The sequence below is a fragment of the Rhododendron vialii genome, chromosome 1a, assembly GCF_030253575.1.
Source record: "Rhododendron vialii isolate Sample 1 chromosome 1a, ASM3025357v1".
In the NCBI taxonomy this organism is placed as follows: Eukaryota; Viridiplantae; Streptophyta; class Magnoliopsida; order Ericales; family Ericaceae; genus Rhododendron; species Rhododendron vialii.
In genome coordinates this window covers 9,377,204-9,499,099 of record NC_080557.1, presented here as the reverse complement: position 1 = coordinate 9,499,099, position 121,896 = coordinate 9,377,204, and the positions used below count along the sequence as shown (strand labels likewise).

Sequence of the window (121,896 nt, the reverse complement as noted above, 5' to 3'; positions counted from 1 at the left end):
AATAGAGCAGCCATCTTACACATGTTGTCACAACCTATCACATAAAATAGTATTAGAAAATTCTATAGTGCAAGGCATCCTGTAAGGCACACACGGGTCATCGATCTTGACAATGAATGGTTGGATATAATTTGAGCTTCTGCAAATCCTACCCGTCCGTTGTTCGAATGAAAAATCCGTACCGTCCATTACCGAGATGACCGCACTACACGAGGTGCACTACATCATCCCGGGTCCCATAAAATATAGCATAGATCGTATAGGAGAAAATGATAACATACCTCCAAGGAAAGATGTGGAGTCTGCGATTTGTGGAGGACCCAAGATCACGTGTAGATGTGATCATTGAGAATTAACATCAACAAATTAATGCAAGTCAAGAAAAATTATTCAGCTCGCAATTGGTAGGTCCCACGCGTATAGCTCCTCCCACATTCACTATTTCGGGTGTACATCACAAATTGCGTGGAATACTACTAGTACCTTCAACTTAAGTTTTTTTAGTCAAGTTGTTAAGCAATTCAACAAACTATTGGTCCCTGTAATCCTTTATAGCTAAGGTTGAATAATTTATGGTTCGTTGTACCAATTCACTTAGGACTGACTGCGGAGAATCAACACCCACTGAAAGCAGATAGAAGCAGTTAAGAGGGAGACCATTGGACACAGCCATTAGGCTACCCACGTGAATTTTCACCTCCCAACTGATTGTCCTAACCTCCTCCACGAAGTGAACTAAAACCTGTAGAGTGAGAGCAAATCCCCCACCAGTGAAGACAACCCTTGGTAATTGGTATCAATCATGTGACTCAAACATACGCAAGGACCCAAGATCACGTGTAGATGCGATCACTGAGAATTAACATCAACAATTGCAAGTCAAGAAAAATTATTCAAGCTGGCAATTGGTAGGTCCCACGCATATAGCTCATCCCACGTTCGCTATTTCGGGTATACATTACAGATCGCGTGGGATACTACTAGTACCTTCGACTCAAGTTGTTAAGCAATTCAACAAACTATTGGTCCCGTAATCCTTTATAGCTAAGGTCGAATAATTTATGGTCCGTTGTACCAATTCAGTTAGGTCTGGCAGCAGAGAACCAACACGCACTAAAAGCAGTTAGAAGCAGCTAAGAGGGAGACCATTGGACAAGGTCATGAGGCTACCCAAAGGGATGGAACCGGGATTTTCTAAGCGCAGGTGCCAAACCATAAAAAATAAGATTTTGAAATTTCAAGGTTCAAGAATCTAATAGTTGTTTTGGTTTGGGTTTTGAGGGAAGTTTTCTGGATAATGAGTGAAAGGAATAAAAAGAGAAATGAGACTAATATTTGAAAGGAAAGCTTATGAGAAACTGCTCGTAGAGAGAGAGTTTAAGTTTTGGAACCCTAAATGGACACATTCTAAAAGCATTTAAATATCTAAATAACACCTAATACAAAACACAATATCTATGTGTTCGAGCAAAATACAACTAATACTAATATTGAAAATTGAAGGAAAAAAACCCCAAAACTATGTGGGGGCCTTGGCCTCCATAAGCCGAAGCCTAAATCCGTCTCTGACTACCCACATGGATTTTCACCTCTCAACTGATTGTCCTAACCTCCTCCACAAATTAAACTCCTCCACAAATTAAACTCATTCCTGTAGGATAAGAGCAAACCCCTAACCAGTGGAGACAATTTTTGATAGTTCGTATCAATCAAGTTACTCAAACATTCGTATTTTGTGGTCACCAAATCCCGTGAAAATAAGCTCCTGAGTCCTGACCGAGAGGCCATAAATAAACCCCTCATGGTCACTCGGGAAAGATTAATGATTGTTCTTCACAATTGTACTAATTCACCGCTACTATTTAGTACTCCCCCCTACATTTTTAAGTGTTCATTGTTCTATTTTGGTTTGACCCTAAAAAAATGTCCATTTCAAAAAGTCAATGCGTAAAATTTGATAAATTTTCTATTTAGCTTTTTATTTTATATTGGCCTTTCGAAATCCAAAGAATCAAATCAAATGCATCAATTAAGTAAAAAACGGTATTTCAGGAAAGTTAACAATTTCTAACTGTAACTAATGCGTCTTCTTAAAAAATTTGACTTTCAAAGGTGGACACTTAAAAATAGACGGAGGAGGAAGTACTAATTAGTAGCGGTAAATTACTAAATTTCAAACTAAAATCACGCTTAATAAAAGAGTACTGCCTCAACTCAATCACCATGCTAACACCTTTCACAAAAGAGTTGCAAAACGAGACATTTTTATCCAAACTTCATGTGTTAGGTCCAGTTTCATTTCCTTCCCCCCCACCCCCCCGCTAAAGTTAGTTGTGTAAATGAAGCTAGGCTAGCTAGCTCATACCTCTCTACGATCTTATTTTTTTTTTAACAACAAAAAAGTTCCATTAATTTTGAAATTGTTATAAGATTAATAGGAGCAAGGAGAAGGCAGCAATGTCTAGGATTCGTTACTTCAGAGTAAAGCTTTTCATTCGAAACGAATACTCCTAAAAAAAGTAGAAAAGTAAAAGAAGATACATTTTCTTTCCGTTTCAATTTCTTTAGCAAATGGAATTGGATCCTCTCCGTTTCTTTTAACAGTCCGTTTGATCCATTTTCAGACCCTTTCTCTGTTAACTTGATAATTAGGATCGCTTATAGTTAATTTAATGTGTTTTCGGGATACTTTTCTTTTGAAAACAAATAACATTGCAGCACAAATATTAAAACTCATTTTTTTTCTTTAAAATTAATAAATATATCAAATAATATCCGATAAATCTGAATCGTGAAATATATGGCTGAAATTCTTGTTGATTATTAAATTGATCCCAAAAATAACCACTTGGAGCGAGAGGATTCTTTCCTTCCAACTATACTCCCAAGTAAAACATGATTCATTGATTCGCGACATGAAATTCTTGTTATTACTTTATAAAGTGACCCCGAAAATTAGCAAGGGATACGGGCGTGACTCATATTTTTTTTTAATGAATAAACATATCAAATGAGATCCGATAAATATGATTCGTTGCATGCCTGAAATTCTTCTTAATGATAAAATTTTCGGTGCCTGCGTGTACTATGTCACTCGGTTGACGTGGTGCCCGAGCAACACATCTGAGCCGTCTAATAGCGTATTGGATGACTTGAATTAAACCACTCTCTCTCCTCTCCTCTCACCTCAACACTATCTCTTCTCTTTCTCTTTCTAAATCTGAGTCGTCTGAGACCAAAATAGACGGCCAGAATTTGCCGAGCGAACACCACGTGGTACTCACTTCGAACTAAAAATCTTCTAATTAATTATTTGAGTGACCCCGAAAATAAGCTTGGACAGAACCACTTGGACAGGAGAGGATTCATTTTCTTTCCAAATATACCCCCAAGTAAAATCTGGATTGGGGGAGCTGCTGTCCCTTTACGTGCTGTCCCGACCGAGCTGGCGTGTTCCGATCTTGCTCTGATGATCGAAAATGTTTACTTAGTAGAGCTCGTCAAGTTGAACAAATATACAAAAAATCAATTTGATCGGATATCATTAAATGTCTAATCTAAATACATATAACTTGTCAATAATGGGTTCTAGTAGATTCTACTGTTTCAGATCCATTCTTTTCAAGACAAAAAGGTTTCGATTAGGCATTTAATGATATCCGATCGAATTGATTTTTTACGCTGTAGTTCAACTTGACGAACTTTACGAAATGAACATTTCTGATCATTGAAACGAGATCGGAGCACGGCCCCCTTGACCCAGAAAGCAGGCTGCTGTCCCCCTTAAAGGTACAGCAGCTCCCCCAACTCCGTAAAACCTGGGCAGCATTCTGGACGAGTTCTTTATACCCTAAACCGTTCATTTCACTGCTCTCTCTCTCTCTCTCTCTCTCTCTCCCCACTGGAAAATGGCACATTTCTTCAAGAGACTAGCCAAACCTGCCCCGATCGCATTCAATCGCGGTTTTACAAGCCAACCCAAATCGAGTTTCACCAGTTTCAGAATCCCCTTTGGAGCAATTGCTGCGTTTTCTGGTGGAATCTCGTACTACTACCATTTCTCCTCACCGAATTTGGTAATTTCTGATATTAATCTCATTTGGGTTTCATCTAGTCTCATTTGGGTTCCATTTAACTTATTTGAAATGTAATGTAAGATTGTGATGTTGAATTCTTGGCTATTAAGTGTTTTGTAATGAGGGTTTTCAATTGTTGGAATGATTGGGCACTTGTTGCGTATAGTTAATAATGTACACTATTGCTGCAATAAAAATTGGTAGGTTGGATATTAGTATTAAATTATTAATGATTCTGTACATTGTATTAGTGGACGGTAGGATTAGTCTCCTAGGACTAGTCGAGATGTGCGCAAGCTGGCCCCGACATTTGTAATATAAAAAAAAGAAGGGTGTGGGTTGGAATGTCTTTGCGATGGCACATTTGGGTGTGCACCTATATATCATCACTTAGAGACTAAGTTCTATTGGCTGGACTAGTTATGAGGGAAGTTGTAGTCTCGTATAATAAGTAATCCTGACCGCACTAATATGCGTGGTTTATTATTAGAAAGTGGTAGGGCACGATACATTGGGGGACACATTTTAATGAATATTTGCGCATAATGTTATGTGAATAAAATAAATAAATAAAGTTATCCATTCTTCCACTACCTTTGTCTCCATACCAGCAAGTGCACAAGATAAGAAAAAGCATAAGCAGAAACTATAAAGAAAAGAGATCTAAAGTCATACAGTTTCGACGTATTGCTACTCCTTGCAAGGGCCTGAAGTTGATATCATGTAAAAGGTCCCTTTTGACCTGTATTGCCAACCTTCTATGGTTGTGCCATGACTCATACAGTATGATGCATCGTGAACTTTTTTCCATAAAGGTTACGGTCATGTGAGTCATTAGATGATCTAATCTCTGGTTAGTTTGAATTTCTTAACATTGCAGTGTTCTGTAGCTCAACTCCAATGACCACAACTGATGGTTGCACCGATATCAAGTACAGTTTATATTGGGGGAAGCTGGGATTTGACTTGTAAAGTTGGTTTACTTCATTTATGGAACGGAAACAGTAGTTCCATCACATCATCCACTATTTTTGAAGGCTAATGAGCTAGGTGAGGCATTTTTCCATAAGACGAGGGGTAGGTCTGGAGCGTTGGGCGTGCAAACATTTAGAATTTAAGTTTTGTATGTACGTTAGATGATCTAAAGATTGTAATGTAGAGAGAGAGAGAGGATAAGAATTAAGATTAATAACAAATATAAAAGCTCCTCTAGACCTAAAAATGTATACTTATGTGTTTGTGTTGGAGTCGGCGGCTCTCCTATGGTTCCCTCATCCTTTATTTAGTTCATCAATTTTTATTAACTAAAAAAGTAGATGTGTATGTATGTCTGTGCTCTATAAGCCACCGAATAGATACTCTCACTGAGACCAAACATCGACATATTGAGAGAGGAGAACGTGAAGATTTCTAGAGTGTCACATATGGACCTGGCGGTTACGTCCACGTGTATGAACCATCTTTCCGTAAATCTCGCGACTCATAAGTCATAACTATTGGACCCAGGTTGGGCATGGATCTCTGTTCTTACATGAATAATTATCCGCCAGGGCGACGTACATGGGACATAATCATCCTCTCGGCCAGTCTTAGGTGCTGAGCACTTCTGCGTCCTGCATCTCGTCGAGCCCTATAAGGGCATGTGGCTTGGACCATGAAGTACTCGGCCATTTGACCCACTACACTTCAGAAACATAGTCTTCATCTATTATCAAATTACTTCAATTCCAGTACCTCTTCAAGACATGAATTTGAGAAATTTAGTAACATGGGAGTCTTAGCACTTGAACAAAGTATGTACAAAGGATATAATTGTTGTAATAGGGTATTTTACCACAACTTGGAGCTGAGAACTTCTGCTTATTTGCTTTTCTGATTTACAGGTCCATTTGGATGAAATCAGTGAAGAAACTGGTGCAAATAGTGGTCTCTCTCTCTCTCTCTCTCTCTCTCTCTCTCTCTCTCTCTCTCTCTCTATACATATATAAAAGATGTATGTATATTCACACACACATTTGTGTGTGTATATAAATATGTATGTATATTACGTATATATATGCATAATGACATGACACTGGAATACTGGATATCTGGACATTGAGTCCACTTAATTTGGTAGGCAAGAAACTAAGCTCGAGTTTTTGGTCATACTTTGTGATAAGCCCACAATTGTGGTTATATTTGGGCTTATCTCGCTCATTTTGATTCGCGCGCGCGCATAACTCTATGTTTTTGATTGATATTGCGCAAAGGTTGCTTTTTATGGTGTTTGCAGGCTCTTTTCTTTTATAAGGCGGATTTTACGCCATGAGCTGATCTCTCGGTCTTCGGGGACCCATGGGGTATAAACGGAGCGATAGCGGAGTCCAATGGAGCTCTGTCGAAGCCCCGGAAAGTTTGGAGAAGTCCTGAAGAAGCTGATCTAATTTCGTAGAAAAGCCATTCCTACCGGTAGGGAGGTCGAGCCTACCGGTACAAACCTTGATCAGAAAGGTCACAAATTGCACCACCCAAGTTCTACCGGTAGGAGATCAATGCCTACCGGTAGGAAGTCAGTCTGATTCAGTGTGCCCCTTCTTGCTCGAAGCCGTTCTACCGGTAGGAGATCAATGCCTACCGGTAGGGATCCCCAGATTTTGCAGTTTTCTATTTTCTTTTTCTTTTTCTTTTGTAACTTTAAAGGGGTGCTATAAATATCCCTTTTGCACGTTTTTAGGTCAATTATTATAGAGGAGAACTGAGCTCCTTCTCTCTCTACCGCCTCTTCTCACCAACTCTTTTCTCCCTCATAAATGGAGCATTGATTTGGGGATTTGGAGGGTGATTTCTTCCATTAATGTTGTAAGTTCCATTGGGATCCTTATTAATTTAGTCGTTATTTCTGTTTTCAGCATGACTTCGAGTTCTCTCATCCAAATCCTAATGCATACCATTTCTCCTGTCGTCATGCGTGAGTAGTGTAGCAAGGCTGGGTTATGGGATGATTAACATCCCGTAACCAGAGGTGAGCTCGTTCTTTTCTTGAAAATTCTTGTTTTCCAGCTTAAACATGATCATGACTTATTTTACGAATCAAAACTTCGAGGTGTTACTCTCTTGGATCGAATGTAGGCAAGGGTTGATCCTCGTGCCACATTTGATACCTAGAGCTATGTCCCTCTTTGTGTTTGTCAAAATGAATCAAAAGAGCCCGGGTCATGTTTAACACCGTTTTTAAGAAGAGAAGAATCGAGTTCATCCTTACGTTACGGGTGTTGATTATCCCTAAACTTAGCTTTTAGTTTAATCTCCAGTTAAAAGCCGTAGTTAGGTTAAGTAGCCACCTTCTAAATCGATCAGTTGGCCGTCTCAACGCCAAATTCTGGTTGGCGGTCCTAACGCCAAACATTCTCTACGTTAGCCAATCTCCGAAGCAAGTATATGGATGCGCTCCCTGTGGATTTGACCCCGGACTTCCGGGTATTATTATGCTTTCAACCGACCTAGCCCTACGCTTGGGGTATTCCTATTGCAATACACATTATGGTCGCAAGCACTTTGTTTCCACTTGAATTTTCCATATTGGATTACTCAACTACAATTTCCATATTGAGTAGAACTCTTAATTAGGTCTAAATCATTTACTAGGTAGTCTATTTTTGGAGGAGGATAATGCAGTTTGAATCCAACAACCGTCGTAGAATTTCAAGCATTTTATCGCAGCAACTAGAGGCCATAAATTATACTACAAATTGTACTCTAGGTTGTGGTTGAAGTTTGACTAAAAATAGAAACTAGCTGATTAAATACTCAAGTTTTCTATGCATTATTTGCTGAAGCGATTCTTTTTGTGTGTTTTCAGCACTCAATCCAGATAAGTGGATTGAATTTAAGCTGCTAGACAGAGCAAAGGTCAGCCACAATGCTCACTTATTCAGGTTATCTTCTTGTCTTGCTTATTAATGCTACTTTCGATCTATACCCTTTATCCCTTTTTTGTTGGTCCACTTTCGTGAAATCCGACTTTTCAAGGAAACATAATTGTTGCACTTGAAAAACTTCTGCTCCACTCGATTCATCTCCTGAATTGTATAAATAAAATGCAAATCAGTGCTTGTTCAGGTGGTCTACAGTTATACGTTGGGAAAACTTTTTTAGGCATAAAGGTTCTTTCCCCAAAAATTAGAACTAAACGCAATGTGCAAAAGTAGTTTAAAACCCAAAAATTAGAACTAAACGCAATGTGCAAAAGTAGTTTAAAAATTAGTATTCAAGAATTGAAACGAGCATACTTCAAAAAATAATTTAAATACTTTTTGAAAAGAAAATCTGAAAAATATAGTCGATAGACTAGACGAGCAAAGCCTTCAACTTTCCTAAACTGCCCTTCAGCGATTGACTTGATTCCTTGAGTTGTTTACTGCTTGACCGATTCCGAGTCCTAAATTAATGGGTTGCCCCAAGCGTAGGGCGGAGACCGACGTAGCACAATATCCGGTAAGACCGGAGTCGAATCCACAGAGATGGTGATGTGTGCTGACTAAAAATTCGGGTTATTATAATTTAAATGGGCTCTTAGGTAGCTACCCCTTGTCGTTTGATTGAGATTAACTAAAACTAAGATATAACTATTCTTTTTAAAATAATTAAAAAGCAAGGTACGGTCGTAGGGTTCATAGCATTCGCAACCAGTCCGGATTAACCTGCTTCATTCAGTGTCCTTAAAAACGTTTGATTTTAGAGAGAAAAAGATACCCCGAGAGATGCGAACCTTTATGGTCGCCGTTTACCCATGCGCAGCGGAGAATAAGTTTTGGTCCCCCATTCTCCCGTTCACATGGGCTCCGACAATGCCTGGGTTCGTCTAACGAATGTTCTTTACTAACCTAAAATTGCCTTTTCTTTACTGTTTGAAAATAGGAGCAGTGCCCGAACTGGTCACAGCGTGCTAATCATCCCGCAACCCTACCTATACGACTACTCACTAATCATTGCACATAAAATTAAAGAAACCCTAGTTCGAAACATGCTTTTATTATGCGAGATAAAAAATAAACAAAAGATTTAAGTTAAACAACAACTTTTATAAAAAACATAAATTAAAACGAAATACCGAAGTGCGAATAATTAAGCAAAACATAAAATAACTTAAAGAAGAGAAAATACTCTGAATGAACGAACTTAATCTGAAACTGTAAAGTAATTATTCCCACAAACTGTCGTCGCCCGTTCCACTTGATCTCGGCAACAGCAGCCTTCGGTCCTGTATTCTTCTGTCCGTAACTTTTTTTCCAAAAGCTGCCGAAGACTCTTCTAAAGGTAGTAGGCTGACTTTATATATTGGAGGAGTAGGGTTTTAAACCCTAATAACATAAAAGCCCCTTGAGCTTTACATTATAAGACATTAGTCATTCAACTTTGAAGGACTTTGCATTTTGATCCAGAACTTCTTTAAATTCTTCTTTTTCCTCAAATTATTGGAAACCGAGCTCGAACAACCTATAAACATAAAAACACATAATAAAAATCAGTTAACAAAAATAAAGGACTAATAAATGTAGATTGGAGGACCAAAATATGTATATTTTGGCACTTATCATTTACTCAAATTCAAAAGAGGGGCCAAAGAATCTTGTCAAATTTTGTTCTTTGACATATCAATATTGGACCTCCTTGAAACGAGTTTACTTATTAGCCATATTTTATTCAGAGTAGTCCTTTCATTTTTTGATCTTCATCATTAAAAACCTGTTTTGTTTATTTAGCAGTGTTATATTTTTTCGTTCACAAGGATAGAAAAAGCTTAGATGGTTTGCACCATTATGCTTCATGTAGTGCAAGGATAGAGCAGAGTAGTTTTATTCTTGAGAAATTTGGAAACTTATTGACTCAAATCTTTTTTCTTGCATTGTTTCATTTTTTGGTTAGAAGGAAACTTGTTTTCTCCACTCATAATGACTCATAAGGATATAAAGGCTCAGAGGGCTGCACCATATGCTTGATGTGGTGCCTACTGCAAAGATAGAGCAGAGTAGTTGTGTTGTTGAGGAAATTTGGGAACTCATTGGCTCAAATCTTTTTTTCTTGGGTTGTTTCATTTTTTAGCTAGAAGGAAACTTGTGTAGCTCCTGTCTTCTTGTTGTTTACTTTACAGGAGGCTGGCTTTTCTAAACCCTATATGGATAGACATCTGTTACTTATTTATTAGTGAACACATGTTGCCTTCTGCCTGCCCCTTTTTAACAAAGATACTTTTCTAAATTTCTTCTATAAGTAAAGGTGTGAAGGCAACATTAAACCCTGAAGTCCAAACAGAAAGTTGAAATTGTTGAAACTACAGAAAATGTGCTCAGTTAAACAACAAAAATCACGTATATGTGCTAGTAACAGGACAATGGGTTTTATTCTATTTGAATCAAGACGGAATGAATCAATGATGTCTAACATTTTTGAATGATATCAAAGGTTCATTGCATCTTGGAAAAAAGCCGGTTCACTCTATGTGACTAACCGTTTTGTTTCCTTACACAATCACAGGTTTTCATTTGATCCCACTGTCAAGTTGGGTCTTGATGTAGCATCATGCCTTATTACAAGGTATGTTTGGGTATGCTCAATAAGAGGGGCTTCATGACACTTTCCCTGCCCTAAGATTCAATGTAGTATTGATAACTATATTTTTTTTCCCCCTAACTATAGGGCTCCATTAGGACAAGATGCTGAAGGGAAAACAAAATATGTCATACGGCCGTAAGTCCTCTTCCAAATTCTAGCATGCTTGTTCCGATATGTTGCTTACCTTTTGTTAACACCCGTTTGATTAGATTAGTACTTGAGAGTTGTCATACCTAGCTTTGTTGTAGGCTGATTCGATGTTGGCATGTTCCTTGATACCCCAACAACACCTCCCCTTCCAATTTTTTCAGTGATGTCTTGCATGCGAGCATGGTTTTTCATTGTCACGACCACCGTCGCAACCGGTTTGTGCAAACATTGTTTTCCCACAATTTATGGGTATTAATGTTTACGAAAGCCTTTTGAAAGATTCTATCCGCTTGAACCGGAGAGAGGGAGAGATGCAGAAAGAGGGAGAGGGAGCATCAGTGAGTGGCTGGTGTACATGAAGTAGAAGTTCACTACTTACTTTGGGCAATGCCTTCCATTGATTGAAAAGTCACATACTGGCCATATCCTTGCAGCTTAAGTATTTTGACCTTTTGAACAAAAAAATAAACCAAAAATTTGACGTAGAGAGAGAGAGATGGCAAATAGAAACTTCCCAATACAAAAAGCATTAGAGAGTTTCCGATGTACATGAAGTATATGTGTACAACTTACTTTAGGTTATGCCTTCCACTGATTCAAAAGCCAAATACTGGCAGTCCATGCCACTGAACAATTGTTTTATTTTCAAGACTAAAATAACCGTCTAGTGGTGGTTTTATAGCACAACATTTTCTGTTCAAGTTCCTCTAAACTGTGGATATGTTATTTGGTGTTGCATTGTTAAGCTTTAAATCTAGGCTTAAATCTACTACTCGGTTTGTCTGAAGTGTCTTTCGTTTACAGATATACTCCTATATCAGATCCTGATTCTAGGGGATACTTTGACTTATTGATTAAGGTACATGTTTATTTTTTGGTTCTGTTATTGTGATTGTATTTCTTCTTAAGCTGAAATTTGTATAAAGTTGCTCTTTGCTGTATAGATATACTGCTCTTTTTAATTTTCATCTCCTTGACCTTGCAAATTATTGAAGGTGTATCCAGAAGGGAAAATGAGTCAGCATTTTGCCAGTTTAAAACCGGGCGATGTAGTAGAAGTGAAAGGGTAAGTCTTGCACACAAGCAACTAGTAGACATCTAATTTTTGTTTAGCTTCATTGAACTCTTTTGTTTCTTGCAGACCCATTGAAAAGCTTAGATATACTCCGAATATGAAGAAACACATTGGCATGGTAAGGATAGGGCATCTGTGGTTCCACTTTTTTTTTTTGATTACCAACAAAACTCTGTGGTTCCTCTTTATGTCATTACCATTCAAGTGTAAACAACCCAATACCGAGAAAACATAGAGGTAAAAATATAAAATAAATGAAGGGTACTGTTATTAGATTTCAACTACTGGAGGGGTAAAGAAAATGACAAGATATGATGGTCTGAAGGGCACATTGTTCTTGATGTGTTTTTCTTTAGTGATACTTTTCCTTCACATAAGGATTCATCCACTTTAGGTCATTACTATTCAAGGAGGTCAAAACAACCCGATACCAAAAACACACGAGTGCAAAAAATAAGATAAAGTAAGGGTTGTGTTATTAGCTTTTAACTACTGATATGCACAAGAAAATGTTTAATAGTGAGACAGTTTGAAGAGGACATTGGTTTTATGGCGTTTTTCTGTTATGGCATTTTTTCCTTTGGATAGGAGGACATTACTTTGTAGGCTTCACGCCTACAAAGGATGGCCTATTGGAATGATCGAATCAGATCTTTAATCTTTTTTGTTTTCATGCGGTCGCAATTTGAAATGCCTTGTCTCATATTGACACTTTATTAGGTGATATTGTTTTGTCCGTTTTTAAATTTCATATTCTTGATTCAGGAGGTTATGGGCTTATGGCTGGCTGCATTGTAGAGGGTAGTCATACTCCAAGCAAAAATCTCATTACCCATACTCTTAGCATTGATTCTCAAAGTTGATAACTTATATTACTGACAACTCTTGAGGTTTTGCTTTAGTACTTGATTTTTCCCAAAATGAAAAAGCAGAGTAAACTTGTGGGTATGTCTATTATTTGGCTTTCCGAGGGTAGCCTAAGTCTGATTTGGTTAAATGCATGTCTATGCAATGTCTTTTCTCATAGTCCCTTCTGTAGTCACTTCAACATATAGGTTGACAATGCATCCATTGTCGAGTTGTTACTTTATAAAGTGTAACTGTTGAATTTAAGTATCTACGGTCACGTTTGTCGCAAAATTATAAACAAATGCTTCTCGTTCAGATTGCAGGTGGCACAGGCATTACTCCAATGCTTCAAGTAATTGAGGCTATACTAAAAACTCCTGATGACAACACGCAGGTAACCTATTATCCCTTCATTTTCTGCTCTGTATTTCTCAGTTAATTCCACATCTTCCCTTACATCTTCAGATTGTTTTGGCCTGATTTGTCTGTAGTTATGACCAGAACATACAATTTTGACCGTTTAAAATTGAAAATATGTAGACAAGTCTCTCTCTAGTCTCTACTTATCATTAATTAAATAAATCTCTCTACAGGACTATTTTGTGGCTTAATAGGACTCAAATCATTTCAGGTTTCTCTGCTTTATGCTAATATTTCCCCAGACGACATACTGCTCAAACAGAAGCTTGATGTGCTTGCAGCAAGCTACCCAAACTTAAAGGTGTGCCATTTGTTTCAGCACTAAATTGCTGTTGTATGTCCTAAATTTTGCCTTTTCTTCTAAACTTGGAAATTTCTGTCATGATGCAAAATTCCAGATATTCTACACGGTCGATAATCCATCGAAGAATTGGAAAGGAGGTTCAGGTTACATAACGAAGGATATGGCTGTGAAAGGCTTACCTGCTCCTAGTGATGATACTCTTATACTCGTAAGTTGTTCTCTCACGTGAATTTCCAACTCATTCAGTTTTTAATCCAGTTTTGGTACTAGATGTACAACCTTTGGTATTATTCAGTATTTAATCCAGTTTTGCTAAGTAGCACAGACATGGACACATGGACATGCGAATGCACAAACTGCATGACATTGGGAAACACATGACGTATTCATCTCATAAGTTATTCAAAAGAGATGGAGAGTGAATAATTTGCATTTTACATCGTTACCATGAAGAGATTTGTCACATTGGATGGTTTAGTGAAGTGTACAGTCGGTTAAGTGTTCCGTACTACGTATTTAATAGTTTCTAACTAAGGTGCATTGAAGGGGTGTAGGGACACTTTTAGGAGTTTCCAATGAGTAGCTCCCTGAGGCTGCTCGCTTCCTCCATAGAAGTGTCTGTGCTTCTTAGATTTTGTGTCTGAAACCTTTCTAAGATTTACTAGTCATAATCTTGACGTAGAAAAGTTGTATTCATTAACTAAATTTTGGTTCTGAATCTTCTAATCTTTTGTCCTAAGGTTCTTCAATGTTGGAAATAGTAAGAAAATAACGTAAAGTTGAAAAGGTAATTAAACTTCTTTTTCGGCTGCAATTTATTACCTATGGTTGGAAAGGAATGCCAGGGAGTTGGGTAGGGGTGTGAAGTCTGTAAATATGTTGATTGAGGCAATTACAGTGGGTGCTAGGGCCAGGGTGTGTTCGTGGAAGGATCATTGCAGAACTGCAGCCAACAAGGAGATATGTTTGAGATGGGGGTTCTCCCTTAAAGTTTTGGGAAGTGATCATGTTTGATTCCTGATGTTGGGCTAGCTTTTTGATGTTTCTCTTTGTTTCTGTGTTGCTCCTTGTAGGAGCTTTGTTTTGCTCTTTTGTGTGAGGACTTGAGTCCTTTTTGTACATGGTGTTTTGGTGAATAAAATTGACATTTACCAATATATATATATATTGAAAAGGTTCTCAAACTAAATGATGTTTTGCTCTCAAGGAAAATAAATCAAAATTGTATACGGTGAATGCCAAGCTTACTAAGATTTTAGTTAATCACTGCTAGAGCACTTAATTTGTAGTCCTAAGCTGTCCCTAATCCCTTTTTATTTAGCTATAAAGGTGCATTGTGGAGGAAACTGCTTCTGTAATCTGAGGCACAAAAATTGGATAAAGTGGAGAAAAGGAAAAATGTGCCAACTGAAATTACTGAATGATTATCGTTGTGTATGACGCTGTTCAAAACGTGTCATTGTTTCTGTTTAGAAGTCCTCCAATATGAATGATTAACTTAAAGCATCATCGTTGCTAAACACAAATTATTGTCTTGGAAACCAACTTAGTGTACATTCCACTAGCCCGAGTATAGAATAAGATTGTGGTCGGATTCTTTAGAATGGTTGATTTCCCTTTCATATATTTGATTACTAAAGTCACTTTCTTCTTCAGGTATGTGGCCCCCCTGGAATGATGAATCATATATCCGGCGACAAGGCAAAAGACCACTCACAAGGCGAGGTAAGAAAAGACATTAAGCGCTTCATGTATCGATTCTTCACCTTACGATTACCAGATTTTCACTTCCCCTAATGCATTTGCTGCTTTATTCCCCTCTGTTGCAGGTCTCCGGCATTCTCAAGGAACTTGGATACACAGAGCAAATGGTCTACAAATTTTGATTGACGCAAGGAAATCTGTTTCTATTACTCTGTTAGTGCAATTTTAGCAATAAATGGATTTGAAGATATACTTACTGAGTAAGAAAACCAAGAGTTAAACGAGCATAGCAATAATTTTGGTGAAAAATAACATTTTTGTGAAACCGGAAAGCCCGAGCTTTGAATGTGAAATACGAAGAACCACATTTTCCTTGCCTTTTAACTGCTACCTGTCGTCGTGAATTGTGAGTGAGTCATTCGGGTAATCACTCTCGGGTGGTTTGATGAGGCTTGGTCATGAATTTTTTTCCATTATTTCCTGTTGCTGCAATATTTCCATTGGGCTATTTTTGGATCTAGTTTACAGACAGTTTATCTCTTCAGTTTTCTGTGTGTATCGGAAAAAAACTGTCTGTTTGTCGTACTGGCAATAGCAATTGCACAGTGCAGCCCGCACTGCTGGGGCTGTAGGCCGGCCGATTTGGCCGTCTATTTTGACACTGACAGCTTGGATTTAAATCTCAGCTCCTATTGATTTGAGCTGTCCATTGTTCGAATTAAAATCCAAGTCGTTCATCGCCGAAATTGACGGCCGGTTTGCAGCCCAGTAGTGCAGTGCGGGCTGCACTGTAGGATCCCTCGGGTCTCTTCGGGCAAGTCCTCTGGTGAGCCCTTACGACAATGCTGCTGATGAGCCAAATCTAGAGAGGTGAAACATGTTGTGCTGGTCCAACCTATTTATTTTTGTGCTTTAACGTGCTCAATGTCGTGTCGTGTCTAGCTTCTTTTTTTTATTAATCGTGCTGTCTCATGTCAAGACATATTGCAATACTCTCGGTCAAGCCTTGTTCATGGGCATGTTACAATTCGTCTCGTGCCGTGCCAATGCTTGTGCTCATGCTAGTTCATAATTGGGCTTTATTAACTTAGAAAAAACATTATTGATAAATTTTTTTGGGAGTTAAAATAAAGGACAATTAACAATCTTTGTTTTCAATAACAAAATAGATTTGAGAACTATATTTAAGTTTCCTATTTCTTACGTCTGCTTCCCCACTTTATGTACATCTTGAATCTTATATGTATGATGATAAAGAAGGGAAAAAGAATTAATAGTTCAATATTATTCAAGTTATTTAATTGGCTATATAAAGAGCAAGCATTTTTTACAGAATTAAATTCAATAAGATTAATTTCGTTTATGTACAAATTAAATATAGTATACTTGTGCTCTTGCTTGTGTTGTGGTGTCTTTGTGATTTATCATGCCCATACCTACATTTAAAAATTTATGAATATTTTTCTATATTTTTGCGGGGTCCGGAGTGTCCTCACTAGGCGTGTGCGGTGGACGGTCACAGCATCCCATGCGGTGGTTGTAGCATTACTGGTGGAGTTATGCTCGTGCCGTACTTGTCTCTATCCAGCACCTAGATTTAGGGTCTAGGACTTAATTAGGTGTTTTATACATTAGTAAGATATTAGTTGTTGATTAATTGGCTAGCCGGGAATTAGTCAGCTAGGGAACGACCAATCCAAGGGATATTTTCGTAATTTCAAAAAAAAATTGGGATGAAATTTATACTAACATTTTCGTGTTGTCTCATGTCAAGACATATATACAGGTGGTTAAATAGTATTTTGACAAAAAACAAAATATACTGTATATCATAGTATTATTCAAATCCTAAATATATACTGAATTTTAGTTGTTATTTTTAGTTTTGATTTTTTATCCCTAGTCCTATGCCATTTCTTACTTCAACTTTGGGGGATGAAGATATTTTTCTAAAAAGCATTGCAAAATGCGACTAATCTCCGGGCACCATTAGTCCTCGACTTGTTGGCCTAGGTGCTAGGTGGTTCTCTTCCGTCTAAGTAGCGTCAAACGATTTTTAAAATATTAGATACTCGTAGAGAAATTCGTTGCCTTTGCAAAAGAAAAATTGACTTGCAAAAGTCAAAAGAGATGCTTCATTGGTGAGTCAAAAATCTTCTCAGATTTTGTAAAGTCATTGCGCTTAGTTTTGCAAGTTTCAAACCCTACAAGATACGGGGGAGATATTTTTGTAAAAAAAAGAACAAATCCACCCATCTATACGTGTTGTTTGGTCCCCAACTAATTGGCCTAAACGTTTGGTGTTTCTCGTCCGTCCGACCAGCGCCTAACAATTTCTAGAATACTAAATACGTGAAAGACGGATCTGTTGCCATCGCTGAAAATTCTCCTTCCAAAAGCGAAAGGAGATGTTACATTGGTGGGTTGAAAAATCTTGTCAAATTTTGTAAAGCCGTCCCACTAAATTTTGCACAAAGTTTGGTGCTGACAAATTTGTTGAATCGGTGACAGAATTTTTAGTCCAATAGTGAAGATAATTGGTTGTTCAATTAAAAATGACATTGGTGGAGAAATATTGACCTTTTAGGTGTTGTACCATTGTGAGCCAATAATAATAGCTTTTGTTCTTCGAATTATAGTTAATAATTGGAGATAAACACATAGAGAGAGTTAAACACTAAAATAGATTTACTCCCCACTTTCATTATTCCTATTTTGAAACTCATTAGGTTCACCCAACTAGTTTGAAACCAACTAGGTTCATTTTGACAAAAATATATTTACGTTAAAATATACATTATTTCCCTCCCACCACATCATCGCCGGAAAGTTGGTTGGGAAAGTCACTGGCGTCGGAGTTCGCCGGAAAGTTGGCCGGCGATGAAAAGTTGGCCAGAAAAATCACCGGCACCGGGGATGATGATCGGAGATGGTGAACGGTGGGGAAGAAGATGTCTGACCGATTAAGAATTGGATTTTGAATAAAAAGTAATGGTGCCAACACAGACATACATGGTTGGTTATCTATGAAAATCCGTCCAAAACTGTTCTCTGTATCTTTCCAACAACATAGATAGCCTTGGTCCAAATATCTATAGTGGACCTTAAACTAATTTTTTTTTTACAGAAATTAACTTTATGCAGCTACACTGCGAATACCCAATATTCAAACTTTAGAGAACACCAACTACATTAGAATAAGAAATGATGTAAGATTCGTCATATTTTCCATTTTGAAAAATAACAACTCTTCACGTCTCTCAAACTTAGAATAAGAAATGACGTAAATTTAGTTGTATTTTCCATTTAAAGAAATAACAACTCTCCACATCTCTCAAACTTAGAATAAGAAATGACGTAAGATTAAGAATAAAAAAAAATCAAGACTAAAGTAAGAACTAAAATATGTATTTTTAGGGTTTGAATAAGTGAATTCTTGATATAACATGCATATGATATGATATACTTTATAATATTTTTCGTAAAAATCGTCTTTAGCCCCTTGTACTTCATAATATTGCACATCTCACCCAAAGTTTTTTCAAAATTATGAAATGTAACCCCTGATTAGTTTTTCCTGCCTAGCCAATTACCCCCTAGCTGATAAACTCCCGACTAATGTATAAATTAAACACGTAATCACTGCCTAGACCCTAAAATCTAAGCATTTGGTCACCGCCAAAGCCGTCTTTTAGAACACTGCCTAGTGCTAAACCTTTCGTAGTTTACCGAACTGAGCATGAAATGCTTTTCTATTATCATTAGCGAAAGAAAAAAAAAGGCATTAAATGCTTGAAGTTGAAATTCATAGGCATAGCGCTTGAGAAACAAAACTTACCCCGTTTACGCTAGTTAGTGATTAACTTGTGCACCACAACTTTTTGGTTTTGTCTTATTCAAATTTTTTTCACGTTTGTTAGTTTTACGCCAAACTTTTATGTGATATGGATTTATCTCGACAAGAGGAATAAAAAAAAAGAAAAAAATTATGACTTTTACATAAGTATTTTGAAAAATATTCAAGAAAAAGTCCAAAAACTGATTCTTCTCATCGAGACAAACTTATATCACATAAAAGTTTAGTGTAAAACTAACAAACGCAAAAAAAAAAAAAAAAATTGAATAAGGACGAAACTAAAAAATTATGCTGTATAAGTTAATCACTAGTGTGAACACCCAAATTTACAACTTTGTTCTTATTATCCTACATACATATCCTTTCTCCCTATTCAGATTGGCAATTTTATGTATTTTGCGTTTATTTTCATTTTGCAGCTTGAATCATGGTATGTTTTTGGTCAATGACTTGCTGGAATGTGCTGTAAAGAGTTTAATTCTTCGATCCGCTGATGCTTCTTCGTACTGTCAAATTCACTCAACATCTGATATTAATTGTTTGAATTGGTAGGGAAGAGGTTATGCACCAAAGTTACAAATAATTTTTTTTTTGTACGGCAAAAATAATTTCATTAATCTTTGAAATTGTTACAAAAACTGATAGGAACAAGGAGAACGACATCGTATTCCTAAACTAAGCTAATAACAGTCTTGTGCCCAGTTCGAGACTAACACTCTTGATTGGCAAGAAGCCAACCAAAGACTCCCATTGGGACAAAACTCACACGTAAATGGCAAGAACCTGCCCACTTGATGAGGCAAGCCCAAAAAACAAGAAAAACCTAAGAAAAACCCGAAAGAAAAATGACCACCGCCATCACGATTGCCGCCGAACAGCCACCATCATCACCGGTGCACCACCTGGACTCTGATTAGCCCGGGCCAAAACAACGGCGGTAAAATATAACGGAGTTTGTTAGAAATATGTGGGTCTGTTGGATGTAGCAGCCTTTATTTGGCTACAAAATTATGATTGATTAACAAAACAATGACTTGATAGAAAACTTTGGTTATTGAAAAATAAATAAACGTGATTTGATCTTTATGAATTACTCTATCCATTCTGATTTGTTTGTCTATTTTTTTACTTATGCATGTCCCAAATTGACTGTCTAATTTTAAAATGATCGGATTATGTAAATTTTTAAATCAATGGATTAGATTTGGTTCTCTTAATAAGTTTTTTTTTTTTTTTGATAATCAAAAAGGGTGGGAGGAGGTGACCAGCATTGCAACCCTTATTGGGCATGACTATAGGGGCTCCCTACCCTCTGTGGAATGTTCGGTTCGAATCATATTTACTGTCTGTAAGGACAGGCTGTCACTAAAGCACTACCTAGGTACATGATGACAAGGGAACAAATTTTCCATTCCCTTGCCATTGACAAGACTCGAACCTGAGTCTTGTCTGGGAATGAAGGAGACTTTTGCCATCCAGGCTACCACCATCGGTGGTGTTCTCTTAATAAGTTGGAAACTCGAGATTAGACACACAAATCGGGACGGTGGAAGTATCATTTTCTGTTGGCGCTTCTCAACCTAGTTGATGCTATTGAGGAAGACTCCATTAATGCCTCAGACCAGACTCCAGGATCCGTGGTAACACTAAAAACAAAAAGCAGTTTCGCCAACGAGACAAAAATAATGTCATCAGCAACAAAAATTTATTAATTAATTTAGCTTTTATATATTCTTCTCGCGTCATTTATTATTCTGTTTGCGTATATATCTGCGTATGCACAATACCCTAGTTTTATATATGTAGGCGACGAAGATGTTCACAATTTTGTAGCTCATGATGATCAAAGCCGTTAGCAACCCATTCTCCTAAATATTGTTATTTTCGCGGTGACATAAATCGGTAGTTTAATATATGTGGGCGACGAAGATGTTTACAATTATGTAGTTCATGATCAAAGCCGTTAGCAACCCACTCTTTCCAGTTGTTTTTTCCGCGGTGACATATGTCGATAGTCTAATATATGTGAGCGACGAAGATGTTCACGATTTTGTAGTTCATGATCAAAACCATGAGCAACCCACTCTCCTAGCTGTTATTTTCGCGGCTGACATAAGACGATAAAACTTTAGTTTGTTATTGTTAAGTAGCTTTCTAACTGTGCTGACCCCAGCCAGGATGAATTTGTCAAAATTAATCCAGTCTTTGTCACCTGTTAAACAATTATACCAAATCCGTATCATATCTCCCTCGATTCTTCTCGCTAGCATCAACACAGAAGCAAAATATCTTCCTTGATTCTTCTTTCGATTAACAAACGGCTTCTGTAATTCATTTCTGTAATATCCAAGATACCACCTATGTGGATTGGATCCTGTCCATTTGGTACCTATCGGTTCGGTCCATTTGGTGCATCCGGGCTGTCCGAAAGTGTTTTGTACAGTCCAAATTTAAAAAGATGGCTCGGATGCATCAAATGGACTGAACTGGTCGGTAACCAAATTGATCGACGGGATCCGCCCCCTAACTAGTAGGCTGATTTGCATAAAACTGGGTTATTATTTGCAGTCACTATACAGAGTTAGCCCAATGAAAAACCTGGTTGGCTGTATCATAGTTTTAAATCGCGGTATCGGTCGCCGTCGTGGTATCGGTCGCGGTATATCGGTATTGGGACATATCGGTGATATGTCGCAGGAATCGGATGTCGCGGTCGTAAATTTTTAAAAATCATCAGCAACATGTATAAAATTTGAAAAATATACTTTTGCGGCTTTTGCCTCCAACATTGGCTTAAATTATCACATTTTAATTAATTTAAGACATGTAATAGCCCATTCTCTTCATGTGAAATATTTGATAATTTATTAAAACCCGCAAGTCAATAAGATTTTACAAATATGAGAATAATGTTGCAACATGTGTATTTGTAAAACATGGTGTTTTTCTCTAGTTCCACATTGTAAGTTACAAAACTTCTATCTGCTTTAAATGAATTTGCATTTTAGTGGGTTTGTGAATGAGAACTCAAGAAGAGGTCTCGCGCGCTTAGAAAAATGGGCGGCAATTTAGAAAACTGATTTGGAAATCACTTAACCGGGTGCGCATCACGAGTTATTCGCGCAGAGGGTGCAAATCCGGGATTTCAGCCTTGCTCACACACTGCGGTTAAACCCAAACATTTTTTTTCCTTTTTCCCGAACCGAATTTTTTTCTTTTTTTCCTTTTTCCCGAACCGAAAATTTTCCTTCATGAATGTTTTCCCCCGAACCGGTCCACAAAATCCGTTACAGACCGATACGTATTGGAGATCGGCCGGTTCACCTGTGATTTCCACTCTCCCCGTTATACCGGCCTATCTCCGAATCGAAATCCTCAAATTCCGGTACGAACTACGAACTGACCGATACGGTTGGTACCGGCCGATTTTAAAAACTGTGGGCTGTATGGAATATATATATCTAGAGGGGAGTTGGGTATCATGCATGCTGCTTAATTTGTACTCCACAAGAATATTTATCTATGGTTAGGTTGCGATCCGATGATCTCACCGTATATTTCCTTTATGTCATACGCCCACGACTATATGCGTAGATTACGAATAGGAAATTCGAAAATCGCATGAGTTCAGCATCCGGTTTCCTATTTAATACGATAGGATGCAGCAGATCATAGTTGCAGACCAGAGAGAGATAGAGAGAGCTAGCATGGCTGGTCTGCAAAGGTCTGCAATATCCTTTAGGAAACAAGGTTCCTCAGGGTTGGTATGGCTAAACCAAGCAAAGCCGAGAGATCGACAAGATGGAGAACAGCAAAAACCCGAAGGACCGAGGCTAGTGCAACAAGAAGATGGTGCAAGGGAGAAACCCAGGGTCTCAAGCCAACCGCAATCAATGAAACATAGTCGATCCGATAGTGATCTTTATCATCACGGCGGTAAGGATGTTAAAGTGAGCATTGCTGCTTTGCCAAGGTCGACGATATCCTTTAGGAGACAGGGCTCATCAGGAGTAGTATGGGATGAAAGCTTCTTTGCAGCAGAGCTGAACCAAGAAAAGCCGAAAGAGCAGCTGCAAGCTGCTTTGCCAAGGTCGACGATATCCTTCAGAAGACAAGGCTCATCAGGGGTAGTATGGGATAAAAGCTTCTTCTCAGCAGAGCTGAACCAAGAAAAGCTGAAAGAGCAGCCGCGGCAAGCCGCTTTGCCAAGGTCGACGATATCCTTCAGAAGACAAGGCTCATCAGGGGTAGTATGGGATGACAGTTCCTTCTCAGTGGAGCTCAGCCAAGAAAAGCCAAAAGAGCAGAAAGATGGAGAAACGAAATTTTTTGAAGTGTCAAGGCCACTGCAAAGGAAACCTAGTCAATCCAAGCGAATTATTACGAGATATAGATGTTGCAAGATTGAGGATGTGTTAAATGACTCAATTGTTCGGGTTCACTTATGCGCACCTCGACTAATTGCAGGGGACCGATCCCACCGTCCTCCAGCGCTCACAATAAAAGTTGGAACAAAGCCCCATAAAGACTGGCACCAGAAGAATTAACAGCGTTTGCAAAGTTTCGACCGGAGACCTTAAGAGATTGTAAGCCCCTAAATCCCAGTTTTGACGACCACCAAGACAACCCCGTTGGGATTGATGTTAAGATGTTACTTCTTGATCAATCCGTTGTCTCCTAAGGTCTCAGGTTGCGACTTTTGTTGACAGCCGCGAACCAGTAGCATTCAAAGAAACGCAAACAAGCCAAGTATGAGTCATGGTTTTAGTGCATGTCGTTTTTATGCCGTGTGAAACTTCTTGAGTTGAATAATGTTCGAGTCAGTAAAACGTAAGTTGTGTGATGGGATCATATTTCCTCAGTTTATGTTGATGGGACCATGTTTCTTACTCTTAGAGGTGTTTCTGCCGGTGTGTTCTTGTGTATGTTTATTTCATATCATGGAGTTCAAAACCAAGTTCAATAGAAATCAATATCTCTCTCTCTCTCTCTCTCTCTCTCTCTCTCTCTCTCTCTCTCTCTCATTCTTTAATCAATTTGTTCCACATAACTATCATGTGCTTTGTGAAGTTATGCGCACAGTCATGTTTTTCATTAATACGAGGAAGAAGCCAACGGAAGTAGTGAACATGCTAGTGAGAAGTGAGAACATAAAAATGAAAAAAAAAAAAACTGGTAAAAATGCTCCATAAGTTCTAGTATCATTTTAATCCATAGATGATGCTATCAAAATCCACCACGATTGATCATGTAACTTTTGAAATGTGTCAATATGACTACACGTAGAACATAAGACTTATAAAGAGGAAAAAGAATAGGAGAACCATGTTTCCTACAAAGTCACTGACATTCAATATGGAAAAGGCATTTTGTCGAACACGTTAGAAGCATTTCCACCAATACAAAACATGGGTGCAGCTGGAATGTTTTGTGGGTTTTCGCACTCGGAAAAGATCCGCAATGTGGGAATATGAATACAATATTATGAAAAATGTTCATCATGATTGGTATTAGTATTATCTATGTTTTCTTCCAGGGAGAGAGAGAGAAGGTTGACTCACCTTCGCGGCCCTGCAAGGAAAAGTGTCACTCTTGTCATCCATCCTACCCTTTCCCGTCTCAAATTCTACGTTGAGTCACCTACACGAGAATGCCTTTGATTGGGTGCCTACTGCGTGAATAGAGTGCAGAGGGAACTCATATTCAAGAGAGAGTGTGGAGAAGAAGACAATTCCCAATCCTGTTGGGCAAATATGTTTTGCCATTGTATGTGGTTCAAACCGAAGGGACCTCAGGGACATACCGGCAGTTGTGATAGATAACCAAAGGGTGCCACCACGATTGGAAGATGGTTAAGATGGGGCAGGTATTAAGGACATTTTTGGGAAGCAAAAAGTAGAAAACACGTTCGTACATTCAGCAGAATGGTGTGGCTGAACGAATGAACAGGACTCTTTTGGAGAAGGCACGTTGTATGTTGTCCAATTCCGGACCACAGAATAGAACAACAACAAATACAACAAGACAGATGAGAACAATTGCCTTTCTAGGCACAGTCAAGCAAACAGTTGGTGTGCGTTATGAAGGTATAACATAGAATTGTTGGCATTGGTGCAACTCAAGGCAGGGGGAAAGTGGAATACATGCTTTAAAAAGAACTCAAAGGTGCATTTTGTCAAACAGTTTGCGTGTGGAATTTTTTTCTACAGAGTTGTTTACATTGGTGGAAGATGTCTTTGAAGGGGGGAAGGAGAGAGTGTTTGCAATCAAAGGCAGGGGGAAAGTTGAATGCATGGGTTACCTGTGTTGGACTGTTACTGGAATGGTCTTCAGTTCAGTCCGGTATGTTGTTGGAGTTGGAGGCTTGGTCGTCGGCGGTGGAGCCAAGCGATTGAGCAATATGGGCAGACGGAGTGAGGCGTTGAAGGCCTGGACGTTGCCAGTGGAGTCAAGCGGGTGAGGAGTATGGGCAAACGGAGGGAGGCGGTAAAGCTGGTTTGCGAGACCGTTGTTTGTTTGTATCATGATTTCGTTGGAGTGTTGCATCGGATCGGTTGGGAGCAAGTGTGGGGAAGAGAAGTGGGCTGCAAAAATGCTTGATCCACCGGCACTGAAAAACATGAAATAAACACATAAAATGACACCACCACCCTAGCTTCATGAATCATGGAAATCCAAAATCAACCAAACTGCTCTCGGCAAAGTTGTCGCTGACCTCTAAATCTGGAAACTGAGGCGGTTGATACAGAGTCGAGGACTGCCCTATAACATGATCAAACAATCACTTATTCTGATGTGCCAGTAGGTGCTGATTTCTCCCAACTTGCCTTAACTCCACATTTTCTTTTCTTTTCTTTTTCTTTTTCTTTTTTTTTCGACTTAGCTTTATGGCCTGAAGGTTGGGTTTGGTTACAAAACATGACACCCATCAAGATTTCTTCACTTTCACTTCCGACGACAACGATGCTCCAAATCCAATGCAATAAGACACCCATGATGCACAATGCTAGACCCCCCAAACTATAGTCCAACCCACACACCGGTTTCCTAGGTTAGACTCAAGAACTGACTCGGACTGGTTTAAGATTGGACAAAGGGACACATAAGTGGTCTAATCATGCAAAAATGCCTTGTCTCATCCCCTATGCACGTTACCAACTCTCACAAATGCATGCAAAACATCTAGCTACTCAATTGTGAAACAAAAGCCTACTATTTTCCGCAAATGCGAGAAAAAGAAAACAAAGAATATGGGAATGTTTATCAGGATGCACTATTAACTACGCGGGGACACTTACTCAACGTAACGACAGCATTAACATGTTCACAAAGGCGTCAAATATATGCATGAACTTGAATTAAAACAGGCACAATAATTCGGCTAATTCTAACATGCTCGCCTAACAATACAATCAAGCATAACAAATGTATCCCCTGGAAAAAAAAAAATTAATAATAATAATAAAATAAAAATTTACCCTAAAATTACCCTAGCAACGCAACAAAACATGTACAAGGTACACCCTCCCCCCAACTAGAAACATGCTATGTCCCCAGAGCATGGAGACACATCGAAAGAAAGCACAAGGGAGAAGAAATAGACCTACGGGTGGCAGCCAACCACCATGACCTCGGCCGATGTTCGAGGAATTTCCTGTCACCCAGCCTCCGGGCCAATCACCGTACTCTGCAAAAGACATTAGTTCCGCCCGGTTCGTGGTATCCGAGCTCCCAAAACAAAAATAAAAAGAGAAATACTCCACCAAATCTTCACGCGATCAACGTGTCATACTTTTCTCCCCATCCCTCGCCGGTGGGCAAGAAACGGGTGGCTATACAAGACCATGATGCAATTTTTTTTTCGCTTTTCAAATTTTTTTCTTTTTGATATGAGAGAAGAAAAATAACTAAACAAAAGACAAGAAATAAAGAACTAAGAAATAAAAGACAAAAATAAATAGATTGCCCAAAAACAACAGAACTTAATTAGTAGAATCCAATGTTACCAACACAAAAATGCCCTTACTAACCGGAGCTGGGCACACGATCCTTATTTTAATAGCGGCGTGCAAAAGCTATAAGACCCAAGTCAATGATGGGTACCCCTATTACTAGGGGCCGGGTCCACTTCTCAATGAAGAGAGTGGTACGCAAAAGCTACCCATCGGAACGTAGCCACAACGGCTACACTATAGGGTCATCCGAATAAACAGGATTGACCAACGCCTCAACCAGTTCACCTACTTCACCCAGGATCGACCAACACCTCCATCAAACTCCCTAATTCTGGAGAATTTAAGAATGACGCCTCCTTAGCTATCTCTAGAAGATCCTTATATAAAATATTATCGACATGCTCCTGCACCAGCGTGTCGATCAAACTCACCTCATCAATCTTGACTCGGCTCTCTGCATTAAACACTTTCACCTCCATTTTCAAGTCCCCAAACGACAATTGGACTTGTCCAGTTTTACAATTCATGACAGCACTGGAAGTGGCTAGAAAAGGACGGCCAAGGATGATAGGAGTCTTCTCAAAGACCTCCGGTATTGGGCAAGTATCTAGGACAATAAAGTCGACAAGAAAAAGAAACTCGCCCACTTGAATTAAAACATCTTCCACCATCCCCTTTGGAACTCTCACACTCCGGTCGGCCAATTGTAGCGTGACCGGTGTGGCTCTCAAATCGCCTAGGCCAAGCTTTAAGTATACCGAATAGGGGAGCAAGTTGACACTTGCTCCTAAATCCAACAAAGCCTTATCGAATTTTTGGCCCGCGATAGCTATAGGGATGGTGGGACAACCAGGGTCCTTGCACTTAGTAGGGATCTCAGCCTGGAGAATGGAGCTCACTTGCTCCGTCAGAAGCACTTTATCCTGACTCTTGGTTCTCCGCTTTGACGTGCACAGATCCTTCAAGACCTTAGCAAACTGGGGAATTGCGTCAATGGCTTCCATCAAAGAGATAGGAAATTGAACTTTCTTGAATAATTCAAGCATTTGAAAGTTCACATTGACCTTAGGTTTCGCCACCAAGCGATTTGGGTATGGAGCAACGGGTGGCGTTGGAGTCATGGGGGCCGCAGTTGCAGGCACTACCACCTCAGGTGACTCCTCATCATCCTTTACCTCCTTCCTAGGGACATCAACAATATCAGGAGTTGCTCTTGGTGCATCAACCGGCTCCGGGGGTGGAGCTGGTTTTTGCTTTAGCGGGATGGACATATCGATCTCCTTCCCGCTCCTGAGAATGGTGACTGACTTAGCCTCCTCCTGATTCTGGTTTTGAACATTAGGACCTGAAGAATTTCCCAAATAATGGGCACCCGCTGCACTACCCTGGGCTGGAAACTTACCCTTCTCCTGCTGCAGTTGACTGACAACCGCAGTGAGTTGTGACATTTGGGTTGTAAGGGCCCCAATTTGCTGTCTCGTTTCCGTCTGAAATGTCATTTGTGACTGCATCAGGGAATTGACAGTATCCTCTAACTTATGATCACGCGCGGTTATCTGTGAATAACCTGGGGGAGGACCACGAGTTGATGGACCTGCCCCCCTACCAGGCTGTTGCTGGAAATGGAATGGAATGACTTGACCCTGAAGAGGCCTGGACGATTGGGCCTGTTGAAACTGTTGTGGCAGAGGTAGCGCAAGGGGTTGAACTTGGCCTCCACCTACGGGTCTGGAGTCCGACCACCCAAAATTGGGGTGATCCCTCCATCCCGCATTATACGTGGTAGAATAAGGATCCCAGGTCCTAACTGCATTGACTTCTTCCTGATTAAACTGACTCGCCCCCTTGGCGGCAATAAACCCAGGACAAACCGTCGCGGTGTGCCCTTTACATTCACACCACACGCATACTTCCTCAATTGATACCTCATGAACTGGACGAACCTGCCTCACCTCTAGCTCCTCTAATCTCTGAGCCATTTTCTCAACCTGAGCCTGAAGTCGCTGATCACGAATGGTAACCGGGACAACGCTGGACCCAGAAGGTCCGGATCGCTCAAAATCGGATGGTTCTAAAGCCCTCTGCCTATCAGCTAGGTCATCTAAGAAATCCCAAGCCTGGTCCGCTGTTTTGGACAAGAAATCGTCCCCTTTGCAAGAATATTCTATGTGCTGGACTGACTCAGCGTTGAGACCCAGATGAAAGAAACCGATTAACTGAATTCTCTCAAAGCCATGGTGTGGCAGCCTTAGGAGCAATTCCTTGAAACGCTCCCATGCCTTGAGAAATGACTCATCCCTCTCCTGCCTAAAACCTTGGATTTGACGCCTAAAAGTTTTAGTCTTAGCCTCAGAAAAGTACTTCCTATAAAATGCGTCACGCACTTGTGCCCATGTGGTGAAGGATTGAGACTTTTGCATTCGGAACCACAGAAGCGCGCCATCTTTCAACGTCGCCTCAATCAGTTTGAGGCACGCATTCTCATATTGGGTATTAGACGCTAGGTTGCGCACTAATCCCTCGAATGTCCGCACATGCTCGTACGGATCATCGCACTCCCTCCCGTGGAAACTAGGGAGACTATTAAGGACACCAGGTTTGACTGTAAAGGCATTGCGTGCCTCTTGTGTCTCTTGAGGGAATACAATGGGTCCGAGAGGAGTAGTCCTCTCGGGATGCATGTGCTGCCTCAGAGACGGCTGAACAACTACCTGCCGATCCCCCATCTCTACTGATTCTGATTCTGATTCTGACTCTATCTCCGACTGGTAAAGCGGATTGCTGACACTAACTGACTCAAAAGGTAACTCTATATGAAGACCACTAATGGGGATAGACTCTGACTGGTAATCAGCTGAGTCTGACTCTAAACTAGAAGAGGAAAAACTAGAAAGCACAGGCTGACTCGACTCCAGTTCTTTTCGAACTAAACGATGTGTCGGGTCGCGATAATAAAGAGGGTCCTGTTTAAAGGACACCTTCCTCTCTCTACCTATGGTGACTCAACTAAAAGACAAAAATTACGAAAACTCACACTCTAGAACACACGTCGCCGTCCCCGGCAACGGCGCCAAAAATGCTTGACCTGTCGGGTGTATTAATAAATAAAGACTAAAAACGCGTCCCAAGCGTAGGACTCTCGACCAATGTAGCACAATAATTCCGGAAGTACCGGAGTCGAACCACAGAGACGGACGGACGGTGTTGACTCAATTGTGATGAACTTTAGTTTAATCTGGCTCTTAGGTAGCCACCCTTTGTTTGATTGATTGATTTACTACCTAAATCACTGAATTGATTTAATTAACTATAAATTTAAAGGAGAGTACAGCCGTGGGAACCCAGCGTCTGCAACTAGCCTAACCAATATTTACTCGGGACACAATTATTCAATTCACTGATCTCAGAATAAGAAAAAAGGGGTTCCTAATAAATGCCCACCACTTGTCACCAGCTCTCATGCGCATTTAAAATCTGATGATGCCTGGGTTTTGTTTATTAGAAAGGGATTTTCTTTCATATCCCAAAACTGTTGTAAAAATGAATTAATTCGTACCCGAGGTAAAACATTGATTAAACTAGTCACAGGACGCCTTCGTCCCGTGGCTGCACCCTGGGGAACTACTCACGCATGCTTGAAATAACAAAAAATAAAACCCTAGATCGAAACATGATCATCTATTGCAGAAGAGACGGAAAAAAAAAATAAAAGAAAGATCCACGTAGAATAGATAATAACGAACAACTTTAATTAACGAAGAAATTCGACAAACGTTACCAGAATCCAAGCGATTGAAAGAAATAGTGCAGAAAACTTAAGAACTGAGAGAAAACAAAACAACGTTAGTGAAAAAGCTGCTACGTAAAAGTCTGGAATGAAAAATCTACCCTAAAACTAACTTAAAACGAGGTATTTATATTAATCCCCGTTAAAAACAATAAAAATCCTAAAATTAATCGGAATTGGAACCGGCTTAACCCAAAACGTCAACGTTCGAGGCCCTTTTTAAGCCCCTCGGTAGCGCTACATCAATTTCCTTGTAGCGCTACCGAACCCCTTAAAATGCTGACGTCCGTTGACCTAGCTTTGGCCAATGTTCTCTCTTAACCTTTAGGTAGCGCTACACCAAAAAGGGTGTAGCGCTAGCCAACTCTCTGATCACTTTGTGGACTTTGCTATCCACTTCTGAGCGCTGTACCACTTTCTTGTAGCGCTCGCGAATGACTACGGTGATTTCCTCGTCAATTTCACTCCAACACTTAGTCTCCACAGCCTTTCACGCTCACAAGCTCTATCACGGCCTACCGGGTACTTCTCATTAGCGCCAAAACATCTCAATTTCCTGCAAATTAGGCACAAACACAAAATCCAACCTCGTGCACGCATTAAATGGAAAAATGAGAATTAAATGCACGTCTAACGCGCTAATTTCCCTACTTAGGCGCTTAAATTCATGAATTCCACGCGCCTATCACTGGGGCAGTGATTTGTGGCAATTGATAGGGGTATTTGTGGAAAAGTAAAAGTAGAAAACACCTTCGTACATTTAAAAGAGTAGTATAGATTAACGGAGTTTTGACTTAAGACTTGTAGGCCAGTTGTGCCCTTAATATGGGTTTCATTCCGATCCAAAAATTGAATCCGAACCATTCATATTGTCAAGCTTAACGAGAATTATATTCATATCAAAATTCAAGTCAATCGCACAATGGAAACTTCATAGTTGAATATAATATATTATAAAGGAAAATTTCAAAAATTTAAATTTGCCTTTCATCTTAACAAGAATAATGTTATTCGATCATTGAGTTATCGTTGTTCGATCAACATAATTTTTTTACAGAAATGTTCTACTCTTTAATTAATAGATTATAAATGGCTTGGATGAAATTCTTATTTTTTATTGGTTAGATTCAAGAAAAAAATGAGGACATTTATATCAAATTTCCTAAATCTAGGAATTGGGTGCGGATGTAATCTTCCACAAAGCACAGAGTGGGAATGTTCCATAAACTGAACGTCAGGGTCAATAATGCTAGCACCACACACAATCACACAAACACTTATACACATACTCACAAATGGGGTGGACCTCACACACATGTGATTGTGTGTGATTATATAATTATTGATATCTGCACATAGGCAAAACAATGGGTGTAAGTGAAATTTGTTCTATAAACTATGACAGTTCTTGAAATGATTCAATAAAACTTAAAGGAGTTAAACTTCAAGAGGAGGCTATATATGAAAATTGGAACAAGTTGTCTGTTGGATTCAACTTTCCCAAATCCATGTCGGCATGCAGAAATAGGGATGGCAACCCTGGAACGGTGTGGTTCGCTTATTGGCAAAACCAAAACCAAAATCCAAACCGAAACTGAAACATATAACTACAACCAAATTATAACAATAATTCGGCGATTTATTTTAACTTCATAACCGAAACCGCGGCTATCAGTTTGGTTCGGTTTTTCACAAAAATCGGTGGTCAACATTGTTAATAGAGGTAAATACATTATATCTCCAACAACAAAATATCCGAAAATGCCAACAAATTAACTAATGCACCATAGTTCAAAGACACTAAATATCCATTAATCCAACAACAAAATAACATCAAATTTTCAACAAACTAATACACCATATCTATCAAATTCCAGCTTCCAATTCCAACGTTCAATTTTCAATCTTCATAGCTATCAAATTCAACCAAAAAGCAAGGAGTTAAATTAATTTTACCAATACGCGTGTAATGTCAAGACTATAATAAATATAAAAACAAATGGCAATTACCTCGCAAGTAACGCATGAATCCTCCGACTCTAACTACATCATTATAAATAGCCATGTACGTATATATAAGGGTATTTGAGTAATTTCTTGCGGTTCAGTTACGATTTTTGTTCGGTGTTCGGTGCAGTTATCACATAAAACCATAATCGAAACCCAATCAACCAGTTTTTTGAAATACAAAACCAAAATCATGATTAAAAAAGTCCGTTAAATATAACACCAATCGATTTGGTACGGTTAGAGTGAGATTGTCATCTCTATCCAAATTTTTTTTTTGTGGTAATGGAGGAACAACCTTACAGCCAGGCCATTATATAGATCCGACTGTGCAATCAAAACCTCTGGGGGAGCTAGCCTGACCACACCAGTCACGGCCCCATACTTATTTCAGGATACTCACTGATAAGCACCCAATAATGCATATTCTTGGTGCTTAAGTCCTTTAGCATGTTGTGTTTGTACATATATATTGTCGTTTTTATGCGATATTGCACGTAAGGTAGGTTTTTGTGTATTTCAGGTAATTCGTATAAATAAGGCGCGTTTGAACGCTAAAGAATGCTCCGGGTGCAACCAAGTACTCAAGGCCAAGTGCCACCGTTCTCCAATAAGCAAGATATGAAGCATTGGGTGAAGTTCGGAAGCATCGGATGCCAAGTTTTGAAGCTAGAGGCCATTTCTACAGTTAACAAGGCTGTATAGATACAACCATTTTGGTTGTATCGATACAGTGGCCTTATCTTTTGTTCAGAGAACAGCGTATGCATACAACTGTTTTGGTTGTATCGATACAGCTCCTCTCCGGAGAATTCCCAACACAAACATAGCAGCTCGGTATCCATACAACCGTTTTGGTTGTATAGATACAGATTGCTTACTGACAGCTTTTTACAATTTTTCAACCTTTCATATTTGAAAACTTGCTACTTATAGTAACCTTTTTGAGATATTTTAAGGGAGGAAGTTGATTTTTGTATAAATATCCCTCTTCTCTCTCCTAGGTAAGGAGTTAGTTTAGGTTAGATATTTCTTGCTTTATGTATTTTTTTTGCTAGTTAAGAAAACTCCATAGCTCTTAAGCTTTCAAGTGCAATTTTGTTAGGAACTACTCAAGGTACTTGTTTCCCGTTAATTTGTTGTATGTTAATATTGTAGCTACGCTTTAGATTTTCACTAATATCAAGTTTATTTCCGGTTCTATCGGTTAAATCTTATGCTTCAATTTCTTACCATGCTTAGTTCTTTGAGTATGTGTGAGTAGTCGATTAGGCTTAGCACTGGGGTGAATAACGCCTCGTGACTTAGGTTAATTTTGCTTTTCTCAACTTGAGACTTGAGGTTCGGTTTGAAAAATGAGAAGGGTTCGCCTTCTATGTAACAAAGCTTGCCGATGTTAATCTCCGGTGATCATGTACTCGCTCACATGGTTTCGGAGCGATGTCTCGGTTCGTGTTTGCCAAAAGAACGAAAGAGCTTACTTGTTTTCTATACTATACTTCTAGTCTTTATTGGTTTCATAGCTAAATCTTCCGGTTGATAGCCTATGCTGTGCGATTCAACCGAGTTTTCGTTGAGAATGGTTAGATGACTTAAGTTATACGAGTGTTATGAACTTCTATACTTTGCCGCTTGTTTAATTTAGTAAAAACTCATTTTCTAGTCTTTTTCATAGGAGTATTTCCACCTTTCAAAGTAAAATCAAAAGTTGGCCGTCTAAACGCCAGGAACCCTTACATTTACAAATCCGAATTAGCTATAAAAATTATCTCTGTGGGTACGATTCCGGACTTCCTGTATTTATGCTGACAACGACCTAGCCCTACGCTCAGGGTAATTCAACCTTTTTCAACGGTTAGATGTGGCGAAGCACTCATCTGGTGGGAAATCGAACCACAGATCTTGAGGAATACTCCAAAAGTCTGGACATCCGCCCGAACCACTAGGACAATTTCTGTGTGTGTGTATCTATATATATATATATATATATATATATATATATATATATATATATATCTATATATATTTGTAATATGTGTATTTTTTTTATAGACAAATTGAATTTCATTCATCTTGAAAGATACAAAATGAAATCAGTAGAACACATGCAGTATTAGCAAAATTAATATGCGAATGTATTGTATGTTGGATATTTGGAAGTCATAGATGCACAACTTCATATGTGGTTGGTTAACTTGGTTGTACTTTTTTTTTTGGGTAAAAACTTGGTTGTACTTGTTTACATGAAGAGTTGTTAAGTACTGTAACTACCTGGGAAGTACTGACATGGTTAGGAGGTTGCCGTAGCCGTGTTTGACGCGCCGAAATCGGTAGGGTTAGATTAAAAAAGTAAGAAATGATATTTTTTTTTGTTTTTATTCAATTTTTTTCGTATTATTGTGACTTATTGATTCGTCTCGACGAGAAGAAAAAGGTAAGTACTTTGTTATTGAAACTCAATTTTTTTTTTTGAAAAAACAAAATCTTTTTGACTTAATTTTTTTTTCTTTGTTAAAAACATTATGAATTTCGATTCTAATTTTATACTTTTTTATTTATCTCGTTAAGACGAATCAATAAAACATTATAAATTGCACGCAATTCACCCTATAAAAGACTATTAAACACTATTAAATAAGAACGGAGGGAGTAGCTTTCTAACTGTGATGACTAGATCCTACCACGTTGACAAGCACAGAAGCTGTCCAATCCGAGGCATCAAGCATTGACTATGAATTTCTGGGTAAATTTCATTGACCTCCATTGAGGATTCCTGACGCAAGCAGAATCCTCCTCGATTTCTTGAGAATATCTCTCTCTTTGCCTGCTTTGAAGTTGCATGTGGTTGGCTGTTCTGCCGGGAACTCTGTGCAGTCCGGCACTTTCCGTTCCCTTGATCGGTCTCGTTCATACTGCATATCTCGTCGAAAAAACGATGTGTAAAATCATGCTAATTGGATGCCTATTAGTATATGATGATCAGTATAGTTGGATACAAAATTTCCCACCCATATATCCCTCTCGCGTTAGCCATGACTTATTGGCTCGTTCACCTTTCTAAATCCATCACCAAAGTAACAAATGCAAGAAACAAAAAAAAGCTTAGGTTCCCCTAACTAAAATTACTCCGTTCTCTTGAACTTAACTTAAACTTAGGAATTTTGTTCTTATTTTTCAAAATACTATGGTAAAAGTAATTATATTTTTTTTTTACTTTTTCAATTCCTCTCGTCGAAACGAACCAATAACTCATAAAAGTTTGGCGCAAAACTAACAAATGCGAAAAAAAATTTAAATAAGGACAAAACTCTTAAATTTAAGTTAAGTTCAAGAGAACGGGCATCCTACATGGGCGAGCTTTGTCGTATTGAGGACTACATCCGCAAGATTTACATAGAAAAAACGGGACAATCCTACGACATTATACAACTATTTTTTGAATTAAAGTTAATGTATTATGAGAGAATGACCTGTCCCGTAAAATAAAAAATAAAAACTTAAAAGATAAGAACCTTAGTGGAATGGGAGCTTAGACAATGAAACAAACTAAGTTATACTCATCGACTCCTTTTGATGTGCTCTTTCCCGTATCATTAATAAAGGCTTGGGAAACAAATAGTTAACCACTACAAAAATAAATAAATAAATAAGTAAAGGAATAAACACTACTATCATATTTGAGAAAATGTATAATACTAATTGTTGCAAGTGGAGACACTGTTCAACTTACAAAACATTTCCTTCAATGACGACATATATATGCACACTTGTACTTGTATAATTTTGAAATAGTGGTGCCCCTGTCCTTGTCTCCAAGTGTGTTCTCCACCAATTCACCGAATGACTCGATCTTTCTTCTCTCTTGATTTCATTCATATCCCGAACCCGAACCTGAACTTGAATGGTATGGAACACCTTTCCAATTCCATATATCAACTAATGGGGACTTACTTTTTTTTATTTTTATATATATCCATCTCCTGGAAAAAGAGACTTTTGTATTTAATCCAAAGCTCTCTGAACTTTTGTTTTGAAAATCAAAATGTAGAGTTTGTCCATTGAAAAATAAAGGAAACAGCCAGTGGAATGGGTTACGAAGGAGCCGAAACTTGAGCCCACAATGCAATGCCAGGCCGGCCCATACACCTTGTCAAATTCCTGCAGGACAGATTTGCAACCATATATATATAAGATAAAGTTTGTGAGGTTGTCTGACTCGGCTAGTCTCTCGGATTCGAAAAGTTATTCATTTTTTTTTGGATACCGCCACGTGATGTAGAAACCTAAGATAAAGTGTGTGAGGCTTACCGGAATCTGAAGTGAAAGATGGGCTTAAGATGCATCACGTGACGGTTCTCCAGAAGCATTGAATTATTACTTATTACTCTTTGGTTAAGGATAATTTTGTATGCCATGTGTACTTGGCAGTTGGTACTGAACATCTAGTAGATCCGGAACAAATCCACTATGGCAAAAACTAAGTACAGATCAATTTTTTTTCCCTTTTTTTTTTTGAACGGAAAAAAAGGATTTTAACGATCAGATTTAAATGATATGAGAGATTAAAAGGACAAGCAAATGCATCAATGTAGGAGATAAACATCTCCAACTAGGTTGGCACCCAAACCTTCCGGCAATCATATGTCCCTAAAGAAAATTGGTTGGCAAAGGACAATTTTTTTGTTTTCAATAACTGGAAGAAATGATCTGTTTCCACATAATAAATGGTAAAAATTCACAACGAATCCGGACAAGATCAGACGCTAAGATCTCTCTGTATGGGACCTATATATGGGTCATGTGGTGTTCATATTCCTTTGGTCTCTCCCGACATTTCCCATGTGAGCATGTTACAGAATTGTGTGAGAGAGAGAGAGAGAGAGAGAGAGAGAGAGAGAGAGAGAATTCCATGAACATACAAATTGTATTCAAAGCTCTACTGGACAATCTAACTACCATGAACAGAATTCAATGATTTCAGGAAAGAAAAATCCAAGAAACTACTGTAGTTGCATCAAAAACACTTTTTGCTGCCTACTTTTTATGCAGTCATCAACGTCAAAACATTGAATTGTGAACAGAACTTCTCTTTTTTCTTGCTTGTGTTTTTTATTTCCCCCCTCTTTGGATGTCATTTTTAAGCAATATAAAATGATCTTATTAGAGCTTAATTGCATACCACTTGGATAAAATGGCACAAGAGATATGGCAAAATGAATGTTACACCCGGCCCAAAAACTAAACTTCCTCTCAAATTTGGCAAATGCCATATTTCTACCATATATGGCAACACAAAAACACCGGTCACAACAATTCCACTCCTCATTATCAAATCGAGCTGATTTTTATGGAGATTCTTAAAAAATATTTTGAGGAAATATAATTGTCAGATCATTTCAGAAAAAAGAGAGTTAGGCATGAAAATTTGTTGAAAATAGTGGAAAATCGATTTTTTCCAAAAAAAAAAAAAAAAAAGAGGGCAAAATATGGGTGCTCAGAAACTTGTTATTTTTATTTATTTATAGAAAGACACTAATCATTGCCAAAAGATATATAGCAATGGCGACGATAAAATGATCGACATCCATAGGTGGTGTGGACACTCTTAGACACCCTCAAAATTTGCCTCACACTTTGGGTTTCTTCGGACTGGGATTCAAGAAAGATAATACTTTGTTTGGTTCTCCTCTCAGAAATAATCTTTCCAAAAATTTTGACTGTTTCATTATTCATGTTTTTTAGTCTTTTATGATTTTTCGTCAATTTTTTTACTTTTTGAATGTACATAACGTACCTTCATTCAAAAAGTAAAAGAGTTTGTTAAAATATTAAAAAGATTTACTAAAGACGAAAAAATACGCAAACTTATAGAATTTTTTTATCTCAAAAAATAAATCTCAAAACTACAAATCAAACACAATGATTAATCTAATCTCAAGTCAACCAAGAAACAAAAACTCACATAGAATGAGGAAATGCATAGCATATAGCTAGATTTACACGACTGAAACTAGTTTTTATTATTCAAACTTATGTTCGTTCTCTCAAAATTTTCAAATTTAAAGATTTAACGTAGAATATGTAAGAGATTGATTTTTTCTTCTATCTATTTGATAGATAAGGAAACCCCTATTGTTTGATCTGAATGAACACTGGACAATCACTCCAGGGTAGCACAATAGTAGTCACCTGGCAAGCAGAGATCTCAACGCGCCTTTGGTAACTTAGATTTCAACTCATACTCACATGTTATCAATTCTTATATTGTGTCCGTCTATAAAAGCTTTGTCTTGATTTTAAATGGGCCTCGTTAGTGGACGATGGATAAGTCCTATGGGATAATAGGTCTATTGGGTCGGTGACCGATTTATGAAAACAAATTGAACACTAGCTAGACAGTTATAAATGAAGACCGTACATCTAAAGATCGGAAGACTTGAGGCCGTGGTCGGAGCTCAGTCTCCACCTCTCCTTCAGCAGTCGATATCAATTCCAAGGCGGTGAGTGCAGGATTTTTGGCAGCGCATCAGGGGAAAAGTGGTTTGTTTTCTTTTCTATTATGGTTTGGGTATTCCCTTGGGGTTATGTTGTCCTGGTCTGGATTTTCCCAGATTCGGCAGGTAATGGTGGTGCTCCCCGTCGTCCAGGTTAGTTATGTACGTAGCTGGCTGGCGTTTGTTTTGCGAGATTCTAGAGTCAAAACTTAGAAATCTAGGCCTCCTATTTGGTGTTGTATTCTCTTGACAAGGATGACCATCTTTTGATCTATCAATATTGATAGTTCCTACCCTTTTGACACAAAAAAATATATATAAATGAAGAATGCAAAGAAACATAGAGGAGTAATCAAGCACAAATATTACCTTTTTCAAGTTATGAGCAATATGCTTGGAGCTGAATTTCTCCAAACTATCCATACTAGTCCTTGCACATCTGAAGGCATGCACCTGCATGAATCCGGGCATGTCAGTCACTAGAACTTTCACCTGAAGAAACGCCGCCACCGATGCCACATTCGTTTCCACGTGAGACACCGACTTCCTCCCCACGGCTGACACCGATTTCCTCACTTCAACCACGTCTCCTCCGCCCTCCACCACCCTCTGGCCGCCACTGTGGTTGCTTTCCCGGTAAGTTTTTGATTTCCTCAGCCCCCAATAGCCCCGCGGCACCACGGGCTTTTTAACCGGGGATTCGATTTCCGGGGTTGGATCAGTTCCGGAGGCCAGCTTGTAGACATACATGACTCCCTTCTTCTGGGTTTCCATGGGCTTGGACTGGACTTTTGGTGTGATGGGTTGGTGTTGTATATGGTTTGGGTACAAAATTTATACTTATATAATGTGTGTGGAGGGTATTATTAAAATTATAAGGGCCAAAGTTTAATTATATAAAGACACGAACCAAAAAATTCCAGTAGGGACAGTTCAGACTAAATAAAATAAGACCCCGTTCTGCTAAAGTTCTTATGTTTTAAGTATTAATTATTCAGTTTATGGGATAGGTTATTTTTTCACAATATATCACCTTTAATTCAAAAAATAAACAAGTACTTATTTTTCTTAACGGACAGTTCAAATTGGAGTATTTTCAAAGATGATGACTATTCTTGATAGCAAAGGGAAAATAAAGTATTCTTGGTTAGTAATTTTTTGTTATGTTTTGTTCAAAGTATTTGACATTTAACATCCATCTGAACAAGAAGAATCACAAAAATATACAACTATGGATCAAATTTGAAAAAAAATGTTGGGAAAAGACAGAATATATAAGATGGAAAACTATCTTTTCTTAAATTTTTCCTTTAGTGAACTTTGAAAATATTTTATCATATTGTTTAAATTTTTAATTCCTCTCATCAAGATGATGTAAATAATTTAAAAGTATAACAAACATTAAAAATTATGAATAAAAGACAATTTGTTTATGATATGGCACATGGATCCTAAGTTTTGTGTCCCATAATTTGAGGTTAGATACATAAATGGTTGAATTCTTTTTCATCATTCCGTTTTTCAAAATATGCATTCTGTTATTGTACTTACAATATTCACAAGTACTTTTATTAGAGCATATTATATCAATTTATGAATTTCCCTCTCTCGTGGATTCGCATTAACATGAATCTTTTTATTTTATTTACTGGTCATTGTTGAATGTACACGCAAGTCATAATAAAAAAATGAACTTGGACAATCCTAGAATATTCTTTGTGTCTGAATTAGGATTAAAATTCTAAAATATTGGTGATTATAGATAGTGGGCAAGGATTATTCAAGATCAATGCTAGGTAGTTCAAAAAGTGAACTCGAAAATATCCCGAAAAGAGAAATCAGTGGTCCGGATCACATCAAAGTGAATCCGAACCTCTGGTTTCTCTTTTCGGGACATTTTCCGGTTCACTTGTCGGACTACCAAGCATTATGAATTATTTAAGGAGCAAACATTATTTAAGGAGCAAACCATGTGGTTTGGACTTTGATCAAGGATAATGCCATGTGGGGATTGGTAGGGAGGGATTTGAAGTATTTTGTCTTTTCTGCTTGGCCGTTGGGTTAAATAAGCCAAGTGGCTTATGTTTTTGTGCTTATTCAAAAAAATTTCGCATTTGTTAGTTTTTCGTCAATTTTTTGGGGATTATTGTTTTGTCATGACGAAAGGAATTTAAAAAGTAAAAAATTACCATTGAAACCTTATTTTTTTGAATAAAGACAAAGATAAGCCAATTTTTTTGTTTTTATTCAAAAAAAAATAGATTTCGATCGTAATTTTTTACTTTTTAGATTCCTCTTGTCATGAAGAAGTAATAATCCCCCCAAAATTAACAAAAAAACTAACAAATGAAAAAAAAAATTGAATAAAAACAAAAAAATAAGCCAAGTTGCTTATTTAGCCGAACGGCCTGGTTCCTGTGATTTAATTTAATACTAGTAGGGTTTTTTAGGGCATATTTGTCTCCTAATGAATTTGTTTGTAGGCAGAAAGCACAACTAGAACCCTACTCCCTCCCACCCCACTTCTTTGACTGGAACACCACACCCACCACCAATCATTGTCATTGTTGCCTCCTTCAATTTTATTTTACGGAATTAAGTTTAAATTTATGTAATATATGTGTATATATATAGTAATTAAGGGGGAAGAAAATGCGTAACTGATTGGTTCAATTACGATTTTACATAACTTCCTTCAAAGGCATTTAGTTAAATTATGCAAAAATTAGATAACAAAAATGTGCATCGGATTTTAAACTTCAGTTCACGTCAAAAGGAGTGTTCTTTTATAAAAGTACTTCCAGATGTATCTACGTCAGAAATTACTTATAGATATGGGATATATACGTAGTTTTTTTTTTTCTCCCCCTGTCTCTATTGCTATATATAAATATGTTTATAAGTTACTTGACTAAATCTTTCTATTTTTTACAAAGAGATTTTGTATGGAAAACTCATGAATAGATGTTGAGAAAAACTAAATTTGCATATGAAATAAAAGTGAGAAATGACATTGATCACATAATTAGTCTTTCTCTCCTTATGGGGAGGGGCTATTGGACTGAAACCCACTGTGCCTAAGTGTCATTCCTTGATTGGACCACCATGTAGTGGTAGGGATTGCTGTCATGTTGCCTTCATCCTCTTTTATTGTGCCCTAGGTCACAAATGCTATACTTAATGAAACCTTTACCGATCGCTATCGAACCGAGCTAATTTTCTACGGTAATTCTTACAAAAATGTTTTCAACAAAATAGAGCACCTCCGATTATTTGTGTTGGACTCCAAAATGAGTCCCACGAAATGAACGCGTAGTGTACAAATGGGGTACCCATAGTTTTACTGATAATTATTAGACTCTTTACATGAGTAAATTTAACTTCATTTAAAGGTACTTTTAATTAGTAATTGGTAATTGGAGTTCCCCACTTGGAAACTTTCTTTAAGAAGTTAGAAGGAGCTAAAGTAGCTAGTTAACTTCTAAATCAATTGAGCTGAAAAAAAAAAAGGATATCATCATATAAACAAAATGTGACATGGTTGAATTAGTTTGTGAAATTAGACTGTGATTATGACAATCGAAATTAGAGAAAGATGAGGCTTTTCTCCAACCAAACAATAGAAGTTTTTTTGATATTCTTGAATGTGACAGATTTTAAGCCCCTTTTCACTAAGATTTTTATTTTTTTAAATACTTATTTTTCACTTTACAATAGAAAGTCATTTACTCATAATATATCACTTTTAATACACCATTTCTTGTCATTTCACACCTCATTCGTAATCTAAACGTGAGAGAGACTTCTTTTTCTAACCACAAATAATACCCACTGTTTGAATGGAATCACCTATCCATGCAACCTATCAAAGCATAACACACATTAAGGTTGGCCCAGTGGTTTAGACAGACGTCTAACTTTTGAGAGTACTTCTTAAGGTTTGGGCATCGTTTTTCCATCGTATAAGTACCCTGAAATAAGTGAAGGGCCATAACTAGTGTGGCTACGCTAACTTATCCGGAGATTTAAATTGTACGGTCGGATCCGTTTAGGAACCTGACTGTAGAACTGTTCCTCCCGAAGAAAACAAAAAACTATAAAGGAAAATTCTAAAATCAGCCCAATGGGCTGATAATAATGAAAGTGTGAATGTGTTTTAAAGGGTGTATAAAGTACACAGAAATACGTGTTTTTCTTGTCTTTTAGTTTGTTTATTGTCAGCCCAGTGGGCTGACAATAGCAAGACCGAACTATAAAAGCACAATTTCATTTGGTGGACAGACATGTTGGACTATAATTAATTCCATGGCCCCCATTATTGGGAATCTGTGACCGTATATCAGAAGGATCAGACCTCACAATCATGATATTCGCAGAGACGTTACAACCATATTTGTTCTTAGGGGTCCACCTTATCCATTTTACCACTGAAGTTGAGCGCTGACATTTCAAATACAATAATTTTTTTTCCTCGGCAAAACGATAAATTTATTATCTCGAAATGGGTACATCGAGAGGTAAACTCGTTAAGCACAGATGCTAACGAGCACAGGAGACATGAAAAAAACAGCGTCCAACAGAAAATTGGACTGCACGACACCTAAACAAAACATTACACTTTTACACTGTTACCTTTCTCACACCATCAAGATAGCCCTTAAAATCCTCGACCGAGTATACTTTCATATCGAACTTCACTTTAATCCACATTGCTACTCTGGTTTTAATTAACTCTCCAAGATTCTCCACACGCCCTGAAACATTGTTGAAAACAAGATCGTTCCTTACCAACCATAAAGACCAAACAGTGACATGGAAGGTTGTTTCCCATAGATAATTCTCCAAATTTTTGAAACTCATACCAAGCCACCAGTTGAACAGATCCAAAAGGGAGGCAGGGCACACCCAAGAGATATGCCACCAGTCCAAAATTAGGGACCAGACTTCCCAAGAAAATTGGCAAAGTAAGAAAATATGCTCAGGCGATTCTTTGTGCAATGAACAACGAGGACACAGCACCGATTGGCCCTTGGAGATCAAGTTTCTATGGAGCAATACCGTTCTCGACGCCACTCTGTCTTGGAGAGCCATCCACGAAAAAATTTCCACCTTTGGAGGGCTAATACCTTTCCAGATCGATCCCATCACCCAATTGTTCATGGATCTGTCCACACTCTATTTTCTTATAACATGGTATTCGGATCAACTTATATGCGCGTATATTGACTAATTCTGAGAGACTTTAATGTACTGTCCACTAGCCCGGAAGATATTGATATCACCTAAGAGGGTTTCAATTCTCATATCTTAGGAGGGAACAAATTTCTAAGTTTCACCAAGTATGATTACATTCTATACGTGCATAGTTATTTAAACTTGCTTTTGTAACTGTTGCTAAGTATTTTTAGTAGGGTGCACTACACGGATATATAGCATGGTTCGAGTCATTCATCTCTCTATAATCATTTAGAAAAGTACTTTGACAAATCTGAACCATTAAGAAAAATACACTTTTCGACACGCGGTTTAAGTTACGCTCTATGCTCCTGAGTTCAATCAAAGAGATGACTTGATATCATTGGCTATGTCTTGGGCATCCAATCCAGCTCCATGTAGTGCTCTCCCGTCTAATCCAGCACAGTATAATCCATTTTGGCCCTTCCAGTGGTTGGGAAAACTAGGCTTTGGATTACCATCTTCGTCCAACAGGCAATTGTCTCCCTACAGTCCCCAAAATCAATAAAACAAATATAAGTAATAAGAGAAGAGTCTCGCGTATCATGCATATTTCCTTCATCTCAAAATGTTTGTTCAATTCGCAAAACAATAACTTAAAAAATAATACAAATTTATCAGAAGAAACTCAAAAAAAACAACAATTTATTGAGTATCAATGAGATCTTTTAGTTGATCATGAGAAAACTTTGAATTTTTCTTGAAAAAAATGTATTATTTCAAAGTTGCCGTTTTACGGATTGAACGAACATTATGAAAAACTTAACGGCGATAGTAGTATTTTACACAGGTTCTCTTTGTTTTATGAATATAAGGGCATATCAAGGGTAGGGTATATGATATTTTTCCCATGAAAAATACATGCTCCCCATCATCGAAGGCAAAAGGAACAGTGGGTCAAGCAGGGTTAATGACTAGCAGGGCCAAGGTACTTGTCTCCAAAATTCTCCCTCGCCGCTCTAAACCCTCCTATTTTTATATCCATTCAAACAAATGGCCGGAAAATTTAGGAACAAGGACCTGTAGTACTGCTCGGATTGCGTGCTACCACCACTACATTACAAGGTCCCAAGTTCTGAAAAATGTAAGTGTAGTTTGGTTACTTCACCGTAAGCCACTTATGTATTGATCTCTTGAATCCAGTAGCGAAGACGATGGTGTCAAATTGATGTGAGTTGCCATTCTCAAATTCAACTTCATCCCCCTTTATCCTAGCTATTGCTGGCAAGACCTGTGTATTATTATTATAATATAAACAAATAAAATAAAGACAGAAAGATACGAATAATACGAAATGTAATTTCAGTACATTTATAAGTAAATGAAGAATTAATCAATGGACTACATAAATTCAACTACTTATTTAAGCCATGGAGGCTAGCGGCGCCAAACATTTGTGTATATATCCACACACATATTACAATTAGTAACGGGGACTCTGTTTTCCAGCTTTATATTTGTAAATTGACAAATTGCCCTTTAATGTTGCAAAAAAAAAAAAAAATTGCCTAAAAAGGTTAATTGATAAAGGGGTAATTTTGTAATTTTACATCACGATGACGAAAAGTCGTGTTATAACTCACAACTCAAGCAGTACATATGCATGTCCTGTTCATGTTATTTGGTCATGTCTGGTAATAAATTGAGCGTGCAAGGCGATAAGTGGCAAGAACAATATTGAGGCACATATATAATAGTCGTGAATTATTATTTGTTCAAAAAGCCTTTCATAGCATCAAAATTAGCCGTAGCCTTGAACAGAAAAGATGAATCGTACAATAAACTATATAAAACATGAAACCGACAAAAATCGTGCATAAACATGCGAATGTTGGAAGACAAAACACCCTCCAACATTCGATACCTAGCACCCAAAACAATATGTAACGGCTGCAATTTGAAGCCTTGAGCGTACCTGGATTTCGCCGGACTTGATCTTGTTGTAAGTTCCGATGTCAACGACCGGGGACTTTCCATACTTTTTTTTCATTGTCAAAGGGCCCTCTTTAGGCCTTTGAATCCCATACTTTGCAAGGCCTCCATACCGTAGCTTGCTGAGCAGAAGAACTAGGGATTCCACAGTAGAGAAGGGAAGATACTTCAACAGCTCTATCGCCCAATTCATCAATCCCTTTGACAGAATATGAATCTGCACATATTAACCAACAAACACCACATCAGTCATGTAATTATAAGGGTAGCTAAGCAAACCCGGGAAAACGCTGGACTAGATGAATTTTGAACGTGAGCTAGGCAAGGGTTTTGGACGAAAAAAAGAACGAGGCCACACGGCAGCGGCTAAGGAACAGAACTTCAATTCAATGGGTCCAACTCCGATGGCCGGCTGAATCCATTTTTAGGACGTAGATAAAGCTTGAACTCCTAACAACAATGCTAATGTTTTGATTTAGTGTTTTCTTATTCGAATCGTGGTTGTATGACATAAGGATTTATTTGTGATATTAATTTATTTGAAGGATACTTTGCCTGTTAATTGGGTGTCCTCCCCTTCCCCTAGTATCTTTGTTGTTTTATCTAGAGATATTTCTCTTGCTTTGTAGCCTGTTTTGAGCGATTTTGATTATCAAAAAAAAAAATTATTGTGTATGATTTCCTAGGTTTGTAACTTTTTATGCACGTTCACACAACGGTTCTTAATTGTTTTGTGATAACTGAGTAAGATGGGTTATGTTCTGTAAGACGCGCCATGTTATTAGACGATCCGTGCCATAGAGACGGATTGTACTAGTAAGACAGTTCGTACTAGGCGGCAACACTCCATGCTATTTGGTGATTCACAAAAATCATTTGGCGATAACATGAGGGCTTGCAAACCCTAACGATATCCGGATTGATTCGAATAATTAATCTTTATCATCCCATAGAAACTGTTAACCCTAGATTTCTTCTCTGATCATAAACTCTCTCTACTTCTTAATTGCTTTAATTTAATTTACTCCTACTTTTTAATATTTTTAAAATCCAATAATCAAATCTCTTTCCGAATTAATTTAGAAATCAATTGAAATAGCTGCAACTTAGTCTTTGTAATCCCTGAGGACAATACTCAAAGTATTTACTGCTATTCTTTTGATAGTACTATTTCGTTTTATTAATTATTTTTTATTAAGAAACGACACGATCAGATTTTGGTCATTAGGGTTCCATCATTGCCTTTATATAGAGGGCGGTTACTTGCTCGCCAAGTGCATGAGTGTGCCTCGCACACTCAGTAACCGCTTCGACTGACAACACACCTAACGTCCCGGATAAGACCGTTATCGTGTATGAATCCAATGTGTGCACGTGCCTTACACACGCCCTAACCGCCCCTGACGTCAAAACTGATGATTGAAGCCAGGTGGTTAGGATCACACGCAGATGACCTGGCCGGCCTGCTTGGGTTTTGCTGAACCTAAAAGTCTAAACCCTTGAGGGTCGAGTCTTGTCTTTTAGTACAGCTTGGCAATTGGATCCTTCATATCCGAACGTTACCACCCCCGAACCCGACATCCAAACCTAAAAGTCAGATGCTCATTTTGATCTGATCAGACAGAATTGAAGGACTACGTCCGGCCTTCTGCCAAGCGTATTGAGTCTGACCGAACCAGAATATTCGGCTCACTATATAACGATAACCCCATAATCCCAGCAATGACCCAACCCATCTTCCATGACCTGGTTCTGTCTGTTTAAATTAAGTTCGATAGAATTAGGATATATGGAAATTGTTTCTAGACATTAGTTTAGAGTTTTGTCATGCCATTTCATATTCTTTAATTTTATCCGGCCTTTTTTTTTTTAAAGGTCCTTTGGTATTATTAGCTACTAGGGATGTGCAACGGTCGAGTTGGGCGGGTTAAAGATGCAATTTTTCAACCAACCCGTCCTTGGCAGTTGGTTAGCAGTTTTTTAGCGCCAACTCGTCAATCTTCGAAGTCAACGGGTTGGTTGAGTTTTTTAGCAGTTTCGATTCAACATTAAAATGGAAGTTGTTTGGTCTGATTTCAGAATTTTATTTTATTTATCGGCAAAAAGAAGTTCATGAAATTGTGAAACCGCATGAACCAATTTGCTTATAAAACTAGTAAAAAAACTAGACCGAACCGTACCGATTTCACCCCATTAAACGCGCTGTAAATTTAATAGAGAAGCAGGCTCTTACCGGGCTTCGGACAACAATGGAGGTCTTGGCACCATGGACAGCCAAATCAAAAGCAATTTCCATACCAGAATTCCCACACCCAACAACCAAAACCCTTCTCTCTCTATACTTCTCTCCTGATTTATACCCAGTCGAGTGCATAACCTCCCCTGTAAACCCCCCCAACCCTTCCACCACCGGCACAAACTCCTCGCTCTCTCGGCCGGTCGCCACCACCAAAAACCTCCCCGAATACTCCTCCGCCTCGCCAGACCCCACAATATTCCTCACGACCACCCTCCACTTTTCAATCGACTCGTCGAATCTGGCTGACTCGACGAGTCGATTGAACTGAGGGGTGATGTCGAAGTGGGTGGCGTAGGAGTCAAGGTACTGTATGAATTGGCTTTTGGGTACGTATTTGGGGAAGTTTGTGGGGAATGGAAAGTGTGGGAGCTGGCAGTATTGTTTTGCTAGGTGAAGGTGGAGTCGATCGTAGGATTTTTTCTTCCATAGTGAAGCAGAGCAGTCTTCTCGCTCTAGAATTATGTATGGGATGGATAAGCGGGTTAGGCATGCCGCGATGGCGAGGCCGGAGGCTCCGGCTCCGATTATGATTACTACTGGGTCTGGAAGTGACATAAGTACTGCCGCCGGTGGTGGTGGTGGTTTGGTTGCGGTGGTTTTTGGTTCTAGTTGCTACGTCTTACTATGAAGGATGGAAATGTGAGAGACGAATAAGCACTCGGATGATGTTATAAGGATCTGAACTACAGAGAAGCGTGTGTAATTTAATCTGAACTGTTCATCTTGATAGTTAATGGTTCAGATTTGCTGAAACTTTTATCGATAAAAGTATACTCTTTTCATTACGAATATGAAAACAAATCTGAACCATTAAAAATACCATCTGAAAGTTGCAATCACTTGGACAAGCTAAATTCATGTTAAAATGAAAAGGATGTTAAAATACTGCGTACTAGTTTGTCTAGAGGATGATACATAGCCATTCTCGTGTGATGACAACTTGCAAGTATAAAATGGATTTCGTATCCGATGCTAATACGATGAGGTATGGACACACGAGTAGGATTTGGTATCACGTACCAAATCCCAAAAACGGTGGAAAGGGATGACATATAGCCACAATCTTATATATCTCTATTATAAAACAAAAGGGTGTTGGGATAAGTTGTTGGAACGGTTGAGATTCATTTAATCCAAAGGTTGTAGTTCATCCTTTCACTTCCCGGTTAAGTGCCCATGATTTTCTCCTAAATCACACAACTGTCATTCCCTTCCAACCGAGATGCGTAGTGCCGTTGGCACGGATTAGTACTAGTAATTTTATAAGAATTAAGTCAAATATTGCGAATCCGTACTTATAGTGATTGCAAAAAAATGTTACTGTAATACTGTCCTTGAAGTGCCACAACCTGATATATAATTTTATATAAATTCAGATACGTGACTTAAGAATCTTCGAAAAGTGTATGATATATATATATTTTTTTTGACAAAAGTGAGAAGATTGTATTGCTAAACGCCCAGTGGCACTTACAAAACGGAGATCATTACAAAGAACTTGGACAAAGTCAAACTAATCGTCTACCAAATAGAAAACAAATAAATCACAAGGCAATCGATATCTTTTCATCCTAATCCAAACATGGCCTGACGCAATAGCGACACTTTTAAACTGCCTAACAACTAATTAGGAGTCTCAAACGAAAAAAAGTGCAAAGTTAAGGACAAAAGACACCAAATACCCAGACGATCAAATGCACTCCAGTCAAGTATGAACGCACCAATGAACTCTCAAGAACTACAAATCTACTAAACCGCCACGGGTTGCCTCGCCAAAGACATCATGTAGGGATAGAACGCTGAAATATAGATATCATTGTGAAACAACCTCGATTGAGAGAACGTGATCTGTAGACAAAATTCGTCCGAAGACGAAACTAATAACTCTCATAGAACAAGAGACAAAACTCTCATAGATCAGACGACAAGTCGTAGATCTGGAGAGACAGAATAAAAAATAAAAAAAACAAAAACAAATAAATTGAGTCGGTAGTACCATGGCCTCCCCCTCCCGCTGCCCACACGGATATAGAACCCACGGGGGGGGAGGGAAAGGGAGAAGATCGAGAAGATGTGGTGGCTAGGGTTGAGAGAAGAAGAGATCGAGAGATAGGGTTGAGTGCAAATTTTTTTGGTTGAGCCGAGGTTGTATGATATTTCAAAATATTAAAAACTAATCTTTACACTGTGGATACTTTCGAAAGACGCATATTTGCAAGTATAGAATGGATTTCGTATCCAATACTAACACGATGAGGTATGGACACACGAGTGGAATTTGATATGATATCATGATATAGCAAAAATGATATGAGAAATCTGAAAAGATAGGTCAAGACTGTAATTAGGATACGTAAAATTTAAAAAAAAAAATTGTAATAGGAGTATATTGTGTTAGCATTGACCATAATCAGGTAAACATTGAGAGATTGTTTTTCTTTTTTTGAATGGCAATTTTTTTTTATTAATTTTGAAATTGTCACAAGACTAATAAGAACAAGGAAATAGCATCATGCTCAAAGAGCAATCTTTTGTCCAATCCGAGACCCAAATCTAAGATTGGCAAGAAATCAATCAAGGACACCTTTTGGGATGAAACTCACCTAAAAGGCCAAAGCCCAACACCCTATGAGTTTAAAAAACTCAGATTAAGGGTGCTCAGATTGGGGTTGGTAGTTGCCATTTCGTCTCTCCTTAGTGTTGGTTGGAAAAGGCCTGATGGTGTTTAGGTAGTGGCTATACGGTGGCTTGTTGTGGTGGCTAGCTGGATTTGGTGGTCGGTGGTGGCTGGAGACTTTGATTGAAGTTGTGTTGAAGAGTAGGGTTAGGTTTTGGGCCCTCTTGGGCTGTGATCCTAATTATCAGATTTCGACAGTTAGGCCTTTTTGCTTGAGTTGTATTTGTATTATTTGGGCTTTTTAAGCATTTAGGGTGATTTGTGCTTCATTTACTATTTTATTTGGGCATTTTTATGGCCCTTAGGTGTTTTGGGCTTGGCTCGCTAGGTGTTTGTCCAACCTGGTTGGATTCCCCTTCCCTTCCCTCTTACTTGTTCTAACCTTTGACAAGTACCCCTAATAAATATTTTGCCGCTAAAAAAAAAGAAAAAACACCCGCCCAAACTGCAAAACCGATCTGATCCGCACCGAACCATGCTATTTGGTCCAGTTCTGTAATTAATTGGTCGGGTTATGATTCAAAAAAAATAGCAACCGTTAATTTTGGTTCCATTACTGGTTCTCAATTAAAAATTCGTGGTTAGAACCGAATCGGACCGTTTAGAACTATATATATATATAAATACATATATTTGTAGTTAAATATGTATTTGGATCTGGTAGGTTAATCTTTTCCTTGCTAAATTAATGTATTTAAAGATGCAATCTTATTTGTCAGGAAAGTTCTTAATAAAAATTTTAATTTTATTTTACTTATGAGTTATTTGGTGTTTTAAAATTTAATTTTATGAGTCTCTATCAAATTGGTTTTAGGTTGGAACTCTCTAAGAAATCTAACATGGTATCAGAGCCAGGTCTTGGGTGGCCTCACCTCTTATGGAAAAGTTTCTGTCATCTCTGTTGCCCAAGTCAATCGCTCAGCTCCTGGTCTTCACCTCCACATGCATCCGGGCTGCACGTGAAAGGGAGTGTTAGACTCATCTCACATCGCTCATTTAAGCCACCCAATGTTGGTTAATATATTCTAGAGGCTAATCCCCCTATTGCCAATTGATTTTAGATTGGAACCTTCCAAGAAATCTAACGTACAATATGAATAAGTGTTTGGATGCTAATTGGATAGAACCGGAACTGAACCAAAATCGGACCGGTCTTGCAGTTTGGTTCTGATTATGATCCACGCATATATTGGTTAGGTTTTGATTCTCAATTTTCTAGAACCGTTTGAAATGATCTGGTTATTAATTTTCTAAAGAACCGAACCAATTCGGACAGTGTGCACCCCTAACTTAGATTATACAACTTCTTCGTATGCAAAAGTATTGTATATAACTTTAATGGTTAAAATCCCATTTTATGGAACACATGTTTGACACAATATATATACTTATAAAGAGATGACAAAAAAAAGTGAGAAGCCGTTTTTTTTTTTTTTTTTTTTTGCTTACACAAAAAGTATTTTTTTTTGAACGGCAAATTTTTTTAATACTGTGTATAAGTTTCCTTCGCTACTTGTTTAGAAGGTCGAAATCCAACTTCACATAACTCAGGTTCGACGCAATAGAAAGGATTCAAAAGAATATTAACAAAGATGATACTTTTTTAGCATTGACCATCATCACAAATAGTGACTAACCATTCTGTATCAATGATGTAACTGAGTTAAAGGTGTATGCAAATAGTGACAAACCGTTGTGTATCGCAAAAAATTATTATGATTCTTTTTTAACATTGACCATCGTCACAGATAGTAACAAAAGCGAAGACCTTCAAATAATGGTTCCCATATCATAGATGTAACTGAGTTGACTGATTTTTACAGGTAACAATATCATCAAGAACTTCAAGTCTAATAGCAAAAATTGGTACTCATGATCTCTTTAATAGCTCTCTTTGTTTAGCTCTCTATGTTCTGAAAGAGATGCTCTTATTTCTTTCTTTTTTCAGCACTTTTACATTTACCAAACAGTAGTTTTATGTAACATTTTAGTAAGGGTCATGATCGGGTAGTAGTTTTATGTAACATTTTACTAGTGGTTGAATTCAAAAATTGCCTCAAAAGTGGGGTTTTATTTACATGCACACACTTGTTTGTGTATGGACAGTTTTTAAAACTCCCCGAAGTTGGTTTCTTGGTCTCCAAATGGATAGATAAATTATTTTTTCCAAAAAAAGGGGAAATTTTCGGGCTTGCAACGGCCGGCTCACAGGTGGGGCCGACGAGCGGGCTGAATAAAAATTCTTAGGCCCAAGTCCTGCCCTAGAAACTTCGGGTTGGACTAGCCCGCCCGTTGGACAGGCTTGGGCCGGACTGACCGGACTTCAAGTAGATCGCGGGCCTTCGGGCTAAAGGATGACACTTAAATTTTACTGTCAAGCCACCATTAGAGATAATTGCTCCACTTGCTCCCTGGATCAAGTATGTTTGGTTTGGCCACAATGTGGCCCATGGGCTATTAAATATTACTGATTGGCTTTGCCATCCTTGGTCGCTTATCAACCAAAGACAGGCTCAGCCATTGGGGGCTATTATTATTGATTGGCTGGAACGTTCCTTGTATTGTGTTTTCTAGCTCCTAGTAATTGGTACTTGGTTAATTTTTATTGGGGAGGTCATTGTTATTGAAAAATTAACCAATCACATGTTGTCCAAAATGTTTACAATCGGGTATCCCGAACACGAATTCTAACATATATACATAAACTGAATTCACAACGAATTGAAGTTACAGAATCTGAATAGCAAATCGAATACAAAATAATGTTGTGAACCGAAACCCGTGTATCACACGGTGTCCTTAAAACATATTCAACCGCCTATCGGAGGGTGTTGAGATTTATCGGTGTCTGTCTCCCAGGATTGATCCAGCTCGGACCCCGAACATAGGAACACCGCCGATGAATGCCTTGGCGAACTAACTCAGTGTTTGTACCTCCTCAACAGATGGGTTGACTATTCTTTGCATAACGTATGTACAACGATCGAAAAGATGAACTTGCTATAACAACGAGCATGTTTTTTGCGCGTAGCACGTTGGAGATCGATCACCTTGTATATTAACGAACGGGCAAAAGTTCCAGCCAAAGGAGAACAACAACAAAAGAGAAAAATTAATTACGTCTGAATGTGCACAGCCTGTTTAAAGTTTAAACTTGCTTTTGTAACTGTCACTAAGTATTTCTAGTAGGGTGCACTACATCTGCCATTTATCTCTGCATGTAATCGATCGTCCTGATTTTAGCAAAGTAATTTTAACAAATTTGAACCATTAAGAAAAATACACTTTTCGACGCGCAGTTCGAGTTGCGCACTATACTCCCGAGTTCAATCAAAGAGACGACTTGATATCATTGGCTATGTTTTGGGCATCCATTCCAGCTCCATATAGTCCTCTCCAGGCTAATCCAGCACAGTATAATCCATTTTGGCCCTTCCAGTGGTTGGGAAAACTAGGCTTTGGATTACCATCTTCGTCCAACAGGTAATCGTCTCCCTGCAAATAAAACAAATATAAGTAACAAAAACAGAAAGAAAAAAAAAAATTTACAAGAGTCTCATATATCATGCATATTCCCTCCATCCCAAAATGTTTGTCCGGTTTGCAAAACGAAAACTTGAAAAAATAATACCACAAATTTATCAAGCAAAATTCAAAAAAAAAATTTCAATAATTTACTAGATATCAATAAGTTATTTCAATTAATGAGAAAAGTTTTATATTTTTCCCATGAAAATACATACTCCCCATCATCGAAGGCAAAGGAATAGCAGGTCGAACAGGGTTAATGACTAGCAGGGTCAAGGTCCTTGTCTCCTGAATTCTCCGATGTTTAGTTCAGACGTTTACAAGCACTTTCTAAAGAGCTTTTTTTGTTTATATCCCTCGAACGATAACACCGTTTCTCTACTTCATCCTCAAACTATCAAAATCGTTTACTTCGTCCTCCAACTTTTGCATTGCAACCTATTAAGTCCCCATGCTACCTTCCGTTAACTTTTCAAACGGAAAAAAAGGTCACAAGAACAATCTAAGGGCAGAAATGTCATTCCGCTCTCAAAAAAAGAAAAAAATCTCGCCTCTGTCCGTGGCAGTGCCACTAGATATTTACACATCTTCATCAAATAGTCATGATTAAATCTCCTAGCATTTTGCGTATATGTAGAGCCTATCCTACGTGCCCTTAATAAAAATAGGACACATTTGTTTGACAACACTAGTAGTGTATAATCTCAGCAGATATACAATAAATTCTACCGGATTGTAAATAGTTTTGCTCAACACCATATATTAGAATATTAGATACTACTACCTCCGTATCAAAATATTTGTCCGGTTTGCAAAACGAAGACTAAAAAATAATGCATTTCTTTCAAGAAAAAATTCAAATTTTTTTTATAAATTAAAAGAACTCATCAATATCTAGTGAATTGTTGAAAAAAAATTTAAATTTTCTTGCAAAAATTATATTATTTTTACGTTCTCGTTTTGCGGACTGGACAAATATTATAGGACACAAGGAGTACTTAAGATACATAGTCTAATCCAATAAACATATTAGGTCTCAACTCATCCTATATCACGTAATTTTAAATATCCTCCATACCCCTCTAAATCCTCCTTTTTATATCCATTCAAACAAATGGGCAGAAAATTTAGGACCAGGAGACATGTAGTGCGCGATCTGATCCGTATATCCCTACAAACACTTTTAAACCATTAAAAACACACTCTTGTAGTGCACCCTTATATTACAGGGTCTCATTTTCAAAAAAATGTTAAGTGTAGTTTGGTTACTTCACCTTAAGCCACTTATGTGTTGATCTCTTGAACCCTGTCGCGAAGACGATGGTGTCAAATTGATGTGAGTTGCCATTCTCAAATTCAACTTCATCCCCATGTATCCTAGCTATTCCTGGCAAGACCTGTGTATATGAACACATGAGTTATACAAAATGTAATTTGAGTACATGTTTGAATACACGAAGAATTAATTAATCGATGGAAGCAGGCGGCGCCAAATATGTGTGTATTTATCCACACATGTATTACAATTAGTAACAGGGGACTCTATTTTCCAGCTTTATATATGTAAATTGACGAATTGCCCTTGAATGTTGTGAAAACACTGCATAAAACGGTTGAATGATAAAGGGTTAATTTTGTAACTTTACATCACGATGATGAAAAAACGCGTTTTGAGAAGTAGAGGAAGGAATAACTCATACCTCAAGCAGTATGCTCGTATGTCCAATTCGTACTATTTGGTCATGTCTGGTAATAAATCGAGAGTGCAAGACGACAAGTGGCAAGAACAATGTTGAGCTCGTGAGTTATTTTTTTTCGAAAAAACTTTCATGGCATCAAATTTAGTTGTGGCCTTGAACAGAAAGTGAATTGTACAATAAACTATACAAGACATGAAACCGACAAAAATCGTACAAAAACATTCGAATGTTGGAGGACAAAGCATTAGATACGTAGCACCCAAAACAATATGTAACGGTTGCAATTCGAAGCCTTGAGCGTACCTGGATTTCGCCGGACTTGATCTTGTTGTAAGTTCCTGCAGAGTCAACAAGCGGGAACTTTCCATATTTTTTTTTCAATGTAAAAGGGCCCTCATTAGGCCTTTGAATCCCGTACTTTTCAAGGCCTCCATACCATAGCTTGCTAAGCAGAACAACTAGGGATTCCACAGTAGAGAAGGGAAGATATTTCGCCAGCTCTACCCCCCAATACATCATTTCCTTCGACAGAATATGAATCTACATAACCAACAAACACCCCATCAATCAAGCATGTATGTGTTGATTATAGAGATTTGGTGATAGGTTTATTGTAGAGATTTCATAAGCCCATAAGTCTACCTATTAGTTTTGTAAGCTCATAAGTCCACACGCTAGGGTACCATAAGAAAGTACCTAAACCCTAGGGTACCTTATGTGTAGTAGGCCGGAATATGTGCCTTTGGTATCACCAAGCCCTCAAGGGACAATCACACATTGGGCTAATCCTAGAGAGGTCAACTGCCGAACACAGGTGACCGGCACAAATAGGGTCGGACATTCGTGGAATGACTCCGAGTGTCCATCTGCCGATCGGTCACGCCCGATACCTCTAGGATCGGAACCGAGCAATGATCGGCTGGCTCATGGAGGAAGCCAAGATCACAAACAGAGATCGTGTGTCCGTGTCTGGCAATAGAGACTGGCGGCGGCCATGCTCACAACTCATCCACATGGGAGCAACCGCCTTATCCTAAACAACAACAGTGATGTCACCCGAGCCCTCTCGCTATCAGATGATCATTGGCGCACATGGAGGTGCCATCTCACACCCTAGGGCGGTTGTCCATTCCTATCTGTGACGTCAGGGTGATGTCGTCCGAAGCGTGCCACGCACATGTCAGAACTTGGAAAGCAAGTCAGGCTGACCTATATAAATGAGGCAAAGCAACCCTAAACAGGTACACCTTCTCCCACACACGAAACCCTAGTGCTTTGCTTTGCTCTCTTTGTCTGTACTGATTCTCTCGCCGGAGGACCTAACCGGAGCTCCTCCGGTCAGGTCTTAGTCGTGTGTTCTCTGTGTAGGATATATAGGGCAAGGAAGCTAGGATCCATTCCCTCACTCACAAGAGCCACAAAGAGGAGCCCGAAACCGTGATCTCAGGCCCCACACTATGAAAGTGCCTAAAACCCTAAACCCTATAAAAGTGTCTAAACCACTAAAACCATATAACATGAAAGTACACCCTAAAATCATATGAAAATACCTAAACCCTAGGGTACCTTACCCTACCCTATAATAGAAAGTGCACCCTAAAACCCTATGAAAGTGGCTAAACCCTAGGGTACCCGGCCTACTATGAACTTTTTTAAATTGAACTTGACACTTTATAAAACTAATAGGTGGACTTGTGGGCAAATTCACATAATGGATCTAAGACCAATTTTTTTATTGATTATAAGTGTACGTAGCTAAGCAAACTCGGGAAAAGGCGGGATTAGACGGACTTAGTCCAATCCTAGTTGCCGAATCCCGGAATCAAATGAGGCCTTCCGGACCTTAGGGGTGTAAATGAGCCAAGCTTCACCGAGCTTCGGCGAGATCAAGCTTAGCTCGTTTACTAAACGAGCCAAAAACTCGAGTTCGAGCCTTAACAAGCTGAGTTTAGTCATTTACTAAACGAGTCTCTTTAATCGAGTCGAGCATCCCTTAACGAGCTGAGCTTTTGTCGAACTAGCCGAGCTCTACTCGGCTCATTTAGTAAACGAGCCAAAAACTCAAGCTCGAGTTCGGCTCGTTTACTGAACGAGCCGAGCCTTAACGAGCCAAGCTCGTGAGCCGCTTGGTTCGTTTACAACCCTACTTCCGGTCCATATTTCACGACTTTCAACACTTTCTATATCTAAAGTACATTCTTTTGATTCTTGGAAAACAGAATTAGAAACATAAAAAATATGATTACTTCAGCTTACCGGGCTTCGGACAACAATGGAGGTCTTGGCACCATGGACAGCCAAATCAAAAGCAATTTCCATACCAGAATTCCCACACCCAACAACCAAAACCCTTCTCTCTCTATACTTCTCTCCTGATTGATACCCAGTCGAGTGTAGAACCTCCCCTGTAAACCCCCCCAACCCTTCCACCACCGGCACAAATCCCTCGCTCGCTCCAGTCGCCACCACCAAGAATCTCCCCGAATACTCCTCCACCTCGCCAGACCCCACATTCCTCGCGACCACCCTCCACTTTTCAATCGACTCGTCGAATCTCGCTGACTCAACGAGTCGATTGAACTTAGGGGTGATGTGGAAGTGGGTGGCGTAGGAGTCAATGTACTGTAGGAATTGGCTTTTGGGTACGTATTTGGGGAAGTTTGTGGGGAAAGGGATGTGGGGGAGCTGGCAGTATTGTTTTGCTAGGTGAAGGTGGAGTCGATCGTAAGATTTTTTCTTCCATAGGGAGGCAGAGCAGTCTTCTCGCTCTAGAATTATGTATGGGATGGATAGGCGGGTTAGGGATGCGGCAGTGGCGAGGCCGGAAGTTCCAGCTCCGATTATGATTACTACTGGGTCTGGAAGTGACATAACTGCCGCTGCCACCGCCGGTGGTGGTGGTGGTAGTTTGGTGGCGGTGGTTTTTGGTTCTGGTTGCTATGTACTGCTACGAAGGATGGAAATGTGAGAGAGGTACAAGCACTCGGAGGAATGTTGAAATGAAAAGGATGTTCAAATAATGCAGTAACACACAGGCATTGCAACGTCTTTAGCCTAATCTTATCTTTTATATTGTGGCCAATACATGGGTCTCGTCTTGGGATCCAGATCCCTCATTACCGATCAACGATAACAATCATATTTGGATTATTGAATGTCGAGATGAACGGTCAAAAATAATCATAACCAGATTATTGATTGTCGAGATAGACGGTTCGAATCTTATGTAAACTCTCATACGATCCTCACGTGGAAGAATTCCCATAGAGGATCTGGATCTCTCATCTTGGATTCAAAAAAAGGTTCAAATAATTTCTTTTTCTTTTAACTCAGTGAGTTAGTTTTTCTTCTTTTTTTTAAGAAGAAGACCGTTGTCATTGTTGTTAAAAGAAGATTCGAGGATGAATTATAGAGCTATAATACACTGAAAAACAAAGGGACATGCACCCGAAATAAATTGAAAACTCCATAAGCGATTCCGGAAGGACAACTAAAGCATACACAAGAACGACATATGCGATTGACTATCTACATGGCAGTAGATGTTCCTAAATCATTACGGGCACATTGCCATTACCAATGTCCAATTTGTGTGATTTTTTGCACACCCGATAAATTTTATATGAGATTTTTAGCACACACGATGGGTTATCGTTAATTATAAATTTACGATATTTTTAGCACACGCGACAAACTTATCGATAATTATAGAATTGTGAGAAAATAACTGTGTTACACACACAGCAATCTGTGCACAAATTGTGTACAGATTTTATTGTGGGGCCCACCACGGGTCTCACACAAATCATCTGATCCGTTCATTAAATGTAAAACATTTTTTCAAAGATCCCCGTAAAAAATAAGCTCGATCCAATACCTATAGGTGCTTCATCCAACCATCTAACTTTTCATTTAGATTTCCGGATAATGAAAATTTATATGATTGGATCGAGCACCTATAGGTATCGGATTGAGATTATTTTTTATGAGGACCCTTGAAAAAATATTTTACATTTAATGAATGACTCGGATGATTTGTGTGGAACCCGTGGTGGGCTCCACAACAAAATCTGTGCATAATCTGTGCACGGATTGTATGTGTGTAGACTTTCTGGTGACAAAATGACCCACCATGTGGTATCAGCTGTGGTCACAATTATCGTTTGTCTTTTGAGAGCTTCAGCGAGGAGTCCATAGTATAGGGACTTATAATGCAATAAGGACATCAATAATTTCCAACCCGGCGCCAGGACTTTGTTCCCCCTCCTTCCAAAAATATCCCTATCAAACAAAACACACCCCGGTCAAAAAGAAAAAAAAAACACGGCCAATTTAAAAACAACTCTCAGCCATGGGATCCGTTGCAGGAAAGGCGCCGGAGGCGAGGCAAATGCTCCGGCACCGGGTAGAGGGGCACCAAACACAACGACACCGTTCACATATAGTCGGCGAAGAACACGCCAGCTCACGCGGTGGCTGAGTTTGTACCCTTATGGCGGCAGAAGCCCGCTACCGGGTGGTGTATCACCGTCGCCTGGAAGGTCAACGCCGGGTGGAAGTTCTTTAAGCAGCTGTTCCCGCCTCCGTCACTGGCAAAGCACATCAAGGCTGCGCTGCCTTCTTTCTTTTCTGTTTGTTTGTTTGTTTTAGAGAAAAATAGAGAGTAGACCAGAGGGAGGAGTTCGCCGGGGATTCGTCGCCGAAGGGAGACTCACCGGAGACGGTGCTTAGCTCTGGAAGAAAAGGTGGCAATGGTGGAGGTGAGTTTGAGTATAGAGATGGGGAAGAAGATAAGTCAAATGACTATTTGTTCTCTATAGTTGATTCTCTCTCCTCATTTGAATTTCCTTTCCAAGTCTTCTTTGGGAGGAAAAAAAAGGAAAGACAAAATAAACAGATAACCTTAAATGTGTTGCTTTGTCATCCTAATAACTGATAAATCAATTATATGTACCTTTCTAATAAGAAAAAAAAAATAAGACAAAATAAAAAAAATAACCTTAAATGTGTTACTTTGTCATCCTAATAACACAAAAACACGCACATGGTATTATATGTGCGATACACAAAGCACACAGAAAAAGTTGTTTGTCTAAACCCTTAATCGTATTAATCCTAGTTTCATCATCTTATATCCAGTTTCTAATTAACCCTGAAAAAAGTAGTTAACAACAAATATCAATTACTTCCCTTTTAATGATTAAATATTACAATTTTCCTCTAACAAATATGATTATCTGTCTGAACTCATACTCTGTATTATATCAAAAACAAAATAGATAATGTATCTTTGCAAAATCTATACTCTTTATAATCGCAATAAAATTAATAGATGTGGTTATCTATTTAAATTGTATTATGTATTATATAAAAAAAAATCAACAGATGATGTTATCGTTGCGAATTAAGTACTCTGTATAATCGCAACGAAACCAACAGGCATGGTTATCTCTCAAAATCTATATTATGTATAGTAGCCAAAAGACTTACAGATAAGGTTATTTATGCAAAATTTGTACTCTATAAAAGGGATAAAACCTACAAATATAGATATGGTTACCTATCCAAACCAACATATGTGTTTCATTTTTTTTACTTTAGCCAATTTTTTGTTGTTAAAAAATGAGAGGTGATTTTAAAAAGATGCTCAACGTCGATTCGAGCATTCTGATTAGATCCCAATGCCACATCGGATCTGAAATCGATGACGGAAAGTTTCCCGACGGCGCAAGACCATACACATGAATCTCCGAGGCGGAGCTGGTTGTTCAAGTGTCGGTGAAGTGGTCGATGATCTTGAAAAGGAGGTGTCAACGTTCAGGGACGATGGATTTGACTTGATGGTGGATCTCGGAAAGCAGAGCCGGAGTTCAAGTGTCGGCTATTTTTTTTATCTCTCCAAAATAAAGTTACAAATAACCTTATCTATAAGAATCCATTCTTTGTAACCTCCAAAATAAATAACATATAATGTTGTCTTTGTCAATTTTTTCTTATTATCTCTCCAAATAAAATAATAAATAATCTTAATGCTAATTTATTCTTTGTATTTTTAAAAATCAAGAACCAAATAAAGTTATCTTTACTAGTTGACGGCTTGAAAAGTGGGAAAAATTCACTATCTATTACGGTTTCATTCTTGTAAACTTTTTGTTTTGTTTTTTGTTTTGTGTTTTGTGTTTTGTTCGCCTCCTTTCCAAAAAACTTTAATGGGCCTCATAATAATTTCTTTCACCAGGAAACTTGATAAAATTAATAGGTAAGGTTATTTGTGCTATTATATTCTCTGTATCTTCTAAAAGAAGCAATGGTTAACGTTATCAGTGCAAGTTTAATCTTTGTATATCTTAAAAAAAAAAGCAACATATAGCTTTATCTCTACAGAATAACTAATGACTTGAAAAATACCATTTAATTTCACTATTATGTTTTTGAACAATGATTAAATTTCACTATTTACTAAAGCAACAGATAAATAAAATTATTTTTTATTTCACAAGGTCTATCATTTGTGTGTTCGAAAAGAAAGACAACATACAAAATAGTATGTGGAAAAAGTACGTGAACATTATTTTTTTCGATCTATTCTTTTTCTCTCTCCAAAATAAAGTAACAGATAACATTATTTGCGTTGATTTATACTTTGTATCTTCTAAAAACAACAGTAGATAAGGCTATCTATGCCAATATATTCTATAAATTGCTAGCAAAATACTACTTGTTTAAGTTTAGAATTCTTAAAGTAGAATGTAAAAAAATAGATGTAAAATATGGATTCTACATGTCAAAAATACCACAGATAAGGTTATATCTGAGAAATTTGTACATTGTTTAACCGCAATAAACCAACAGATATGGTTATTTGTCCAAATTTATAATGTTTATTGTTCTAAAAATAACAAGCCAATCAAAATTCAATTTTTTTGTGGAACAATTGTCATATGCAAAAACAAACATATAACCTTACATGTGTTACTTTGTCACACAAATAAACATATACAGACAACGTTATATATCAAAAAAAAAAAAAAAAAACAGATAACATTACATGTTTTATTATTTTTTTTGTTTTTGTACTTATTATAATTTTAATAAAATCAATAAATATGATTATTTTTCTAAATCTATTCTCTTTAGATCATAAAAATATCAAAAGATAAGGTTATCTTTTCAAAATTTGTATTCTGTATAATTGTAATAAAACCAACAGATGTGGTTATCTGGCCTAATCTGTACTATTTATAATACCAAAAATATCACAGATAAGGTTCCATCTACGAAATTTGTACTCTTTATTAACCGTAATAAATCAACAGATATGGTTATTTGTCCAAATCTATAATGTTTATTGTTCTAAAAATACCAGCAAATAAAGTAATCTCTCTAAAACAAACAAATATGGTTGTTTGTCTAATTTTATACTTTCTGTTATCTCAAAAAAAATTATCTGTCCAAATTGATACTCTTTATTATTCTAGATATAATATTTGTCGGTTATTAGAGTATCAAATTAGAAAGCAAATATTTTGAAGAAAAAGAAAAAGGTGAGCAACCACCAAATGAAAAATCAAACAAGAAAGCAAATATTTTGAAGAAAAAAAGTAAAATTAAATCTTGTCGGCCAACACTATTGATTTGTTGGGGTGGGAGCATTTATTGGAGTATTAAATTTTGTCTCGTCTCTTGTTAGTTGTTATTGACCTTTCTCTGCATTTTTTTTTTGTACCTGAAAATACCCAACTTCTCTTCTTCCCCGGTGAACACTCCCCCCGAGTCCCCCGCCGGCGACCAATCACTCCTCCGGCAAGCCACAAGATTGGAGAGCTCCCTCTCTCTCTTCCCACCGGTAACACCTCTCGCCCTCTTGGTCTTTCTCTTTCTCGACTAACAAAAAAAGAAAAAGGGAAAATGGAAAATGGAAATTAAACCACGTATGGAAGCCATGGCTACCGCTGACATAGTGACATGGGCGCCGGGTTCCATCGATCACCGCCACCACCTCATCTCATCTCACCTCACCTCTACTCCCTTCCCTTTTCTTCCTTTCTTCTCTCTCCTTCCCTGTTTCCTCCCCTTCCCTAGGCCTACTCCTCTCCCCTTCTCTTTCTTCCCCGACTGAACCCGTCACCACCGCCGTTGCGACACAACCGTGCGCAGTGGCTGCTGCTGCCGTGTTCTGCTTCCACTGCTTTCTCTCTCTCTCTCCTTGATCAATAGGAACGACAACAATGATGCATCGCGTATCCCCGAGGGTTATTTTTGTCCATTAAAGGACTTTAAACAGGAACATTCTTTAACCGGTGGACTCTGAGCCTAATGATAACCTAACCTGGGCTTAATCGCCCAATAGTTCCTACTTAAGGAGTTTAGACCAATTTTCTGTTGTCTTTTATGGGTTCCCAACCAAAACCACCTTAAACAATAAACATCGTACAACAACAAAGAATCTATTTTTTCTCTGAAACATGGGCCGCAATCTTTATCATGTACCAATCAAAGTTCTGAATACCGTATCGGTCAGGGTACCGATTTTTCTTCTGGAACGGTACGTACCGGTACCGGTACCGGTCAAATATCGGGTACCATTTCGGATTTACCGCAATTACGATTACATATAATTATAACTCCAAAAACATACAATTACATATAATATGAGTACCATTTAGCATCTCATGTGGGTGCATATTTATTACTATGGGCATGGCTACATGGGATCAAGCCCCCCAAATCACCAAATTCACTAGTCACTTCTTGTTGTCATCACCTGATCAACAAAAACCCACTTCCTTCCCTCTCTCTAGAACCCTCTCTCTCTCTCCCCCTCAAGGGCTCACGCCTCTCTCTCTACATCCCTCTGTATCTATATTTAACATCTCAATCCTTCATTTACAACAAACAATCAATATCCTCATATAACACATGTTCCCTTTTCTGTTTTTCATCGACGAGGTAAACGAGACCGCCGGGGAAGAAACGAGGTCACCGGAGACGAGACGACCTTCACCGCAAACGGTTTGACGTTCGTCGCAGACGCAAATGTGGAAGATCTCGGGTTACACCAGTGCATACAAGTGACATTGAGGCTGGGTTTTGGAAGTGCAGAGATCTCAAGATTCTCAACTCAAGCGGTGAAACATACCTGACGAAATCAGTGGTACTGTCATCTCGGTCGAGATTGGCCGGAAAATCCGGTACTCTCCGGTAACCACCGGTATTGGTGCCGGGACGGAATTGGAAGATTAGATTACCGGTTTCACACTATTCCGGTACGTACTGACCGGTACAGAACTGGATTCATAACATTGGTACCAATAATTTCATCTCTACCGGCTTTATTCCGCTAAATAATCCATCATGGATTATTTTCTAAGAATTATTGTTTTGTCATGAAAAAAAAATTTAAAAAAATAAAAAATTATGACCGAAATTCAATTTTTTTGAATAAAGACAAAAATAAGCCAAAAAGTTAATTTTTTTTGTCTTTATTCAAAAAATCGGATTTTGATCGTATTTTTTTACTTTTTAGATTCTTTTTGTCATGATGAAGTAATAATCTTCAAAAAAAATTGACTAAAAACTAACAAATACAAAAAAAAAAAATTGAATAATGTCAAAAAATAATCCAGGATGGATTATTTAGCCGAAAAGGCCTAAAAGGATTGGCCCGATGACATTGGCCTACGTTGTAGTGGTTTGCTAAGTCTCAAATTATATTCGATTCTCCTTATCAGCAACTCTTAGAGTTATCTCACGCTATGCATAAGCATGTGAAAAAACTATGAAAGGATCTATAAGAATTAGTGCGAGCTAGGTGCTTGCAAGCTGACCCGGAACAATCTAAATTACCAAAAAAAATCATCTCTCTCTCACACACACAGTTGAGCGGTCTTAAAAAATGCACCTTGCATACAGATGCATGTATTTTTCGTACAACATTCTAGTGACTGTCGGAAGTGGCACACATATTATTAGCTCCGTTCTAAAATTTTTTTTTAAAAATAAGCAGCTTATTTCACATTTTCAAAATCAAAAATAATGTAAATGAAAAATAATTTTTCAAATTTTTTTGCATCGTATAAAAGATCTAGATTAGATCTTTCAAACAATATCCATATTACATATTTTTAGATTTTAGATTTCAATAAGCTCATAATTTTTTAGCATGAAATTTCTTAAAAAATAAGCATTTTTTTTGCTTTCCGGAACAGACTCGTTAGTGATCAAGTACAATTAGCATTTCATAACCAAATGTGTACCTTACTTGTTCTTTTGTGATTGATTAATTTTTCAACGATCTTGCTATTGTCAGTCCACTGGGCTAACGAACGTTCTTGCTATTGTCAGTCCACTGGGCTGACAATAAGCACACTAGAAGACAAAGAAAATACATATTTTTATGTACTTTTTATACCTTTTAATACACATTACACACTCACTATTATCAGCTTATTGGGCTGATTTTAGAGTTTTTCATTTTTCAGTAATAATGACCCTCCCCAATAAGGAGTTGGTTCAGTTGTTGAAAGCTTAGACTAGGTTTGACAATACTCGGGTTTAAGTCTTCATAGCATCTTATTGGTCTAAATATACGCATAAGACCATCATGCATGATGAGACCTTAGTTTCGGTCCCGACATAGATACGGTGGAGTCTCCTATAGATTGTAACATGGTGTCTAAGGGGAAATAATATTCCCTAACAAAGGTGATGGATACACCATTCATGCACTTTCATTTTTGTAAAAAAAAAAAAATGACCTTATTTATAATTAAACTTATTAAACTTGATTTATTTATGAGAGGAGTTAGAGTACTTTGTCCCAATACATTCCTCTGAGCATTCCTTTTTGAAAATAATTTGACGTGACTGGGGTTGTTTCTAAGCCGTGTACTATGCCAATTAAAGTTAACAAACGTATTTAAACCATTGATTAACGTGATGGACAGTTCAAATCTGTGCCACAGGAAAGCGCCTACAGCATCCCCCAACTTGTGTAATATATCTCACGCTTGAAATTTGTGGTGTGATGCAGGGCATACATAATGGCATAATTATTACAGAAAATTGGGCGCCGGTCCAAAACAAGTAGCCCAATATAACACTTAGCCCAGGCTAAATGGAGTCCATTAATGAATTTGTTTTTTAAAGTCTAAGGTCCTTCTATTGACCAAAATGCCCTCTCTCTCTTCTCTCGAGAGCACGCACCTCTCCTTCTCCCTCTCTATCGTTCTATCTCTCTTGCCCCTCTCTCTCTCTTTCTCTCTCTGAAACAGACAAGGATCGAGGGGGGCATGGTTGTGGTACGGTGAAGGCATCAACTTATTACAATAGATGAAAAAGATGGAATCGAAAATCCTCGATATGGCGCCGTTGAATTCTACCGAGGAAGAAGAGGTACAGAATGAGAGGAGAAAGGGGAGCAGAGGAGAAGAAATAGAGGGAAGAGAGGTGGGACGGCGGCCATGGCTGCCATTCAACCTCCACACATTTTCCTTTTTTTTCTTGTTCATTGATGTTAAAACAGACGAAGCCGAGAGAGAGAGAGAGAGAGTTGCCGGAGGGGTGGCTCACAGGAGGAGGAGATGGCCGGAGGAAAATGTTGCAGGGTAATTACCCGATGAAGAAAGGGGAAAAAGTAGTATGCAGCAGTAATAAAGAAATCTAATATTGTATCAGAGTCAGGTCATGGGTGGCCTCACCTCATATGGTCAAATCTCTATTGTCCGAGTCAATCACCTCACCTCATCAATTCATACCTCCACATGCATTCGGGCTGCACGTGAGGGGTCGCTCGAGTCAAATCCCCTGGTTTCCACAATTTGTACCTCTACGCGCATCTGGGCTGCACATGAGGGGGAGTGTTAGACTGTGTCCCACATCACTCATCGAAGCCACCAAAACTTGGTTAATAAAATCTTATCGAAGTATTATACACTTCTTGAGTTTTTTTATGGGCAACGCAACGCTTGATGCCCAAGCAGACGTACCTTCAACCCGATGTCGCACAAAACGGTCAGGCTCCATAGTTTGACGTCTCAAATTAGAAGAGTCTACTAAGTTGGGCTTCTCATGGGCCTGGGTTCAAAAAGCTAGCTTTTTCCTCTTAGCAAAACAAAAAAGGGAAAATGACGGCTAATGACGTGTTTTGATAATTAATACTTGTCAAGGACATTTTATTTAGGGGAAAAGACTGAAATAGTCCCTGTAGTTAAGTATTTGTGTCAATTTGGTCCCTGTAGTTGTAATTGGCTCGATTTACACTCTGTACTTTTCATTTTGTTCCAATTTGGTCCAATTACTAACTTCCGTTAATCTGTCGTTAGTCCTTTAAACAACAAAATCATATGGCCCCCTTTTTTGGGGTTAAAATAGACTCGTTCGGCTAAATAAGCCAACTGGCTTATTTTTTTATCCTTATTCAAATTTTTTTCGTATTTGTTAGTTTTTCGTCAATTTTTTTGGGGTTATTGTATCGTTATGACGAGAGGAATCCAAAAAGTAAAAAATTATGATCGAGATCCAATTTTTTTTGAATAAAGACGATTGGCTTATTGACTTATTTTTGTCTTTATTCAAAAAAAATTAGGTTTCGATCGTAATTTTTTACCTTTTAGATTTCTCTTGTTATGACGATGCAATAATTCCCAAAAAAATGATGAAAAACTAACAAATAGGAAAAAAATTTGAATAAGGACAAAAAATTAAGTCAGTTGACTTATTTAGCTGAATAGGGCTACTCATTCCCCTCTTGCCCTAATATACCTCTGAACCAAAACACAACTCATTCTTCCATTCTCCATTGATAAGGAGGCACTTGGGAAAAATTTTGGTTATAATTTTCTACAAAAGTTGCCGTCGAATTCAGCATTTTCATGATCAGCCATGAAGCATCATAACCGCTGATATTGTCTACATGTTCAACTTGTGGACAAATACTGAGATGCCTTATTTTTCTGCATAGTACTAAAAATGCATATAGAATTATGTCCAAAAGTCACAACATGATATAGATCCAAAAGTCAACATGATAAATAGCCATGTTTAAAAGTCAGAATATTATATAAACTCAATTCCAAATTTACCATGTCATAATCTAATATATAGACATAACAAACCACTCAACTAGGTTACAATAAACCTAACTTAACAGCCCAAGTGGTTACAAAAAATAGTGCCCTGTCATTCCATTCATTTTCCTACACTTGGCCCATGCTCTGATTCCTGACTAGGAATGTTGAAAAATAAACCTAAGCCAATTTTTTCGTCTTTATTTAAAAAAAATTGAATTTCGATAATAATTTTTTACTTTTTAGATTTTTCTCGTCATGACGATGCAATAACACCCACCCCAAAAAAAAAAAAAAAAAAAATTTGACGAAAAACTGACAAATACGAAAAAAATAAGGAAGTTAGCTTATTTAGTCGAACGGGTCTGTTTTAACCCCAAAAAAGAGGGCCATATGATTTTGGTATTTAAAGGACTAACGGCGGACTAACGGAAGTTAGTAATTGGACCAAATTGAAACAAAATAGAAAGTACAGAGTGTAAATCGAGCCAATTAAAACTACAGGGACCAAATTGACACAAACACTTAACTACAAGGACTATTAGAGTTTTTTTCCCTTTTATTTATTAACAAATGTTCTTAGCATGTCCTTAAAATGTATTAATTATCAAAATACGTCCTGGGCCGTCATTTTCCCAAGAACTAGGTGGACTTGAGGCCTTTTCTCTTCTTTTTCCCCAGGCCCATTCCAGGCTTTCCCTCTCTTGTAATAAATTTTTTTTTTCCCAACCAGAAAATACAGATATATGTATATATAAGAAAATAGTACAATAAAAGCGGATACTATCGGTCCGAAAATATAAAAACAACAAACAAAACAAAAAAGCCGCCTGGAGCCAAGACGCCAGAGTCGGACCCATCGATCACATTTTTTTAATGATTATATCAATGTAATAATGATAGGTATTATATTTCAGAATATGGAAAAAAAATTTACTAAATCAAAAACTCATTTATCTCAAAAATAAGTATATAGTGTATGTTCGACGAACCTAATCAGTTTTTGCATGATTAATCTTTCGAACGGATTCTAGAAACTAAAAAGTGTTCGTGATCAAAGGTCAACCTGAATTTGATAGGTTCCAAATTGTGATATATTCCTGTTTGATAGGATGGCATTTACAACTATTTCCACAAATACAAGCAGAAGAGATGTCTTTTTCACGAGGCTCCGTGAACAACCTGCTTACGGAACGGCGTGATCACAGTCGTTCATTCTCGCAATTAATAGTTGAGATTCGTTTTCAATTCTCAATTTTCAATTCAGACTGTCCAAAAATACTTTGAACGATCACGATTGGGCTCCATAACTCATTCTTTACGGAAACACGCGTAAAAAAGTTTTTCTGGATGTTAAAATATTACATACTGTTTGGTAAATGTAAAAGTGCTGAAAAAGAAGGAATAACACCATCTTTTTTCAGAACAAAGAGAGCTGGAGAGATCAGGGATACCGATTTTTGCTATTAGGCTGCGCAAAAACTGACTTTTTTTTGCTAAAAAAATGGTTATTTATCAAAATATTTGGGTAAAAGTAAAAAAAAAATTTACTTTTCCGATTCCTCTCGTCGAGACGAATCAATTACTCACAAAAGTTTGACACAAAACTAATAAATGCGAAAAAAATTCAAATAAAGACAAAAATCTCATCTTTAAATTAATTTAAGTTAAGTTCAAAGAACGCAGCCCTAATCTTTCTTTATAATGTCGTTATTACCTGTAAAATCAATCAACTCAGTAACATCTCGGCCATGAGTATTGCTTTTAACTTTTTGATTGAAATCGTATTGATGTTCAATATTGATATGCATTTGATACTGGCGGATATGTCTTTCAAAAGAATCCACAATTTAAAGATTAATTTCTATGTTTTTGAAACATTAAATAGCTTTCAGATACTCTTATAAAATTAAGAATGTGGCACTTCTAAATGTAGTATATTATTAAAAATAATTAAAAATATGGTTTTTAATAATTTACTTAATTCGGAGAGGAAAAGATAAAGATGAAGATAGTATTAGATTTTGTAATTGATTTTCGAATATCTTTATTGTGCTAAAGGTGTTTAATAAAATTGGATTTCAGCCATTAAACAAGTAACCAAGTAAATTTATATGTCCATGTAAAAAAAAGAAAGTAAATTTAAATGTAAATTGTTTTGCATAATTAAAGTACAACGGTTTGTCACTATTTGTGATGATGCATGGTCAATGCTAAAAAAGTGTCATCTTTTTTAATATTTTTTTGAATCCTTTATTATTGCGTCGAATGTGAGTTCTGTGTGGAGTTGGATTTTCCACCACTAAACAAGTAAAGAAGTAAACTTATATACACAATACTCTTGTCATCTTTTTTTCATATTTTTATAAATATCTATATTGTGTCAAACTTGTGTTCCATAAAAATGGATTTTATCCATTAAACAAGCAACCCAAATAAAGTTATATGCAATACTTTTGCATACGAAGAAAAACAATCTCTCAATGGTTATGTGATTTTGCATGGTCAATGCTAAACACATTGTATTATGACTTTTTAATTTTACGTATCCTAGTCGCAGCCTTGACCTATCTTTTCAGATTTTCTCATATCATTCTAGCTATATCATATCATATTATATCATACCGAATCTCCCACGTGTGTGTCCATACCTCATCGTATTAGTATCAGATACAAATATCCATCCTATACCTGCAAATATATCTTTCAAAAGTATCCACGTGTAAGGATTAGTTTTCAATAATTTGAAATATCAAACATTGATTAGCAAAGTACTTACAGTAGCCCCCTACGCCCCAAGCTAGCTCCGTCTTTGCGTAGGATGGCTATATATCATCCCTTTTAATATTTTTTTGAATATCTCTATTGGGCCACACTTGTTCTGTAATAGGAATCGACTGCAACGATTTCTATTACGTACTAAAAATACTATTTAATTTCGAGAATTCTACTCATACATCACATTTTTCTAAATTTTTCACTATCGTCGTATCTTTACCGTATCGCAACGCACCTCGATAAAAAAACACCATAAAAATACCCTGCATGAGTATTTTTGTAAATATTGTTGAATTTGACATCCTCTAGTCATACTTATATCCTATTTCTGAGATTTTTTTCGTACCGTCATCGCAACATAACATATTTCGCATGGGGTGCCTCATAGCATCTACCATTCCGTAACTAACATATTTAAGTAGTGCTGATTATAATTGACTTGCCAATGTTTATACTATTTGAGGGAGATATATATCTAGGTTCATAAAGTGAATCAATTGGGGGCAACTTGAGATTACAGACAACAAATTATGAAGACTAGTCAAATACATATTTAACAAATTCATTTTGTATGGTGTTATCTTTCTCTTTGCTTTTACATTTCTGTCCTTGAATCTTTCTACGAATATATCCATTGTGACGCCCCACCCCTGGGAATTCCAAGAAGTGGTTGACTGGTCTGAGGGTGGTTGGGGCCTGTGCGGGGATTGTCTGATCGCTGACTAGAGGGGTCAACTAGGGGTGGTCTGACATCACTTGGTGAAGTGCACGTAAGTCGTGTGCTATAAATAATAGATCGTCATCTTATCTTGTACAAGACTTTTTAAAACGATGAGGATGTTAAAGCCCATTGGAACTTCACAGTTAAACGTGCTCGCCTTAAAATAATCCAGGGATTGGTTTGGAGTTCAAAACGGACAATATTGTACAGGACATGAGCGGGTTGTTACATCCATGCTCTCGTTACAGCATTAATTTCTTTGCACATATTTTATCAACTAAATTCAACTCATGGAAAACCTTTTTATTATTCAGTCCCGTCTTTTGAATGGGAATATGGAACTACTATTTCCTTTCTCGTTCATGTACTGGCCTGTTAGATGGTTTTGACCTATGATGGTGACCTTAATCCTTTTTAGGTCTTCAGGGAGGGCTTTTCTCTCTTATTCTTTTTTGTGCTTTTCTCTTGCCTTAAAAAATAACAACCCTTACATTGGGGCAAATGTTATTTGTCTTATGACATGGGTAATGCTTCTATGAGGCTGATTGAGGCTCCAAGGCACATTGCAAAGAGGTGGGACCTTTAAGCCTTTAACCATTTGTATTGAAAGAGTAGGGGCCTAAAAAAAACATTTTTCATATGGAAGAAATAGATGTTAGAGTTTCCTATAATGTTATTCCGGGTGCTCTACCGATAATCTGGATTTTATATGAAAACTGGGTCTCTATATATGTCTATTATCACTGATGTCTTTCGGCTCCGATTTTGAAAAATAGTTCCGCGGCATAATGTTCCTTAAATTCCTCAATTTCTGAATGTACATGATCGAGAACGCTATTGATCAATAGTAAAACTGTTTGAGAACATCCATGCTATGCATATAGAACTAAATGTGAGGTCTCTTTTTATTCCTTTCCTGCTCTTACCTCCGTCGATTGGAGATTAGTTACATGAGAAAAGTTTATTTACGGCTTCGCGCAATCAATGACTGAAATGTGTTTTCAATTCTGACCGGCGGTGAAAATTGGTTTTCAATCCAAACCGTCCAAAATATTTAATTTTAGAGGGGCACGATTGAGCGCCGTAAATATTATTTACGATAATAGCCGTAAAGAAGTTTTCCTCTAGTTACATTGGGTATTATTATTAGAAGGTATATCCCACTCAGAGTTATCGCAAGCAAACACAGAGATACACCTCTGTTTTTTCCATTGAGGGCTCCACAATTCATAGGGCAATGATTAAAGTTCAGTCAAGTGTAACGATCATAAGTCATGTGCCATCTTCAATACGTAGGACATCTAAATAATGAGTAAGAAACCACAGAGTTCTGAAAGCTCCAAATGAATATAGGTAATTGAGAAGGATACAAGAATTTTACCCCCAAAAAAAATTGGAAGTACACGGAGGCCCCATCATTATCACTTTTTCTCACGGAGACTCCATAACATTTAAAACCGCTTATACAGACCCCTTCAACTATATAAAACCAAAAATTGGCTAACTTTGTTAATGGAATAAGAAAAATGACAATTCTATCCCTTAAAAATCACCCATACTGATCCCCTCATCTATAAAAAAAAGTCAACGTTGATCCCTTCGTCTTAACGGTCTTTTTGACAGAATGTTGCTGATTGGTTAACGGTTGTAGTTGAGGATGTCTACATGAGCGATTTTAAACGTTAGGGCATCTTTGTGAGAAAAAGTGACAATTGAGGGGCTTTCTGCGTACTTTTACCAAAAAAGAAATTTAATTAATAAAAGAACGGATATCTATAATTTCTCGTGGCAGGAGTGAAAATAGACGTCTTGTAGTTTAAAAAAAAAAAAGTAGAAAAGATTGATCACGTTGCACATTAATGTATGATATGGTGTGACATGCGCTCAAAATGAAGTTGATTCTCGTGTTTTATTCCAACATTTTTTTTTAGGTAACATTATTGATGGAAAAACATTGGTTTCTCTTTTATTTAGTGATCTGCTGCTATTGCCGCTAGTTCCTTCACACCTGAGATGCCCACTTCATCAGTGATTTTCGACAAGTCTTTCTTCGATCATTTTATGACTCTACTCGATACTCGATTCTTATTTCATTATGTCCGTTGGAAATTAAATTTTTGATGCTTCTTAGGACCTTCATTTTAAGCCGTCTCTCTATAAATCGGGGGGGGGGGGGGGGGGGGGGGGGGTTGTTAAGCGAGATGAATACCCGAATGATATGGTATGATCGACACTCAAAATGAAGTTGATTTTCATGTTTTAATATTCCAATTTTTTTCTTTATAGGCGACACTACTGATCGGAAAAAATAGTTTATCTCTGTAAATCCGGGTGGGGGGTGTTAAGCGAGACGAATACCCGAATGATATGGTACGATCGACACTCAAAATGAAGTTGATTTTCATGTTTTAATATTCCAATTTTTTTCTTTATAGGCGACACTACTGATCGGAAAAAATAGTTTTTCTTTTTATTTATTAACTCATGGGCATGTTATCCTACGCATAATGACATCTAATGCCAAAATGCAAAAAAAGGTATTATCCTTGGCATAATCATTTTAATTTGTTCATTTAACAAGATAGCATTTCAAAATGGAAATTCAACAAATATAACAAGACGAGTGAGTATATAATACAAGGATATATATACACACACAAAAAGGCAAAAAGAAAAAATGGGAAATAATAATAAACAAAAAGGAAAAGAGTCCCAAACGAGAAGTCACCATTGGTTAAAGCATCCATCCAAGGTCAACCTCATCAAAAACAGTGGGAAACCACTTTACAAAATTATTCCTTGTTTCAAAGTGGTTTTTTTTAAATAAAATAAATCACTCCCCCAGCAATAAAAAGGAACTCAAGTCCCACTCCAGTCATCTCCCATCCGGTTTCAAATTTTACGGGCTTATTTCGCGCTCATAACAATGATCAGGCCCCGTTCTAGAAATTTTCTTAAAAAATAAGCTGTTTATTTCACATTTTCAAATTAAGACATAAAGTAAATGAAAAATAATTTTTCAATTTTTTTTTGCACCGTATAAAAGATCTCATCGAGATCTTCCAAATAAGATCCGTATTGCATATTTTTAGATTTCAATAAACTCATAATTTTTAAGCTTGAAATTGCCTTCTTAAAAAATAAGGACTTATTTTTTGTTCCGAAACGGAGCCTCAGAACTGTTCATTTTTGTGGAGCTCATCAGGTTCTTCGGACAATAATGTTCCTTAGATATAGATCGATGACTTATCAGAACACATTTATTGTGAAACAAATGCACTGTTTGAATTGAATCAGACCTATTGGTTTCAAAATAAATGTGTTTCGCTAAGTCATAGATTGGTATTACGTATGAAGGATCCTTGGTCCGACTCGCACCTTGGTGGAACTATTTAGTGATGGATTCTCATTTCCTTGAACAGTAATTAATTCGCAAACATTCCCCGGTGACGATGCAAATAAAAAAAAAATAATTAATCGCAATTAAATACTCCTATTTAAGTAATGGGTAAAAACCCTGTTGATCCCGCTCATGAGAATGCTACGCTGACTGGATTTTAGGGTGTTCTAGTGCACTTCCCGCACTACACTATGTAGTGCGATCGATTTGGCTGTCTTTTTTGATACGGACAACTTGGATTTAATCTGATCTCATACAAATTTAAATCGTTCATTCCTTGAATTTAATGAGCTGTTGATTACTGAAATGAACAGTCGAATCGGTCACACTGCACCGTTTAGTGCGGAATTGCACTACACCACCCCAGGTCCACGCTCATTGCCCTTGCATTCTTTAAAAAAGGAAAAAAGGCAATCACAAAAATTAGTTTGAAAAGACCAAATTACCCCTTTGTGGAGCAGGCAAGTCAAGCATGGTGTGGTGGGTCACCCACAGAGGAAATCTTCAATTACTTTAGAGCACATTTGGTGGAATTGGGCTGCGTAGGACCCAAATACTGTACTTATGTTCTTGAATCTTTGTCCCTACACGTTTTAAAACTATTGAAAACCCTCTGCTCATTTTGACCCATCCCATATGTTTCCTCTCTTTCAAAATCTCTCTCTCTAGACTAGAACAAGAGCTATCTTCCAAATATCTTTGTTAGACTTGTTCTTTGATTTCTTCAAGTTTAATACCAACCACCGGCCATCATCACAAGCACCACCACTTTCTCTCCTCCACTAGTGGTTTAGGTTTGCTTTTTCACAACTCTCTCTCTCTCTCTCTCTCTCTCTCTCTCTCTCTCTCTCTCTCTCTTTATTGTCATCTCAAACAGTATCTTGCGCTTGGAGGTTGCGCAGTTTGGGGTTTATGGGCCCAATTCTCCACTGAAGAATTTCAATTTGCTGAGAGAGGAGGGGTCTCTTTCTTCAGTGCCTTTTGTTGCCTATTTTCTTGCTGTATCGCATTTGTGGCTATTGAGTTCTTGGGGGGGGTAAAGGTTTTAACTTTGTGTCTTCTCTGTGAATCTTAGAAATTTGATATTTTGGGGGGATTTGCTATATGGGTGTTTGATTTTGGACATGGGTTTTTAAGATTGAAGTAATTGGGTGTGTTTGGTCTGTAATTTGATCAGTCTCTGAAGTAGGCTTAGTTTTGATTCTCAATTAGGGTTTCTCATTTTCTTGGTCCGGATTGTTGGGTTTTGGATCTGGGGGAATAATTTTTTGAGATGGGTTTCTATTTGCTTTTTACTGGGGTATTCTAGGCTTAGGTGTTGTGGTGTTCAATCAGTCTTTTCAGTTTTTGGAGTTGAGAATTAGGTCGGACTTCTCCCAAATTCAATGCATGATTCCATTGGAACTTGATTCATGAAGGTTTGAATTTTGTATGTGGGTTAATAGTGATTGCTGGATTAGTGTTGTGCATTTCTGATGTATGTTTTTTCCCTGTAGGATGGTAGTTGAGAGATAATCGTTTGATTTTCTTGAGGTGGGATTTGAAGCTATATTTTAAGAAATGGACAGGATTCAGCCACCTCTGGTAAACATTTCATCTTCCTTTGCTTCATTTTTTCATAACTCAAGTGCCTGGGTCAGCTTCCGTGCACTCCGACTAATCCTAGGTGACCAATCCCACCACTCACTTTCAGGGTCCCAATTAAAGCCAGAGCGAAGCTTTGTATGGAATGGCCCCAAAGGAGATGATAACACCTAAGTTTCTAACCTGAGACCTTAGGAGGGTCAAGGGTGCAAACCTCTAAGTCCCAGGCCTTGACCATTAATCAAACCCTTGGGGTTCTTCCTTTGCTTCTTTGATCAGTGCTCTTTATGGTTTGGAAATGTATGCCAGAGTCTCATGTTTGTCTTTTACGTGCTGGGATTGCTTATTTCATGTTTGGGTGGTGGTTCTTTTGCTTTTTTGGTAGCAATAATTCTTGAATTATCTAGCAATGTTATTTTTTGCACTTCTTCTGGAGGTTGTGAAAGAGTGTTATTGAGGACGTTTGAGCCAAAACGAGTCTGCACCTGGTACAGTTCATAATCTCGCATTATTAAATTTGTTTGGTTTGTTGGACAATGATCAAGTTGATTTGAATCGTCTAATCTGGGTGTCCCATTCTACAGTTTTTTTTTTTTTTTTTAACAATTATGCTGAATGAATTAAGCTCTGGTTCTGTCACTATCCAACATTTCTTCTTAAAGCTGGAATCTTCTAGATTGGCATCTTTCAACAAACACTACATGAGCATATGCCTTTTCTTTCAAAACCTCCCTCTTGATGTCTATCTTCAATTAGATGAAATGAGACCGTAAGATTCGTAGTTTGATCTCATTGGTTTTTGTTGGAATTCCTTGTATTGTGATTAACAACCTTTTCTTGGAAATCCCTCATGTCCTCTGAATCTTCTATCCTGAGGTGGAGTTATTGTAAAAGATGTGGTTCAACATTTTAGGGAGTATGGGCATTCCTTCGCAATGGGGTTGTCCCTTTTTGCCCCCTTTTTTGTCATAGGCAACAGCCAACAGTTTATTCTTTTAGGTGTACTTTTGGAAAGAGTACAGCAAAAGACTCGGGAATCAGGATGTCAAAGGGCAAAGGAACGTTGATTAGAGATCTTCCGGTTTTACCCATTGATTGATGGGAACGTGTCTGGGTTTGTGTGTACTGAGTCTGCATAAGAGTTTCTTTCTGTAGAAGACACGGTTTGTGCATAATGATTCAAAGCGATGCTTGGAAATGTTGAGTCATGTTATTGGGATTGAATTTGGAACAGTTTAGAATTGAATTATATATGATTTGTAGGTGAAACCATAATCTAACCATGGTAACTTTGAGGATCTTGTTATTTCCTTGCTGTGACCAAAACCATTGTTTCACTTAAGAATAACCTGAAGTGTGAGAAACATAATTTCCTCTAGCTAATAATGCTGAAGTTGTTATTTCCATACTGAACAGTTAGTTTATGTAATAGCTGGATCTGGGAAGTAAACAACAACTACAAGAGTAAAAGTTCAACTAGAATTATGCAGGATTGAGGAATCATCAGAACTGAAGAGGAAAATAAAGTTCCATGTTCAAGCTAGTACTGCTAATTACTGGAAGTAATTATTAGTTTACATGCATGAATATGGAAAACATACGCTACTTTTGAAGGTTGGTACAGATCAAAGCAACATCAATTTAACATTTTATTGATATGTAGTGAGTACGCTTTCATCAATGGGTTCATTAGTCCATCTTGGTGCAACTTAATTCTTGTAAGTTGTAACTAGCACTTCACCATTAACAGGCCTGGTATTAGATTGTTCTGGACAATGTTCTAAATGGCGCTTGGCGCTAGTAGGGCGGAGACCCACCTCCAAGCGCCAAGCCGCCTAGGCGCCGCCAAGCAATTTGGCGTTTTTTTTTTTTTTTTAACAAACCATTATCCAATCAAACTATATTCTATGTATCCATAATACAAGTTCAAAGTTCTACATAACCATAATGCAAAGTTTAATGTACAAACCCAAATGAAATTAAGTAGTAGCAACTAGCAAATAAGTTGAATAAGACAATAAGTAGAAATAAACGAGATCGGAGATCCCTAATGCCAAGTTAAAAGTTCATCTCCTTTCTTTAACTCTTCTCCTCCATACCCTTCCAAAACTTGATCTACATTAGTTTAATACTATACATTTAAGGCCGCCAAAGGCCTCCAAAGATGTCGATGATGCCGCCAAGGTCCGCCAAGACCGCCAAGGCCGCCTAGGCGGCCGCCAAACACCGCCAAACCTTCCTGGGCGCCAAATCGCCAAGACCGCCATGGCCGCCAAGACCGCCAAGGCCGCCTAGGCGGCCGCCAAACACCGCCAAACCTCCCTGGGCGCCAAATCAAACGCCAAGGGGTATTGGCGTGGCGGCAGGGTACCTCCAAGCGCCTAGGCGGCGCCTAGGCGGCCTCGGCGGCCGCCATTTAGAACAGAGGTTCTGGATGCATAATCACCTATGACAGCTGTGGTAGTTGAAAATATCACTAGTGTGTTTTGAGAGTCCAGGACAACTTACGAGGTGCAGATCTTGTAAATACTTGTGGAGATGCATCTGAATTCTTGTAAATAATTCCAGCTATACAGGGAATCATGATGATGTACCATAAGTTGTTCTAGTTTTTTGTGTCGCTCTTGGTCTTACGAAACCAAATCTAATTTCTTCTTCTGGTTTCTTTTTCTTGTTTGCATATGTTTTGTAAGGTCTATTTGCCATCAATTATCTTGGATAATAGAACAGATGATCGTTAACTAATGTCAAATAGGGAAAGGACAGCTCAAAATAGTTGACGCGTCTTAAAGTCCCTTTGAGGCTTCACTTTATATCATAACAGTTATGACACCCTTCTTTGTCGTTTCTTTGGGATGAGCATCATGGTTCTTTTGGATTCCCTGCTTTCATTTCTCGTGGCAAGAGCTTGTTCACCAAGTCTGAGTTCCCACTTTCTCTTCACCAAGTCTTCCTCTTTTTTAGATGATGGTTTAAATTTTTATGGGGCTTGACCTTTGTGTTTCTCTTGCATGTCAGAGTAGTTGCATTTCTAAGTAAATAAGCTAGTTTTTCTGCTTTTCTCTGGCCATTTTTAGGGAAGGGATGTAAAAAAGACCACCAGACCAAATGGAGCACCCATACCAAACCAAATCTGTCCATTTTGGTTGGTTTTTTAACTAGTTTCGGCGTTCTTTGTTTTGAGAGAACAAATAAATTGGTTTTTCGTTCGGTTCAGCTTCAAGGATTCGTACACCAAACAAAACTAAACCAACCAAATTTCTTACATTACTCTTATGACATCTATACTAGTACATCTTTATATTTGATTCTCTCCTACATACACTTGATGATGAGCTACAAGTTGGAGGTGAAATATTGTCTTATTTTCCCCATTAATACAACAACAACAACAGAACCCATGTAGTTCCCAATCATTGGGGGTATGGGCGGGGGAGGGTTGGAGACAAACCTAACCTTTGGCAATATGCACAAAGTAGCTGCTCTCAAAATACCACTGAAACAGTGGCTCCCATTAATCATTGTTTATAAACATCAATGTACTAAAAATCGCTAGGCACTAGTTAGGCGGAAAGGGGGTGACGACTAGCGCCTAGGTGGGAATAGTTGGCTTAGGCGGCCGACTTTTAGAATACTGATAAATATTACAATTATTGCCTCTATTATTGTTGGAACTACATTTAGTAGAGTTTCTTTTCTGACCATGTAAAATCAATCATCGTTTGATATTGTATCGGTAATGCACTTTGAGCCCTAAACTGATTGCACAAAGCCTAACCGTACTACTCCAATGCACTATGGTTTGGTTTGGTTTGGTTATTACAAATTAACAGTTGGTTTTCGTCATATGATTACAAAACCGATGTAAAATTATCTTAAAAACCGACCAAACCAAACTCTATGCATCCCTAATTTAGCTCACCTATCGGGCATCGTTATGTATAAGTATTATTATTTTTAGTCAAAGGAAATTTCATATGGAATCCCGAAATTCCAATGTTTCCACTAACAGATTGGTAACATGTCGAAATTTCACCAAACGTGCCGAAATAGTGTGGTTTCCACGCCTATTATAAATATTCAACAATGACATTTTCATGCATTCCGAGATTCTCTTGACATTTCCATTATATTTCAACTACATTTCTGAATGTTTCCAAAAAGATTTCTTTTCCTAGCTAACCGAGACAACAAAACGAACTGAAATTCGGATCCTTGTGAGAGAGTTTCTCATAATTTTACATGTTTGAATTATTTGTCTCTGGTCCTGAAATTCTCATAAGTTCTTGTTTGGTATTTTTTTTACAATGTTTGTATATTTGCAGGTTGATACAACAGCATGTTTCTGTAGAGTAGATGCAGGCCTTAAAACTGTTGCAGGAGCGAAGAGATATGTCCCTGGCACAAAGCTTTGTCTTCAGCCCAGCATCAAGCCGTCCATACATCCAACTAGGCAAAAACCAAGGCGTGACAGAAACCGGAGCCAATCCCCTCTACTTCCAGGACTCCCTGACGATCTTGCCATCGCTTGCTTGATCCGGGTCCCACGAGTTGAGCACTATAAGCTCCGGTTGGTCTGCAAAAGATGGCAGCGCCTCTTGTCCGGTAATTTCTTTTATTCGCTTCGGAAAAACTTGGGAATTTCAGAAGAGTGGATATACATAATGAAGAGAGACCGAGATGGGAAAATCTCGTGGCATGCTTTTGACCCCACTTACCAGATTTGGCACCCTCTTCCTCCGGTCCCAAGTGAATATTCGCAAGCTCTAGGGTTCGGATCTGCTGTTCTCAGCGGTTGTCACCTTTACTTATTTGGTGGAAAAGACCCAATCAAGGGTTCCATGCGACGCGTCATTTTTTATAACGCGCGGACTAATAAATGGCTCCGTGCTCCAGATATGTTGCGAAGGCGTCATTTCTTCGGGTCTTGTGTAATAAACAACTGTTTGTATGTAGCCGGCGGGGAAAACGAGGGTGTGCACCGATCCTTGAGATCGGCGGAGGTTTTTGATCCGAACAAGAACAGATGGTCTTTCATTTCTGATATGAGCACTGCGATGGTGCCCTTTATTGGGGTTGTTTATGAGGGAAAGTGGTTCTTGAAGGGGCTTGGTTCCCACAGACAAGTTTTGAGTGAGGTGTACCAACCCGAGACAGATAGTTGGTACCCGGTTTATGATGGGATGGTTGCTGGGTGGAGGAACCCTAGTGCTTCCCTAAATGGGCGGCTGTATGCTGTGGAGTGTAAAGATGGGTGCAAAATTAGGGTTTACGATGAAAAGACCAATTCTTGGAGCAAGCATATTGATAGCAAGATGCATTTGGGAAATTCCAAGGCCTTGGAGGCAGCAGCACTTCTCCCGCTTAACGGAAAACTCTGCATTATACGGAATAATATGAGTATCTCTCTTGTTGACGTTTCAAATTGCGACGAATCAAGGGGTGGTTCGGGTGAACATTTGTGGGAAAACATCGCAGGGAAAGGACAGTTCAGGACTCTGGTTGCAAATTTCTTGTTGAATCTTGCGGGTAGGAACCGCCCCAAAAGTCACATTGTGCATTGCCAGGTTCTTCAAACTTGAAGATGTGTGAGTTATGGACGGGTTGAAAGATGGATGCATGGTTATTATTTCGGTATGCAGAATCCAAACTGCAATGTGTGATAGTTTGATTGCCCGCGAATGAGAAGTCTTCAAGTTATTATCTCTAATCGTCTGGTAGGGGCAAGAAAAAGATCGTGTTGTTTCTTCAGCAATTTCTGATCTCTAGTGGACCTTTCAGAATTCAAACCCTGATGAAGTTTATGACCATCTGTCATCTCTTGCGACTTTGTAATCTCAATGACAGTGTGTCATGGGAAGAGCTTGGCAGGTGGAAGCTTGCCGACCTGCTTCGACTACCCGTGCGCACAGTAAGTTCGCGTTGTTTGTAGGTTTTGACGACCGATGAGTATGTTCATTTTGTGTTTTTGTAGGTTTTAGTGCTACAGATTTATATCTGAAACAGTCCTTACATGCTTTGGATATTGTAGAATTTTACAATTGAAAAGAGCTATTCTGCATTATAAGTCCATTTCAATTTGGGTGTGTTCGGTTTAATTTTGTTGATATTGTTCATTAGTAATTATCATGGTGAGCTTCATTCAGCCTAAAAACTCAGGATTTGATTGGGACAGTCAAGGGAAAAGTCCCCACAGAAGAAACAAGCCTCATGGAAAGTAGACAAATTACTGAGAACCCAGTAGATTTTAGGAGATTACAATTTGAATCACTGATCGATTTCGAGTACTTGAAGCCATTGATAATAACATCTTCTTAACTTTTATGGCCTAAACTCATCAATAGATCAGCTATACACACTGGTCTTGCTTATTTGCTTACAGTGTCGATTAACGAGCTTAATTTCAGCGTTGGAGCCTAACTCTTCCGGCATTGCTGCTTTACTGTGTATTGTGAAAGCCATTGGGCTGTGGATCTTGAGTTTGTGCATGGAAAAGATAAGGATTCTGTGTTTGAATCTTGTGTGTGTGTGTCTGTGGGAGGAAAAAACCTAAGGCCCACAGGTCGCAAAGTTCTCTTTCCCAGACAAGTAGCAATATGACGGTCTCTAAGGAATAAGCGACGGATGACCAACTCATTCATCTAACGCATCAAACATTGCCTTTGTTAGTTTGTGTCAAATTTTTTTAGATTATTGATTCGTTTCGACGAAGGGAATTGAAAAGGTAAAAAAATAAGAACTCAAATTTTTTTAAATAAAGATGAAAATAAGCCTTTTTTTTTTGTGTCAAAATGTTAGGAACTTTATTGATTGTAATAACCAATAAAAGCAACATCACAACTAAAAAAAGCAGCCATCCCTAATGAGAAGATTGGCTAGCCACGTGGGAGGAGAAGCCTCCCAAACTCCTGACCCCCCAACACCCTTATGCGCCAAATAATGCGCCACCATATTTTCAGATCGTCCAACAAAATTAAACGCGCGCACACAAAAAATAAGTCAGTTTGCAGAGAAGAACCCCTTTAAGTATCCCAAATAAACAACTAAAATTGTCTTCATCCGCCAATACTTTTCCATGTTGCTTCGACATGCTCCATGAGACGAGTAAATGTTGACAGAAACGTCACTTCAGAATAGAAATATCTTGTGGAAAGTAGAAACTTACATAGTACTACCTAAGTCAGAGATCAAACAAAATTCTACTAACAGATAAAAAGGGGCAGTAAAAAGTTGAATAGAACTGTCTGTGATCAGTGCCACCCCGATATTTGGGTTGTCCAAGCCCGACCTTCCGCTTGGTTATCCACTTGAAAATTCTAATCGTAAGGAAAATTTGTAGGGAACCACGTAAGGAAAAATGTGTTTGGGCTCATTCCGGGTCTTACAAAAATCTAAAAAAATATCCAAATTTTTTTGAATATTATTTTATGGGGCCTTGTAAAAAATCGGCTCCAAGAGATATCGATCGGTAAGTATTACTTTTGGATTTGTTGAGACGAAACTATTCAATTCGCCCATATGAATTCAAAAGTAACACTTACTGATATTCGTTGGAGCTGATTTTTTACAGGATCCCATAAAATAATATTAAAAAATTTATAGATATTTTTCTAGATTTTTGTGGGATCTAAAATGGGCCCAAACGAGTTTTTCCTTATGTGGTTGTCTGCAAATCTTTATTGCGAATAACAGGACTCGTTGCCCACTAGTGTTAAGTATAAAAAAAAGACATACAAGCAACAACAAAAAAGGACAAAAACAAGATTATATTGTCCATTTAGCTTGAATTACATCATCCGTCCCTTCTCGTTTTGGCTATAGCGTCCCTTTTCTTTTTTTCTTCTTATCTGATAGCCGTTCTAATTTTCTCTCTTAATAATTTGTCTTCATAATTTTTTTTTATCTGTTATTTACCCCAGGTATGTAAAAACTTTTCTTTTACCCTCCTAATTTTCTCAAGTATCATAATTTTTTAAAATAGGTGGAAACCATACATATTTACTTTTTTTTAAAAATTTGTACAAATTTTTTTGGATGATGCCCATAAATATATTTTTTACTGGATTTCTAATTTTTTTTTTTGTATACATACAAACTTTTTTTTTTGTTGCCCCTTGCCGGGGGGTTGCCCGAGCCGCCGGCTTGCGGGGCTTACCCCCTGGCCGGCCCTGTCTGTGATGTAACCAGAGAGATACTTCAAACTGAATGTATTAAGGCTCAGATTGGATGACGGGAATCTTGAGGACGAATGAGAATGTGATGCTATAGTTCCATTTCGACATTTGGAACCGGCAAAAATAGAAATGTGATGTCATCATGTCATGCTTTCCTGATTCCCACGTTTAGAAGAAACAAGAATAAGAATTGATTCTTGATGACACATACAACCAAGAATCACACTCTCAGAATTGGATCCCTCCCTTACCCCATGGTAATTTTAGATTCCTGGCTCAATCAACAACAAAAAAGAAAATGTTGACTTCAATAAATTTCCAAAATAATTATTTCCTAGATAAGATTACTGAATTAATTCAACCATCAGAATGAAATTACTCCATAAATTCATTTTCTAGGAACTTGATAGCGAGTAAATGTTGACAGAAACGCCACTTCAGAGTAGTGGCGGAGCCAATGTAGGTCCACCGGAGACACGGGCCTCCACTGTATTTTTTTTGTAACTTGAATCGAATTAGCTATTGTTTTTTATATAATTCAATCAACTCGCCTAAATATGCACACATAAAAGATATTTTGTTTAATAGCTCAAAAATAGGGTGAACATGATAACATTAGCTTCTTTATTTAGGATTTGTAATAGGTGGGTGAACAAATACTGTTCCAAAATCTGAAAACTCTCAATTGTTTCTCGTGATATAACACACAAGTCACCGTTAGTATTGCCAAAAAACATCAAGTCATGGATCGGTGAGATTCGGTGTCATTGGAATTTTTATTTCATAGTATCCCCTTTTGGCTACACCACCAAAAATCGAAATATCTCGTAGAAAGTAGAAACTTATATAGCACTTCCTGAGTCAGAGATCAAACAAAATTCTTCTAACAGGTAAAAAGGGGCAATAGAAAGTTGATTAGAATTGCCTGTGATGTAACCAGAGAGATACTTAAAATTAAATATATTTGTGATAAGTAATTAAGCTAGCATGATAAATAAATTTCATCTTACTTAATGTTTTAAAAGCCTCCCCTTCCTTCATCACCACCACCATGCCTAAAAAGTTGGAACTGATTGAATTTGTCAATTCTTTTGTATCACCCATTGAAATAAGTCAAATCAAATCTAATCTTTTTATTTACAAAAGAAGCAAACATAGCCTAGTTAATACATGCAAGCCTAGAATCATAGCCCTAAACCTAAGTCACCCACCAAAATCACTTCCCTAGATTTTTTTAGGTACTTATATATATGTATATGTACCTCATAGGTTATTTTAAGCATGCTTATATATGTCTAAAGGATATATAGGCTTTCTAGGAAAATCTTAACCATTGGTCAATAATTACAAAGGAAAATTTTATCTCTTGGATAATAAAAAGTTAGTCTTGCCATTAAATATTTAGATTGATAAGGCTAATCAATTTCTTAGATTTCCTATGTACTTATGTGCTTAAAATATAGAGATATGTACCTCATAGTCTTTTATAAACATGTCTAAAGGACATATGGGCTTTCTAGGCAAATCTTGACCATATTTTTTTTAATTGACACTTGCAAGCCTATTACCCATATTTTTTTTCTAGACTAGACTACATAGTACTTAAATATATTTATATATGCATAAATGTATATATGTACCTTGTACTAGTGAGAGATGGAGAGATATAGGAGAGATTTGGAGAGTATTTTGACATGATTTTCTTACATCCTACAAGGACATACCTATCATAATTGCCCTTTTATCTATTGGACAATAATTGTTAGGAAAATTTTTATTTCTTGGGTAATAGCAAAGACTTTTGCTATAAATAGCACCCTATCTTTGCCATTTAACTCACACCTTCCAACCTTTCAACTTCTCTCTCTAAAAATTCTTGAGTTCTTACTTTGTTCTTTCTTGTTCTTAGTGTTCTTGAGTTTTTCTTGAAATTCTTCTTAAAACTCATCTAAGGCCGCCACTAAACCACCACGTGACCACCCTTTCGATCCAAAAAGTTTAAGTAGTTTGGTCAAGAACTAGTTTCGAGATAAACCTTTCTCTTTCGAAGTTATCGAAAGCTCACCGTAGGAAGTTACTCCGTCCGACGTACTTACTTTTTCTGTAGCCGTACCTACCGCCAAGAAGAACGGTAGAATGTCCTTACTCTCTAATCCTAAGTATACGTAGAATGACCTTACTTTCTAATCCTAAGTATAAGTAGAATGATCTTACTCTTTAACTCAAAGTATAAAAGTAAAATTGTTTGATGCTTGTATCGTGTGAAATGTATATGACTATGTTGAAAAACTTGATTTATTTTTCAGAAAAACATATATTGTTTTGAACTTTCCTAAAAGAAAGAAAGAACGAATTTTCAAAACATAAACTTGATTGAAAGTATTCGTATTTTGATATTTAAGATGGTTATGAGCATGTATACATAATTACTTGAATTACTTGTTTTAATGTGTGACAAAGCATAAGTGGTTTCCACTCCAAGGGCGTCTGTACATGTGGCGTTAAGCTTTAAGACATGATTTGAGCATGATTAGTAATATTGTAATGACCCGCTCCATCTTTGTACAATATTGTCCGCTTTGGACGCCCAAATCCCATAGACTTCCCAGTAGGTCACCCATCCCTGGACTACTCCAGAATGAGCACGCTTAACTGTAAAGTTTCTATGTGGTTTGACCCGCCCTCATGACTTTAGAAGGCCTTGTACAAATAGGAGAGATCTTTCCTTATAAACCATGACTTGCCCCCTCCCGTCCAGACGGAGCCTGCTTCCTGCAGTACCGCCGGCCACTGGAAAGCGAGGTGTCACAATCTACCCCCTTAGGGATGCAATGTTCTCGTTGCACAAGCCCAGCAACCTCCCCTGGGGTCCGTGGTACTACAGGAAGGCAGGCTCTGTCCGGACGGGAGGGGGCAAGTCATGATTTATAAGGAAAGACCCCTCCTACTTGTACAAGGCCTTTTAAAGCCGTGAGGGCGGGCCAAAGCGCATAGGAACTTCACAGTTAAGTGTGTTCATCCTGGAGTAGTCCAGGGATGGGTGACCTACTGGGAAGTCTATGGTCTTTGGGCATTCAAAGCGGACAATATTGTACAAAGATGGAGCGGGTCGTTACAAATGGTATCAGAGCCCCGCCCTGGGCAAAGTGGTGAGTAAGATGCGCTCTGCTACCATGGACCCCAGGGGAGGTTGCTGGGCCTGTGCAACGAGGACGTTGCATCCCTAAGGGGGGTAGATTGTGACACCCCGCTTTCCGATGGCCGGCGGTACTGCAAGATGACAGGCTTCGTCCGAACGGGAGGGGGCAAGTCATGGTTTATAAAGAAAGATCTCTCCTACTTGTACAAGGCCTTTTAAAGCCGTGAAGGCTGGCCAAAGCGCATAGGAACTTCACAATTAAGCGTGCTCATCTTGGTGTAGTCCAGGGATGGGTGACCTACTGGGAAGTCTATGGGTTTTGGGCGTCCAAAGCGGACAATATTATATAAATATGGAGCGGGTCATTACAAATATGAAGTTGAATGATCTTGCTAGTTTAATTTCAAGATTACAATGAATAATTTATGATTACTTTTGTGAAAAGTCCTACCACAGTGTCTATGCATGAAAATGAGACACAAAAATCGAGAAAGTTAGAAACATGACACCTAGGGTGTCGTTAAGGAAAATACATGTTTTGATACCGCAATGTGGCCGGACGTGGTTGCCCATTGTGTGTAAGAATTTTAAAAACTGCAATGTGGCCGGACTTGGTAGCCCATTGTGTGGTGTGTGTTGCCATGGGACCGGACGTGGTAGTCTCATTGGATGTAATTTAATATTTGTGAAAATCGCAATGTGGCCGGACGTGGTAGCCCATTATGAAGATTGCCAATGGGGCCGGACGTGGTAGCTTCATTGGTAATGTGGCTTGGTTATCCGCGGAGAGGAACCCGGTGCGGCGGAACAATTGTGAGAACTCTAGAGACCGGCGCGGCGGAACCGAGATTGGGTGTGTTAAAAACGATTTTGGAAATGTTGATTTGGTAAATGAAAGGTGAAACCAATGACACAGTCTATGAAATGTTGCGTAGGAAAAACTCAGAAAATCAAGGACACCAATGTTAGTTTGGATAAGTGAATGTGGATGCGACATTGTTAGTTGTTTTGTCGAATATGCATATATTATGTGAAAATCGTTAATTTTATGATCTATTGTTTGTAAGTTAAGAGTTAGTGGATATAAATTATTCTATTGAGCTTTTGTAGCTTACGGTGTTATTTTTGGTGACCTTGATATATTATATTGGTGGCGACGCTGGTATAATGTGTCAAACCTTATACATGAACATGGTGAACTCTACACCTTGGAAGCTTATGGAACCGAAGAGCTGGCTAGGATGGAAGAGCAGGCGAAGCTGTAGTTAGGAACCTTAGTTCCCTCCCTTTGTGTAATTATGGGGGTTATGATGTAATAATGAGCCAAACTCTATTTAGATATTCAATAAAATTGTCTATTTAGCATTTCCAAAATTCAGGACATTACAAAACCAGCTCCCAATCACTTGAACCACCATTCCACTGGAAAACCCATCAATATCACTACTAGATATTGATGGGCTCCCAATACAAGCTCCCTACCATGGCTCCCAACACATTTGCCAAATTTAGGTAGTATTATAGCTAGCTCTAAGTGGGATCCCAATTCTTTTTATTTTATTTTTTTTATTGTGAAAATTGCATTATAGCCGTTTTAATGGGTCCCATTTTTATAAAACTACTATGTAACGCCCCAAAAATTCGGAGACATTAAAAATAATAATGAAAAGATTATTTTCACAAAAGAAATTCAAAGATTTACTGCGTCACCATTTCAAAAGCAAATGTCATTATATCACAACCGTTTTGAATAAATCAACATATTACAATTTTCAAATAAACTTAGAAGCTTCCAAAATAAAATCGACTTAAATTAATCAGAGTGACTATGCGCACGGAAACCAAGGTTTTCAGCTTCTTCCTCGATAGGATTGAACTCTTCCGAATCGTACGACACTTCTGTTCTATCTTTGGTACCTGACGTTCGAGTTACCAGGGCAACATAGTACCGTGAGCGATGACGCTCAATAGCCAAAACCCACCCGAACCCATAACTTACAAGCAATAGGAGTATAATTGGTACACATTAAAAATAACATTAAAAGAGGGCAATCAACTTTTCTTTCATTACTATCCTTTAACCTATGTGAGATCTCGAATCTTATCCACAGATCCGTTCCTACCCATTACCTCCGGCGTAAGGCACTGATGTGATCCGACTCCCCTTTTCCAGATCCGGATGAAAAATACCTAAGTTATATACCCGGTATCCCCTCCGTGACCATAAGTTCGGAAAAAACTTTCCGGGTGCGCACGCGAGCACACTCCGTCCCGGTTTGTGACACAAGCACAATACCATCCTTATGTCTCGTCCCAAACATCCGAGAGCCGATCACCACCATGCCGTACCCAGCGTTCGTAAATCCATACTTTCAACAAATCACCACCAATCATTCATCAATAATACAACACCACGGGTTCCAAACCAGGATTGCCCGGAATCCAAAATCACATCCTCTCACATTATCCATTAAACCTACTTTCACGTCTAATATGTTAAATCCGTACATCGCAACCAACCCCGGGAACCTATTTGTCCAATCTATCAGTACAATAACATTTCACAAATTCAACATTATCATGATACAGGCTAACATGCTAATAATGTTCAATCGAGCGATAAAATTTATTTCGCTATAGAATTAATCATGCCACAGAAATAATCTAGCTATACAACTAACAATGCCAAAAAGAATAATCATGTGATGCCACAACAATGCCATAACATAATCATGCGATACAACTAATATTGCCATAAAAATAATCATGCGATAAAATTTATCTTGCGAGAAAAATAATTTAAGCGGTTCCTTTATTTTCTCTTTTCTTTATCAAAACTAAAGTCTACATTTATTCTTAATCGTCGTGGAGTATTGTCGGTACTAAAATAATTCAGGATCACAATAAAAACTAGGATTTAACCAAAACTAGTTAACTTGGGGTTTACAGTATTAGCCTTTAAGACTCAAGGGTTGGATTTATAAGCTAATAAACTTGAGGGACCAAACTGTAATTTATCTAAAACAATTTTTATGTAACAAAAACAGTAGCCATGGTCAACGGAGGCAGCGGCCAGGGATTTCGGAAAATCCAGCGGTTTCGGCCGGGTTACGATCAGCGGCGTCGGGTTCGATTATTTTCATACCAAAACACGAAACAATCAATACGGAACATAGAATATATTTAGGGAGGTGAGTTCGGACTACCTCTCGTCCGACGAACGGTTTTTCGGAGAGATTCGGTGGCAGGTCGAAGCGGCAGCGGAGCTCGGATGTGCCGATACGGACTGGTTTTCAATGCGTTTTCCGGAGCTGTTCAGGAACTAACATGCAGCAGGTTTCAGGGGCGGGAAAGGGCTATTTTTGTGGCTGTTTGGGACCGGCTTTGGGAGCAGATTTTCCGGGTTGTTTCGGAGCCGATCCAAGGTGGGTACGGGGTTGCTTCGGGGCTGATTTCTGGACTGAAATGGGGCTGGTTTTGTGACTGGTTCGGTGGTGGTTAATGGGTGTTTGAATGGTGGAATGATGGATGAAGATGGTGGCTCCGGCGGTGGTGATGACTGCTTCGGTGGTGAGAGAATGTATGGCGATGGAGGTGGTTCCGACTGGTGGAGGAGGTGTTGGGTTGCGGCTGCCGGTGGAGATGGTGGAGTGGCGCGGTCCACGGTGGTGCCTCTCTCTTTCTTACAGTGCCGAATGGGGAAGGATTTTGGCTGTCTGGGAAAAAAATGAAATGGAGGAAGGGTATTAAAATGGGTTGAGTTTTGCACGGGGCTAATACCCAATGGTTAAAAATGTGCTGTCAACACTAGAGGAAAATAGGGAGGGAAAAGGGGATTTGGTCTCTCCTCTCTCCGCCGAATATTTTGAAGGAAAAGGTGAGGGTTTGTTCCGGAACAACACACGCACACACTACTAAAATTACTCGCTGAACACACGCGCACACAATCAATTACAAAATAAAATTTGGTGTGACGACATAAATAATTTTTCGCATTAAATAAACTAACGGGCAAAATAATATTTTATTTTGAAAATTATTATTATTTATTAAAAAATACCGGGTCTCTACGTACTATTTGCCAGATTGGGAGTGCTCATGCTAGCCCATTGAGTATACACATGCTCCCTAAACTAACAAGCTCTTAGGAGTGAGAATTGGGCCCCAAAAATTAAGGCTTATGTGTACACTTTCGGATTCAATTTAATTAGGAGCCATTTTTAGGCAGTGCACTTGAGATGCTCATGTGTCGGATGTGTGGCTACTCAGGACGGAATTAGAGTAGAGTGCTAACTGTGCTATACACACCTTGCCAAGAACCTTTTCAAGAATCCGGTATTGCATGCCGGAACAAAACATACTAATTTGTGCTACCATTTCATTCGCTCATTTTGGAGGGTGGAGAGTTGTTACTTGTTATTTACCCCCAAAAAAAATAATTTGTTACTTGTTACTTAATTAAGAAGATTTTGGGGAGCAAAATTCTAGCAAATAGAGTCTAACAATATTTCTAAACCAACTGTTGAGACTGATAACAGATTGGCCAAATACTGTTAACGTTTATAGTTGTTTTAATTTTGGTCAGAATTTGAAACCAAATGATTTTGGCACTGTAAGATGATTTGTGGTATGTACGTACACTTCTTGGGGCCATGCTATTTGTTTTATGATTTGGAATTCCAAAGAGAGGAGTTGCGGGTTTTTTTTTGAAAGGCGAAAACATTTCATTAATCTTGAAGTTGTTGTTGTTGGATATTTATGTTTCAAATCCTAATTGCTTAGGCTTTCACTCCCATTTCTTCAATCCCTGAAGCTTAATATAACTTGGAATTAAATCGTAAGAATTAAAAGTGATTCAATTTTCAGCAATTGCACTTAATGATTATTTTTTTGATAAAAGATTGGAAGCTCAATCATACTGGTAGAATTGGTTTGAGTGGGCACGTATATCAAATAGTCGATGTGCGCCACGAGCAAGCTGGCCTGGATGCATGAATTATCCAAAAAAAATAATAATGGCATTTGCGACAATAGTGAGCTACAATGTTTTTTAAGAGAATCTCAAAAATCACAATACCATATTTCATCGAGTGAGATGTGCCGATCAAAATTAAACGATCTTTTAAAGCATATGCAAGATTAGAAATTCGGTTTTGATTAAACAAAAGAAAATTTCTAATTGCAAATTTTGCCTGGCAAACTTGAAGTACCAAATGTTAATCGTAAATTTCTTCCGGCAAATCAATTACTACATTCATAATATGCTAGGAATAAATACAAACAACCACCCCACGAACAACAAATTCCCACTAATTATGGGGAGAGAGAGATCCCTAACAATTCCAACATGAGAACAAGAAATTCTCACTTACCATAGGGAGAGGTATTGCTAACAACGACCTCGAGATCGAACAAGAAATTCCTCACTTATTATCGGGAGAGATATCACGCAAACAACAATAAGAACGAGAGATTCTCGCTTACTATATCACACAAACAACAGCAACAATCAGCACGCGAGAACAAGAGATTCTCGCTTATCACTTGCCATAGCAACGTATAATCATATACTAGTAATACTACTAGTCAAAATATGCCAGGTAATTTTTCATTGGTAATCTGGTCTAGCCTCTCGACCATTTGAGGAGTAAGATAATTCCTCCAATCACCAACTTCACCTTTTCTAAAGAACGAGTCATTTTTTAAATCTGTAATGCGTGAACCATTTTTGTTCACCTCCAAGTTCCTCAACTTATCGAAACTGCAAAGTTCTATAATTTCCTCCACAACCCGCTCCCTCTCCTCTTCCATCGAGAAAGGTTGCCCCAAAAATTCTGCCAATCTTTTCACCTTCACAAATGTATCTCTCTTCATTTCCTCGTAAGTTATGAAGAAAAATCTCTCGGGACACTCCAGGCTAGCCTTCGAATACCCTTGCACGTGATCCCAGAATGGCCCACATCCAGAAATCCCTCTAGAAAACAACTCAACTGCCTCTTCCACAGAGACGGGTGGAAACTCCTTGGATCTCATCTTGGCCAGAAAGTACAACATGGATATTAGCACGTCTTTAGGATCCCGACAAACATAGACTATTTTACAACCAGAATCGATAATAGACTTAGGCAACGACGTGTAAGAAATGTGGGTTGCGAATATACGCGGAGAGGGTAAGTTGTCAACATCCGCAACCGGAGGTTTCAGAAAAAGCAGAAACTCAAAGAAGGGAACACAATCGTGTGGGTTGGTAGTAAGAAGAGGATGGGTAGAATTGGTGTAGCAAGTTCTCTTCATGATGGCAAAAATTATGGTTTTGAACCATGTGGTGCCCGATTTAGGTGTTGAGATCAACAAAACATCGTCGGACGAGCCTGGAAATGTTCCTGAGCAAACATGACGCCTGCCAACCCTAGCGTGGGTTTGTGCCAGAAGCCCTCGTACAGGCACAATTCCTCAGCTATCCCTTTCTCCTTTGGAAGGGTCGAGATTATCTCTCTATATCTCTGGTAGCTTCTCTCAACCATTTTTATGCTTTCATGATCCCTCTCTTCTTTGTTGAATTTGTTCAAGGATGAACGAGGAATAGAGGCTGCCATAGGCTTCTTCTACAAAACTTGGCTCTGATAAGGAGATTTGGAATTAGAAGAAAGTGCTACCTCGGCTTTGTGAAAAATTCGAAAGCCCAACACATTTCATTTATAGTAGCAGCTAGAAAGTTCAATGGTACCATATTGATTCAATTGGGCCCATATAATGTCCATCAATTTAATGTTTTGTCTCCACCCTTAACCTTTTGTTAGGGGACAAACTTTTTTTGTTTTTCAAAACCATATACTCCATCCCCTCTACAATTTTGCATGCTAGTTTCAATAATTTATATCTCTCGATGCATATTATTTTTAAAATCATTGTCTTATAAAAATAATTAAGATCTATCAAACAAAATCCGTGAAAAAAAATCAAACAAGATCCATATTGCATATTTTTAGCAATATACATTGAAAAATATAGGCAATTGAAAATAACACTCAAAGGAGGACTACCGACCATTAAATAAATAAGATAAGTATATTACTTATAGGACAATTTTTGAAATTTAGATTGTTGATTATAGAGATAGACGGCTCGAATCGCGCACTACACCTTTGTAGTACACCTCTATGCATTATAGAATCCCGGGGTCCGACTTGTATATCCAAAATTCCAAAACGAACTGGTCTTGAAACCCCGCGAAATTGACGGTTGAGATGGACGATCGGGCCCGATACATGATAGTAGTACGCTGGGAAAATAGCTATCCTGTAACCACGTGGTCGGAGTAAATGCCGCTGTCTCAGGCTGGTATGGGGTTTTAGAGCAAGTACATCAGATGAGCTATATCCACAAAATTATGTAAAATAGAGAAGTAAACCCCAAAAACTCCAGTGTAATAGACTAGCAAAACACAAATGTATAATACATTTCTTCCGATGGGCATATAAAAATAGCTAAACACAATTCACCATCTATACATTTTTTATTATTTTCCTAGCAATTCTATCTGTCCCTCTCTCTTTTGCCTTTTCTCTCTCTCCTATCATATGGGGTAATTTATAATATGTTAATGAAATAGAGAAGATTATGAAGGGTATTGGTGTAGCATGAAAGTTAAAAGGAGCTAGAAAAATACAACTTGACACTGTTTAATGATTAGTTTTCCTATCCATTCGTGTACTTGTTTATGCAGCAGTTGGGAAAGAAAGAAGTGGGGCCCTGGCATTGAGGTAACAAGACCACGTTTTTTTTTGATCTGTGGGACATGGGACACAATCCTAGGGCTGCAAACGAGTCGAGCCGAGCCAAGTTTTACGGTGTTCAAGCTTGTTTATTAAGTTTTTAACGAACACAAGCTCGAGTTCAGTAAAAACTTAATGAGTCGAGCTCGAGCCGAGCAGGCCTTGGCTTGAATCGAGCTCGAGCTTATTCACGAGCCTTAACGAACCAACGAAAAATGTATATGTAGCAGACCGAACATGAAACTTTACTGTGGTACGGACCGAGCTTAGTTCGTGTCAATCAGAAACCTTGTGCACGGCTCCCGACCCTGTTCTTCATCGCCACCCCCACTTGCCACAGGCTCGTCGGATTACGAGCCCGTGCTCGGCCACTCCCTTGCAGCGTACCCTCTCCCATCGATCACGTGCCAGGGTCGGCAGGATCGTGCTCGGCCACCCACGGAGCACTGCTGCTGCCGACCACGGCTGGCTGCTGAGTTGCGCTTTTTCCTATATGCAAAAGCGGATATAACAGAAGATGATCATGGGCGCACATGGGTGTGCCAGCTCAACCCCAAAAGCGGTTACCAGTTCTATTTGATGACGTCACGGTAACGTCGCCTGGCACGTGCCCGTGCTTGGAGAGCAAGTCAGGGAGCTCTATAAATACCAAAGGATAACGCCCTTAGAAAGGTACCCACTCATATACGCAACTACCCACTCAAACCCTAGTTTCTTCCCTTTCTTCCTGCACATACTCATCCTCTCGCCGGAGGGCCTTGCCGGGCAACCCCCGGCCAGGTCTTAGTTGTGCGCTCCATGTGCAGGCTAGGAGAAGAAGTCTCAATAACCATCAAGCCACCAGCGGAGGAAAAGATCGAGGATCACGGGCCACACAATTGGTGAACCCGACGTGAAACGCTTTTGATTCAAACGGCTCTCACATCCTCCAAATCCCTTCACACTTCCGTGAAACAACGACCAAACCACTCACAATGGGCGGAGATTAGATGGATGTAGCCATCTCAGGGACCAAAGACGCTAGCGGAAATGTCATCCCCACAACACCCCATGAGAGGCACATGTCCATGTCCCTAGCCCTAGGATCTGGTCTCTCACCAGTCGCGGACGATGTAACGGCGGCCTACATCCATGTACTACAGCGTCGCGACGACGAACGCGACAATGAGCTGGCCGCGTTAAGGGCAGAGGTGGCCCAAATGAAGCAACACATGCAGCAAGATGCTACCCCTACCGCATCAAGATCTGGCGGGGGTAGGAGAAGACAAACACCACCTCCACCACCACCACAAGGGCGTCAGAACGAGGGAGGCCAACGCGGATCCGTAAAAGATCGCCTAGGCTTCATCCCGGCACCGGGCGACGCCAGGGAAATAATCCTCTACAAGCAACCCACCGCATCTAGAACACACCGTTCTGAAAGCCATCACGAGCGGACCAGGACGAGGGATACCGAGTCATTTACAAGTACGTACTCCACTGGTCGTGCGGAGTTCTCTCGCACCATAGCCGAGATTCCACACGGACCAGACCCCGTGTCTCTGAACGTTTAGGGAACATTCCGCCTGAAAACCTTAACGAAGAACACCATGCACAGCGAAACGGGAAGGCCGTACGCACCGAGGGTGTGAACGAAGACCATAGAACCCGCCGTAACAAGGACAAAACTGTCGACGGCCCATGCCGAACAACGACGGACCTGCGAGACAAGCTTCGGCGCAGGGACGCCGAGAAGGCGTTAGCAAAGGAGAACCAGGAAAGAGTTTCAAAGAGAACAAAAACGGACAAGCACGGCAAACCGCCGCGTCCAGGATTTGAAAGACAACTAAAGGACCTCGGCGTCTCTCCCTTCACCTCCCACATCATCAACACATCGCCGGAATCAACTTTCCATCTGCCCAAATTCACGAAGTTCGACCCAGTGACCTGCGAGGCCTACACTCACCTAATCCACTTCTGGCAGACCATTGAGCTCTGCACACTAAAGGATGAAGTAAAATGTAAGGCGTTCCCGTCCAGCCTCGGCTCCCCAGGACTCCAGTGGTTCAACAAGTTGCCCGTTGGATCCATAAGGAACCTGGCCGACCTTGAACGTGCCTTCAACACACGCTTCATCACGAGCAACAAAACGGCTAAAGAGCCTGAGTCCTTATCTCAAATGAGGAAACTCCCATCCGAAACTCTCAGACAATATGCCGAGCGCTATTGGCAGCTGTTCAACGAAATTCCAGGAATCGATGAATATTGGGCCGCGTGCACTTTCAAAAACGGTTTGGAAACTGGCAGCAAGATCCTAGATGAACTCGCCATCCGCCCACCACACAGCATGGGAGAATTGATGCGCGTCGTGGAGAGATGCTATGCTCTTGAAGAGTTTTATGCGAACCGGGTGGCCCAGGGAATCCCAAGCTTGACAACGTCCTTCACCTCGGCCACACCCCAACTGCCGGCATCAGTAATCACCCAGCACTCGCAATCCAAGAAGCAGGTACACAACATCAAAGAAGGGAAGAAACGCCAGCCAAAAGAGCACGACTATGTGGCCGAAACCACCCATTTCAAAGAACCCATTTGGTCCTTCCTAAAAGAAATCATGAGGCAACCAGGGTTCGAGTGGCCGTAAGGCAAGCTCGGCACGGACAACGGCCAAGCGGATCAGAACCTAAGGAAAAAGTGTTCTTACCACAACGAGCTCGGCCACTACACAACTGCCTGCGCACCATACAAAGCCCTCCTAGAAAAACTAGCAACTCAAGGTCACCTCGATCAATACATCGATCGATCAAAAATGCCCGCCCGGTAGACAAATCCCAAGCCCAACGAACAGCGTCCACTGATACACGTCATCCACGGTCCAGTGACGAAGGCATCCGAAACCGCCCTTCAGGCCGACATCGATCACGCCTCAACATCCAAACAGATACTCTCAGTTGGTTGCGGATCCAAGCGTCAACGACCACAGGACGTACCCAAGTGGACGATAAGTTTTACTGAGCGTGACCTTGAACATGTTCAAACTCCACATTCGGACGCCCTCGTCATCACCATCCAAATCGGCGTCCACGACGTAAAGCGCGTCCTCATCGATCAAGGAAGTTCAGCAGAGGTCATGTATTACGACCTTTTCAAGAAGTTGGATCTACCAGAGTCAGCCCTACAACCTACCGAAGTACCCCTCATCGGCTTCAACGGTGCACCTGTCTGGCCACTTGGCCGAATCTTCCTCCCAGTCGTCGTCGGCTCAAAAACTCTGACCGTCGAATTCATCGTCGTCAACGTACCAAGCCCATACAACGCCATCCTTGGCCGAACTTAGCTCCACGGAATGCAAGCCATTGCTTCTACCTACCACCAGGTCGTCCGCTTCATCGGCGCCACAGGAAGACAGGAAGATTTGCGAGGTGACCAAGTAGCCTCCAAAAAATGCTACGTCTCTGTCGTCCACAACTCCGCCAAAGCCAAACAAGTACAATGGGTTGAAGTCCCTGACATGGTCGTAATCGATGACGTCGGCCAGCAAGCCGAAGACAAAGCAGAGGAAGACCTCGTCCAAATGCCAATCAACGAGGATGGCTCTCGATTCTTCCTCATCAGCTCTTCCATCAGTGAGGTTGACCGCGAAGAAATGTTCCAATACCTCAAGAAAAATATAGAAGTCTTTGCTTGGACCCCCAACGAAATGCCGGGGGTCGATCCCAATTTCATCAGTCACTCCCTCAACATCAAGAAAGACGCTAAACCTGTCATCCAGAAGGCATGGCGTTCTGCAGCCGAACACGCTGACGCCGTCATCGAAGAGGTCAAACGTCTGCTGGAGGCCAATGTAATCCAAGAAGTACAATACCCGACGTGGCTATCCAACACTGTGGTCATTAAAAAGAAAAACAGCAAATGGCGAGTTTGCATGGATTATACCAATCTCAACGAAGCTTGTCCAAAGGATTGGTTCCCACTGCCGAAGATTGATCAACTTATGGACGCAACGGCAGGCCATGGTCGGCTAAGCTTTCTGGACGCCTACCGTGGCTACCACCAAATTGCCATGGACTTCGATGACATGGAGAAAACTGCTTTCATCACGCCATATGGCATCTTTTGCTACCGCGTCATGCCCTTTGGACTCAAGAATTCAGGGGCAACGTTCAACAGAGCAATATTCAAGATGTTAGAAGAACAAATTAGCCACACCGTGGAGGCTTACATTGATGACCTGGTCATCAAAAGCAAGAAGGAATCCAACCACCTGCGAGACTTGGCCGAAGTTTTTGAAATCCTCAAGCTACACAAGCTATGGCTGAATCCCGAAAAATGCGCGTTCGGGGTGAGCGCTGGGAAATTCCTCGGACACCTGGTCACACGAAGAGGTATTGAGGCCGACCCCAACCAAATCAAGGCTGTTAAAGATTTGCGCCCACCAAGGACAATCAAGGAAGTACAAAGGCTGACTGGAATGGCAGCGGCTTTAAACCGATTTATCAGCAAATCTTTAGACAAGTGCCACGCATTCTTCCACGCTTTGAAGGGAAGAAGCCGACGCAGCTTCGAGTGGACTTCAGATTGCGACGCCGCTTTAGTCGAACTCAAAGAATACTTAAATTCAGCCCCACTAATGGTGAAACCTAAGGAGTTTGAAACCTTATATCTCTATCTCGCCGTGTCCGTCCACGCAACCAGTTCTGCACTCGTGCGGCGGGATGGCGCCATTGACATGCCAATTTACTTCACAAGCAAAACGCTTCTTCCAGCTCAAACTCGCTACCTGTCACTTGAAAAATTAGCCCTTGCTCTCGTTTCAGCGGCCAGGAAACTTCTGCCCTACTTCCAATCACACCCCATCGTCGTCTTAACTGAACACCCCTTAAAGCTCTATTTCGGAAGGCAGACCTCTCCAACCGGGTATCAAAGTGGTTTGTCGAACTTGCGAACTTCAACATCAGCTTTGAGCCACGAACGACAGTTAAGGGCCAGGTGTTGGCCGACTTCATAGCAGAACTCACTCTAGCAGACACAGTGGCACTCAATGCTCCAACACCACGGGACATTGCCGAACGTAGCTCCATGCCCATGCCATGGCACCTTTTTCAAGGAGATACTTGGCGACTTAACGTCGACGGGGCTTCCAACAGCAACGGAGCCGGAGCCGGGGTAGTCTTGGTCTCACCTTGGGGAACACTTCATGAAAGCTCCATCACGATCGACTTCCCAGCCACCAACAATGAAGCTGAATATGAAGCCCTCCTCGCTGGCTTACGCTCCGCCGTCGCGATGAAAGTCACCAACCTCGTTGTCTACTGCGACTCCCAACTCATCGTTAACCAAGTACTCGATGACTATAAAGCTCGGGACCCTCAAATGTTGAAATACCAAGCCACGACAGCTGAGCTCATCTCTCAGTTTCGCAATTTCAGCATCGCACAGATCAACCGCGAGCACAACGCACACGCGGACGCACTTGCAGGCCTCGCATCGGCATCCACAGCCTCAGAATTCAGAACCATCAACTTCAGCAGCATTGGCCGCCCGTCTTTTGAGCCTACTCCAGAGGTACTCAATGTTGAACTCGGTCCCAGCTGGATGGATGAGATAGCTGTGTTCCTAAAGCACGACACCCTGCCCACAGACAAGAAGGAGGCTTACCGTGTGAGAAACAAGGCCGCTTACTACTGGCTTTCTGAAAGCGGCCAATTATACAGGAAATCCATCTCCGGATCGTATCTCCTTGTTGTCCACCCCACCCAAGTGCCTGAGATTCTGACAGAACTTCATTCAGGTAGCTGCGGCTGCCACTTTGGCGGCCGCTCCCTTTGTCAACGTGTCATGAGCCAAGGCTACTTCTGGAAGAACATGAAGAAAGACTGCAAAGAAGTTGTCAGCAAATGCCGACCGTGCCAGCTGTTTTCACCTATCCCGAAACAGCCTGCCCAAAACCTTTCCCCAATCACCAGTCCCTGGCCCTTTGCCCAATGGGGGCTTGATATCATGGGAAAGCTGCTAATGGCTCCTGGAGGCTTCAAGTTTTTGATTACCGCAACGGACTACTTCTCCAAATGGGTTGAAGCTGAACCCCTCACAACAACAACTGAGGCTGATGGTCAAAGATTTGTATGGCGAAACATTGTTACCAGGTTCGGCGTCCCATACGCCATTGTCTTTGACAACGAAACTCAGTTCGTCGGCAAAGACCTCACCAACCTTTGTGCCGAGTTTGGGATTCGCTTCTTCAACTCCACACCAGCCTACCCCCAGGGAAATGGCCAAGCAGAGGCCACAAACAAAACAGTCTGCACTGGCATCAAGCGTCGGCTGAATTCCAAAAGAGGAAAATGGGCTGAAGAATTGCCACACGTTCTATGGGCCTACCGGTCTACACCAAGACGTTCAACGGGCCAGACACCATTTTCAATGGCGTTCGGCATGGAAGTCATGATCCTGTTGGAGTCCAAGTTTCCAACTCTCAGAACAGAAACATTTGATTCCAAAACAAACGACGACGCTATGGCACAAGAGCTGATTTTGACAGAAGAGAAGCGTGATGACGCTCGCCTGCACCTCGCAGAATACCAGCAGTAGGTGGCCAAGGAATACAACCGCAGCGTGTGAGTCAAAAAGTTCAAGCCAAACGATTTCGTTTGGCGAAAAGTTGTACAAGCCAGCAAGAAAACAAAATTCAAGCCCAACTGGGAGGGACCTTTTCGTATCGTCAAGATTGCTGGTGAAGGTGCCTACGTGCTGGAGGACATGAATGGAAAAGTTCTAACTAACCCATGGAATGCACAGAACCACAAGAAGGCATACATGTAGCTGAAATCCCAACAGTGTGCCTCATGTTCGGCCACTGCCTATCCTATTTTTCTTTATTGGCTTCGGCCCAAGTCTTTACATTTCAACCTGTACTTCATGTTTTATGGAATCAAAGAAATTTTATCTGGCAGTTGTCATTTGCAAATTCATTTTCTTTATATTTTACCTCAACTTACTTGGCCAAACACAAACGTTGACCTCGGTCACACCCACAAACGGCTCCTATGCCCCTGCTTCGGCCACTATTACTGCCCAAAGAAGCAAAACGGACATCAGGTCCACCGAGCCCAAAGACACACAATATGGCTGGAATTTGGGCTCCGGTTCGGCTTGGCAAGACTCTGAGGTCGGCCACAGCCTGGTTACACTCACATTTTGGTGAGCAAACCACCCACAAACATTACAACACTTCACAACCTTGCCTAGGGGCTGGCACCTCGACCGAGCCCCAAACAACAAGTAAGGATACTCCACAAACTTTGGCGGCTAACCTAAGAATCATCTACTAAACTAGCAAAATGACTGAGTACAACATCACGCTCGGCACACTCACCACTCCATTCTTCTACTCTACTTTGGTCCAGGCTCGGCAATACCTACAGCTAGCAACTTCAACAATTGGATAAACATTGCCACCACTAAGCCGAACCCAAACCAAAGTGGGGGCTACGGATAAACTTCACATGAAAAACAAGCTAGACCATCAAAACTTTGTGAAGACATGAAAGCAATCAATCAAGTTCAGCACAAATAGAGGCGTTGCAAAAGAAACCAGACATTCCACTTTCAAAAAGAAAACAAGTGTTACTGAAGATCCTAAGCTAAGAGGTACGGCGTAGTAAACCGTTCGGTGCCGACCCCCCATTAACTATTACACCTGGCATGGCAAAACTCCCAAGTTCGGAGTCGTCCAGTCCAACAAAAATTTTAAAAGTTCAAAAATAAAGAAATCCTAATCTTGTGGAACGACATTAGCAGCCTTTCCACTCTCGGCCTCGGCACCCTTCTCGCCATTCTTTTGGGCCTGCTCGGTGTCCTGCTCGGCTGCCTCAGCCACGCCACCTTCAGCATCACCTGCCTTCTTTCCACTTAAACCATCCCCACCTTCAGCACCGGTATCAGTGAGGTCTTCAATATCCTCTTCACTCTCGAAAAACTCCTCTGGAGGAAGTGGTGCACACTCCTCGTCGGTGTATGGCAGCACAAGCTCGGGCACTTCGGCTGCAGGAATTGACTTTGTCAAATTCATGTCCGGCTCCAGCTGCATGACCCCACACACAGCTTTCACCCCAGCCTTATATCCTGCTCGGTACGCAATGGGGATCCTGTTCCTGATCTCTTCATTCACCATCGACCGAGCCTCCCTGACATACTCGGCACCAGCTCTATCATACCCAGCCTGGAAAGCCTTCTCATCCACCTCCTTCATTTTCCTTTTCTCCCTTCTCAACACCTGGCCAAGCTCACGCTCGGATTTTTTAACTTTCTCCAACGCGTCGTCCCTCTCCCTCTCGAGCTCGGCAATTTTGGCCTTGGCCAACTTCAGGCCATTCTTAGCAGCCCTCGATTTTTCATGTTCGGCCTTAGCGTCATCGCGATAGCGCGTCCTCTCAGCAGCCAACAAATTAGCCTGATTGGAAACCCGCAATAGAGCCTATCCAGCGTGCAGAAGACAAAACGATTAAGCTCGGCGACAAAAGTACAGCCGAACATCATGTCCAAGAAATTAAGTGATCCAATACCTGAACAAGGTAGGTGCTTGCATGAACAATGCTCGGCTGAAGCTCCATTGGAACCCTCTCCATATCCCTCAGTAGGGCAAGGCCGTGCAACATGGTGACGGCCAGTCCTGGCTCCAGCTTAACGCTGTCTTCAACACTGATGACCCTACCTTCGGCTATAGCAAATGAAGGTGCGAACTCCTGCACAACCACTTGGCCCCCAGAACCCGCCGACTTTTCCACAGCCTTAGAGCCACCAGCAGCAGATGACTCAGTTTGGTCTTTGAGAACTGGCGTCGGCGGCCTGGTAGGAAAGAAGTCACGAGTGACCTTCTGCTTCTTGGAAGCAGGTTCAGCCGTCTCAGCTTCCTTCTGCCGAGCAAGAGCACCATCCCTAAGGTTGATCTTCACAACATTCCTCCTCCCCATATCGTCGGTGAATTCAGGAATAAGTGTTCGGATGGGAGGGATGCTGATACCTGGGAATTCAGATGGCTGACTCTCCTTGAACCAGAAATCCGCAGACTTCTTAAAAGATGGGAACTTGATTCGAGGTTCCTTCACTTTCTTGCTCGGCTTAACTCCTCCCACCTGTTTCTCAGAAACCTTCTTGCCACCAGGCTTTGTGCTCGGCCCTGCCTCGTCCTCTCTTCTCTTCAACTTCCCCTTATATGAAGGTATATAGCCGAGCAGCGTCGGCGTGTCATGGCAAATTTGAGCCTTCAACGTTTCAACGTTCTCCTCGACAGCCAGAGACTGCTGTACCTTCGTAGTTGATCGGTGATCTACAAGAGGAGTAGACGTTAGTTAAACAACAGGAAAGCAAAGTGAATCATGCTCGGCGAATTAAGAAACAGAAAACAACCTCGGAATTCTTTGATCTTCGGGACGCTATGCAAACGAGTTGATTGATCGCCAAACTCGTAATTATCGCTAACTTCAACATAGAAGTTAGCCCACTTGTCGGTGTCGGGCAACCCGTCTATCACGGGCTCCTTACGGCTGCACGTCGACAAGTACCAACGTTCGGCCTTGCCATGCCTAGACATGATGTAGGTCTGGAATAGGTCGGCAACTGTAAACTCGAGATTGTGGAGCTCCTTCAGCTTAATCACAGACTTCACTATCCTATAGCTGTTGATGGCGAAAAAGTGGGGTACAATGCCGAACCTGGCCAGCAGTTCCCTTAGAAATGGGTTAAGGGGAAAACGGAGCCCTGCCTCACAAATAGCCATGAGGGGGACTGTTATGTGCTCGGGACGTTCCACCCGTTTGTCCCTAATTTGGTCACTAGCGACCCTACCGACGACGACGTCATCTGGAATATTGTATGTTCAGCAGAAGTTATCGTACTCGACAGGATGGCCGCTGAAGTAGTGAGCATAAGGACAAACCTGCCCTCGCTCATAAAGATCGGCGACCTCCCTGTTCTCGTATGAAGTTTCGGCAGGAGCAGAATGGGAAGAAGTAGCAGCTTCGACCTGTGGACGAAGCCTAGACTCGGCCTCAGGACCAAGTTCGTGCTCGGATTCAAACTCTGTGTAGACACCCCAATCTGACTTCCCAATCGTTTTACTTTGTTCTTCGGTTTCTTGATTCCCCGATGATGAGTCAGGTCGAAACAGTCCCGAGAACTTGGAATGGCTTGAGTTTGGCATGTGAGGAACCCATCCTTAGCTTTAAAACCTTAAATAAGAACCTGAACCTTGGGTTTGAATGTCGCGCGACATACTGGAACCCTCGCGCGATGGTTCATTTGCCAGGTGGTGGTCAAAGTCAAAGCTTTGACCATTGACCCTCGCGGGGTTGGCTGAACCCTCGCGCGATGGTCTCACTTCATCGCGCGATGGTCAACACCTGTCATTTTCTCACAGATTGCGTGTTGGTCAGGGGGCTACAGACCCATGTGACCCCGTTTTCTCGGCTGAACAGCGTTCTGGGGGGTCTCTCCTTGCACCACCTCACCCCCCATACTCCCATCAACCTTGCCACCCACTCCCCCACCAAGCATTTGTAACCAGCATTGTTGGCTGGTTACAAGGGCTTGGTTAGCCATCCACTAACCCCCTTCTACTATAAATACACCCCTATGCTTCCTTGCAAAGGGTTACAAAAAAAACCCTCTTTGAGAAAGAAGAAGGAGAGCTCAAGCACAAATATCTCACACTACTCACTCCCACATAATCACTCTCCAAGTCTCACCATCTCATCATTCAAGCCATTTCCAAGGCACTCAAAGCAAAGGTATAATATCTTTCTGCTCACTGTTCGAACCCCTGAGGGGGGCTGGCAGGGTCAAGGCTGGTAATTGATACCAGTTCTGGCCCTAAAGCTGGCAGAGTTTCAAGAGCCACTAGCAGGGAAACCCTCGCGCGATGGTCCCAGATGCTCGCGCGACGATTCTGTCTGCGTGAGAATGGACCACGTGGGGAAGGGACCCTGGTCTTTAAGTTTATTATTGTGCTTATAGTCTGTTAAAAGTCTTTAAAGGAGATTTAGCTCACTGCTTTGCTATTTTGCATGTTGAAAATCATTGTTAGGCTTAGTTTATAACACCTCTTGGTTTGGAATGCTTTTGGGATGCTCCTGAACATGTCTCAGAGCCCCAAGTATGCAAAGCAATTCCTGGAAGTCCAGTCAGAACAATCGCGCGTCTGTCTCGTACTGTCGCGCGATGGTTCTCTCTCTCCCAGGGAGTGCCCTTGCATGAGCAGCTTGGCCTTGGCCTTCGTTTAGACAACCCCACTGTTTAGGATTTTCATAATATTTTTATCTGTTGGTTGTAATATTGTTTACTTTCAAGTACCCATAAACTGCTTGGTTTGCACCTGGGTGAGCACTGGTCCTTCCAGAGCCCAGAAGGGAATGAAATTCAAACCATTGGTGAAACATGAACACTCGCGCGAGGGTATGGATATGTCGCGCGACGGTTTGCTTGCATGCGGATGAACTCACGCATGCAAGCTGGCTGTTTCTTCGTGCCAAAATCATACACAGCGCTGTCTTGATGTATGATCGATGTTTTGAACTTCGTTCCATTTATTACCTGTCATCTTACTAATCCATGCCATATCTCATCACATCCTGCAAACTGTTACAGTTTTAAATCCCCGATTAACTGTTCCCCCTCCCTAATTGGCTAAAAATTGATTAATGAAACAGAATCGCAAAACAAACATTTTCGCAAATGCCTAAGTAGAGACCGATCTCCGGATTGGGCGAGAGGGGTGCCATAAAACCCTTCCCCTCTCGTAACCTGGCTCCCGAACCCAGATATGGTTATGACGGACTGGTTCCTTAACTTTTTCAAATCAAACAGCGCGGCAAGTGCTTCGAAATACGGTTCCTTGGGTGTCGGACCTTCAAAACCCAAGTGGCGACTCTGTATTTTGCGAGCGCTTGCTTCCCCGCTCGCGCTCCCTCGACCCGGGCATCTCGCGTTTCGGAATCCGGAAGTTCCGAAGGGCACGCTGCCCACAGTGGCGACTCTGCTGGGGATCGAACCAATATTGGTCTATGTTTAGATTTCAATACACTTGAGGAACAATCCCACAAAGGTTTGTCAAAACGGTGAGCTTCGCGCTGCCGAAGGTTGGAATGGTGGTTTAACGGGACCTCGAGTCCGGCCAATCCAATCTGGGACTTTTCCGATTGTTCTCTTGTGTAGTTTCTTCTAAGCATTGATTAAATAAAGTGAGCCGAATTTGAAAGGGCATTTGCGAATTTGCGATTCTATTTCATTAATCAATTTCTTTAGCATCTTCATTTGCATCGATGTGGGATAAACCTCGTTGGATCGTTTTGGCAATCCGGCACGGTTTACCGGAGCTCGGGGACCCCGAATGACCGACAACCTTCGACGATGATGAGTCATTCTACCGTTCGACTGTTGCTCTGCGATTACGCGGGCAGTGGGAGGTATATCTTGGCTTTAGTCCGAGGAACCCGTTACAAGCCAAAACCAGCCTTTGCATATACAAAGCACTAGAACTCTCCAAACTAGGACAGGTACCTGCAGGGTAAGATCTACTTGCATCTAACCCCCATATATTGTCTACGTGTTACTGCTTTTCCTATCGCATGCACTGTACATACATACCGTTTTGCGTAGGGGCATGTTTAGGGCGGCTTCTAGGTTGTCTCTCTTTCGAGTCTGTCTTATGTTTATTAGGACGCTGCTAGGTCCGATGAAGAGTCATGCATCTTCGCGGTGCATGTTGTCAGATTTTCAAAAGTCCTGGGGTCAACAAGACTTTGGGAAATCGAAACTTTCTAAGTCCTTGTCCATGTCCCGATTGAAGTCTCAAACAGAAAACAAGGAACGACGAATAGAATGCCGTGATGCTCACACCACCCTGGTTATCGTGCACAGCACGTACACCGCTCAGGCTATGGCACTGTGTTGCCTACGCCGCCCCGGTTAAGGTGTCACGTCATTCACCCCGAGTTATTCCAAGTTCAAAGTTGAAACTTCAAGAACGGAAAGGTCAGAGGCTTAGGCTATTTTTGACATCTCTTAGTATTATTCGACCCAAACGAGGATACACTCTCGAAAAGAAATCCGAGGATTTTAGCAGCATCCGAACATCATGAGACAGACTCGTCTGTAGTCTTAGAGTCTAAGGGCGACACTGACGACGATGGCTGCATTATCATTTTAAAAGTCTCTTGCTTAGAGTAAGGTTGCTGCAGGGCCCTTATCGAACCTTTTCTTACAGCAAAGCAAAGCAAAGCAGAATTCTGAACCATTGCGCCGCCAAGGAAAGTATCGAGGCAGAAAGCCAAACCCACTTGGGAACGTCTGCATCAGAATTCCGTTCAAAGGCTAGTCAGGTTGCAAGCTCAGTCAGCCACAACGGAAGACTCTCCGGGCTCCCTTTTGGCCGCTTTACGATCAGGATCACCGTCAGTTCTCCAGGAAATTGAATCTCCGGCATCGCCAACCTCCCCGTCCTCGTCAAGTTCATCTGGGACCTCCATCATGGCAGATCATCCGCAACCACTGAGTCTCGAAACCATGCTCATGAACATCCAGAACAGCATCGCCACCATGCAGCAAAGGGGTGCTCAGACTGACGCGAACCTCACCAGGCTCAATGACCTTATCAACACTCGTCTTCCACCAGCTGCAGAAGTGGGAGGCGAGGTCGATGAGGACGACCATGCGGAACCAATCTTTGTTGAAGACCCTAACCATGCGGGGCGGATCATAATTCAGCCCAACCCGAGAGAGGCTCACCCGGAGGTTGCGAATCCGAATCTCGCTGTGGCAAGGCACGTTCTGGATCCTAACATGACTGCTCTTATGGCGAAGATCGTCAAGCTGGAGGAATCTGTGTCCAAGTCTGAAAAGATCAGCGCCGGGGGAATTGATTTGGATCGCCTCTGCTTGTATCCTAATGCTAAGCTCCCCGACAAGTTCAAAATGCCTGATCTCGCCAAGTTTGATGGAAGTGGCGACCCAAAGACTCACCTCTATGGCTACCATGCCGCCATGAAACTCTTGGCTGTTGAACCCGAAGCCATGTCCCAGCTCTTCCCTCAGACTCTCTCAGGACCTGCCTTTCACTGGTTTTTGTCACTCGACATTGCTAAAAGGAGGACGTGGGAGGATATCGGTGCTGCGTTTATTTCGCAGTACAGTTACAACTCCCAGCTCAAAATGACAACCCGAGAGCTTGAGTCCACAAAAATGGAGGCTAAGGAATCCTTTGCGGATTTTGTCAAGAGATGGAGGACGAAGGCTGCTCAGATGACCGATCGCCCGAGTGAGAGAGATCAGCTTCGAATCATCTCTCGCAATCTTCAGCCTGATTACGCTAGGCATTTGGTTCTTGTCCAAGCCTCCTCGAACTTTGATACTTTCTTCGAATCTGGGTTGGCCATCGAGGATGCGCTACAAAGCGGGATTCTGTCAAGAGGGGAGTCTTCTAACCCTTCGAAACCAAAGCCTCGGGTTTACTCAGGAAACACCAATGCGTTGTTTGGCAGTGGGACATCTTCCAACACAGCAACTAGCGGCACTAATGCTTCCTCTTCCAATACAACCAATCGCGTCGCTGAGATTAACCAGGTGCAAACCCCACAAAATAACCGGCCCTGCGGTCAGTCCCGCAGTTTCTCCGCTTTTGAAGCTCCACTGTCATCTGTTATGGAAAAGTTAATCCAGTCAGGGCATCTGAAGCCCCTTGACCCGACTCCTTTGCCTAAGAACCCTTCACCCAACTTCAAAGCTAACCTTTATTGTGCCTACCACCAAGGGGTTGGGCATCTTACGGACTCCTGTTTCCGCCTCCGACATGCGATCCAGGATCTCATAGATGAAGGAACTCTCCATGCTCCACCCCCACCAACCCAAAAACCAAACATCCTCTCCAACTCCCTGCCAAAGCACAATGCTGCTCCCCGCATCAACCAAATATCCATCAGCTCCACTTATATCAACCCTAGCTCCACTATATTCAACCCCACTGACCATATAACCTCAACAAACCAACCCAGGCCGGTCGTGCCTATCCCTTCTCAGTCCGAAGCCGAGATTTCCTACATCCATCTTGAAGAAGGACAGTCGTCCAATCCCGATGTGCCTCTTGCACGCTTGCGGAATGGGGCGTTTGTGTTCAACGCCTCCATCAGCGAGCTGTTTCACCAGGCCATTCCTGCCGTGCAGCTCAACTCTGCTTCTTCCTTGGACAGCCCGTACTTTGATGTGACGGATCCAAACTCCTCTCCGAATCTGATAAGCCGCTTTAGGTCTGCCGTCCCTTTTCCACCAGAACAGCAGGTCGATATGCAAGCGGTAGGATGGGCTATCGCCGATAATGATGATTACGCGGCCCCCATAATCAATGAATGGACGGAACTAGAGTTGGGCGGTTTCCCCCAAAACCCCGAATATGTCCCGTTTAACCATGCTTGGTATGACGCCTAGATGGCTAATTATGAGGCGGGCATGCTTGACCCTTTGGATGGATTCTCTTTGAACATGCTCTTTCAACAGCCTGAGCCCGTTCTGCCCGAGGAGGAGTACTATTGGGATCCCGAGCCCGCGTGGCAGTTTCCATTAGAGTTCGATCTTAATCCTCCTCAAGGATATGCTCCGCCTGATCATGAGATTCAATTCATAGAAGAGGGTTTCGTTCAGGAGGAAACTCGTGTCTTGGGGGAATGCTTTCTCCCCTCTACTCTTGACAGGCTGGTGGGCTCTGTAACCAATACTGAGTACGATCCTACATTCTACATCATTAGCGAGGAGCTCTCGCGCCCCGCGCCGCCTTATCCGACCGAGGAGGATCACAGCATCATGGTTACGGACCTTGTTCCGCCAGCAGATCTCTGGGATGTAGATGATGTGGTTAATATCCAAGTTGGGTCTGAGGTTTGGACTGTCAACCGCTCCCTTGCCGATGAGGGACTCTGGGATGTCCCGTTTATTGCTAACACGGAGCCTGTTGGGGAGGCTGTAGCTGTTAAGGAGCCAGATTTCTGGGAGTCGCTGCTATGGAACGATTTGGCTCAAGACCTCGATCTAGGCATTGAAGCACCTGTAGCCCCACTACCTTCTAACAAAGGAAAACGCAAATTGGGGGAAGTCCCTACTGATCTTTGGGATGACCGTCAAGACCTTCAAGCGATACCCTCTTTAGAGAACGTTCACAACGTTACGAGGAGTGGACGAATTTTTCAGCCTTCTAATCTTCAGGCTGGGAGCTCGTCCAATCCTTCTAACAAAAGGAACGAACCTTCTGCGTTCTCAAGGTCCGCACCGTTTGAAGCACCTCCTAGCTCCCCGAATGATGACATGATTCAGAGACAGCTGGAGCGGATTCCTGCTGCTATATCACTCTGGGGACTAATCTGTTCCTCCCGCGAGCATCGTCAGAAGTTTTGCCATACTCTCTCTCGCCTTGAGATTCAACCTGATGTCACGCCTGAAGCCATGATATCCATAATCCTCCCGCCTACTTCGAAGCACACCGTGGTCTTCACTGACAAGGATCTACCAATCGAAGGGGTTGATCACAATCGCCCATTGCATATCACTGTTAAGTGTAAGGGACTCTGGATTCCAACTATTTTGATCGACAACGGATCGGCAATCAATGTTTGCCCGTTGAGAGTGGCTTATCGCTTGGGGCTGGCCAAGAAAGACTTTGCACCTTCTAATCTGGCTGTTAAGGCATACGACAGCACTCGCCGCGTGGTCGAGGGCACTCTCGTGCTCAAACTTGATGCTGAGGGGTTTGAGATGGATGTTGAGTTCCATGTGGTCGACATCCCCGCCACCTTCAATCTTCTGCTGGGAAGGCCGTGGCTTCACCGATCTGACATCATGGCTGTACCGTCTACTCTTCACCAAAAGGTTATGTTGGGACTCCCTACCGGGACTTTGACTATTTGCGGGGACTCGGGCATTCGCCCGCTTAAGGAAGATGGCACACCTGTTCTGGGGATTGCACACGGCGAGGAAGACGTGGATCTCGGGGGTTTCTCTTTCGACACTTCTGGTTCGGTTTTGGCTATCAACGTGGATGGGGACTTCATCATAAGCTCTGTTGCTTTAGACATCATGAGGAGGATGTCCTATCTGCCTGGTCTTGGCCTTGGGATTCACCAACAAGGGATCCCGGAGTTCCCTGCCTTTCCTTCCTGCGAGGGCCGCTTTGGTCTGGGGTACTCTTCCTCTACCAAGGATGCCAAAAGAAGGAAATGCACGGGAAAACCTCGATCTCTCTATGGTGAACCCGACAGCTACTTTGTGCGCGAAGTGGGGAAGGACGTCTACACCGGACAGCCTGGGCCTTTTATCGATTCAGTCACTGGGGATTTGCTGCCTGGGTTTGAGGTTTTCGCTGATGACACTTGGTCCTCTAGTGATGAAGAGCCAGCAAGGGCGGAATTCAAAAGGAAGCTTAGCCAGCCTAAGCCGAAGACTGATTGGCTGATGTCTTTTGATCAAGGGAGCTTGGAGCAGCTATTTTATGAGTTCTCCCAGGTGGGTTTGGCCAAGGAAGCTGAAGAGGCCGAGGTGTTCATGCTCGGTTCCGACGATCTCAAGGATCCCCTCTCCCTCATCACAGAAGCAAAGGGTAGTCTTAAAAATTGCATTTTCAAACCACGCCTTACTTGCATTGATGATGTATCAGAGTCTGACACTGAGTCTGTTGAGTCCTCTGAGTCTAAGTCTAGCTCTGAGTCGGAGTTTGAGCCTCTGGGCCCTCCACGTCATGGCTTTTACTTTGAGTTTGATTCCCTTGTACTTGGCGACCCTGCAGGGTCTTATGAAATGAAGGAATCCTCTTCTGACTACTTGAATGATCTTTATATAAACTGTGTCGACCCCGACGATGAAGGGATAGATTTCGATGGGGACATTCCCAAGGAAATCCGTGCCCTCATCGAAAGGGAAGACGAAAGGCATGCTCAGCCGTTAAAAGAAGAAATAGTTTTAATAAACTTGAAAGATGAGAATGATCCCCGAATGGTTCAGGTGGGCTCCACCTTATCTCCAGAGGAACACCACGATTTCAAAGAGCTGCTCTCAGAATTCAGTGACATTTTCGCGTGGTCTCATCAAGACATGCCCGGCATCGACCCAGAAATAGTGGAGCATCGAATCCCTTTGCTACCAAATGCCAAACCTGTGAAGCAGAAGTTGAGGCGGATGAGGCTAGATTGGGTGCAGAGGATTAAGGAAGAAGTCACTAAGCAGATCGACGCCGGTTTTCTCATGGTTTCTCAATACCCTACGTGGGTTGCCAACATTGTTCCAGTTCCTAAAAAGAATGGACAAATTCGAGTGTGCGTGGACTTTAGGGATTTGAACAAGGCAAGCCCCAAGGACGATTTTCCCCTGCCACATATCGATGTACTGGTGGACAATACGGCAGGCCATGCCCTGCTTTCATTCATGGATGGTTTCTCCGGATATAACCAGATTCTTATGGCGCCGGAAGACCGTGAGAAGACGACTTTCATCACTGAATGGGGGACTTATTGTTACTTGGTCATGCCATTTGGTTTGAAAAATGCTGGTCCCACTTATCAGAGAGCCGCTACGACCATTCTGCACGACATGATACACAAAGAGGTTGAGGTCTATGTAGACGACATGATTGCTAAGTCAAAAACTCGGGAAGGGCATGTTCCTGTACTGAGGAAGTTCTTCGAGAGGCTCCGGAAGTTTCGCATGCGTCTCAATCCACAGAAATGCACCTTCGGGGTCACAGCAGGTAAGATGCTCGGTTTCATGATCACTTCGCGAGGGATTGAGGTCGATCCATCCAAGATCAAAGCAGTGCTTGAAATGAAGCCACTAGAGACTGAAAAGGGAGTGCGGAGCTTTTTGGGGAAGGTTCAGTTCATCAGCAGATTCATCGCCAAGTTAACTTTGACTTGCGAGCCGATGTTTCGTTTACTCAAGAAGGACACCCTGTTCGTATGGTCGGACAGATGTCAGGCAGCCTTCGTGTCCATTCAGAACTATCTGCAAAATCCGCCTGTCTTAATGCCACCAGTGCCTGGAAAGCCCTTGATTCTATACTTATCTGTGAGTTCTACATCCATGGGATGCTTGCTAGCTCAAGAGGGTGACCAGGGAGTTGAGAAGGCCGTTTATTACTTGAGTAAGAAAATGGTTGGGTCTGAAGAGCGCTACACCGCCTTGGAGAAAACGTGTTGGGCTTTGGTTTGGGCCTCTAAGAAGTTGAGACACTATATGCTGGCTTACCCAGTGAAATTGATTTCTCGGATGGATCCGCTCAAGTATCTGTTTGAGAAACCGGCTCTCACTGGTAAGTTAGCACGCTGGTTGCTCCTTCTGGCAGAATTCGACCTCGAATACGTCACGAGGAAGTCGGTAAAGGGGCGAGCCATCGCTGAGTTTTTGGCTGATCACCCTGTGGATGGGCCGGAAGATGCGGATTTTGTGTTCCCAGATGAGGAGGTGTTAGCAGTTGTCGAGGACGTCTGGACTCTGTACTTCGATGGGGCAGCCAATCAGAAAGGATTTGGGATCGGGGTCTTGCTAATTGCCCCCGATGGTTCTCATATTCCTCTTGCATTCAAACTTAACTTCGATGTTACAAACAACCAAGCTGAATATGAGGCCTGTATCGTGGGTATGGAGGCTGCACTCACGCTCGGCGTTGAACGACTCGAAGTCATCGGGGACTCCAATCTCGTTGTATCTCAAGCCAATGGGGACTGGAAGGTGCGCGAAGAGGGGTTGAAACCTTATCATCAAGATTTGGAGGGGCTAATTCCTCGCTTTAACAAGGTGACTTTCACCCACATCACCCGTTTGAAGAACCAGTTTGCCGATGCTCTCGCGACTTTGGCTTCCATGGTCGAACTACCCTTCGGAGTCAAACTCCGCCCAGTCTTAATTGAACAACGGGACCGCCCCGCTTATCAATATGTCAACGCCATTGATGATGTCGATGATGGCCTACCCTGGTACCATGACATATGGAACTTCGTCGAGAATGGCACCTATCCGGCTGAGGCCTCCAAGAAGGATCAGACTGCATTGCGAAGAATAGCCGCCCAGTACATCATTTGTGGGGGGAAGTTATATAGGAGGTCTCATTGCGGAATGCACAAGCTCTGTGTTAATGGGGCCGAGGCTGTTAGGATCATGGAGGAGATCCACGAGGGGGTCTGTGGCCCTCACATGAGCGGCGTCATGCTGGCTAGGAAAATCTTGCGCCAAGGCTATTTCTGGTCTACCTTGGAATCTCAGTGTATAGATTATGTGCGGCGATGTCACAAATGCCAAATTCATGCTAATCTAATGCATGTTCCACCCTCTAACCTATTTGGCATGGCTTCGCCTTGGCCTTTCTCTGTATGGGGTATCGACGTCATCGGCATGGTTAGACCGTCTGCATCAAATGGTCATAGGTTCATCCTCGTGGCGATAGATTATTTTACCAAATGGGTGGAGGCCGAATCTTATAAAAGCCTAACGGCAGTTCAAGTCGCTCACTTCATCAGGAAAAACATCATCTACCGATATGGGGTCCCGCAAGCGTTCGTATCAGACAACGGGAGTCATTTCAAAGGCAGGGTCCTGGAGCTCTTTGAAGAATTCAAGATCCAAGTCCATCACTCAACGGTCTATCGCCCCCAAACGAACGGTGCGATTGAAGCGGCCAACAAAAATGTCGAGACAATCATCAAGAAGTCTGCAGAGTCCGCCAGGGACTGGCACGAGCAACTGCCTTTAGCTCTTTGGGGTTACCGAACGTCGATTCGAACATCAACGGGGGCAACCCCCTATTCCTTGGTCTACGGGATGGAAGCAGTTCTCCCTATAGAGCTTGAGGTGCCGTCTTTGAGGATCACGGTAGAATCGGAACTCTCGGAATCTGAATGGCTCAGTGGGAGATTTGTCGAACTCATGCTTTTCGATGAAAGGAGGCTTCGGGCCCTGTATCATGTTCAGGGGTATCAGCGGAGAATTGCCCGGGCATTCAACAAGAAAGTGAAGTCTAGAGACTTGGTCGAAGGGGACATGGTTACGAAAGAGATTCGGGCACCATTTTTTGACCCCCGTGGCAAGTTTCGACCCAAGCGTTCCGGACCTTACATCATCAAGACCATCCTTTCTGGGGGAGCAGCTCAGCTCATTGATCTTGATGGCAACGAATTCAGCTCTCTGGTTAACCTGGATCAACTCAAACGATACTATCCCTGAGAGAAGCTCGTTGGGCCGAAAACCACAAGGGTGGGCGGTTCCAAGCAAAAATTAGAGCAAGCCTGCTAGACCGAAAACCTGAGAAGGCGGTTTAGGCAAAAATAAATAGGCATCAATCAAAGCTCGCTAGGCTGAAAACCCGAAGTGGCAGCACTAGGCAAAATTTAGAGCGCAAAAGGAGAGTTAAAATACTCGAGTGAACCTTGGCCTGAACTACGTGCTGACCTGATTCCCTGAAAAGGGATACGTAGGCAATCTCTCTGTGAGATTCGGTCACAATCCTTCAACTTGATCCACGGTTTCCCATTACCAGGAGTTGACTCGATACTTGGGTCACACGGCGGTTCAACACTTGGATCCAAAGGGGAAAACTCTCGAACTTTCATTTTTATTCAAATTATAACTTCTATTACACAGGCTGAGCAGTCTTAAAAAGATTAAAGCATAAAAACAGAACAAAGTGCTCGAGGCCTTAACAGGCTCACAGTTTATTCTAGATCATCAGGATTCGTCAGAAGTCAATTGTTGTTTTGCCTGCTTGTGATTTCCCTTCTTAGCCATGTTTGATATCGGTGCATAAGTTCCGTGCTGAAGTCTGGGTCAGCTCCTCCGAGTTGCCGCAGGCCCCAGTCGTGCTCATACCCTCTCAGATTCTGGGCAGTGAAAGCGGGGACTTGGAAATCTTCGGTCCCAGCTCGGTGGAGTCCTTGGCTCATTCCTAGCTGACGAAGGATGCGCCCGGGGATGTAGAACGTGAAAGCGGTCAGCCCAGCTATCACTACTCTCTCGAACCCTGCAGAGCTCAGCGCCATGTCTGGAATGTTTAAAGCTTCATGCCGCCATATGATCTCATTCGGCCGCATTTCCCTCATAAATGCACACCATTGATTCACAGACATTTCCGGATAAATCATACCCCGCTGGTGCATTCGGCCGGGCAGATGAGGCCAATTTGCTTCCGGTGCTGTGAGCAATCCCAATTTGTCAGATAGCCAGAGCTGTATGAGTGGAAAAACAAGTAAGAAGTCACATAAAGCTTGAGAGAAAAGACAAGTAAGGAGCTTTGATATAGCCTTAGCTGAGAGATGAGGTAAAAGCAGAACGTGTGAAAGCCGGAAAAAGGAGAGCTGAGTGAGAATTAAGCTAACCTGCAGTAGTAGTGGACTACCGCCGAACACGTCTGTCTGGCCTGAAGAAACCAAATCCAAACCTATGAGTGTCTCTGCCAGGACCAGTGGTACCACATTTCTTCGAGCACCCATTTGAGCGGCGACGCTCACCAACATGGGGTTGACTTGCCCATTTGGAGATACCAGTAAATAGGCGGCCAGCACGCCGATCGCCAGGGCAAATCGACGTCGAGCCTGCACGGCTATATTCTCTACATCCCCTTCTGGCCCATACCACTCCATTAGGCGCATGATGTTGATTTGCCCTCCAGTTAGCAAACTTTCGGCCGCCCCTCTAGTAATATCAAGACTTGACTGTAACAGCTTTGGCATGCTCTTCCTATAAGGCGGCACGACAATCATGCTCGAGGCAACTCCTTGGAGGTATGCTTGGAATTCCTCCACGGTTGGGCACAGCTCGTTGATCCCAAACCTGAATACGTGAACCTCTGGGTCCCAGAATTGTAGGGCTGCCCTCAGAAACTCTGGACGGACCCTCACATTGCGAAGAAAACGGAATGCGGCCAACCCGTGAAACCGGAATGACAGCCAATCTCCAGCAACAAAGGCCGTGAGCCAAGGGCTGATCAAGGCTGGAAGATTATTTGCCATTCTGCTTCTTTGTGGGACTTTCAAACTGTGGGAGAGATGCCTTTAATTTGCAGGATATTGGCCTTTTTATAGGCAGAATGCATAAGAGTGTCGTCCTTCCCCAGTACAAGCATCCATGCCATGTGGTGTTTTCTTCTTCAAAGTAAGGGCATCTCTGTACTGCCCCCCCCTCTCTGAAGTACTCTGAACAGTCAAAGGTTGATGACAAGGCTTGGACGTCTAAATATCTAAGATGGTCAAATAAAGGTGGTCTGGCACGGCCCAACCATCGCGCGATGGTCTCAGTCCATCGCGCGACAGAGCACCATCCACTACATCGCGCGACATTCTCAAACCCTCGCGCGATGGTTCAGTCTGCATTTTGACAGATTTCACCAGCTGCTGTCCAATTTTGGTCGCATCCTATTCCAAGGGTACTCTTGCAACTTTTGTGGTTCCGGCAAGTCAATATGAGCATATGCAGCCATGTCCAAGCATCGGATTCGAGATATCACGTTTAACGAGGTTTTTGAACCCTCGGTGGCTCGTTTCAAGGCCAAATGTGTGTTTCGGAAGGTCGAAACTCGTTCCGGAGGGTCGTGTCTTTTTCTCTCAGGCCGTACAGGTCATGTTGACCTATTGTGACTGTACGGAGGTGTCGGTTTCAGTCCGGGACATAATAGAGTCATGTTTTCCCATCTCGTGTCCCTTTTGTGTCCTTGGTAAGGTTTTTGGGCAATTTTGCATTTCGGGAGGTGTTTCTCGAATTCGTCGGCTCTCTTGAGTCATTTTGTGTATACGTGACCTCACGAAAGTGTTCTTCTTCTCCAAGTTAGAATATTCTGGTTTTTGGCTTTTAAATGTCCAATATTTCGTATCCTCGTATCCTAACCGTATCCTGGGGTACATTTTCGTTTTTTCTCCGAGTCAATCATGTGTGTGCGTGTGTGTGCGTTTGTGAACAGTCTCGGTACATTATCAATGCAAGCATGGTATTAGTGGCAAGCGTTTATTTATTCTAAGATCATTGCAAGAGTAAAATGAACTGAAAGTGCAAATTTTATAGCTAATCCATATCTATCCATGTCGAAACAAGGAACACTACTGTGCATGCGGCGCTTCGGCCGGTCAAAAGTCATCATATCAGCTCGGGCACACTCGCCCATCAAATCAAAAAGGCGCGCAGGCCCCAAAAACATGTATCAAGTATCAACTAAGGCACTCCGGCCTTCCATCTATCTACGCGGGCACGCAGGCCCAAAAGCAAAAATCAAAGTCGCGGAGGGGCAAATGAGGCTTCTTAGTAGCCCTCATTCCTCCCCGAACCAGTCACCATCCCCGTCGTCGTCGTCGTCGTCGCCTCCCTCTCTAGGATCCTGTCTAAAGCCAGGGTCATCGGCTGAGTCGTCTGAACCACTGCTGTCAGGCACCTCCTCGTCCTCCTCTTCTTCTTCTCCTTCCTCTTCCTCTTCTTCCTCGGAATCCTCGGGCAGGATCAGCCGCTTCTTGCGGACCGGCTCATCTTGCGAGGGCCTCTGGCGCATCTTCAATTGATACCTCTCCTCTGCGCGCGCCACGGCCTCTCGGGCCGCCTCCTCACTCACGACGGGTGGTTGTACGCCCCGTGTCTGTGG

General features: G+C 40.5%; 6 protein-coding genes, 1 non-coding gene and 1 pseudogene across 10 annotated transcripts; 4 read left to right on the top strand and 4 right to left on the bottom strand.

The window, feature by feature from the left end:
• The first annotated feature begins 3,825 nt into the window (after positions 1 to 3,825).
• On the top strand, positions 3,826 to 15,556 carry LOC131300588 (NADH-cytochrome b5 reductase-like protein). Its single transcript, XM_058326506.1, has 13 exons — positions 3,826 to 4,076; positions 5,960 to 6,002; positions 7,918 to 7,993; positions 10,593 to 10,652; positions 10,755 to 10,805; positions 11,625 to 11,679; positions 11,816 to 11,886; positions 11,962 to 12,013; positions 13,061 to 13,138; positions 13,376 to 13,465; positions 13,563 to 13,676; positions 15,125 to 15,193; positions 15,298 to 15,556. Exons 1-13 carry the CDS (start codon positions 3,909 to 3,911, stop codon positions 15,352 to 15,354), a joined length of 984 nt encoding a protein of 327 aa, XP_058182489.1. The 5' UTR covers positions 3,826 to 3,908; the 3' UTR covers positions 15,355 to 15,556.
• Positions 15,557 to 22,582: 7,026 nt separating this feature from the next.
• On the top strand, positions 22,583 to 23,997 carry LOC131300581 (uncharacterized). The gene has a single exon (XM_058326494.1). It carries the CDS (start codon positions 22,688 to 22,690, stop codon positions 23,573 to 23,575), a length of 888 nt encoding a protein of 295 aa, XP_058182477.1. The 5' UTR covers positions 22,583 to 22,687; the 3' UTR covers positions 23,576 to 23,997.
• A 5,215-nt stretch (positions 23,998 to 29,212) lies between these two features.
• LOC131309075 (small nucleolar RNA R71) lies at positions 29,213 to 29,321 on the top strand. Its single transcript, XR_009194751.1, has one exon. It is a non-coding gene; the product is annotated as a small nucleolar RNA R71 (small nucleolar RNA).
• Positions 29,322 to 36,416: 7,095 nt separating this feature from the next.
• On the bottom strand, positions 36,417 to 40,112 carry LOC131300573 (uncharacterized). Its single transcript, XM_058326481.1, has 2 exons — positions 39,641 to 40,112; positions 36,417 to 36,935 (listed from the first exon to the last, which is right to left on the bottom strand). The coding sequence occupies exons 1-2, from the start codon at positions 40,043 to 40,045 to the stop codon at positions 36,780 to 36,782; spliced, it is 561 nt and encodes a 186-aa protein (XP_058182464.1). The 5' UTR covers positions 40,046 to 40,112; the 3' UTR covers positions 36,417 to 36,779.
• A 4,590-nt stretch (positions 40,113 to 44,702) lies between these two features.
• Positions 44,703 to 49,339, bottom strand: LOC131300558 (probable indole-3-pyruvate monooxygenase YUCCA10). The gene is made up of 4 exons (XM_058326460.1): positions 48,672 to 49,339; positions 46,422 to 46,655; positions 45,615 to 45,737; positions 44,703 to 44,992 (listed from the first exon to the last, which is right to left on the bottom strand). The coding sequence occupies exons 1-4, from the start codon at positions 49,290 to 49,292 to the stop codon at positions 44,828 to 44,830; spliced, it is 1,143 nt and encodes a 380-aa protein (XP_058182443.1). The 5' UTR covers positions 49,293 to 49,339; the 3' UTR covers positions 44,703 to 44,827.
• Positions 49,340 to 54,502: 5,163 nt separating this feature from the next.
• On the bottom strand, positions 54,503 to 59,679 carry LOC131300564 (probable indole-3-pyruvate monooxygenase YUCCA10). Its single transcript, XM_058326469.1, has 4 exons — positions 58,899 to 59,679; positions 56,946 to 57,182; positions 56,217 to 56,339; positions 54,503 to 54,909 (listed from the first exon to the last, which is right to left on the bottom strand). Exons 1-4 carry the CDS (start codon positions 59,511 to 59,513, stop codon positions 54,745 to 54,747), a joined length of 1,140 nt encoding a protein of 379 aa, XP_058182452.1. The 5' UTR covers positions 59,514 to 59,679; the 3' UTR covers positions 54,503 to 54,744.
• Positions 59,680 to 77,214: 17,535 nt separating this feature from the next.
• LOC131317500 (F-box/kelch-repeat protein At1g55270-like) lies at positions 77,215 to 84,270 on the top strand. 4 transcript variants are annotated; one of them, XM_058347052.1, is made up of 3 exons: positions 77,215 to 77,402; positions 78,105 to 78,192; positions 82,518 to 84,270. In XM_058347052.1, the coding sequence occupies exons 2-3, from the start codon at positions 78,169 to 78,171 to the stop codon at positions 83,772 to 83,774; spliced, it is 1,281 nt and encodes a 426-aa protein (XP_058203035.1). In that variant the 5' UTR covers positions 77,215 to 77,402; positions 78,105 to 78,168; the 3' UTR covers positions 83,775 to 84,270. The 4 variants fall into 4 exon arrangements, with proteins under 4 accessions (XP_058203035.1, XP_058203042.1, XP_058203031.1 ...); XM_058347059.1 differs by having other exon boundaries at positions 77,220 to 78,026; positions 78,105 to 79,957; positions 80,620 to 84,270; XM_058347048.1 differs by having other exon boundaries at positions 77,221 to 78,026.
• Positions 84,271 to 94,712: 10,442 nt separating this feature from the next.
• Positions 94,713 to 96,161, bottom strand: LOC131334852 (cytosolic sulfotransferase 12-like; annotated as a pseudogene).
• Between the last annotated feature and the right edge of the window lie 25,735 nt (positions 96,162 to 121,896).

Excerpts from the sequence above, each read along its gene's own strand:
- LOC131300588 (XM_058326506.1), top strand. The coding sequence starts at position 3,909 with ATGGCACATTTCTTCAAGAGACTAGCCAAACCTGCCCCGATCGCATTC. Across the intron at positions 11,887-11,961 it reads GATGTAGTAGAAGTGAAAGG|ACCCATTGAAAAGCTTAGAT; the intron begins GTAAGTCTTGCA and ends TGTTTCTTGCAG. Across the intron at positions 13,139-13,375 it reads CTCCTGATGACAACACGCAG|GTTTCTCTGCTTTATGCTAA; the intron begins GTAACCTATTAT and ends AAATCATTTCAG.
- LOC131300581 (XM_058326494.1), top strand. The coding sequence starts at position 22,688 with ATGCAGCAGATCATAGTTGCAGACCAGAGAGAGATAGAGAGAGCTAGC.
- LOC131300573 (XM_058326481.1), bottom strand. The coding sequence starts at position 40,045 with ATGGAAACCCAGAAGAAGGGAGTCATGTATGTCTACAAGCTGGCCTCC. Across the intron at positions 36,936-39,640 it reads TTGCTCATAACTTGAAAAAG|GAATTTGACAAGGTGTATGG; the intron begins GTAATATTTGTG and ends TCTGTCCTGCAG.
- LOC131300558 (XM_058326460.1), bottom strand. The coding sequence starts at position 49,292 with ATGTCACTTCCAGACCCAGTAGTAATCATAATCGGAGCCGGAGCCTCC. Across the intron at positions 45,738-46,421 it reads TCAAGTCCGGCGAAATCCAG|GTCTTGCCAGCAATAGCTAG; the intron begins GTACGCTCAAGG and ends AATAATACACAG. Across the intron at positions 44,993-45,614 it reads CAATACATAAGTGGCTTACG|GGAGACAATTGCCTGTTGGA; the intron begins GTGAAGTAACCA and ends TGGGGACTGTAG.
- LOC131300564 (XM_058326469.1), bottom strand. The coding sequence starts at position 59,513 with ATGTCACTTCCAGACCCAGTAGTAATCATAATCGGAGCTGGAACTTCC. Across the intron at positions 57,183-58,898 it reads CCATTGTTGTCCGAAGCCCG|ATTCATATTCTGTCGAAGGA; the intron begins GTAAGCTGAAGT and ends TTGGTTATGTAG. Across the intron at positions 54,910-56,216 it reads CAACACATAAGTGGCTTAAG|GGAGACGATTACCTGTTGGA; the intron begins GTGAAGTAACCA and ends TTTTATTTGCAG.
- LOC131317500 (XM_058347052.1), top strand. The coding sequence starts at position 78,169 with ATGGACAGGATTCAGCCACCTCTG. Across the intron at positions 78,193-82,517 it reads ACAGGATTCAGCCACCTCTG|GTTGATACAACAGCATGTTT; the intron begins GTAAACATTTCA and ends GTATATTTGCAG.